The sequence below is a fragment of the Polyodon spathula genome, chromosome 18 (genome assembly GCF_017654505.1).
Source record: "Polyodon spathula isolate WHYD16114869_AA chromosome 18, ASM1765450v1, whole genome shotgun sequence".
Classification (NCBI taxonomy): Eukaryota; Metazoa; Chordata; class Actinopteri; order Acipenseriformes; family Polyodontidae; genus Polyodon; species Polyodon spathula.
Genome location: NC_054551.1, coordinates 19445290 through 19581255, shown reverse-complemented (window position 1 = coordinate 19581255; position 135966 = coordinate 19445290). Strand labels below are relative to the sequence as shown.

Sequence of the window (135966 nt, the reverse complement as noted above, 5' to 3'; positions counted from 1 at the left end):
CAACAGGACTGCTGCAGTCCCCTATTTACTGGCATCGGTGCCAAGCAAGAACGGGCTATATGAGTCATCTATACGGATGGGAATGTGCCAAAAGTCTCCCAGGAGTATTCTCCCCACTACTAGATTCCTCCAGATCGATAGTCCCGTTCAGTTTTAATCCAAGACTGAGGGCTGGGATAACCCTGGCCAATCAGGGTGCCTCCATCACACCCCCTTCCTTGGTTCCTGCCAGCTGAGCCCCGTCATCTCTGCGGTGCTTTTTCCCAGTAGGCACATAATTACCAATACAACCAAACTTGTCCTATAATATTATAATATTTGTCAAATAATTAATAATTAGGTACACAAATATATAAAAACAGCAAGTGCAGTTATTATTATTATTATTATTATTATTATTATTATTATTATTATTATTATTATTATTATTATTTAAAAATGAATACTCCTTAGAATCTTTGAAACTTGAGAAAATTTGAAATTTAGCCTCAAACTTGTAACTGATGCCTATCCGAATATACACTAACTATATGGTCTGGTATTCCTTTAACGTTTCATGCTTCCTTGAAGGAAAATTCTGGAAAGCCTGGTGTGTGGCTTTATCCGAAATAGTTCTATATATATTATAGGTGATCGGCAATTCTTGCAAACCAATATTAAAGATTTTCTACACAGGATCACCAGGATGTAATATTAACATTTATCCTAAGTAATTCAGTAATATAATAATAATAATAATAATAATAATAATAATTTCTGTATCTCAGTCTACATTACTGTAGTATTCTGCATCCATTCCCCATACCCAGACACATATCCGCTCGCATACTAAGAAATATAACACACCTCAAAGATTATTTCAACCTTTGTATTCAGTGGTTATGTTACATGCACGAAGACTGTTACTTTGGCGTGCCATTCTGCGCCACTCCTCTTCACACGGAACCCAGTGCACAGAATATCACAGCTCATTTCACACAGGACGCAGGCTGCAGCATTGATGGGTAACTTTTTTTAATTAAAGGAGTTGCTGCTTTGGTAAAAAGATTAATGTTAAAAAGTGTGAGTTATATACCGTGTATAAAAAGCACCCGCTGCTGAACAATGACTGGACTGTCAGTGCGAATTAAATTCCGCTTGAAGTACTTATCTGAGCTGTACTGATGAACAGACTGTGTGAGGAAAAGAGACCACCAACCGCTGCGGTATGTATAGTTGAATTTTTTGTTGTTGTTCTTAATTTGTTAATTGTTTAGTACAGTTGTTAGGATATTTATAATTAAACACGCAATTCGAATAGTTATTTCAAAGGATTTTCTAAGCAGACGAATAAAAAAACACAACAACCATGCTCTACAGAATGGGTGTTAACATCCTTGTTTTTGAATTGTTTATACATACTTAGATAATAGTTTTAATCTATTTCTAATGTAGTCCTAAGCCATATTCTGAAGGTGGAAACTCAGTATATTGGTGTTTTCTTTATAGAAACTAGTTTGGTTAGCAACTGTTTACAAGTTGCCTTTTATTGTTTGTGGATGCTGTGAACTTTTGCCTAACCAAGAAAGTCGTTTCCCTTAACCATTTTTAATTCTGAGTGTTAATATGCCTTTTCTTGTAATTGCAAACTATAATATTTAAGTGCATGTGTATTTTGCATATGACAAACATTCTAGCATTCTTGGTCAGCGTCGTTCGCTAAACTGTACATTTTTTGAACCGGTTGATTATGATAGTCTTTGATTGATTTCTCACCTCCCTGTTGAAAATTTAGTTGGTGGAGCTTCACGTTTTCTACGTCCCAGAAGATCAATGGAATTCAAAGTTAAACAGAGTCCCGACAGATGCTATTGATACCTTTATTTCTGCTGGTTTTATACGGTAAGTACTACAGACGTACCTATCATTTATTTATTTATTTATTACAGAAGTTATTTACGCAAGTTGCTTAGTGATAAGATGTCAAACAGTCTGTAAAGTCAATATTACTACAGCAAGTAAATAATGCTCTGTAAAACTAAACGTATCCTTAGGTAAACAAGCCAGCACAGTTAAGTCCTCCTTGTTAAACTTATACATTACGTCTAAACTTGTTGCTCTATGGTAGTGCATTTTCATAATAGGCTGATTAAGCTCTGGAAGACAGAATTAGTAACGTTTTCATAAATGTTTTAAAATGACAACCAAATCTGGGGAAAACAAAACTTGAGATTTCTTAAGTGAGCGTAGTTAACAAAATACCATAAGCCTTACATTTTTGACAGTTCCATTAACTACATGCTACTCAAATGTGCAATTTTGAAGGAAATACGGTATATAAAACATTTATTCCCTCTTTAAAACATGATACCCGATTATATGTTAGGTTAAAGAAAGTTCTCAGTTTCCATGCCTTATTTTCAGAAAATCTGTTACATTTCATAGCAGCAGTGTTCTGAGTCAAAGCATGTTTGCTGGCTGAAAGTGTGTCAGTCCATAGGGAAAGAAGTCATCCGACGGAAGGGGGCAATTTGAACTTCAGGTAACATGACCAAGGAATTGCAACTCGATCTTAAAAAATGACTTGCAAACAAAGATTTATTTAACCCAGTATAGTAGCAGGTTTTCTAAAATAAAAATACATGTAACTATATGTGTTTCATTCAAAACTGCACATTTCAGACCTATATCGTGAATGGAAGTGCATGTTAGCTATAATCACTTGAAGTCTTATTAATGACATTTGTGTCTTGGATTGTTATGGTCCTGTGCCAATCATTTCAGCTATGTTGTTCCCTATAGAGATCAGCCCAAAAAGTTGTATTCCTAAAATACACTGAGAGCTTCTGTAATGGACTATTGCATATTAAATGTGTCCCTCTGTGTCCACCTGATCTGCATTATTTGTTTACATTAATCCCAGAAATCATTATTAAATTGGCTGCGACTATACAGTGTTGAAGTTTAAGATCATACAACACATGAAAGTGCTTATGATCAGTGTATTCTTGGTTTTCTAGGGTCTGTCCTGATCTGAGTTTAAGAACACTGCGAGGTCAGATTGCTGAACTTCTGGGGGAAGATGCAGCGACTGAAAAATTTGCTTTTTTAAAATATGTGGGTAGGAGTTTGGCCTTGGTGAGTACTGGTTTTCATTGGTAAGATATACACAATCACTGAATGCTTATAGCTTATGTGACGGACTTACAGAATAATATTTTTAGGCAGATGTTAGTACCAGTAGAGTTTTTACTGGAACAACGGAAACTGGGTTTGCAGCTGTTTTAAAGCGAATGAAGTTGAGGGTTGTGTACAAAAGTGGAAATAAGAGTTTGAATTCTGGCTACTTAGACCTTCACCTGTTGTTTTTGCTATTGTGTTTGCCAAGTACCATTACAACGTCCCTCTTTAAGTGCATTTGTTGGCAGATGATTGGACAGTGTTGTTGCTAACAACTGGCTTAATTTCAGCCAATTGGATAAGATTTGGTCAGATAGCCATATATTGGGCCAGTGCAGATATAGTTGGTGTCTGTATATAATTATAAACTTAAAAAATGCTGCAAGTTAAAAAGAAAAAACAACAAAGTTTGAGTTTTCTCTTCTAAAGTCCACAAAAAATAAGCAGTTATTCATCAGACAAGCTGAGGCATGTTTGCACCTGTTATCAGTGGTATGCTGCCTGTGACTGACTACTCTTTACGCAATGTCTGGCAGAGTTACGCTTTGGCAGTATTGTTAATGTTGTTCCATTGTTGTGAGGCAGTTCAGGATTTAAGTAATAATAATAAAAGAGACATTAAGATTCCCTAAATGCGTAGCTTCAAGTTGCATTTTCCTGTTGTCTTTTCTGTGCTCTTATAAGTGGATGATATTTGCGAGTAGGTCTCATTGCAATGATTGTGTTTAACGTATTATTGTTGCATAGAAGTGTGGTGTTTTGACCTGAGTTTAGGAGCAGATCTCCAACACCAGTTGCTATATACTGTTTTACCAGAGACATAGGCACCAAAAGCAGAATAGGAAAGTGTCTGGATAGTTGCAGAATAGGAAAGTGTCTGGATAGTTGCAAGAGGCAGCACAATCTGGTGAAGAACTGCAAGTCAAGTTTTCTTTTCTATTGCTGTCAATAACAGCACATGCTCACTAGATGGCACTGACTCTTTCAATTTTACATACTGCACACTTTTGCTGATCTTGTATATCTATGTTAGCCTAAGGTGCAGTTTACACAATCACCCCATTAAATAGGAAAACATCTGCCAGTTTTTGATCACAGTGCCGCCATAATTCAGCTTCACTCAGACTGCTGTTTAGGAGGCATTGTAAAATGTAATGTGTCCCTGGCGAATAATCACCCTGCACTTCAGCACAGCTCAAGAGATGCCCCCTATGACTGTTTTTCAAGCACCCGGAAAGCACAAAGGAATCAATTTGATTAAGTCAATTCAGGCTCTTGGCAACCCAATGAAAGGGCAGCAGACTGTATGCTTGGCCTGGGGTATTATTGACACTGACAGGCCTCTGTGCAAAAGTGTGCTGTAGCTGATTAGCTAAAAAACAGAGCAATTTGTACCATTTATTTGCTGTCAGCGCATATCCAGATGCTAAGTACCTAAAATAATATGTTGTAATCAAAAGCCCATCACTTGGAGTAACAGATGTAGAAAATAAAGACACAGGGTGATCAGCCAGGAGGCCGCTGTGCAGGTCTGCTGTGAAACACATACATTGTTACTGATTTTGAGGATGCCAAAAGGTTTTCTGTAGTTTACATCAGAAACGTTCCCAAGATGTTCTTATTTCTGAGCTGTTACGTTAACTGGACTGGGGGCTGTTTATGTTTCTAAAGTATTTTCTACCATCCTGTGTTTCAGGTTAAAGCAAAACAAGAAAGAGAACTGAAAGTGAAGTCTTTTGCACCACCTTATGTATGTTTATCTAATTTTGTTTTCTGTTTATTTGTTTTACTTAATGGCATGTAAAATGTACTGCTGAACAGTGTGAGATGTTACTGTCTCGGAGATGTGTAACATAGGTTTGAAATGGGTTGTTTGTTGCCCCCAGGATACCTTAAAAATGGGATGGGTCAACATACATCCTGGAGCAATAACTGTAGTTTCTGTTTTACTGTATACAGGAGCTCGACAAAAATATTGAAATTCCAGCCATAACACAGTGTCACCCTGGACAGCCAGAAGGCACTAGCAAAAGATTTGTCAGCTTCACATCTTTCTGGTTCTTTGCCCATCCCTGTATACACTGCTTTCAAATTGAGAAACTGTCCCATTCTAGAATTTTTCCAGAGGCTTGAACCTTTCCATCAGGGCTGATCTGTTTAGGAATTCTCATTGGAAAAAATGCCATTTTGTATTTTACAAGTCAATAATGATAAAATCCATTTTATAATTTCCTTTGTCAACTTTGGCTTGACATTGTACAGTATTAATAATGACAAGACACTTTGTTACTGAAATAAAAAAGCAGAAACAATTCCTAGATTAAAAGGTACATAAGGACCTTTTTGTTTTATTGTGTTACATGTTCCTATGTGTTGCTACAACTCTTTACATAAGGTGTGTGTATTGTTTTTTTTTTTTTTTTTTAACGTTTTGACCACTTTTTTAAACTTTTAAATTGCATTCATTGCCTCAAGATGGCTTCACATGTATCCTCCTGCTCACATATGTAACTGGAATGGATTTACCAGTGAGCAGGAGGATGATGGGAAATGTAGTTCTGAGAGGTCCATGCAGAACATCCGTCAGATAAAGCCATCAGAAAGCATCAGATTCGCAACTAATTTTAACTTTTATTTCACCCTTTTTGAAATTATTTTTCTTGACTCATTCAGGCCCCTCAGCCAGAACTGTATTTGCTGCCAGGAGTAGAGAATGACAGGAGTGTTTATTCAGTTTCACTCACACCTGACAGACAGAACTTTAACAGCGACGATGCCAAGTCCTATGGGTCTCCAAAGAGAACTAGCAGCTTGCCAACTGAGAAGAGACAGGCTTCCAGACTCCCCAGGATTCACCACAGGGCTCCTCAAAAACCTCCCATCAAGAACCTGGAAGACAGTGTGTCACTCAGCTGGGAAGAGGAAGAGGAGGAGCAGGAAGAAACCAGACCATCTCAGGATCACAGCTGGAATAAAGAGACCGATCACAGGAAGAGAACTCTGGAGCAGCAGCTCCCGCCAATCAGAAAGAAAGCAGGTGAGCTTATTGTGAGAGATCCTAACACTGACATTAGAGAGCTTGTGAAGTTGAGCTATACATTAGTTAAGAATACATTAGTTACGATAACAATACCAGATTCACCAAGTGCTGGTCTGTCTATAATTTGAAGTACTTGGAATTTGAAAAAATGGTTCACAACCATTATAATCAAAAACAAAAGAGAATTTGCGATGAACACTGACATGCTTTTGGTACCTGCAGACCATACTGTACATTCTTGTAATGTCTCCAAATACAGACAAACCCTCCGTCCCAAATAAGCAGGCAAGAAATCAGAAGAGCTTTAAGGATACTCGGGTATTGAGGAACAACACAAGGGATTCAGGAGTCCCTGAGTCACTGGAGGATCGAGACACTGAGTATTTACAGAACCAAAGCAACAACAGGTAAATGATAGCTGAGAATGCAATCATTTTAGTGGAGAAGGACATCCTATGTAGTCTGAACTAAAACTGAACTACAATTATTGCTAGATTAGTACCATTTTATTTTTCTCAGAAATTCTTTGAACAACAATGGGCCTGTGATGTTTTTTTGATTACCTGTCATGTTGTTCTATAATTTCTACACAGTAAAAGCTCGCATTAAGACCACCAAATGTATCAAACGTCTTTTAAATCACCTCTCTTACAAGAGCAGCATGCAAGTAAATAGTTTGGCGGCACTGAACTAATATCTTTTTAAATAAAAATCCTTTTGATTCATTCCGCTCTAATTCTTACCTAAATGATGCTGTTTTTGAAATGTACCATTATCTTTGGGAAATACAATGAAATCCATTGTAACAAATGATCTACACATATTTAATTGTACATGTCCTATTGAAAAAGTACCGGTACATCATTCTGTATGGAATTCACCATTTTAAGTCATATATATTTAAAAGTTATCAGTGCTATTACTATAGTCTTACATCATTTTGGTGAAACAAGTTCTGTTTTGGGTAATAGTTGCTCTAACTTGGTTTCTGCAATCTGTCTCAAATCTTAGGAAAATTGAGGAATCGGCTCCTTTGACACACAATAACAAGAAACGAATAAATCAGGTATGAATAAAAATAAGAAATTATTAACTTAAAGAAAAAATGCACCAGAAATCCAAGATGATACCGGTGTGGCTGTGGACTGGTAATACGGTGATGGTTTTAGATAGTGACTGTTTTCCACTGGCAGTGATTTCCTGAACCAGCTTCACAGCAGCCCCAGATCAAAACTGCTTTCATTCAGCACTGCCCTTGACTGGGATTGAGCTGCTTAACATTGCATGAAATTCTTTATATTCCACTCAGCCACAACACCCTGGAGTATATTCATCTCAAAAACTTAATGTTTGATTTTCATTACCTCAGGCCCTTTTATTAACTAATTAACAGTTGCAGTATTTGGATCTGCCACCCAGTTGAATAGACTAGCTGTCTCTTAGGCCTCAGAAATACATCTAAACAATTGTTCTTCTATGAGCTTGCCGTGTTGAGAAACACTTCCACATGAGCTTCGACGCTGTAAAAATGCCTGTTGCTTAGCGAAAGACTGGAACCAAGAGCGCTGGACGCTTTAAGCCCAGGAGGAAGCATAATGTAAAAGATAATAAAACCCTGTTCTAAAAACCTTGTCATAACTCCAACAAAATAATTTGATTCTGTGTGTCAGCAGCTTGTGTTACCCACTAACTATAGCTCTGGCCAAACGTTGCACATCACCCTATAGAATTAACCAATTTTGCTTCATAAAGCCGAGTGAAACCTGCTGAATAATGTTACCTTAACATATTGAATTACGTATTGCTTTGTAGTTTTCCAAATACTTGACGAAAAACTGACAATTGAAAAATTTGACATTTAGAAATCTAACATGAAATACTGTTTGGGTAATACTACTACTATTATGGCTTCGATATCATTTTGTAGTTTCTTCATTTACATGATGTTAAATAAAAGATATAAATGATCATATAGTATTCTTTTTTTAAAATTATGTCACAAAACTTTTGGCCATAGCTGTATGCTATAATAACAGTGCCGAGTGCACTTGGGCAGGCTGTGTGTCAGTATGTCTGGCTCTGATCTTTGAATACCAATAGCCCGACTATAGACATTAACATGACTCTCTATTCACTGTGATAGAATTTTCTGAGTGGCCAGCATTGAAAGCGATCACCCATTCAGAATGAAAGACCAATGTAAACAGTGGGCATAACAGCTAATGTGCTGTTATTTTATTAGAGTGCCTCTGCTCCATCTGGAAGTCATGTAAAAATGTTAACAAGTGCTTACTCTATAAAAATCTCTTGGGAGGCTGTGCTGTGTTTTGTTGCCCAGGATTCGCCAGGGGTCCCCAAAATACCTGAACTAGCAGGTGGTCCAAATCCTGAAAGGGCTGCAGTTAACAGTTTTGTGACGGGCAGTGCATGGCAACTGTGGTTAATGGCGATTTCACAATTCTTTTGAATTCAGTTACAGGTCAAAGAAAATCCACTGCCATTGCCCACTCCAGCTCAATATACCGCACCCCCTACTCCACCTCTCCTGGCCATGACTTCACACAAGCCTAAGGTCCCAGTATTTCTAACAGATAGTAAGTATCTGCGTTAAGTGAATTGACTTTGATAACTTTACCCTTGTAACAAGTTTCACCATGAAAGTATAGTAATGTGGACGGTGAAAACATGGAGTTTTCAACACATGATAAAGTGTACATCCTGGCTAGAGCTGGTAGTATGCTGGTTATTAACTGGTTATGCTGGTTTAGGTGCTTGTTGTACTGGTTAAACAACTGTATTGTAAAAATAAGTTATGTGCACTCATGATTTTGAACCAGATTCTGACCATGTACAGCATTCCTAAGAATAAAGTAAATAATTTGTTCTTTTTTTAAAGAACAAGTGTCGATACAATTTAATACACATCCAACATATATAGAAGAACTAAGACAAGATGTGTTTATTCAAAATAGCTTTCTTTTGCACCAGGAGATCAACTAATTGAACAAATGAAGTTAGCAAAGCAAGAAAGAAAACAACTTAAAAAGGCAAGACGGGAGCTGGTGAAAAAAGCTAAAGGACTGTTAGCACAAAACCACCAGAAGAGAAAGCAAGGTGGGACACAAGGCTGATACAGGCCCTGCAATACTGTGAGTTACCAAGCCCTGCCACAGATCCAGGAACTCAACCTCCCTTTGTGTTTAAACAGCACGGGATGCCTGGAAAAAGAGGTATTTCGAGACCAAGAAGGCGACAGCTCCCCTGGAGGACACACTGAAAACACTCCGGCAGGAACTGGAAACCTATTACCAGAAACTCGTTCAGCAGCTGCAGGCTAGGGATGGGAGAAAGAAGCATAAACACCCCATGAACACTTCAAACTCCAAGGTACAGACCAAGGGGCTTCAATACCAGTCAAAGTCTGGAAGTCTGGAGCACAACAAAGAAATAATAGTTGTGGAATTACAGAATATGGCCACCAGATGGTACCAATCGCTATGTAAAAATCCAATCTAAAAAGTGTTCTGAAGTTCGTTGTTGGTTTGGTACTGTAGATATAGCTAAATCTTTTTGTTATTATTTTTTTATTTGTATTTTATTTTATATAGTTCCCCAAATGGGTTAAAAAAATATTTTACATTTTGTGGTTCCCACACATTTTGGAACCCTCTATGCTGATAGTGGATTTTAATTGAATGTTTTGACATGGGTGGGTGAGATGGTAAGATCTTGTATTTAGCTTAGTGGATTTGGAAGAGGAAAAAGATATTCCCCTGGAGTGCTGTGATCAAAAAGTAACTACAAATAATACTTTTGTCTCAGGATTTGTATTGCAATCAATGTGGTTTATTACTTTATGTAATTCACTAATAATACATTTCGACTAATTATTGTAAAAAAAAAAAAAAAAAAAAAAAAAAAGGGATGTCAATTGTAATGGGCACCACTGTTTTTTTAAGGTTGCTTACCTTAAGAGAATCCAGACAAACTGGAAAGTCAGCCAGGGTTGGAGTCTGATGACATGCACTTCACCATGTTTTTGTTTGTTTTTGCAGAATGGCCTTGTTATTCAAATTACGACAGAGCAGCGTGAGATCGATGAGCTGAAAAGAAAAGTCGACGATGCTAAAATGAAGCTTGTGACAGAACTTAAGGTAAAGGGATGATGTGAAACAAGCTGCTGCAATTGTAAACAATACTTTATAGAATTCCATTACTAATTGCGTGACCCTGAGCAAGTCACTTAACCTCTTTGTGCTCCATCCTGTGGATGAGATGTTAAATCAATGTCCTATTGTAAGTGACTGCATATAATGCACAGTTCAGTTCACAGCCTACCTCTGTAAAGCGCTTTGCGATGGTGGTCCACTATTAAAGGCGCTATATAAAAAGAAAGATATTATTATTATATATTGTTAATAAAATAATATAGTACACCAGATGACTTGTTTCACTGAAGCAAACGTAATATGCATGTGCTAAATAAACACTACTCCATTAAAACAAATGTTTATTTATTTATTGTTTAAGAATCTATTCTAAAGAATTCCTGCTGTAGCGTTTTTACTAATCACGTTGTAGCATTTTCTATAGTCAACAAACATACAGTGCACTCATGCAGAACATGGGGAAAAAATGAAGTGTGATGCTGAGATCACAAGACGAATTATCCTGTGATGTCAACATAATGGTTTGAAATGCTGAAATCATAAGATAAATTATCTTGTGATCTCAACATAGCAGTTAGAAATGTTGAGATCCTGTGATCATTTATCTACTGATCTCAGCATAACACATTTCTGTTTCATTTTTCCCCCTTCCTTAATGAGCCACTGAGCATGTCACTGATAAAAGCAGATATTCTATATAACGTCTCTGATAGAAGGATCCAACCTATTTTGCCTGAGACCTACATCAGACACAAGACCAATTACACAAGGTGTTAGTATTATACAATAGTATGCATTTTACTGATATACTATAGACCTAGCTTGTGTAATAACGTGTGCTTCAGTTCACCCCCCCCTCAGCAGGTATTTATGCACAGGATTCTAGTATTTGAGTAAATGTTTTATATTTCACGTTAAAAGCAATACAGACTGAAGCATTCAACTAAGGCATAACAAACCTTATTATTTATAACATATCACGACCCTTTCCACTAAAAGTGTGTAATTTAAATGATGTTGTACTAAACTAATGTTAGTCATGCATAACAATAATTTATAGCCAATTTAATATAGGAGTATAACGATGAATGTCTGTGTGTGAGGGAACATCATCACAAGTAGAAGTGAAATGACTGAACTGTTGTCATAAGCCACACACAGATGGTCATCATCCTATAAATCCATGATACACTGCCATATTGTCAGTATGTAACACTTGCTGTAAACTCTCTTTGTTTATAGCTCAGAAAACAAGCAGCCACAGAACTGCGAGCCCTCCGAGCAGAGCTGACCCAAAAGAAAGCACAGTCTTCCTTAGCAAGTCCGCACCAGGGGTCTGCCCTACAGAACCTCCGATACCAGGCAGGGCCACAGCGCACCCCAGCCTGATCACTTACTGACTATTACAAATCAAATCAATACATTTAAAGGTCAAGTTACTTGTTAAATTATTCTTTGTTAATTACAAATAGATCGCTTGTTCATAATTTCCACATTTTTAGTATTAGGTTAAAATATTTCATATATTGCAGTGGATCCAAAATGTTAACATTTTGACTTTTTTTTTTTTTTTTACTGTAAACTAAGTTAACGTGAGGGATCTAAAAATATCTATTGTGCAAATGCATGACCCTAGGAAGCATGGGTATCTGTAAGTGTGATGTTCAGGAAAAGACCAATAGAAATAAGGTCAAAATAAAAATCGCTCCATTTGAAAGTGCTTTTAATTAATGGATTTTATTGATGATTTGGTAAAACAAATCATAACTTAAATGATCTCTAACCACTAATACTTTAAATGTATATCAGGTAAATCCTTTTTTTAAGAGACAAGTTTAATGGATTAGTAAATGTTGTATGTGTGATTCCTACTCAACTCAACACCTCTGCTACAATGGGCAATAGTGTGCTTTCCTCACCTTATCTGAAAAAGGATTATTGAAAGCAAAACTGTGAACATTTCTATATTTTGTAATACAAATTCACAAAACTTTATAGACTGGTTTATTAGTATTCTTAACAGCTGTATCTGAAAGCACTTATAAACATCTTTGGAAACTGAGACTGAAGGTTTTTTTTTAATTTTTTTTTTTAATAATAGGATTCTGTCTGTTGTTCAGTTTAACAATTTTCTCATTTCCAGTAAAACATTAAAACTAATTTTGAAGTAAAACATGTATACAATGAATAGAAAAGTTGCTATATAACTTGATCTAAATTGACTGCATTCTATTAGGTGTGCATCTCATCATTTAAATAACAAACAAAATCAAAACAGTGCAAACAGAACAATTTCCCCCAAAAATTACAACTGCTTGTAAGGTGAAGCCCGATTCCTATCAGCATTTTAATAGATTTACCAATCCAATCTAATGGCAAGGACAAATGCCCTCATTCAGAATAAAACCAATTCGCAGTAATTCATCCCGTCATGAGACAATGCATCATTAACTTGCACAAGGGCCCAGGCTCTGGGATGTACTTGGTCATTCAGAGCTTTCCCACAGCCCCAGGTTTCAGGGCATTCCACATCTCCTTGCTTTGCTGCTCAGCTACAGGGTCATCACTGTAGTCTAGGAGATTGCCGTTCCACATGCCAATACCACGCAGGCCTTGTTCCTTCACATAGGCAGCCTTTTGAGAAATGCTCTTCGGGTCGTCGTACCACACCTGATGAATTCGTCCTTGATCGTCCTGCAGGAATAAATCCAAGCACTGCATTTAAAAGCAGGCTGTGTGCGCACATACACTGCCCTGCCAAAGAGATTAGAGCTGGGCCACCTCGCCCCCAGGGACATCATTCACGTTCATCCCATAAGGCTGCAGACTGGCAAATAAAAGGCTATTAAGTAGACACGATGTAGAGTAATAAGTCTGTTCTAATGTTATATTACAACTGTAACACCTGGTGCCATCTGGACACATTAATACAGGAGTTCACAAGCTTCCACAGCTAGCGGCCCCCTGTGACATTTTACACCCTGACTGAGGATGCTCATTCGCATCCATAGAAATGTCAAGCTTTGTTCTCTTACAGTCATCCATAACGAAAGACTCAATATTTAGGAGTGCTAAATGAAACTTAATAAATTAATGTATTTAGACATTTTTTAGGGGATATATCTGAGGGAATAGAGCACATGCACCGCCAATAAAAGCGGGTGATTTTAAAGAGAAAAACAAATTCAATGACCTGTTTTGACTAGAAGACTTTCTCAACGTTGAAATGAGTTTGAATTCATATAATTACATCACTGGGTTGTGAAGACACTGAGAAAGACTTTGCTGTTTGTCCTTTTGTTAGTGTTCCGCCTGATATATTCCCTCAGATATATACCTTAACCATTTATAAATACATTATTTGTACCTGTGGGTTTTTTTTAAAAAAATTTAGAACTAGTAGACTATGGTAAATGTATAGTATAACCCTGGAAAAAGCATGTTCGAAAAATTCAAAATTATTGCAAAACTTTTATAATGGTTGTTCTGTACTGTTCTATTGCTTACCTTATAGTTGTAGTAAGGAGCACCCTGTACATCATCCCACAGTCTTCCAGAGGTGGAGCTGTTGATTTGCCTCATCATCGTCTTGTATGGGATCTGCCTCCCAGCAGCGTCACTACATGGGGCACCCCGGAACGAAACCTTGGGGATTGTGCACACACCCTCCTGGAAGGAAAGCATCCACACTGACTGAAGAAACCCAGGGGATTGTACACACACCCTCCTGGAAGAAAAGCATCCATACTGACTGAAGAAACCCAGGGGATTGTACACACACCCTCCTGGAAGAAAAGCATCCACACTGACTGAAGAAACCCAGGGGATTGCACACACACCCTCCTGGAAGAAAAGCATCCACACTGACTGAAGAAACCCAGGGGATTCACAATGCATTCACAATGACCGACAGTCCTCTTTTAAATAGTTAACTACTTTCTTTTTCTCCAGCCTTGCCACACCACTGTACATTTAAGAGTAGTACTGTTATCCTCACACTGTTCACCACCCTTACTGGAGGTAATGGGACCCATCATATTCAAAATAATACCTCACATTGAATAAATGCACCTTCACCCCTTAGTCATACACCAACGGCTGTTTTCACAGACCCTGATGAGCCCTAATCCTGGACTGCCTAATGTTATCTTAGGTAAGGTAGTCCAAGACTAGTGCTAATCACAGTCTGTGAAAACAACCATTAGTGTATGACTAAGGGGTGAAGACACATAAGTTTAATTGATGCTAGCTTTAACGTATTTTGAAATACTTACCAGGTGTTTTCACAATCATGACTGTTGAAAACATGAGAAGAAATGTCCTGTAATGGCAGCACAATGACATTCTAATATAATGGAACATTTTTCCTATTCATGGTGTAAACTATTTTAACTTCAAACACTCCATCTTAAATGCTGAGGTAAAACTAATAAGACACAATTCCATGCATGTTTCTGCTAATGTCTTCTTCATCTGTGTTGAGAAAAAAATACATCTATTTTACCTGGGTTAATTCCAGACAAGCATAGTCATATCCATACCAGGGAACCCCCATCACAAGCTTTTTAGGGTCAATGTTCATCTTCAGGTAATCAGTATAAGCTGAAGAATACAAAAGTAGTATTAAGCCAAATAATATAAAGGGGATTTGCCATGTAAAGGAAAGCTGTCCTGTTGTCTCTACCAAGCTACAGAGACAGACTGCCTAGTAGTCTTTGATTCCCTCGTTCTCTGAGTGATGTTTTGGTATTTCAACTCCAAATGCTCTAAACAATAATATATATGGAGCCAGCAGATTTTAGAAGTTTACAGAATCTCATGATATTTTGGAATAGGGAAATGGAGACGGGAGAAAACTTTTTGCTTCGAATCAGGTTTTCCATAGCAAGCGAATAAAGGTCAGGTGACTGCAAGCACCCTGTATAAATATGCTGCACATCCCTTTTTTAGGAGCAAGGCCCTGTGTACTGTAAACACTAAGCTCTTCAGTTCATACCAGCCAGTGTTTGGTTGTATGGCGCATTTGCCATTGCAATGCAGTCACCCCAGATCTGGCTCTGCTCATCGTATGACATCACAAACAGAAGGTCACATGATTCAGCTATGGTTATGTAGTTGTAGCACCTCTTATCAATACACTTTGGAGACCAGGCCACATCAAACGACACCTGAAGGTTAAATATGCTACTGTTAAAAACACATTGGGGTGAAAACAATCAAAGGACCAAAATACATAGAATGTATTACAGTCACAAAACAGTACCTTGCACAATATTTTGATTTGTTTCAATAGTTTTTGAGGTCTGTGATTGACTATAATGCTATTCTAGGAGATGACATTCTGCATAAAGTATTAATTATGTACTTGATTATAAGTTTCTTTACTTATATGTTATTTTCATATTTTGATGTAGCTTAATGCATATGTAACTAAACAAGACATTTGCAGTTTCTCATATCTTGGCGCCTGGGCAGATAGCCAAAGTTAGCAGGTGTCTAATCAAGATGCGTGGACACAGTGTGAAAACAGAACACCACAAACAAAGAATGGTCTGTAAAATACTTAAATGTGATGCACTATAGAATGTTATACAGTTGGGCTAGTCCCCCCGTCCCCCGTCCCCCCCACCAGATGGGTTGAAGGTGTGTGATAGTAAGGTGGATCCATACTGATTGGAAATGCTAACATTCATAGTATTTAATGTAATGTTTTTGTTTGAATCGTCAGTCACTTCCTTGAATTGACTCCACACGACGTCTGTGTTTTGATGCAAGCATATACATTGGTTCATGCTGTGACCTGCGTGTCTTTGCTTGCTTATATCCAATGTTTATATGATTGTATTAACAGTTCTTTTATGCATAGATTTTTGATCAAAAATCATTAGTTGAATTATTTTAGTTGCCACTGTTTCTGCACTGGTTTACCTGGGAGCCTGGGATCTCCTTATGGAAAGCCTCTGTAGTCTCTTTGACCAGTGCAGTCAGAGCATAGTATTCGGGGGACCCATCCTGCACTTCCTGCTCAATGTCGATATTGATTCCATCCATGAACTGCTTTTTCGCCATGTCAAGTTGGTCAGATATCCAAGCTGTCCTATTGGTTGGATCAACAATGTCCTCAAGGGGGACATCACCTTATAATAGAAGTGGATGAGGGACATTAATAGAACACAGAAAGGGTGGGTGTTGAATAGCTTGCAGATTTCATTTTGACAAATACTGTTTGAGAATATACCTCCCCCTTTGAATTTGCCATTATCAGCATGTAAAAACTAGGGACTGCCAACACTAATTCCTGTCTTATAGTCAGTAATTTTGTTTTAATATCTCTTGGTGAGCAATGTCCCTGGTGGGTATTGTATGTACTTCAGTATGCTTTGTTTTTGCTGGAGTAGAATTGGTAATTGATCATAAATGTACAGTATATTATATGTTGCCCACTCATTCCTTAGGCATGTGTAGGAATTTCATTATTTTATTATTACAGTGTTATAATGCTTCCAAATAACATAACATAACAATAACATCGTGAACTCCCAAAACAATCATATTAATACCGCTATTTCTTTAAATACTACTTGTACCCCGGGGAAACTTTTGAAAAGTGATCTTTACCTTTCAAAACAAGCCGTGCTCCTTTAGAATGGGCAAAACACAAGAGCTCTGGGTCGAATTTCCCGAAGGCTGCCACTGTTGTTACCACTGACCAGTCATAGGATTTCCACTGCTTTCCTCCAACATCAAACACGAACACCTGCAGTAATCAAGGCTGTTTCATTATTTCTGAAAACACAGTAAAAACATGTAGACTATTCAATTTGTCGAAAAAATACAGCCGTCGTTAAAATCATTGAAAGAACACTTTGTCAAAACCAACTCTCGAACGGTATTTTACTATATTCTTGGCTTTAAAAGTAAAATGACATGTTGGGTCCTGATTTAATATTTGAATGGTGGCGGTATTTAAATCTGTTACTGACCAGACCAATTGAACAGACTCCCTTATTTCACAAATAAACATTAAGAATGTTCTTTAGTGAAAGTCGAGATTTTTTGATTAAGTGTGTCAAACACTGCTTAATGTATTGGGGGCATGATTGCAGTGGTCCTGCACACTATGGAGAGTAAAGGTATGTTTCAGAGTTGATTTCCAGCTAGTCAGTCTGCTTTGAGTACTATTGCTTTATCACTCTCATCTACATTTAAACCAGAAGGCAAACTTAATGAATGACTGCCTGCATTGCACAGTTTACTTTAGATTTCAGATAATTACTGCATTTGCAATTGGCTGGCTCTCTATATATTATTGTTTAGATTAAATGGTAGCCCTATCAGTCCAGTGATAATCGCAGGCTTTCAGGACCTCAAAGATCTCTCTTTCCTACTTTCACCTAAAGAAGAGACTTTTGAGTTGTTCAGTTGAACGCGTGTAATTAATTATTGTTTAGTTAGTCCAATAAAAGGTATCACAGCTCCTTCTCTAAATGTACTTCACACAATTAAATGTGAATGACTCTTTTGGTACAGTTTCAGGATTTGTTTTATCTAACCGAGGGCTAATTAAATTAACTTTTTGAAATTGTGACAATTTCAACAATTCACAATTCTTAGAAGGCCTGCAATAGCATTATTAGTCGTTTTCTTTGGTTGTTTTACGCTTGACTGTGATTCAGCCTTCCAGGGGACGACTGCATTATTTATTTATTTTCTACAGCTATATACCGTAGTAAATGTTCTTCAAAAGAATACGCGGAAAAATCAACAACCTGCTAGTTTAAATATAAATTGCGCATAACAGGACAACAATTGGAATAAAAGCGAAAATAATCTTCTGCGTTACGTAATGCGAGATAGATTCAATCGGGTTTTATGCTGTTCATTTACATTAAGCAACAGACATAATACTAACAATACAGTACTGTATTTACCTCGAACTCTTTTACATCGGTGATTTGGTTGCATAGCGACTGATCCTCACAAGGACATGAATAAGAAGACACCAACGTGGATAACACCTGTGCCGTCAGCAACACAACCAACCACCCTGCCATCTTACTTAACACTACGGCTTAGCGGGTTCAAAGGACACCAGTATCGGACGACAATGACTTCTCGAATCTTTTAATAGTGAACTTCCCCATTCCTCGTTGTGTGTAAAACTTGAAATTACAACATTGTTAGACTGTCCCCGCCTTCGACTATGGCGAGTCAGACAGGACATTTTAAGTTGCTAAAAAACACTTGAAATGTAATGCAATATGTATCAGATATTTTACTGGTCAAAGTTGACTGTTTTTCAAATGGCTAATGCTGGCCACCCTCACCCAGGTAAGCTAATTTCTAGTCACATATCGCCCTCTAGCGTGCAAAAGATACAAAACAGGTTAACCAAACACTATATACAGTCATTATACAAACAGGATTTATTATTATTATTATTATTATTATTATTATTATTATTATTATTATTATTAGTGATATGCTAGTTTTGTGTCTAATTATTAATGTGTGCAAACGACTGGAATTGTGATACCAAAAATTTTATTTTTTCAACAATTCAATTCTTGATATCAACAATTGAATTTTAAAAATGTATTCATGATGTCGACAAAGTTGACATCACACAACATCAGCATGTCACCACTTTTGTTAATTATAATAACTTGTAGAAACCCTACAGATTAAGTTGTTGGCAAATAATATCAGTAATATAGTGTAGCCTTATACGGGTATACTGAAATGAGACTCTGTCTTCTGCTTAGTGCATGTGTAGTATATTGTATTATACTTCTACAAGATCTAATAATACAAGAAGATTAATATAATAATATCATCATCATCATCATCATCATCATCTTCTGCTTCATCATCATCATCATCATCATCATCATCATCATCATCTTCTGCTCATCATCATCATCATCATCATCATCATTATAACAATAATGTTTGGTTCAATTAAGTATCTTTTGCACTCTAGATGGCGCTGTATGACTAGAAACTGGTATGTCACACGCGGAAGGTCATGTTCTAAATCAAATTACAAAACATTTGGCTTCTGGTGATTGTTGTCTATTGGGACTCAAGCCATTACACAAACCGGCGGTATCATTGCTTTCCCTTGGTGAAAGGTAGCTGGCCTGGAGATGGGGACTGGGCAGTAAAGAGCCCACCTGGGCCATTCAGAAACTTGTCCTGGTGCAGTAATATAAATCAGGCAGTAAGTAGTTTCTAACACTTGCCCCAAGGGAGGAAGAAGTTCACAACAGTGATACAGTATATATAATAATAATAATAATAATAATAATAATAATAATAATAATAATAATAATAATAATAATAATAATTGTAGAATGTTCGACACAACAGTGAAAAATACAAATGAATAAGGTTTATGATTCACTGAAAAACCAAAAAAACAAACAAACAGGCCAGTGAGTCAGTTTCACTAGATGACATTACCAGGAACGTGTAACAGCCTGAATAAAATTAAAGAAATGATTCTTACTTATCACAAAAAATGGGATACACACTATAGGAGTACTTTTTATTTAATTTATTTTTTGCACAAAATAAAGTATGCTGCGTACTTTTTCATTTTTTTATCGAGTGAAAAAAGAAAACAAAGACAAAAAAATAAAAGATGTGAAAATGCTGCATTCAACAATTTAGTTTATTTGTGGAAGATAAATACCACACATGCGTAATGCATGACCTGTTGTTATCTGAGGCAGCAGAGTACAAGATCTGATTGAGATCCCAGAACAACCTGACCAGCTCTTTCTTGTTTACCTGTGTCTGACCTGCTTGTTGGACTCTGAAGGTATTTCTTAGAATGAAATTATATATTTATCTGAAATATCAGTACACCTTTGTAGATTAAATGGTCAAGTTTAGTTATGCATAAACTAAATATAGTTATATTCCAAAACAACGTGTTCAAAATTTATTTAAAACAAAAAAAAAACATGGTTATTGATAATCAATCAATTAATCTTTATTTTATATAGCGCCTTTTATAGTGGACCACCATCACAAAGCGCTCTACAAGATGCAATAACAACAAGAAAATCCATAATACTTAAAAATAATACTGGTATTTACAGTGGGGACCAAAATAATGGAAGCACCTGCAATATACTTTTACGCAACAGGCTATTGAAAAGCTTCAGCTTCAAAAAAGATGAGTCTCAAGTGTGATAAGTGCAGATTTCAACAATTGAAGGAACTATTTGCATGGAATCATTTTGGAGCAGTCTTTTATTCCACTGGAACAATCACCTTGGAGACTTGAAGATCAGTGCTGATCATTTCATGTGCAAATAATTCATACTTTCGTCTAGAACTAAAGTTTTTTTTTTTTGTTTCTCTCAAGTATCTCATCATTTTGAGTACGCATATTTAACAAGGCAAATAATTTTGGCTGGTCTTCTTCTAGTTTGAAAAGACATTTGTACAAAACATTTCAGGCATGCACCCACCCCCACCAAACACATCTCAAGGGAAACATAACATCTAAATCCAGTGGTGTACTGTATTCAATTCAACGTAAATATCAATATAAATACTCCTGTCTGCAATAGAATAGTATCTTCTTACAGATTCAGACTGCAGCTTTTCACTTTTAACAAAAAGAAAATCCCACATATAGATGTAATGTAGACATAGTTCGCATTCAGAGTTGCAGAAATCAACCTTTAACATAAAGAAAAATATTGCAGTATATATTAGCACTATGCTTGGCAACTCCAGATGAATCAATGAATTGCCTAACATTTAGTGTCCAAGAGACCCAACAAGCACAGGATGACCCATGGTCATGTAGGTCATCACAACCTGAAGTTAAAACAACTGCCAATATCTTCTAATCTTTCAACTCTCTCTCTCTCTCTCTCTCTCTCTCTCTCTCTCTCTCTCTCTCTCTCTCTCTCTCTCTCTCTCTCTCTCTCTCTCTCTCTCTCTCTCTCTCTATATATATATATATATATATATATATATATATATATATACACACATCAGGGAACCTTACCATTATATATTTAGCTAGGTCTGTTCTCAAATGTTATAGTGTATTATTAATGCATCATTATTATTTTCCATAAAGAGATAAGACATGTTGGCTCAGCAATTGAAATAGCCCATCCCCACTAGCATGTGTGGCTTATTGGTCTCTATATAATGACCTGGCATATCCAGTGCCCTCATTCAGCCTTCACAATGAGAGGAATCCTGCTAGCACTAACTATAGCTCTTGTGGGTAAGTGAATAGTTTTATAATAAAATGTAATAAGTAGTACAGACAAATCACCTATTTCTTTTTTGTAAGACCAATTTTAATCTTTTTTTTTTTTTTTTTTTTTTTTTTTTTTTTTTTTTAAGGGAGCGAACAGATAAAGTATGGTAAGTGAAATATTGTCATAATTTTTAACATTTAAAATTGTTTTTGTTTTTTATTTTCATGGAAATGTTTTATATTATGAAACCGTTGTAGACTGAAGTGGTTTAGTACAAAAAAAAACGAAACCCAAACACTTTAAAATAAAGTGTCTTTAACTACAGTGTAATTACACATGTGGTTCCAAAGCAATTACATTAATATTACAACATAACGTGTGAATGTTAAAGGCGTTAGAAACTGGCAACATTTTAAAAAATGTAAAGAAACACGTTGTGGCATTGTAACTGCACAATCATTTGCGTAATTATGGTATTATTACAGACACTTTCGGGGAGCCCAATGTATCAGATTTTTAAATACATTCCTACATAATCCTCATTTTCATTTACTTTGCTACCATTACTGACTACAATCCACTTAGTTCAAAATAAGATAAAGGTATATAATACAGAAAATAACAAATGGCACTGGGTTTTTAACGCTCTCATTTCATCTCTGAGATCTTCACTCTTGAATTTCAAATTGCAGTACTAAAAATCAATACAGTACTTCTAGAAGTGTTAAAAAGGATATATTGACAGAATGTGCACTAATTGTGTTCCTTACATGATTTCTATTCTCAAGAGGTTTTATGTGTTATTTTCAGGTTCAATCTAGTAATGCATGTATGTGTGTATGTTTTCGGTATTCTTCATTGAGAAGCACTTTCTAATTCACATATAATATTTGAACACAGAACCAAGTTTCAGTGGAAGCAAGACCTATCAGTACAAGTATGAAGGTGTGATTCTGACTGGCCTCCCTGAAAAAGGATTGGCTAGAGCTGGACTGAAAGTGCACTGCAAAGTGGAGATCAGTGAAGTGGCACAGAAAACATATCTGCTGAAGGTGAGTGCCTTCATACTGAAAGTGAGGTGAGGCAGGGGTCCAAGGAAATATTCCGTCTAAAGTTATTGTGTCCAACAGTCAAGCTCAGTTTACCATAAGACTCCTGGTTGACTGTTAGGGTTATGCAACTGCAAAATCAGAATTCAGGAATCATTGTTGTTTTGTAAATGTGTGGATAAAGTGTCTCCTATTGTTATAATAGATGTCATCTAATACAGGTTGAAGCTGAGCTTAAACTGTGCCTAATGATTTGTTATAATAAGAGACATATTCCACATTAACTTATAAAGCATTATAAATTACAAAAGTCAAGATTAAAGTACATGAACTACTTTTAAACACCAGTGGCTGATTTTGCAGACTCCGATCAGTACATCTTGGACCACTTTACCTAAAATAATATTAATTAGGCAGCTACTGAGTGGCGCATGGAGTGCAGGATGCACCCCACAGCCTGGTGGTCACTGGTTCGGGTCCAGGCTATTCCACTGCCGACCGTGGACGGAAGTTCCCAGGGGGCAGTGCACAATTGGCCGAGCGCCGCCCGATTGGGGAGGGTCTAGGTTGTCCAGGGTGTCCTTGGCTCACCGCGCACCAGTGACCCGTGTATTCTGGCCAGGCGTCTATGGGCCTGCCTGTAAGCTACCCGGAGCTGCATGGTCCTCCAACGCTGCACCTCCAAGGTGGTTACAAGGCGGGCCCGCAGAGTGAAAAAGAAGTGGACAACTGACGCCACATGTTTCGGAGGACTCATGTGTCCGTCTTCATCCCTCCCAAGTCAACGCGGGGGGCAGCGGTGAGTCAGGTTTAAATAAAAATAATTGGACATTTCAAACTGGGGAGAAAATAAGGAAAGTCATTGGCGATTTCAAATTAAAAAACAACCAAAAAAAAATAACATTAGTTTGTCCAAGATAAATGAATATTAGGGTCTTAAGAACTATGCCATCTGTACTATGCACAGGGATGACATCTATATACAGGATAAGATGTACTAAATAGGAATCTTGCTTTCTGGTACACCTTTTTTGTTACTGAACATAATTTAATTTACTTTCAGATTCTGAATCCAGAAATTCAGGAGTATAATGGGATTTGGCCAAAGGCCCCATTCTACCCAGCATCCAAGCTGACGCAGGCACTGGCAAATCAGCTAACCCAGCCAATTAAGTTTCAGTACAGGAATGGCCAAGTTGGGGACATTTTTGCCTCTGATGACGTGTCTGACACCATCCTCAACATCCAGAGGGGGATCCTGAACATGCTGCAACTAACCATCAAGACCACACAGAATGTGTACGGTCTGCAGGAGGCAAGTGTCATAGCTGTTCTTTCATACATTACTCATTTATTCACACTCTCACCTTGTATTCATTGATTCACTGATTCATCTCTCTCTTTGTTCCTAGAATGGCATTGCTGGTATCTGTGAGGCAAGCTATGTCATCCAGGAAGACAGGAAAGCTAATCAAATCATTGTCACAAAATCCAAAGATCTGAATAACTGTGACAAGAAAATCAAGATGGATATTGGCATGGCTTATTCACACTCATGCTCAAACTGCAGAAAGGTCAGTTTCTTTAAATAATGTGTCTATGTGCCGCACGTCTTATGTGTAGGGGGTCACACAAGGGCAGTTCTTGTTTTGTTACCTTTCAATTGGACCAGCTTTGGGGTCAAAATAATCACTAGCGCGTTCCCATTCACAAATATTTGTAAATGTAATATTTGTATTTGTAAACTCCAGTTACATATTCCTAAAAAAACACAATCTTAGTGGTGCACAGTCTGCAGATGTTTTTTTTTTGTTGTTGTTGTTTTTACAAAACTAAAGGGAATACATGTTAAAACTTGGTCTCTAACCTTTACACAGCCCTAACTCAATCTGTAACTTGTACTGTGTTAGAAATAAAATAAACATATTGTTTTAAATATAAAAGAAGTGGTCTTTTATTTGTATTCAGATTAGAAAGAACTCCAGGGGTACTTCTGCCTACACTTACATCCTGAAGCCCACAGACGCTGGCATTCTGATCACTCAAGCTACGTCACAGGAGGTGCACCAGCTCACTCCATTCAATGAAATGACTGGCGCTGCCATCACTGAAGCAAGGTACAGTGACGCTGTAGTAATGCAAAAATAAACTTCTCTTGCTCCTGCCTCCTGAACCACACTTGTTATATTATTATTATTATTATTATTATTATTATTATGAAGGAGAAGAAGAATAACGGCTAATTTGTCCTCATTTTAATAACAGTTGAGATAAATGGAATCTCAATAAAAGGGCTAACAATTTCCAGTTATGTCTGTGTATCAAACAGTTTAACAAGATTTGGCCTAGGATTCCTGTACTTGACCCTGCATTGCACAGTTTAATAAATAACAACTTGTTTCACTGATATTTGCTTTAACAGACAGAAGCTTGTTTTGGAGGATGCTAAAATAGTCCATGTAACTGTTCCAGAGCAGGAGTTAAAGAACCGGGGGTCTATTCAGTACCAGTTTGCCTCTGAAATTCTCCAGACCCCAATTCAGCTTTTTAGGACTAGAAGCCCAGAGACTAAGGTCAGTATGTGAAATCATTTTTTAAAATTTAAAACCACAAATATATGACGCAACTGTATTGTTGACAGATTACACACTGCTGTACAAAAGTAGAATAAGATAAGAGAAATACAATTTTAAAATTATTTTCAGTATTGTATGAATGTAATATGACCTTTTGGCGTATTTTTTTCTAATGCTAAAGCACCTGCTTTGTTAAACCTCATAAGGACACGTCAGAAAACGGACTTTCCTCGTAACCTAGGGTCCAACCGGACCCCTGCAATAAAACAACACATAACTAACAACTGGAGTAAATGAATGAATGAAAATGTGTATATGAACACTTTATTTAGCTTTTCCTATACTACTAGTCATTGTTTGGTATAATGTGTTGTTTATGTTATGCAAAATGGGTAAGATGCCCAATGCGCACAGCTGTCTCCTAGCAAGTCAAGGCACCACTGTATTCTGTATGCTGTTGTTTATTCTAGGAACAAATGACGTTGAAATCAGAATGCTATCTGCTGAAATTACTGAGTAATAGGCAACAAATGAAATTCAGGAGCTGACTAATGTCACATGACTCAACCCTTAATTTCGGTTTGCTGTAGTTTCGCTTAGGAATATCTGTTCAGGACATATGATACATAATTGGAAAGATCTAATTCTGTACTTGCAAACAAGTCTTGAACAGGAAGCTATTACAGTGCCTGAGATATTCACGCAAGAAGGTCGGGCCCGCTGATACACTACACCTGGGGTCCATATGGACCCCAATTCTAAAACAATTTGGGAAATTCAACCAGGCTACCTGGACTAGAATTATCCTTTGCATAGTTAAACAGGATGGGTGCTTGACAACTACCTAAAAGGAAACAAAATTTGAGTAACTAGATCCACATAATAACTCTTATAAAGCACAGTGGGGTCTGAATGGGCCCTAGCTTACCTTAAGGGTTAAAGTATATTTATCCTGCGAAGTTCAATCCTGAAACATAGTGTTTCCTACAACCCCAAATTCTCCCTTTTAAAGATCAAAGAAGTCCTTCAGCATCTCGTCCAGAACAATCAGCAGCAGGTTCACACTGATGCCCCCTCCAAGTTCCTGCAGCTGACTCAGCTGCTGCGGGCCTGCACCCATGAAAACATTGAGGGCATCTGGAGGCAGTATGAAAAAACACAGCAATACAGGTAATAGCACTGAACTGCAATGAGGCTCCAGCTCTCCTTTCCAGTGGAACATAAAACCTACCTGGAATATGCAATGCTTTTCAATTGTGTTTGTAAATGGCAACATAAGCATTCAAAAAAACTCACAAATATACTTCCATATGGAAATATAGATGTGTCTCATTTCCACAAACATATAGAGAACATACAGGGTGCAGTTTTTTAAAAAATAAGTCTTAGAACATGTTTTCTTTACATCCCTTCTTTCTAATTGAAAGGCACTGGATTCTGGATGCACTCCCTGCGGCTGCTACACCCACTTCATTCAGGTTCATCAGCCAGAGGATCATAAAACGAGATCTCACAGACGCTGAAGCAATCCAGACTCTGGTCACTGCAATGCACTTAGTCCAAACGAACCACCAAATAGTGCAAATGGCTGCTGTGAGTATGACAGCTATCTTGGGCCTACTTTGTGACATTGTAATTGGGAGCCAAAGTTAAGAGATTTGTGTTTTAACTTGTTTTTTACAACCCAAATGGTGGAACGCCCCAAAACTTTCACTCTTAACAACAACAGTCTCATCGCTCCTGTTCGTCAGAGTAATTATGTGAAAACAAGGCTAGTACAGGTAGGTGTGCAGCTACTGACACCAACAATAAGGCTCAGAACCTACAAGCAGATGAGAACTTGCCAATGCATTAGGTCTTGAAACAAAAATGCTATCCCTCTTCTTTAATGATGAGGTTCGGTACCTTTTTTTTTTTTCGAATACCCCTGACTCAAAGCATAAGCAAACACATTTTAATAGACACCATAATTGGCATGCAACCATTTGTAATGCAAAGTAAATGCATAGTATGATCAAGGAAAAAGCATGTAGACAATGACTTACAGACTAACAGACTAACCAGGGAAAACTTCAATAAGGATATTTTCTGAAGCGCAGTAGCAAAAGATCTACGGCTATATTCGGATTCTCTTTTTTTAGGTGTAATAGCAACTAATGCTTGAGAACTTTAAGGTTTTGTGTTTATAGTAATACAAAGAGCGAACTGGGAATTGGAAATTCTAACTATTGACAATTCACCCCCTCAGGAACTGGTGTTCGACCAGGCTAATCTGAAATGCCCTGTACTTCGTAAGCATGCTGTGCTGGCGTATGGTTCCATGGTGAACAGATACTGTGCAGAGACTCTCAATTGCCGTGAGGAAGCTTTGAAGGTACAGTATTATCTCTTCATGCCCCAACTTCCACAACACATAAAAATGTGGTACGTTTTTTTCTCCTTATAGTCACATCCTTTTATAGTACGTTGATGCATACTGTAATTGTGGGCAATTATTCTAAATGTACTCTACAGTAAGTGCATCTAACACACCAAACAACAGCTGCCACTGCACTATCAGTGCAATTTAGTACAACCACAAACAGCAACCCTGAGGATTTCAATGTGTGTCTTGTAAGAAGAGAACTGGAGCTGACCTAAAATCTTTTTTTTTTCCCCAATAAAGCCCCTCCATGACTTTGCTAATGATGCTATAAGCAGAGCCCATGAAGAGGAGACAGTCCTTGCCCTGAAGGCTTTGGGCAATGCAGGACAGCCTTCTAGTATCAAGCGCATCCAAAAATGCCTACCAGGGTTTTCCTCTGGAGCTTCACAGCTTCCAGTCAAAATTCAAGTGGATGCTGTGATGGCTCTCAGGAACATCGCCAAGAAGGAACCAGGAAAGGTGACAGCTTGTGAACACATTGGTCCAGTTTGTTGTTAAAGTGCACCTCTGCACACCATTTAGCTTGAAAAGAAAATAAAACTGTTACAACTGGTCTATAGCTTCCCTTATGAATGTTTCCCACAGTAAAAGCACAGCAGAGTAATAAAGCATAGTGAAAGCACAGTAAAGCATAGGTAAACATTGCAAAGAATAGCAAGGTATGGTAAAGCATATTAATAAACATGACAAACTAGGGTCAACTATGGGAAATGCATTGTATGGGAAAGTAAAACTGCAAAAATTCTGTGCAGAAATATTGTGGTAAACTTTTATAAGGGTTAGCTAAGGTAACATAGGCTGTCAAAGATTCAAGCTAATCAGGGTCTGTATGTAACTCAAAAAAAGAACATCTTTTGTATTTTCTTTCTTTGTGCAGGTGCAAGAACTTACCATGCAACTCTTTATGGATCACCAGCTTCACTCTGAGGTCAGAATGGTTGCCTCCATGGTTCTGTTTGAAACCAGACCCCCCATGGCACTTGTGGCAACCATAGCTGAGGCCCTACTGAAGGAGACCAGTTTGCAAGTGGCCAGTTTCACCTACTCCCACATGAAGGCTCTCACTAGAAGCACTGCCCCAGAGAACTATGCATTGTAAGCAAGCCCTGAACACACATCCAGTACATCCGTGACTAGAACTTTCAGTTATTCTTAAAAAAAAAAAAAAACGTTTCTTTTATAAATGGACTATATATCATCCACATTTTCATCACATATAATTTCTTAATATTGTAATATAACCCTATTGCCTCTATTGTTATTACTTCTGACACTGACTCTGCTTTTAAAAACTGAATTTCTGTTTCAGAAGCAGTCCCTGTGGCTGAATAAGGGGATTAGTTTGTAAGCCTCCTGGTAAACATTCGGACCATATATATATATATATATATATATATTATATATATATTATATATATATATATATATATAAACGTCTTGTCAAGAATCATGTTTGTTAGTGTTTCCTCAAAGGATACTATTCTTTCATTATAAGTATGTGACGTCACGGTTACGGGGCCACCACCCCGTGGTCCCAACATCCCAATTGTCCATCTTTAGCTAACTGTGAGTGTGATAACAGAGCTGTCTAGACGCGGACATGGCATCGACAATTGTACGTTTTGAGCTGTTAAACTGCTCAGCCGGAAACTTGACAGGCTGAGCTATCGGTACAGCAAAGCTATGCACATGGATACTTTCAAATGTAAGTAAAAGGAAAGAAAAAAGCTGGTTTATATATATATATATATATATATATATATATATATATATATATATATATATATAGGGTTAACAATAACATTAACTATTTGTCAAGGGGTTCTGTTTAATTGATCTAAACAATAGCAGCACAGCATTCAGAGAGACTACATGCACTCATTTACACTGTTTGAGTTGTCATTGAACAGTCCTTTTAGAATGATTTCAGTGGTGGCGATATTAAGATCCAATACTGTTGAGACGAATAGAATACATCTTTTGGGCTGTATGTACTGCAATGTTAATGTCTTTCTATTTTTAAGATTCGTTTTAGTGCTGTTTAGTATCTGCTGAATATATTTTACATCAGTAATTGCACATCAGGTGCCTGTGTTGAATAATCACTTTCAATATACTGCTTTATAATTTGCCTGTGGGATGCTGTTAACCCAAATACCAACAGTAAGACTTGTTCTTCTTTGTAGATCCATTGATGGCTGGAGCAGCGGCAAACATCCATATAATTAACAACGCAGCCAGCATCCTCCCGTCAGCTGTGGTGATGAAATTTCAAGCTTATATTCTCGCAGCAAACGCTGATCCTCTGGAGGTATATCACCCGTGAAATTCAGAATCTGTACATTTATAATAGAATGGTACAACATGTAAATCAGGAACAACAAAAGGCCAGCAATCCCAAGCTGTCATGCTTGAATCCAGATCTGTCTCTCTGTCTGTCTGCTTTCTTCCCATATCTACCTTAGACTTTTTTAATAGACTGCAAACACATCACAGGCAGGATGGATATAATGGATATAAATCCAGTATACTTTATTGGTTTTTTTGAAGTGCACGTTTTAGGGAGCTGCTGAAAATGTACGTCAGTGTCTGTAACATTGTATAGAATGCATGTGTTGCAGCTTTTGAGACCAGCCACTTGCAGAGAAAACACACACATCTTTGTATGATTCAACTCTATTAGCTACCGAGAGGGTTCTCTCTCTCTCTCTCTCTCTCTCTCTCTCTCTCTCTCTCTCTCTCTCTCTCTCTCTCTCTCTCTCTCTCTCTCTCTCGATAATTTAAAAACAGAAAACAGCTCCATATTCAAGGAGAATCAGGATCCAACAAGATACTCATCACTCACTAGAAATACTTAATGAAGAACAAAAGCAATTGCTACACTGAAAAGTCCAGTGTTTCGGCTTCTGCATCCTTCAGAATGGTAGCATGGTAGAAATAGCCAGGTAGACTGACGTTCTAAGAGCACTGTGACATAGACAATTCTGAGGTGGTGTTCCAATCCTAAAAGGATGCATTATCTTCCAGACCATGTAGTAATAAAGTCTTAAGTCTGTGAATCCAGAAGTTTCCCATTTTATGTTACATGTTAGGATTGTACAACTTTTCTATATATATATAACGCAAAATGTCGTTTTCAATCACTCCACAACACCCATAGTACAGAAAAGTTCATTAATGATCAACAAAATAAGAATAGGTTAAAAAAAAAAAGATGTAAAGTTGATAAATTCGTATCTCAGAGAAAGTGAAGAAGAACAGGAAATTTAAAACAAGGTAAAGGCAATCATCCAAATACTAACGGATAACAACATTGAACGTTTGTACAGCACCGAAAACACTGAAAACAACTATACTGTTGCTCATCTTCTTTAATATTGGCATCACAAGAGAATCCATGTATTATAAAAAATAATAGATGGGCCTCTTCAGTGAGTTACAGGAAAACTGTGAGTTACAGTACTTGGGTTAACAGCACCCCACAGGCAAATTATAAAGCAGTATACTGTGACAGTTTATAAATTGCTTGACCTTTGGTCTCGTAATTTATATATATATACACTATCATATATATATTATATATATATATATATATATATATATATATATATATATATATGCTGCTGGGCAACAAGATTTTCTTCCGGATAGTTTTGTCTAGAATTCAACGCTGCTGAACAATAACCACCCTTTTGGTTTGTCCTATCTAGATCGGTTTACATACAGAAGGCCTACAGGAGGCTCTAATTCAAAACCATGAGCACATAGACCAAATGCCTTCAGCTGGGAAGATCCAGCAAATTATGAAGATGGTAAGTAATGGAGGGAGTTTGCTTTGATGTAACATTTTTTTGTTATATCATGCATAGTGAAATTATACCTGAAAAATAGAATTATAAAGTATAGTGCCAAAAAATATCACCCCCCAGATGCCTTAATACTGTATGACAGTAATGTGGTTAACAGTTAGCAGTTAAACACAGATTTGCTTTCCATGTTAAATTCACTTCAACCCACGTGTTCCTTAATCTAGACTTACAAGCTCATGAAGGAACAGGATAATTTCCCATGCAGGTTGCGCTTACATATTGAAAGCAAATATACATACAACCTATAGTGCAGTTTTTTTTTTATTACATTGAATCCTTTTAAGGGTGTGAAAACTTATAATAACGAAACCTGGGAGAACAGTCAGAAATGTGCTGTTTGTCAGTAGAAAGAGTAATGCTCCTCAATCTGCAGCTCAGTGGATGGAAGTCTGTACCGTCGGAGAAAACTCTAGTGTCCGCATACATCAAGCTATTTGGACAAGAGATTTCCTTTTCTCGACTGGATAAGAAAACCATTCAAGAAGCTCTGCAGGTACATAACATTAAATCGTAACAGATTTCTTTTTCACACACATGCTTGTTCCTGCTTTCTACGCATTACTAAATCTTCTGCAGCCTTATACAGGGGAAGAGGTTTCTTGTGATAAGGTTTATTCATGTAACATTTAAAGTCTCACCCCATTTTGAATGGCTCTGCCCAGGCAGTCAGAGAGCCAGTGGAGAGGCAGACTGTGATAAAGAGGGTTGTGAACCAGCTGGAGAGAGGAGCAGCTGCACAATTGTCCAAGCCTTTACTGGTCGCTGAAGTGCGTCGGATTTTGCCCACTTGCATAGGCCTTCCAATGGAAATGAGCCTCTATGTGTCTGCTGTGACAACTGCTGATATAAATGGTAAGAAAATCAAACAAGGGTTACATTGATCCATACAGCTGTATTTCCTTGAATTTGTATTGTTTATATATATATATATATATATATTAATATATATATATATATATATATATATATTTTTTTTTACTCATGTTCAAGCTCACATCACACCTTCTCCTACCAATGATTTCAATGTGGCTCAGTTACTGAATTCCAACATCGTGCTTCATACTGACATCACCCCCAGGTATGTCTTTGTTTTGTGTAGCGATAGTCTATTAACTAATTTATATGCAATTTATATTGTGGCAGCATTTGGCCTTTATATGATTCGCGGATAGAGAAGGACCTGCTGAAACATTTGTCTATATGTTTTTGAACCTATGGATATTGGAGGACTGTAATTGACTGTAAGGCAATTAAAATGTGTTCTTCTTCCAGTATTGCGATGCACACTATCGCAGTGATGGGCATCAATACCCATGTGATTCAGACCGGAGTGGAATTACATGCTAAAGCGCGCACAACAGTTCCAATGAAGTTTACAGCAAAGATTGACTTGAAGGAAAAGAACTTCAGGATTGAATCTGAACCCTGCCAACAGGAGACTGAAGTCCTGTCTTTAAGGTATATTACAGTATTCAAACACTGGTTCATATGGAACATGCTGAAAATCTCTGGCATGAAATTATTGTAAAGAAAACAACAAAAAAATTATATGAGATATATTTATCTAAGTAACAAGACATTTCTTCAGGCCTTTCCAGTACTAATTTATTTCTCATATGCCTGCAACACTAATAGCATGCCCATATTTATAAATACCGTTCAGTATTTTTGTTATAAAAATGGGTTTGGAAATAACTCTTAGGTATTTATGTTTGCTTCTCCACACATGGTTTTTCACATGAAGCTAACCGGAACTGTATCCTTCATGTATTTGTTTTTAAAGGGCTCAGGCTTTCGCTATATCGAGAAACGTTGAAGATCTGGATGCCGCCAAAAAAACCCCACTGTTACCAGAAGAAGCCATGAGAGACATATTGAACGAGCAGTTTAATTCAGGGGCAGAAGATTCAAATGAAAGAGAAAGAGCCGGGAAATTTGTAAGCATGACCCATTGAAGTTCTCTTGTATTTTAACCAACTCGGTCTCGCTCATTCTTTGAAAAGTGATTGGAAACATTTTCATGAAATGTATTTTCTACTCGTCACAATCATAGTCTCTCTAACAAGTATTGGTTGAGGTAAATACATGCAGAACAACTGGATGAGAACAACTGCATTTCATCACAGAACATTAGTTTCTGTAGTAGTGATTAAAACTGGTGGCACTTCACTGATGTTCAGTAGTGCTCCCAATTTATAACATATAGTCCAGAGCTAAAGCAAATAGATTTATTTCTGTTCTGCCTCATAAAAAGAGTGTTAGTGAAATGGCATAATGGTGCAAATGAGAGCACTGACCATATTGCCGGTAAAAGAGATGCCTTAAACAGAGGGAGCAATGCATTACTCTTTGCAGTCCTCAAAATGTAGAAACCTACAGACTTCTATTCGTTGCGATCCTTGAAAGAAATAAGTGTGGAAACAACAGTAAACATAATCAGTAAGTTACATTTTAAACATTTCTTTTTCGTTCTACTTTTCAATTTAGGCCAGACCCTCTGCTGAGATGATGTCCCAAGAGCTGATGAACTCCGGCGAGCAACAGAACCGTAGAGGCTCTCATGCAACACAAAGTGCCTGCGCCAAGGCCAAGAACTTTGGATTCGAAGTTTGCTTTGAGGGAAAATCTGAAAATGTTGCTTTTCTCAGAGACTCTCCACTTTACAAGATAATTGGGCAACATCATTGTAAAATAGCCCTGAAACCATGTAAGGATTCTTTACCACCTATGGACTTGAGCCAACCAAAAAGAAAGATTTAGGGGCTGTAGATGCAACAATGATCAAAAGCATATTTGGTTAATTAATTGTGGTATAAGTAAAGATTAATGCAATAGTGGTTTATTGTAAATGCTTAATTAATTGTGGTGCAAAGTACATGTGTAATTAATAGTGGTATAAACAGACAGGAGAGTTGGTCATCCCTCACTCATTGATTTGTTTTTGTATTATCCACTTCGAGCCATCATGTATCCTCTGTGTTTCAGAGCTGTCTCTAATCATTTCTGTTTTACTGACAGCACACAGTAGTGAAGCAACAGTAGAGAAGATTGAGCTTGAACTCCAAACAGGAAGTAAAGCAGCATCTAAAATCATCAGAGTTGTTGCAATGCAGGGTCTTCCTGAAGCAGACAAAATGAAGGGCAACATCCTGAAGAAACTGAATAAACTTCTAACAGTAGATGGTGAGACCCAGGTATGTGGAAATTGTAAAGAGCTCAGTTGTACCCAGCCTTTAGTGTTACAGCTCTTCCATTATCCAAACCTGAGATAAGATGTTTTGTTTGTGGAGTTTCATGTGCAGTTTCATGTTGTTTTGATGATCATGTTTTGTTTAGTTTTTCAATCAGCTGTGTCTAAAAAACATACAGCTATTGCTGAAAGTTTTGCATCATCTAGAATTTTAGGATTGAGACATAATTAAAAAATATATATATATATATATATATATATTATATATATATATATATATATATATATATATAAGTATATATATATATATATATATATATATAAGAATATAATTTACATATTTTATTTAACATCATGTAACCAAAGAAACTAAAAAATGGTATGGCAAAAGTCTACAGGAAGATATAATTGTCAGTTTTTCGTTAAGCATATGGAAAACTACAAAGCGCTATGTAATTCAATATGTTAACTTAACATTACTCAACCGGTTACATTGGACTTTATAATGCAGAATAAGTTAGTCCTATCGAGTGATGCAAAACATTTGGCCATAGCTGTAGGTCTACCAAACCAAGCACAAACAGCATGGTTATATCCCTCGATGTGCTTTTGACAGCAGTCAGCTTCACCTTCCTTTCATCTTCAGGTTTTGAATCTCTTTTGTCTTGTCTCCTAAAGAGTTCAACACTCAGAGGATTTAAAAGAAGGTCTTCTAGTTCATCTTCAAGCTCTTCTTCCAGCTCATCTTCTAGCTCATCTTCCAGCTCATCTTCCAGCTCATCATCTAGCCAGCAATCTAGGAAACAGAAAATAATGGAGCAGGACAAACTTACTGAGAACCTGGAGCGTGACAGAGATCACATGTGGGGCAAGCAGTCTAGAAACAAGAAACAGGAGTGGAAGAACAAGCAGAAGAAGCACCACAAGCAGCTTCCTAGCAGCAGCAGCAGCAGCAGCAGCAGCAGCAGTTCTAGTGGCAGCAATTCTAGCAGCAGCAGCAGCAGCAGCAGCAGCTGGAGTCACAATCATAGAAATAATACCAGAACCCCCAGTAAGTCCAAGAGGTATCAAAACAACAACAACAACAGTTCATCTAGCAGCGGGTCCAGTTCATCTTCAGAGGAGGTAAAAAAATCTTTTTTCTTTTTTTTTTTTTTTTTTTATAAATCACTGTGCTTGGGGAAATATAGATTATCTCTGATTTTTCTCAGTTCTAAATATTTCTCCACACCCACTTGTGTTAGCTGCAAATGCTTTGTGTTTCTTACAGATGCAGAAAAATCCAGAAATCTTTGAATATCGTTTCAGATCTCATCGTGACAAGGTAAGGTCCTTATAGGCTCCTATAATTAGGATAAATAGGTCAGACTAATAAGAATACATTACAGTATGTTTATAGAATAGTTTTTTTTTAATTCAAGTTCCTAATATGGTAAATTATATTCATTCCAGATATAAATATTACTATACCAGTAATTAATAAAAGCCTTCTATTTAATATTGCATGTTGCAGCTGGGTTCCCAGAACAAAAAAGGGAGAATGTCCTCTTCATCATCCAGCTCTTCCAGCAGCAGCAGTCAATCCACATTGAATTCCAAGCAAGACGTACGTTTTGTCTCTATGCTTTTCCATGTCCAAAAAACAACACAGCCCATATGCAGGAATCTTGATTATCTCTAAACCCTAAACTGTTACTTTGTAACCTAATCTGATTTCCGCATGATTTATAAAAAAAAGGTTACATGTTCAGTGGCAGTAGTTCTATAGGGTCTATTCCACACGGAATGAGAAGACTAAAGGTTCCTCTTTCTGGGTTTATTTGCAGGCTAAGTTCCTGGGAGACTCCTCTCCTCCTATATTTGCCTTTGTGGCTCGTGCTGTGAGGACCGATGGCTTACAACAAGGCTACCAGGTTGCCGCCTACACTGATAACAGAGTGTCTCGACCCAGAGTGCAACTGTTGGCTACGGAAATCATTGAGAAAAGCAGGTGGCAAATCTGTGCAGATGCTATATTGCCCAGCAATTATAAAGCAATGGTAATGCAAACTAAACCTGCAATTTCCTTCATATTAATATGTTTCCAGACAATATGTTGGTAAAACGAGGTGGCACGGTGGCGTGGTGGTTAGCACTGCTGCCTCACAGCGCTAGGGTCCTAGGGTTAAATCCAGCCAAAGGGGTCTGTCTCTTGTGGAGTTTGCATGTTCTCCCCGTGTCTGCGTGGGTTTTCTCCGGGTACTCCAGTTTCCTCCCACAATCCAAAGACATGCTGTTCACTCTAAATTGCCCTCTGTGTGAGTGTGTATGTGTGTGTCTGTGGTGTCCTGTCCAGGGTGTAGTCCTGCCTTGCACCCTGTGTCTGCCAGGTTAGGCTCTGGCTCACCGCGACCCTCTACAAGGAATAAGCGGTTATGATAATGGATGGATGGATGGATGTTAGTAAAACTAGCACTCCCATCAAACTGCTTATTACAGTAGATAGCTTACTTCAATATCATTGAAGGTGTATTGTTTAATGCTAATAGGATTTAAAGTTCAGCGCTAACAATGGGGGACCAGTAACTACTAAGAGGCAAGAAAATAGATGTTAAAGCCTTGGTTCATTCATTGAACATAGATTTGCTAAGTATAGGCTAATATATATATAAAATATATATATATATATATATATATATATATATATATATATATATATATATATATATATACTATATATCTATAGATACATATATTTCTTTTAGTTTCTCATTGTTAGGCCTTCATCATTTGTCATTTTTAATACAGTAGATTAATAAACCACATCAGTTTTGCTGACTCATTTTCTTTTCCTAGGCCATAATGAGATGGGGTGAGGAATGCCAGGACTACAAGATTGCTGTTAATGCTGTGACTGGCCGTTTAGCATCTCACCCATCTCTGCAGATAAAAGCAAAGTGGAGTCGGATTCCTCGGGCAGCAAAGAAAACCCAAAATATGTATGTATTTTGATTTAAAAAAACAAAACAACAAAAATATTTTGAAGCTTTTTAAGGCAGCATATTAGTAATTGTTGGCGGGGGTTCATTAGCTTTTCGCCTGCATTTTTAAGAAACCACTCCTTTATTTCTTGTAGACTTGCTGAATATGTTCCAGGAGCTGCATTCATGCTAGGATTTTCACAGAAGGCGCAGAAGAACCCATCTAAGCAGTTCAAAATTATTTTGGCAGTAACGTCACCAAATACTATCGACGCAGTCATAAAGGCACCAAAGGTAAACCGACTGGCTTAAAGTTAGAATAAAAGCCAATTTTGGTTAATTAAGTCAAGTTTGCATTTCATTAAACCTTTTCCAACTGTTTTAGAGAAGATGTATTGTTTTATTTTCATTTTCCAAGGGACTGTTAAATAAAAAGAAACTCTTCAAAAAGCACTCCTTAAAATGTTCTTTTAAGAAAAGGCAGTAAGATTTTGTGAATAGGGCCGTTTTAAAGAAAAGTTTTGTTATTTGTTGTTTTTTTTTTTTAATACAATTTTAAAAGAATGTACGCCGTATTATTATTATTATAATTGTTATTAATTTATTTATTTCTTAGCAGACTAGGTAGACTGTAATAAACAAATGTGTGGTATTTTTTTGTATATACTTTAATACTGCTTTTAGACGGCACAGAAAGCCTAATGCTGTTAATTGCAAAAACTAAACAAAGCACAAAGTAAGATGCCAATACCTAATGACAAGGAGGCAGCCTGCCTCAGTGGTGTCCTTTGTAGAACCCACAGAGGAATATACAGACGTATAGCTTGGATCATTGCGCTATCACAAGTTTTGTTGGGTGTTTTTTTTTTTTTTTTTGTTTTGTTTTTAATCTGGTGTCATTGTTATTATGTTTTTTTATTTTCTCAGATAACACTGTTCAAGCAAGCTGTGCAGATTCCTGTTCAAATACCCATGGAGCCAAGTGATGCAGAACGTAGATCATCAGGACTGGCATCCATCATGAATGAAATCCCACTCTTAATTGAAGAAGCAACCAAATGTAATTCCCAACAACATATTTACCTATTTCTTTATCATCCAACAATTTTACAACCATCAAGCAAACAAAACAAAATTACACTACCCTCCAAAAAGTATTTTTTTAAAAATATATATTGTTTAAATACATTGGTCTCCGATGCTTACGTGTATATGGCATGTTCTGTAAACTTATGTAAGACATTAAACAAACACTGTTGCGTAGTTTGAAACCACAACTGACGGGGAAATAACATTGAAACTTTTGACAGGTATTGGTTTTTGCCCTGTTTACTGTATTTTAAGGTTTGTAAATACGCTCCCATACTGCCCAGGTGTGAAACGTCTAACACTGTAATTGTGTGTAATGTAAACATACTGGGTTAAATAGAGCAAGTTTTGTGAAGTTGCAGCTTCTCTGCCACGTCTTCACAATCTTTTTGTACCTGCAGCTAAGTGTGTGGCACAGGAGAACAAATTTATCACATTTGATGACGTGAAATTCTCCTACCAAATGCCTGGTGGCTGCTACCATATCCTCGCACAGGACTGCAGGTCAAAAGTGAGGTTTATGGTAATGCTGAAGCGAGCTTCAATGTCAAAAAATCTGCGAGCTGTGAACGCCAAAATCTACAATAAGTAAGTAATAACCTGGTGCTGCTTGTGTCACCTGTTCAGATTCCAGAATTTTCTTTCCACAGTTCTGTTTCAGCTGCTCAGTAACTGAAAGCTGTTTTAACAACCTCTTCAACTGGATCCAGCAGTGCTCAGAGTGACAGGCCCAATAAATAATACTCACACCTCTGTATATGTACAGTCAGGCAAATCCGTGATACAACAATATACAAAATGAATGTTTATGTTCTTCTGCCAACAGAGACATTGACATCTTACCCACTACCAAAGGCTCTGTCAGGCTGTTGATTAACAATAATGAGTTACCACTCTCCCAGCTTCCATTCACCGACTCATCAGGTTAGCAAAATCAAATTGACAGTAATCTCATATTAAGTGTAATGTAAGTGCATTGGTATTATTTACATATTAGTATTTACATGCTTGCTTTTTGAAAATGGGTAATAAAACAAAAACAAGCAATACGCTACGTGCAACATACAATTTGGGAACAAGAACGTGTTTTGCTTCTAGTTTCGTTATTATAATGTATTAATTTTAGTTGGTCATTTTGGTCATTAGAACACAAAGCCTATCGCTTACTGGTCTACTAAAATTGTGAACTGGTAAATTGTAGATCAGTCAGATACATTAAATCCCTGGCTGGGGAACATGGTGAAACACTCAACTCATATACTGTAATGTTGTTATAATTTCTAGGTATCATTCATATCAAGAGAGCAGACAAAGGGGTGACTGTGAGTGCTCAGCAGTATGGTCTGGAATCCTTGTACTTCGACGGGAAGACAGTGCAGGTCAAGGTCACCTCGGAGATGAGAGGAAAGACATGTGGACTCTGCGGACACAATGACGGCGAGAGGAGAAAGGCGTTCTATATGCCAGACGGGCGCCAGGCCAAGAGCCCCAACAGCTTCGGCCACTCCTGGGTTGTCCCTGGAGAAAACTGCAATGGAGGTATAAACAAATACATAACAATCTATCGTAATCTCTGTGGTAAAACATCAACAGACTTTGTACCCCCAAGTAAAGGACAATAGATATTGTAAGTATTGTGGTGTACTATATTATTTTTTTGTACATTTTAGCTGAGGATTGCTTGATTCCTTGCTAATTAGGTTCCCCTGAGCTGATTGGCTGGCTAATTAGCCAGTTAGTCAATTAGGTTAATCCACTGGCGGGGTTGCAATATAAAGGGCTGCAATCAGCCTTTGAGTGGAGGCTGCAGTGTATACAGGAGCTGCAGGTTGTTATTGAACCAAAAACCAAACAATTGTTTGATAAACTTGAAAAGAGTAAGGGGCTTATTTTCTGGCTTGGGCTAAGACCACTCTGCTTTAGTGTCTACACGTTTACTGTTCTTTTTGTTAATAAGAGGCACTAGAACCTATTTCTTTTTGTCTTTTTTTTACAGGCTGCAAGCTTCAACGTAATCATGTAGAACTCGGCAAGACGGTTTTCCTAGCAGGAGAACAATCAAAGTGTTATTCCACAGAGCCTGTGCTGAAGTGTGCCACTGGGTGCTTGCCAACTGAGACCGCTCCCGTAACAATTGGTTTCCACTGTCTCCCAGCTGGTGGGTCATTTCGTTGTTTCTTACAGAAATATAGTGATTGCAAACCAGCGTTAGTTTAGTTAAAACGAGAGCTGGCCAATGCTGGGCTACTCTGCCTTGCTTTTTCAAAGTTTAGATATAATCTAGAGATGAATTACCAAAGAACTACCTGAATATTCTAAAGTTTGATAGATATTTGTTAGACATCATATTAAAAATCCTTTTTTAGTCTTCTCTAGATTTGTGTTGTGTTGGTTTTGGAGTCTCTTAGGGAGGTTGTAGGAAACTACAAGATCAAAATTAAGCCTATTTAAATATATATTAGCTGCAGAAAGCAACGGGACAAGCTTTAAAAGACACAATTGACTGTTGCTATTTGCTAACTAGTTACTTCATATTGATTCCCTGTATTTGTTTTGTTTCAGGTACCGTTATCAGCGCAGGAGATTATGGTAGTTTAGCTGAGAAGAGTGAAGATATGGAGGATGCAGTGATTGCCCACACTCAGTGCTCCTGTCAAGCTGATCAGTGCACTGATATGTAGATTCTAGCGAGCCACAACACAGTGGATCACTTATCTGAAATACTCTTGAAATTTATAAACATAATTACAGTATAACTGCACTGGGACTTGTTCTCCAAAGTTATGGATATCATTAATGATAGTGAATACCAATTGTATATTATAATGCTTAATAAAATATGTCTGCATGGAATCTCTTGGTTTCTCAGTGTCTATTTTAGGTTAAGGTGTTTTGGTTAAGGCTTTATTTGAATTTGACACTATGGAACAGATCCCCAAAATTCAATTTGCACTAATTCTTTCTCCATAACTGGTAGCTTATACCACAGGCACTATTTTACTTTCACAAAAAAAGTCCTTAATATGTTGACCCTATGTAGCATTGATAATACCTTCATAAAGGCCATGTAACAATGTATAACTACAGCTATGGCCAAAAGTTTAGCATCAAGCTATAGAATTAATACATTTTGTTTCATTAAGTCGAATGAAACCTGCTCAATAATGTTATGTTAACATATTTAATTACCACTTTGTAGTTTTCCATATATTAACTAAAATTACATTCATATAAAATTCTAGGTACTGCAAAACTGTTGGCCATAGCTGTATGTGTACAGTCCTTCATAATCACTTCATGATGGACCACCATGCATATATAAGGGTCTGTGTCTGTCAAGGCTAGTGGTGGGAATAGTAGACACAGAAGATAGGAGTACTGGCAGTGGTGGCACGAGCGATCTGTCAGCGGCGTCGCTGTTGCTGGCCTCTGCCATGCTGCCCTTAGCAACATATGCAACAGCTGCACGGGTGGCATGGATGTCTTAGACCACAGTGTCATGTCATCTTATGAAGGTGCTATGAATGCTACATTTAGCTTCCAATTTAAATAAAGCATTACCAGTTATTTACAATCAGAAATGTTGTATCATTATTTTAATATAAATGTAAGAGTATCAATCTCATAGAGAAATGTAATTACATACCGCTATGGCTAAAAGTTTTGCATCACTCTGTAGAATGAACCCATTTTGCTTCATAAAGTCTAATGAAACCTCTTGAATAATGCTATGTTAACATATCGAATTACATACTACTGTGTAGTTTTCCATATAGTTAACAAAAAACTGACAGAAATGGAAAACATTTCTAAATCTAACATGAAATATTGGCTTCTGGTAAACCTTTTCAATATCATTTTGTAGTTTCTTTGAGTGCATGAATTTCCAGTTTCTAATTACAACAAAAATGGATTATCAGGTAGTATCTTGGCAATTGATCTTACACCTTACCTTCCAGATGTGGCCAATTAGAAGATGGTAAAGTTCTTCATTAGTGTCCTTTGGAACCAAAACATTTAATGCTGTTACAGTTTTTATTTTTGAAACTGTTCCTACACATCTTCTCGGCATTACAGCTGTTGATAGAAATCCCTAAACCCACTTAACCAGAATACTGTGAGTTTAACAGTATAGTGCAATGAATAAACACTATTCAATTATTAACCACAATTTAGATATTGTGGAAAGAACCAGGCATGCTACTTTTTAGAACATGAAAACAAAGTCACAGTTATAAAATATTATGTGTACAAAGGTACTCGCTACAATATAATCAGTTATACAGATCAGCAGTGAATATATATATATATATATATATATATATATATATATATATATATATATATATATATATATATATATTGCTGATCTGTATATGGTATATATAATATATATCATATTATTACCAGTTTAAATTTTTATTAATTCCCACACACAATTAACAGTAATAACTGTGCAACTTTTATATGTTACATACAATGGCTAAACCTTACAAATGCCCTGATTTAACCTTCTCTTAAATATTGATCTGGACACGTTTACGTAACAAACCACTGTATGCATTGAAGGATCTTTTTAGTGTCATTTGGAAACACATGGGATACAGCTTGAAATACAGTAATCATACTTTATGTCATCATCTGGTCACACTCAGATAGCAATTCTTCATGCTTGCACTATACGCCAATATATATTATTAATAGAACTTAACTAATCTATGAAGTTTGTAAACATATACTGTGCAATGTGAGTGATATTATACTTGACAATAGTTAAACCTCATAAGGACATGTCAGAAAACTAACTGTAACTTGGTGTCCAACCGGACCCCTTCAATAAAACAACATATAACTAACAGCTGGAGAAAATGAATGACTGCAAATGTGTATATGAACACTTTACTTTGCTTTTCCTATAATACTAGCCATCGTTTGTAATACGCCCAATGCGCACAGCGGTCTCCTAGCAAGTGAAGGCACCACTGTATTCTGGATGCTGTAGTTTATTCTAGGAACTTGTCACAGCCCATTGAAATATCACTAGAAAGCCCCAAGCCTCCTCTTTTATTTAATATATTGACTGTGTTCCTAGTTCTCCTTTTTCGAGTTACAGACATTTGAACACACCTACCAATTTGTTGCGCGTCACAGCACTGGAGCACTGAGGGGGTGGTAGAAAGTATGAATGCATGACATCAATGGAAAGCACAAAGCCTGCACTTTTAAATCACACTGAAACCGGAACGCTACTGAAGTGACCAAGTAATAGGCAAAAAACGAAACTTAGGACCTGACTCTGTCACATGACTCAAGCCATGGTTTCGGATTGCTGTATTTTGCTTAGGAACGTCTGTTCAGGACATACGATTCATCATTGGAAAGCTCGAATTATGTACTTTATATGTAAGCTAGCTATTACGATGCCTGAGGTATTCACACGAGAAGGTCGGGCCCGTCGATACACAATGCCTATACAGATAGGAAAGCGAGGAATTTACTGCTGTGAATTCAGTGCATGTGGTTTCTGTGATGAATCTACAGTTCTCTGTGGTTTCAGTTTTTTCACAGAATTCAAACATAGGATCAAAGGCGGCCATAAAAGACATATTGTAATAGTGTTTAGACACTAAAAAACTCAATTCAAGAAGAAAAATAAAAACACTGCCTACCTACCGCTATGGCCAAAGGTTTTGCATCACCTAGAATTTTAGCATTGAGACATAATAATAAAAAAAAAAACTATATGAACATAATTTAGATATTTTTATTTAACATCATGTAATCAAGAATCTACAAAATGACAAAGCAAAAGTCTACCGGAAGCCACAATAGTTATACAGTGTTTCATATTAGATTTTGAAATGTCACATTTTTGTCAATTTTTTTGTTAAGTATATTGGAAACTACAAAGCGGTATGTAATTCAATATGTTAACGTAACATTATTCAGTAGGTTTCATATATATATATATATATATATATATATATATATATATATATATATATATATATATATATATATATATACACACACACACACACACACACACACACACACACACACACACATACTTCATGTTATGTATTAGAGCAGGCAAAGAAAAAACAAAAACAGATAGTGTAGATTTGGTAACACTTGGTAACACAAGTTCCAAACATAACACAAAAAAGCAAGTGTATGATTTACTATTAAATTCAAAACAAGAAAACAGTCATTCATTATTAACCCCACCACTAACATGAATTAACAATGAATAAGCACACAGTTTCAAATACCATCAGTATGAATACATATTAAATGTATCCTCAGTTCAAGCTTTATATCTACATTTTAATTACTATAGCCAGACATGTGTACTGGTCTACCTGTGTTATTAGTGTCTGCAGAGGTTTTATTAACAAAATGAGTCTTAGCCACTGTAAGGCAAGCAGTCAAACTTTTTACTAGTGCCTTCTTCACTAGATAAAAATTCAAAAGGCACTCGCCGAAAGTGCAGAGGGCACCCTAGCCCAGACGTTAGCCTGCTTGAAAAAGTTTTACCTCAGAATTCTGATTGAGGATTTTGCAGTTCTGGATCTTAAAACTATTAAAATCTGAACTGGGAATAAAGATTTGAGATCATAGTCACCAGTACTGTATATGTAAACAATGAATGACACTGATGAACAAATATTCTTAATCTGTTATCAAAATGACAAATTGGCAAACGGCAAGTCAGTCTAACAAAAATGACTACAAAAGATTTAGACGTGAGTAGTTTTTCGAGATTTACGATTATACTGTAAATTTACAGTATAATCGTAAATCTCGAAAAACTACTCATTTCTAAATCTTTTGTAGCCATTTTTGTATTACTTTAGTATAAATACATGTTAATTTGGATTCATATGTTGTTTTTTTCTGACTTTATGTGAACGAAAAGACACAAAAGCCCCGGTTTTCCCATTGGAAATAGTGATATTTTGAAATATCACTGTCCTGGTCACAAAAACAAAGTTTGTGGGGAATAATAGCCATTTTCTATACTTTTGAGGCATAAGCAATTAGGAAATAACACTTACTACCCAGGAACAAAAATTGTGTTACATAGTGTAATGTAATGTATTATGAAGATGGCTAATTAAACTGAAGTAGTCATTCAGCTTCCTTGCAGCACAGCATGTCACTATTATGAAATACTTTGTAAAACGTTTCGTTTTTTTTTCAAAATCAAAGTCTTAGTTTCCAAGAAATTCGAAACAGCCCAGTTAAAAGCAATGATTCTGGTACGAGAACCGAGGTTCTCTCAAAGTATGAGTTTGCATCTGAAATTCTCCAGATACCTATTCAGTCATTAGAAGCAGTAACCCAGAAGACAAAAACCTATAGTAAAATATTTTTGGATTCACAGCATCCCTTACATTTCTGTTAGCCACACTGCTTTATGTTTTTCTTTCTCTACCTTTTTTTTCGATCTATGTGGAGATCCTGCACATGGGGGTCATAGGGGAGTAGAAGGGAGATCAGGAGCAGGTCCACGTCTCCACTCTGATGCCCCAGCCAAGTTCCTTCAACTCACCCAGTTGTTGCGTTCAGCCAGCCATCAGAACATTGAGGCCATCTGGAAACAGTTTCAAAACAGAAATGACTACAGGTAAAGTTTGGGTTCTATGGATTATAATAGACGCAGTTTCATGAACATTGACAGTTAACACTGCTTCTCCCTCTGTTTGCATCTTTTATAGACACTGGATCCTGGATGCAGTTCCTGCAATAGGAACACCCAGTGCACTGAAGTTCATAAAAGAGAAAATCCAGAATAGAGACATCACAAAGACAGAAGCTCTCCTGACAGCAATACACCTAATGAAAGCTGACCAAGATACCATACAAATTGCAGCTGTAAGTTGATGTAAGCACATCATGCACGTAATGCCACATTATCAGTGATGCAATGTAAAACACATTTTACAATAACAATAACCTTTCTCATTTCAGGACATCGCCACCTCTAGCCATGTTCAGAAGTCACACGTTCTCCGTAAAATTGCTTTACTTGCTCAGAGCTGCCCAGAGAAAACATTACAGGTAGGTGTCTCTCAGGGTACTGGAGTCAGTCTCTATGAACTGCTGTGATGATGTTCATCTCAAACCTCCTTGTTTTCTCAGCTTCTCCGTGACCTTGATGCTGATGCTGCTAGCAGAGCTCATCACGAAGACATGGTCCTTGCCCTGAAGGTTTTGGGCAATACAGGACAGCCTTCTAGTATCAAGCGCATCCAGAAGTTCCTACCAGGGTTTTTCTCTGGAGCGTTGTAGCTTCCAGTCAAAATTCAATGGGATGCTTTGATGGCCCTCAGGAACATCGCCAAGAAGGAACCAAGAAAGGTGAGATGGATTCAGAATATGATACCATGAATGGTATTGCACGGGCAATGACATCGCTAAAACTCTACAATGCATACTGCACTTTTCTTACAGGTTCAGGAAATTGCTCTGCAGATCTTTATGGAGAAAAAATTACATCCTGAGGTCTGAATGCTGGCTTGTGTAGTTCTGTTTGAAACCAGACCCCCCCATGGCATTGGTGGCAACGTTAGCTGATTCCCTACTGAAGGAGACCAGCTTGCAACTGACCAGTTTCACCTACTCCCACATGAAGGCTCTCATCAAAAGCACTGCTCCAGGCATGCACCCAGTGCAAGAACCAATGAGTTTCAGTTTGTCCCTCATTTTCAAACTTTGGTCATGGTTAATTGCTTAGATTATAATACCATTTTCCCTCACTAGTGCTGCTGCCTGCAATGTAGCTGTCAAGCTTCTGAGCCGCAAATTTGATAGACTGAGCTACCAATACAGCAAGGCTATTCACCTTGATGCTTTCAAAAGTAAGTATAATAATCCTTAAAAGGAAAACCTTTTTTTTTATCATGAGTCATATAGAATAATAACTAGTTACATAGAAATAATAACATCTTTGCAAATGAAAAAAAAAACCCTGTTCCTTCTAAGTAATGTATCATTGAATACTGTTCCTTTAAAACTTCACAGATATGGACTGAAGCACTGACTACATTTGTCTTTCTAGCTGAACTGATGGCCGGAGTAGCAGCTAATGTCTTTGTGATAAACGACGCAGCCAACATCCTCCCCACAGCTGTTGTGTCCAAAATCCGGGGATATATGGCTGGATCTGCAGCAGACCTACTAGAGGTAGAAGCATCAACTTGATTGAGTAGATTGAAAATATCACATTTCAGAATATCACTTATTCATAATTGGTATTATTTTTTGTGTCACAGGTTGGCCTCTGTGCTGAGGGACTGCAGGAGATCCTTATGAAACATCAAAAGAAAGTCAGCAGCTCTCAAAGCACAAGCAAGATCCAACGCATCCTTAAAACAGTAAAGGTACTTTACTGAGAAGTTGTCCGACTTTTGCGGTTGCAGTTTCATGTAGTGCATTCTAGTCATTTTAGTGCATGGTAAAAAGTATTTTCCAAGTTAGTGGATATAGGTATACTGCTAAAATATGAATTCAGTACTGGCTGTCCTAGCTTCTGATCCTGGTAACAAATGTATGTGATATATTTTACAGTGTAAGGACCCTTTACTAATCCACTCCCCATAGTCTTTCAATATATATTTAGTCTATGATAGCAAAATAATGAGTGAGCACTGTAATGTTATGTTTTGCAATCAAAATGAAGATTCACTGTTTTTTAACTGTTTTTTTTCTTCTTACTTTGCACAGCTGTCGGGTTGGAAGTCCTTATTGTCAAACAAACCTTTGGCATCTGCCTATGTCAAAGTGTTTGGACAAGAGCTATCCTTCTCAGAGATCAACACGAATGCAATTAAGGACTTAGTTCAGGTACAGAAGGCCTTCAGCACTCAGTAAAACAGATTTTAAATGATCTTCTTCCAGTTGAATTAATGAAACCCTCTTTATGACCATATCATATTTAATTGCAGACAATCATCGAACCTTTAGAAAGACAAGACACTGTGAGAAGGGTGCTCAGGAGGCTTCAGGATGGAACTGCAGCACAGTGGTCCAAGCCCTTGCTGGCTGCCGAAGTGCGTCGAATTGTATCCACTTGCGTTGGCTTTCCTATGGAAATGAGCCTGTACTATGCTGCTGCAAATGGTAAGAAAGTTCACTAAGATTTTACAAAAATCTAATAACTGATCTTCCTACATACAATGTAAGTAAATTTGACACAGCGATATGAAATACAAATTAAAAAAGGAATGACATACTTATTATGATACTTCTGAATTTGTATTGAATGTATATAAATATTGCTCAACTTTCATTGAGTCTAACGTGAATTTATATTACTGAAAAATGCTTTCCTCCAGACATGAATTGCTGTATTGTTTTATGTAGATAGTCTTGTACAATTAAAACAAACAAATCAATAACTTGCATGGTTTAATAATGGGTTGACAGAATTATAATATATTTGTTTAGTTATATGACACACATTTCCAGTACATTTTGTTTTACAATGTTAGGATATCAAGAATGCAGTGTAACAGCTTTCTTTCTGGGACTCAAGTTTAATTTCCTTTTCTGCACAGGTTGGCTGAATATGTACCTGGAGCTGCCATGCTGTTAGGATTTTCTGAGCGCCGGCATAAAAACCCATCCAGGCAGATTGCAGTAACATTAGCAGCAACTTCCATAAGGACCATCGATGCTGTTATAAAGACACCAAGGGTAAATGTTTAATTTTAATTTCATTTAATTAGGGGTACATTCTGAAAGCCTTTTAATCAAGTCTTTTTTTTCATAAAAATATAGTGTCAAATTAAGATCGGAACAGACGCTGGAATTGCATTCCATGAAATATTCAAAAGCTTACATTTACAAAATATATGCCATTTACTTATATTTTCATTTATTATTTCTTTATGCAGATGACCATTTTCAAAAGAGCTATCCAAGTTCCTCTTGCACTGCCTGTTGGACAAAACTCCAACGAACAGCAAAAACAAGAAGGGTAGAACATCCTTAGCTCCCTTCCCAATATGTTCGCAGATGGCACCACCATGGTACAGACCATTTCCATGCAGTTGCAAACATTTTCTACTATTAGTTGCCATGTAAAAGATGGAAACATTAGTAATTACATTGTATTAACATGTTATTATACAGTTATGCATGCCCCAAAATCAAAAGTTTTTACCAACAGAAATTTCAAAGTTTGTATTAACAAGGTTATTACATTATTCCCATTCTCGTTTCCAGCTCAATGCACATCAGCAAACAACACACTGACAACATTCAATGATGTGAAATTCAGGACTGAAATGCCGAAAAACTGCAATCAAGTCCTTGCTCAAGATTGTACCTCTGATCTCATGTTCATTGTTCTAATGAAGAAGGATGAAACCACTGGAAAATAATTGATTAATGTGCAGCTTGGTGATGTGTGAGTTCAGTCACACCAATCCTACAATCTTTAAAACAAAATAAAAGAAACAATACCCACAAATAAAGCTGCAATCTATTGCAGTGCCACAGTAAGAGAATTCTACTGTAGTATGACCACTGTGAAACTTCCAATGTGTTGCCATCACTGGTAATACTCAGATCTGCAAAGTGGGCTCTCTAGAGGATAATGTATTGGTATTATAGTGGTATTCCAACACATTTTCCAGATAAACTTGAACACCTTTAGTGTTGATATAAAAAAAAAGAACACAACAAAGATTTGATGTTAATTGCTGTGTTTTGAGTTCAGCTGCTTTTAATAGTTCTTCTTATGACATTCCAGCAGCACTGATTTGCATGTATTGTTTTAGGTATTCATGTCAACAGGACACATACACACTGCTGGCAGCATGACTCAAATGTAACCTAACCCAACAGACATTTTGAAATGCATTCTAAAATGCAATCTTTTTCTAAACCTTCTTTTTAGTAATGTTGCTATGCGTCCGAATGAAAGCAGCACGTGGCTCATGGTTAATGGCCTGAAAATTCCAATGAGCAACCTCCCTTATGTAGATTCAGCAGGTTTGTGCATTGCAATACAGGTTTGTGCATTGCAATACTGTACAGGTGCGTAACAATGGTTTATAGGCAATACAAAATATAGTGTGGATGGGGTAAGACTATGGACTTTTCCAATGCATCTGCAGAGTTTTATCAAAAAATAAAACAAATATGAAATGAAATAAATGTTTTTCAAGTCATACCATAATTAAAATGCAGAATGACAGGGCAAATTGTAACATGATGTTTGTATGGTGTTTTTTTTATTTTTTTTTAGGTTCAATAATAATCCAGACAATTGGGCTAGGGCTGTCTCTCAGTGCTCAAAGCCATGGGATCAGTGAAATATATTTTGATGGAAACACTTGGAAGGTGCAGTGAACTTCCATCCAGTTTCAAAGAAGTCAACTTTTATTTGAACTAACATTTTTTTGAGAAACTTTACTATGTATTCCAGGTTAAAGTTGCTTCCTGGATGAAGGGAAAGACCTGTGGAATCTGTGGTCGTGGAGATGGAGAAATGAAACAAGAATATTAGACACCAAATGGATATGTGACCGAGGACTATGTGAGCTTTGCACATTCGTGGATCATTCCGGGGGAGGGCTGCGGAACCAGTGAAAGTAAAGCATTTTGAAATGTACTTTTATTAATACAAACTGCTTAGGTTTTATCACACTGATAATAATTTTGGAATGCAAACTGTAATAAAATGTATATTGCTATGGGCTGTGAGTGTGTGTAGGGTGATATTTAATAACAAAGAACTTTTTTAAAATTAATATAGCTTTACCTTTTCTGTTGGGACATCCAATAGTTTTGTAGACGGTTGTTTTGAAGAACATAATTATTTGGGATTTGAACTCAGATACAGTACAATACATGACCATTTCCCTCCCCAGTGCTTGAGGTAGTGTAGTTCCCTGGATGACACCTTGTCTGTGTTGTTACAGAATGCGGACTGCAGCATGAGTTTGTGAAACTGGAGAAGCAGGTGCTTCTCGATGGACAGGACTCCAAGTGTTACTCAGTGGAGCCTGTGCTGCGTTGCCTGTCAGGGTGCTTCCTGCTCAGAATTACTCCTGTCACCGTTGGTTTCCATTGCCTTCCAAATGGTAGGTTACTGTTGTGCTGTAATAAAACAAATCATTAGGAAAGGTCTGTCACTGCGCTGAACCATGCAGCCAGAGCCATGCACCTGGGTCCACAGCACCTAGTGCAAAGGACTGTGAATTTCACAAAGCTGGGCTTTAGCATCCCATATCCTGTCTTGTGGAAATGAGATACAATCTTACAGAGCCTGGCATGAGATTGAAGCAGTCGGTTTGGAATAATGAGGCAAAAAGTCTCCAAAATTGTATATTTCACGGTACCGATTTAAAAACTTTAATTGGAAAAATAGAATAAAAAAAATAAAATCTCTTTTCTCTTCTAGAATCGTACGTGACCAGAACGGATTGTGAGCTGAGCTTCTCAGAGATAAGCGTGGACATAAAAGATATTGTGGATGCCCAAGTAGCCTGCCATTGCAGTGCTCAGTGTACTTAACTGTAATACATTGAATGATGTACTGTATATTTGCCTGATCTAGACATCAATGCAAATGTGTTAAGGTTTAACCAGCTGATACATTACTTTAGATGTATAGTTATGCAGTGGTTACGGTAAATCATGCAAACAGTTTTAAATCTGTCTATCTATATCTAAAAATCTATCCATCCAAGGATTTAATAAATTCAGAACAGCATACAAATAACATTGTCTGAGTCCTCAATTAAAAATAAAAAAAAAAAAAAAAATGTAATTATTGTTAAGGGTTAAAGAATGTCCACATGGCAGTCTAAAAACACTTGTGTCTTTTCACATGAGCACATTTTGCCTTTTGCTTTGAAGGGTCCATGAATGTGAATGGACAAGACTCATGGACGAAGATTCAATCTAATACTATGTGTTCTGAGAAGCTATGAACACTGTGAGGCTTTCCCGCTTGCAGTGTCTCCTACAGCATCAAATCAAACAACTCCTAAAACTTGAGGCTCTCTAAATTGGAGGAGAGATATTATGCAGGGACTTTTTAGCTTTTGGGAGGGAACTGAAGGTAACATTTCCACAAATCAGACAAACTTTTATTGAAAAAAGAAGGGGCTGTGTGATAAAAACATTGAAAACAACAGAAGAAAACATTATTAAAACATTTTATAATTGAAGCATCTCAGCCAGATATTTATGTATTTAGAAGCATTTTGAAATATAGAAATCCTTTTTGTTGTGGGTAGGCTCATTTTCAAATGATAATATATAGTCTCAAGCAATGCTGACAAGAAGGGGGGGGGAGGAGAGGCAACTGTACCAGGGCTGCGAGCTCAGGGGGGCCCCCAACAATTATTAGAATTCTTTTTTTTTAATGTACATGATAATTTGGTGAATAAAATAATAATTACAAGTGTTCTACAGACCAGATTGACAGCAAACTACTTTTAGGACATGTGACTGTTGTAGTGTCTAAACACTGCTTCAAATTGTAATGAAATGCAGTTGCCTGGCTCTGTGTTGATTAATGAATCAGACACTGAGGGCCATTTATCACACATTTATGACACACGTTAGACTCACTACTTTACATGCACGCTAACTCTAAATGTAGTGCCCTTTAGTAAATGAGTCCCTAATAGCCTAATTTATGAAAGAGCGTATGTAGCTGTACATGCACATTAAGTATTGAGCCTAACGTGCACCACAACTCAATTTACTGTCCCATTTACTAAAAGAGAACGCATTAATTTACATGCACACTACTACCAATTATATGAACTATAAAATAAAATCTAAGAAATTATAACATTCATTCACATTTATTCATGCTTAATATAAGTTATTTACAAGTAATTTTCACTACTCTATATGAAAACTTTAATGCAAGTAATGCTTCCATGATGCCAGATAGATTTCACCCCGGAAAAATCGGTTTAAATAGTGGGTCTATCAGTGGTTAAAGCCTGGTTTCCAAATGAACTAATTCTCACTCACTTTAAAGTGAACCCTATGATTATCGCCCTTTAGTAAATACGTTGTGTTAATAAAGCTCATCTCACTACAGTGTAGTTTCCAAGTATATCTACTTTATACCGTTCAAATGTATTTATTTATTTTATTTTTTAAACAAGATTGAATTTTCTACATCTGATGAATGGCCCTCTTGTATCTGATATTCTGTTTCTTATTAGTAAATGATGCAAGTTTGATTTACAGTTTGTATGTATTGCAAACATTTGAAAGGTTTATATCCTGTTCATCTGACACCACAATTTCATGTTTGGCTTACACATACATTGTCAATATTTGGTTAATCAATACAGTGCAAAACACATTGCAGATGTGATAAGCAATATATTCAATATTTTTTATTGTATTGAATAATTCTGTAAAGTCAATGTAACTTGTTCAGGTACAACTTTTACAGGTGCTATCATGTATTATAGAAGTAAAATATAGTAAAATAAATGATCTTGCCTCTTCAAGGTGTTGAGTAGGCTGTGTAAATCATAGGGGAAAAAAATCACATTTAAATGCATCAAGATTTCAGGTGGTAACACAACAAACTGTGAAAACGTATATATAACGTATATATATATATATATATATATATATATATATATATATATATATATATATATGATATGATATATGATAAACACAGGAAAACAACAGAAAAACTGTGAAAATGGTTAGTCAATTCACTCTGGCTTTACTCTTTTCCCATTAAAAAATAAAACGTACTACAAAAATAATAATGTGCTGCTGGGCCATGTCCCGCCTTACTGACTTGCATCTATCATTGATTCATTCTGAATGCTTTAAACCCTCCCCAACTACTGATTGACAGCACATTCCTACATTTCTATTGGAGAAGCCGCTTGAGAGATTTAAAACGAGATTACAATCAGGAAATGGGGGCTTGTTAGCGAGATTTAAAGCTGTACTACAGTTAGGATACAGAGGATTTAAAACAGAATTGTGTCGAAATGTAAAAAAAATGCCTACACACAAAAACCCCAGAAGATTGTGCCCGTGACCATAGGGATTCAGTTGTAGAAGACAGCAAAGGAAAGAAAGTACATCTTGAGTGTGCAAGTACTGTCGGTTACTACGATACATATTTTGACAGAAAAAAAAAAAACAAAACGCTCAAACATTTTAGAAAGTAACCGAAAACATTAATTTCATACAGCATATCTAAACAAAAGCCCCCCAAAATACAATTAAAGCAGAAGCCATAGTTATAATATCCAAGTAAGCAAGTACAGGCATAAGTAAGTAGACACCCAAGTTTGGGAAGAACATTCTGGAATCATATATAGCATTGGCAAAATGTGAGTGGGGTTAATACATGTGGTGCAACCGTTTGCCTTAGCAAGGCAGCAACGCATTGACACATTTTGTGGATGAGATCAGCAGCCCTCCTCTGTGGGATTGCAGCTCAGTCCTGTTCTAGAATCTGTTTTCGGGAGTTATAAGAAGTGGGTTTATTAGGACCCTTTCACAGGGATAGGTCAGGGATAGCCCATACATGCTCAGTGGGGTTCATATCTGAAGATTGGCCAGGCCAGAAATAAATCTCATTGAACACATCTGGGCTATCTTTGGCTATCAATCACTGTGAAACGTCCCAGCAAACCCACTAAACAGATTCTATGCCAGCTATGCGCTATAATCCTGCAGACCAATTGCAGATCTTTCTCACACAATGTGTAAGCATATTGCTGCCTTGCTAAGGCAAAGGGATGCACCACAAAGTATTAACCCCACTCATATTTTGCCAGTGCTATATATGATTCCAGAATAAATAGGTGTTCTTTTCAAACGTTTGCATCTATTTACTTGTTTGTAGTCCCTGCATGTGTCTCTTTTAATTGCTGATAGTGATAAAGTTTAGATAGTGTCAAGAATCATCAGAGTTCACTGGTTGTGTTACAGCTAAACAAACTTAAATTGTTTCATTACATCTAGCCAGTGTAATATATCTTGTCAAATAATTTGGCAAAATAATGTTCAAAAGCTGCTCCGGAACTCTGGTGAAAGCAATTTTAAAACTTGAGTTCAGTAATTCTGAAAAATTCAGTCAGGATGGTTAGAAATATCATACAAATGTATTTGGACATAAAAACAAAAGTTTTGTTTGTTTGTTTGTTTAAATGCTGCTCTTTTCCTTTATTTTAAAATTACATTATGCAATTCTTCCAGGATGTTTTGTTTGTGTTCTTAAAAAATAAGAAAGTCTTTACATTTTGTGAATGGCCTTTTGAAGAATAAACAGGTTGGATTTATTGGTTCTTTTTTTTCCCTAGTTTATTATTCTAATTTAATGATTATGCATTAAGGCTTGGGTCCAAAGATATAGTATTATTTTACTTATTTGTGTATACATTCTTATTTCTGTTCATATGTGACTAATGTCTAATTAATCACAGATTACAAAGTTGATAAGAAACTGAATTTATATTTAAATATTCTTACAAATGTAACTGTATACCTCTAAAGTACATTTGAACGAAAAAAAATATACTTTGAAATACATTGTCCACATCATTGAAAAGTATATTAAGCCAAGTTGATGTTGTGAATATATATATATATATAATATATTATATAATATATATAGTATATATATATACCTATAATATATATATTATTAGTCAAGTACCCAGCTAATATAATATAGTAATCAATAAAGAAGAAATTTTACAAATGTTTGTCAAGTTGAACGAGTAATTAGATAAACCGCAGTTGAACTTAAATTGTGTATATATATATATATATATATATATATTATATATATATATATATGAGCTCGAATATATCTGTCGTGAGTCATAGGGTTCACCCCAGGTGGTCTCCCATCCAAGTACTAACCAAGCCCAACATTGCTTTGCTTAAGCATTGCATGGTAAGTTCGATTTGAAGAGCTTTTTGCTGTCAGAGATGTTGCCCAGGGGTCACTACAAGGAAGTAGCTCTTCTTGATCCCCAACTTAAATTGTCACAGTATATTTTAATAATATAATTGGGTGTTTTAGAATTAGAGACAGTACATTGAAAAAGCATTTTGGAAGTATAATTATGGTTTTAGTAAAAAAAAATCTCTATCATGTTTTCTACACAGCTATACCCAGAATAGCTCTGTGGTATTATTGATCGGTCCTAACAGTGTTGAAAGAGATTAAATATTATGCAGAGAACAGTGTTATCAGTATGATAAGTTGATGTGACCATTGTGAAGTCAAACTAACCTGGCTAAGGCTAAAAGGGTTGTTGATAGACAGAGATGTGCCAGTTGGTGGCCAAATACTATATTGACTTTTCCACTAGGCGTAACATCGGAATGCCTTGTTTGTTTGTGGGATTTTTTTTGTAACCGTTACAAATTAAACAGTTTAGGGGTTTAAAATGTACTTTGAGGCATACATCTGAAAAACAACTTAATCCCTGAAGATTCATTGTTAGTTAGAGTATCCAGTCATTAAGCGTTGGCTCACATATAGACATGTAATAAAATAAAATGAAATACGGAGCTTTAACAAAAATGACCATGTGCAGTAAAATGAACTCAGCTCAATCAGATAAACAAGCAAAAGACTTTATTACATTATTGGTAAATTGCGGCGAACTACCAGTAACGTACTAACTGCATGATCCTGTGGTTAGTACAGAGGACAGTTTCAGCTGCAACGAATCAGAGTGCCTGAGGATAATCTGATGGTACTGTTCTCAAGTACAATCAACACAATGTATCAGTTTTCTGTCCCCTGTACAACTGTAAAAGAAGGTATTAATGTAAGTTAGTCTAGTGACTCTTTACAATAACAGCTGTACTAACTTGTTATTCAAATGAATAGAACTCTTGATGTGTATTTACAACATATTAAACAAAGCGGCTAGTTTGCTAAATTAATAAAGCATTGAGTTACACATAATGATGTGTAAATCAAATAAAGTACATTGACGTTAATTTAAATTCTGTCCATTGTAACTGATCATACTAAAAAAAAAAAAAAAACATGTTACATGATTAAAATGTTACATTTCAAACTGCAAAAAGCCTGTCTAATGGAAATCATTGACTAGTACTAAAAAAAAAAAAAAAAAAAGTTATAAAACCAGACAAATGCTTAGATGATAATTCGGATAGATTCTTTAATTCCTGACAACTGTTCAGGTACTGCATATCTTCTCGTTGAGTAGTTTAGAAATTAAATTGGCACCTATATCTTTAGGGCTGAAAATGTAACTTAATATCATGTTTTATTTGGAAACGTAGCCTACTGTAAAATGCGCCTATTAAATGTCACATGACAGCACTCCTCTTACTCTCCTGACCTCCCCCCCCCCCCCCCCCCTCCACTCTGTCATTTCCCATACAGTACACTAAGTAGAAATGATCAGTGTAACCCTGAGGTCTGTGTGGATCAGCTGATCTCAAACTTTTCTCACTGTGCTTTTTTATTGCAATTGGTACTAAAATAGTACAGAGCTGGATGTGATCTACATATAGTACTGTACAAGCTAGTACTTGCCTTAGTACAGAATTAAGGACTACATTCTCAAGTTCATTGCAATTGACCAAACAAATCACCTCCCCATTGGAACCTATTAGCAGCAATTAAAGGTTTCATTTCATTGAGAGTGTAGATCTCTCAGTCAGAATGTCACTGTAGTTCTAAACAACATTGAGGTCACAAAGTGTTTATGTTCCAGGGACATCACTCTACCCCTATCCTTGCAGAGATATTAATGGTTGGATATCAGAGTTTAGCATAGAAAAGAAGTTGAAACCATAGTAGTGGTAGTGCTGGGGATTTGTGGGGGAGCGCGCCCTGCACTTCTCTTGGGCAGAGAGAGCACTGCTTCCATACTTCATGTGTAGAATATTGAACTGTTTTTCTCCTATTAATATATTGAGATATACATGTGTATAACACATACAAATAACCAAAGAATACAATAGCCGTAAGAAACCCTTGAGAGATATGAAAACAGTTTGAATATAACGTGCCTGGTCTGGATCAACAGGTGTGAATAATGTAGAGAGGTAAAGAGAACCTGTATTAATGCTGTGCTAAGGTGTCAGTGTTTTACAAATAGAAATAATTGTAAGAAATATTGTAGATAAAATAAGCTAAACATTTATTTAAAAGATAAAACTCAATTGCAACAAGCAAATAAAGAGTGCCTGCGGCCTTACACATGTTTTTTTGGCAAACCTTAGTCTCATTCGCTCTTAAGCGCCTGCAATAGAACAGGAAGACAAGTTGATTCTAGACCAAACCATTCAATATGCGAGAAGTGCGAGTAGCGGAGTGTTAAGCATAGGATTATTATTAATAATAATAATAATAATAATAATAATAATAATAATAATAATAATAATAATAATAATAATAATAATGACTACATTTTAACCAGTTGTGCATTCGCACCTGATCTGATTGAGAACAGTTAATTAAATAGGACATTATAAAGCAAAAATCATCCCATAGGAATGGGCCAGTAGGTACCTACTAGCCTACTAACAAGTAGAGTAGGTCTGGATAGGCACTTTAATGGACATCTGATGTAGTTGCCAGAGGGCGCTAAAAAACTGTGTTAAAATAATAGTAACACAGTTAGGTTTAGGGGTTGTGATTAGGTTTAGGGGTTGAGATTAGGTTTAGGGGTAGAGATTAGGTTAGTTGTAGATATTAGGTTTAGGGAGTAGAGGATAGATTTAGGGGTTAGTAGGCTAGTAGGTACTTGCTGGCCCATTCCTATGGGATGAATTTTTCTTGATAACGTCCCATTGAGTTGACTGATCTCAATAAGATCGGCTGGTACTCGTGTATGAAACTGGTTATGAACATATGTACAGTACTTGTGTATTTATTTATCTTTAATATAAATAGCTGTAAGTCCAGTTGCTTTACAATAATACCTTAATACCTGACTGTGTGAATTTGTAATCAATTGGTACACTTGTTAGCCCTTGCAAATATCGTAACTCCTAGTGATAAACAGTTGAGTGTATGGGGAAAGAGGGACTGCAGGCTGCATTGTAGGTTGGGTTGGGGGGGGGGGGGGGGGGGGGGGGGAGTTGATAATAGCAATCCCTCACTTCTAAATATAGCACTATACCACTGGTGTTGCTATAATTTGAATATATCTTCAATTGCTTAGGTATCTTCACATATTTTAAGAAACCACTAAATCATTTAAAGATATCTTTAACTATACTTTTAAAGACGGTATCTGCAGTTAATTTTAAGGTATCTTTAAATAAAATAGCGATATCTTAAATATCTTAAAGGATTTACAGCTTCGAGTTAGGTTCATTTTAGATATCTCACAATATCTTCCTGTGCATTTAGAGATACTGTATTTCAAAATGACTTCATACTCATTTTAAGACATCTATAAATGATTTAGAGGTATCTTCAAATGTACACTACACTCTCATTATTCCGTGTTTCGATAATCTGTGCGGTTTAATACTGTACATTATCAAAATGTATTAGTGTACAAATCATCTGATCTATGCGGAAGGGGGTATTCGCATGCTTTATTAGTGCGGAAATCATCTTATCTGTGTGGAAGCAGACGGTCATAATTTAATTTAATTCAATTCAATTCAACTACAGTTTAGTGCAAGCCAATGTACAGGCCTGTATTATAGTTGCCGAAACCAGTGATAAGCGAGCAGAAAGCAGACTTAAGACTCTCTTAGCCTGGCAGTCCGAATGTGAAGAGCAGTTATGACAATTAAAGACAGAGCAGGAAGACTTTTTTAAGCAGCTCTCTCTGCCTCTGAACAATGCTGATTATGTACAGTATATATTTTGACTGTTGTTTGGACTTTATATTTTATTTGTATTATTGAATTTTTCGAGTTTTCAATTAATAGCGCAGGGATTTTTCACTAAGCCGGGCTCAAATTGGTCCCAATCTGCATGGATTAATGAATGTCTACCTGTACATGGAGATATCTCGAAATGATCATTTGGCTTGCCATAAGTATGTGTGGCAGTGTGCCCGACCCTGTGCATATTTATGTTTATATGTTGCGTGTTGTGTGTTAATGTTGGTGTATAGTCATTGGTACACGGGATATAAATGGGTCTGTGTAACACAAGTGATTTCAAATGTATATTTGTATTTAGGCACGAGGATTGCACAGCACTTCACGTGCAGGTAAAATGTAATAATATGTGAGCACGGGAAATTGCACTAAATTTATTCACTTGCAGTTGTGCCGACACTTCAACTGAATTATTGATTAGCAATCGAGGCTGGAGAATGGGTGAGAGAAAGAGGAGATCTATTATATAAGCAATTGCTACAACGTGCTGGAAGCACCAGCACGGTACTTGTTTGGTTCGTCCACTGTCTGTCTGTCTGTCTGTTTGTTTGGCCAACGCGCCATTTTGTTTATGTTTTTTTGTTCAAACTGTTTAATAATAAACCACGTAACAGCGCAATTTAACTCATTCACCACTCTGCGTTTCATTTCCTGGTTCTGACGTCACCATCACTACAGTCAGCCTGTCACAGCATGCCATAACAGTGTTTAGACCCGACACCTTTTAGATGAACTGAATGGACCTCAATGTCTTTATTTATTTTTGAGCTTTATGGTGAGCAGATTTTGTGTACATTTCAGTGGTTATTTATTTGTATTTATTTATGAGCACAGGAATGTCATTTCATGTGTAATCCGTTACAGCAATTTGATTGGTCAATAAGGTTGAAGAAACTTCATTATTTTAAAAGACAAACAATTAAATGATTTCTGTCTGTGAATAAAGAATTAAGAGCAAAACCCCATCCTGAACTTTTCAACCCAAAATGTATACGTGTCACCAATCCCCTTCCATACATGCTAAAGAGCCTTGCATTGTGTTCTCTGAAAGTGATCACTAGGAGGAGAACAAGGCTGGCACATTGACGATAGCCATTATTAAAACACAGAGAACAACATTGCTTTTAAAACCATGAGTTTATTATGGATACTTGTACTACTATAACACTAAATATGTATTGCGATTATCAACGCAATCATCTTGACTTGAAAACACAAAAAGTTGTATTTTAAGAGCAGTGTCCACTGCATGAGCAAGCCAGGTGAGCGTTCACAATCTCTTCAATGTCTTCTTTCTTCTGGCTGAAGTTTCCTTCTAGGACATCCACAGCAGAGTCTGGGGGAGGGAAGACAGTACAACAATTAACTAAGAAAAAGGGTAAATACATTTTATGATGTTGGGTTGACATTGCCAGTGAACTGAGTTGGAAGACCATCTCTGATACCCACCCCTGAGCCTATCCCAAGAACCTGCTACTAGTTTAGCCAACTTGCATGGTATTAATGTATAATGCAGATTAATTAGGCTGATTTCCCTTCTTATGTTAGCCTCCAGAGGTAACAGGCAAATGCATTGATGTCTTACAAACAGACTTACCAGTTGGGAGGCAGTGGAAGCCAATAGTGACAGGATAGGTTTTTACAGGGGAGCATCCAGGCATACACTGAAGTATAGGATCAATTGAATAGCACTTGACTTCTCTTCCTTGAAGGTTAACCTCTTTGTTCAACTTCACAAACTCTCGCTTTAGTTTACAATCTGCAACAATAAAACACAATTTTCATTGGGTACTATAGAATACTGCAGTAAACTAAACTGTACCATTATAGACTTTTTACGTAGGTGTTGATCTGATAACCCTAAACCCTGCTGGGGTAAGCCACAGCTGGGGTTTTTCTAGGTAATTTTACAAAACAAGGGTAATCCCGGATATGTGGTTGATGAATCCAGAATGATTCTCCAGTGCAGTAAAATGTTCCAAAAAAGGAGCTGTACTTCATCCTGATGGGGCAAAAGTTGATTAAATCAACCCCTCATTGTGGCAAAATCCAAAAGAAACAAAAACGAGGGGCTGTCTCAGACAATACAAAAAACAAACACTTAGAAATCACATGATTCAACTTTTATAAATATAAATCATACACTCAAATGAACTCTTCAAGTAATAATGAAGAAATAAAAAACTTCATGAATTTAGGGGTTACATTTAAAATATCTACCAGGAGCAGATTCATATTTTACGGCTCTATTACCGTCACTGCAGGAGTCTCCTGGAATCACCCATGACTGAGCGAAGCTATCTGAGCTCTTGGCCACACATCCGCCTGGCATCTGGTACTCCTTCCTGGTTTCTCCATCCCCATGGCCACATACCCCACAAGTCTTCCCTTTCATTGAGGATCCAACCTGGATCTGCATTAACAAAGAAAAACTCACCTTTATGTATAGTACTACAGTATATGTGTGGTACTGTCTGGAACGCTCCAAATAAAGAGGCTTCTGTCACCAGTGTAAGCCACTCAAGTCAACCACAGATAATGTTCACATGCTGCCCCAACTTTCAGTCTAATCATTTAATGTCAGTGATGTTAACATGTTTTTGCAGTGCTGATTTAAATGATTAAAGATTTGTTAATACAGTACTGTAACCACATACTTAGTAGTTTTTCATAAATCAAGGAAAAAATTTGAATCATTTTTATAATGAGGTTTTACATTATACAGCGCTAACCCTTGATAACCAGACAGGAGCTATAGATACAAGGCCATTTGAAAATGTACCTTGCATTGGTCACAATCAAAGTAAACATTGTTTAGGCCATATTTGTTCGCTTCAAGGGTTAATCCATTTTCTGTACTGGTAATTGAGATTGAATCTGCAAAACAAACACAAAAACACATAAAAGTTGGTCAAATATTAAATGGGCAATTTGAATTGTACTGAGTGGAATTTACTGTGCTTCTAACTCTGTAATACTGATGGTAGGTTTTGTAACTGGTAATAAACTAAACAATGAGCTGAAAAATGAATATACAGTATCTTTCTGCTACTGCCGTCTTAAGTATTAGCTAGGTATCATATTGGAGTATTGTAGACTCAAAATAGTTGGTTATTTTACTGGAAAACATCAACTGACATTTCAGATCTATAAGCAGTGTTGCGGAGTACCGTATTACATTTAATACATTACTGTAATCTAATAAAAAATGTTGTCAATTTATAATGTAATGGTTCCTATTTCAGCCAGGTAACTAAATGTGGCAACACATTTCATTTTATTTGAAAAAAACCCTATGGTTTTAGTTAAACGTTTAAAAAAGGACTACGTCTAATGAATAACATGGAAATCAGAAGGTGCATGAACTTGCAGTTCACATGAAGGTTTTATGTAATCTTGCTAGAAAATGGTGTCAGGAAGTGGGAACGATTGGGTTTCAAAGTGATAAGTAACTGTAACTCGTTACAATTTTGTTCAAGTAACTTGTAATTGTAACAGAATACTTTTTAAAAGTAACTTCTGCAACATTGTCTACAAGTGATACATTTTGATATCAATGTTTCTTCTTTAAAGCTAATACCAGCACAATTAGAACCTATGGAGCCTTAAAGGGGGCAATTTAGCAACAAAATCCAGGTTTTCCTCCCTGGCTGAGGAATACTTCTTATACAGGGCTAGTCAGAAAAATCACAGTGATGAGCTATTAGGCATTGGGAGACAAAACCTGCAGTGAAATCCTACAACTGGATTAAGCAGACTGTTTTACTGCTGGTGAATTAGACAGGCTTTTTGCATGCGTTATCATCATATGTGTTATACCAACCAGAATCATATGGCAGGTTGGAGATCTCATTGCCATTAACCTTCACTTGAGTGGCCTGTCCATGACAATACAATTCAATGTCCCTTTAAAAAAAAAAAAAAAAGAGTATTTTTTTATGATGTTGGGTTGAAAGTATTTGGTTTCAAATATAACAATGAAACAATAATTCATGTACTATCGCATAGGAACTTCTTTCCTATGATAATCATATAACCTGTTGTTTTTGCAGCCCTTTTAATCAAGTGTATGATTCATGCTTACTTGTTAGCCACGTTCACATTTATTGCTTTGTTTTTTGAAGACGCAGTCTTTTGTGCTAGCACTATCCACTGGAGATCAGAGGAGCAGTCTTGAGACAGAACAACCTGGCAAGCGTCTGGCAATTCTGTTGAGAACTTCTTGCCATTAAACGTGACGATTTTGTTATTCTCAACTGTACACTGTCCTGGAAAAAAGAAATACAACAACATGTGTTACACTCATTAGAATGTATGCTTGCGTCATTTTCTTATTTCTTCTATAATAATAATTCATACTTATAACATTACTGTTTTAGCATGTAGAATGTAGCTCTCCCCCTCTGCATGTTGAAAACGCTTGCTCCGTTATTTAAATAAAAAAAAGCAATATCTTCATGTTTTCGGTTATGACAAGCAGAAGTTAGATGGTAAAAATGAACAGTGAAAATCACATACTGTCATTCCTGTCACCCTCCCAATATAAACATCACATTGAAATGTCCAGGCCACAATAAAACGAGAGTCAGTGAGGGACTCCTGATAATATCACATTGGTGATTTAGTTATTAGATCAATCACTTTTAATAACTGAAACATGACTAACCTAATATTAGAAGGTTTTCATGTAAGTACGTTGCTCTGCAGTATTTAAATATTCCAGATATAAAGTAGGGTACAGTAGTGTATGTGGTATACAGAACAACAAAATGAGCATGTCTGAAGCATTCTTTCAGTAAGATTTTCATTATTATAATGCGTTGTACACAGTGCTAAATGTAATAGGCTTGTATAGTGAAAGACATTGTTTTAATGAACCCTATTGGGATCAATGCAGTGTCTAGTACTATTTTTTAGATCCACAGCTAAACAGGCATATTGGTGTCAGCACCTGTTGTGAGTTGATAAACTCACCTCCGGCTATTGTCATCATTTAAGCTCAGTCCCATTGCACAGATATTAAAAAGGTTTGACTGTGTATCTGTGTATATATATATATATATATATATCTTATATATATATATATATATATATATATATATATATATATATATATATATGCAACAAACCTGACATTGTTTCCTCCAGCATAATAGGAATGTTAGCTATGCTCCATCTGGATTTTCCAGTCTCAGAGATAGCATTCTGACCAACAGGTAATGCAAAGGGAGTGCGAAGAGCTCGATTGAAAAGGGTTAACTGCAAAAATGAAGCAAACAAATACATTTCAAAACATATGCATGCATGGTCTAGAAGACACAAATACATAAAACTGAATAATAAAAACAGTTACCTTTGGTGCTTTAATAACTACATCAATGGTCCTTGTGGAAGTTGCTGCTAAAATAAAAGCAATCTGTTTGGATGGGTTTCTCTGCCAGCGCTCTGAAAATCCTAACAGGAATGCAGCGCCGGGAGCATATTCAGCAACTCTGGACAGGCAAACAAATGGGATTAGAAAGTGAAACAGACTTTCTAAATAGTATGTAACAACAACAACAACAACTGGATGTATGTTCTTTATTTTAAATCCTTTAAAGAAAGAACTTACATTAACCCTAAATTAAATAATTGCTCTGAATTTTTTCTAGTATAAGTCAAAACTATTTGCATGCCAAAACTGTCATAAACTGATAACTTAATAAGCTACAGAACCATGAAGTAATAAAACAAATACAAACATTTTTGTGGCTTGTTTTGCTATCTTAGGAATCTTCCCCCACTGCATTTTGAGCTGCACAGCCGGGTGAGTGGCCAAGTGGCCAGTCGACACCTTCATGCCCACCCTGTAGTCCTGGCATTCCTCGCCCCATTGAATCTTCACCTGGGTGAACAGGAGTGGATAAGTGTGTTAAAAAGAATCCATTGCAAAGCATTGCATTGCATTAAACCTGATTCAGTAGTTCAGGACAAACCCCAACATCATTCCTTTCCTATTGATCATTATGTGACATATAGAAACAAACAGCTGCCTCAAGCCTACTTAGCTTGAGGGTGCACCCCCTGGTCTGCTGGAGACAGTAGCCCAGTAATACATTAATAAAATAATCAATCAAAAGTTATCAGTCTTTTTACATTTCTGTGATAAAACATAATTGGCAGTCCTTCCTCTCTATTAAACTATTGCAAATGTCTATTTTTCCTACCTTAGTTTCCTGAGCACTGGGCTGCACAGCATCTGCACAGACTTGCCACTTGCTTTGTTCTCTTAAGTTGGCTGCCATCACCTGAACTTTGGGTTTATTTGTTTTGTCATCATAATAGAAAGCCACTTGGTACCCCTGCTGTTTCCCATCACTCCTTACGGCTCGAAGAACAAGAGCAAGCATGGGTGGCATTGCATCGCCAAGGAACTTAGGCTGGGTGGACACAAGATGTGTAGACACAGGTGTCATTACTGAGTACTGTCAGGTGTTAGAATCCATTACTTTAGTTGTTACAACTGTATTCTCAACCTTTTGAGATGCTGATGCAAGTCTGGAATCACTGCTGCTGCTGCTGCTGCTGCTGCTGCTGCTGCTAGACGATGAAGACCTGAGGCCATTCTGAATGTACAAAGGCAGGATTAAACATTTTTTTCAAAAACCAGCGCAAACACATTTACAGGGTCCAATCAGGGTTGGTGACAGGAGTCACAAAAGCCCACATTCTATCTTACCTGATGGACACTAGCAGACTTGAACCGGAAATCATACATCTTGTATTGCTGTAAAACAGAAAGTAATTTGTCATTACAGTTGGTATCTGAATCCTTGTGATTATTCCAAATTCAAAATGCAGTTCTGTTGTAAATTCTTTACCTGTCTCAACTTTTTCTGACTGCTGTCACTAGAAGAACTGCTGCTGCTGCTGCTGCTGCCGCTGCTGCTGCTGCTGCTGCTACTGCTGCTGCTGCTGTTGTTATTTTTATTCCTGTCTTGATCCCTGTTTTTATTCCTGTTCTGATCCTGGTCTTGATCACGATATAAATTTTGAACCTGTCCCTTGCTCTGTTTCTCCCGTTTCTTCTGCCCCTCCTGGGAAGAAGAGCTGCTGGATGAAGAGGAGGAGGAGGAGGAGGAGGAGGAGGAGGAGGAGGAAGTTGGGCGGCCCTTGCGCTTGGTGTTCATGTTCAGCTGCTTGTTCTGTTTCCTGTCCTGCTGGCTGGATGAGCTGCTGGAGGAGCTGCTGGAGGAGCTGCTGGAGCTGGAGGAGCTAGAGGATGATGAGTTTCTGTTTCTATGAATTGATTTCCTCATGCCTCCCTGGTGACAAAGTAAAGCACAATCTATTGTTAAGACAGTGTTCTCACTTTTACCTTTAAATAACGTTTCTTGATTGGGTTGCCATGGTTTCAAAACAGTCTGAATACACATGAAAATATATGTAGATTTGTTGTTTTTTTTTAATGAAAATCAATGGCTAGATTAACTGCATTGAACTCTACCAAGGCTACATAACTGCCAACATAAAATATAACTTAAGGCCTGAAGTAAAAAAAAATACATATATACAGCAAATCTACCCTGAACTTTATTTCTCCTCATGTTAAAATTTCAAAAAAATGAAAGCCTGTAATGAGAGTCAATAGAATGATTACCCCTTCTGTTTTCAGAAGTCTTTGCAGTTTCAACAGGACTGTTTTTCCTTGAGGACCTTCCTCTGTCTCCTCCTCCTTGGGCATAGCCTTCAGGGATATTAGCTTGACTATCTTCGAAGCTGCCTTTGCTCCTGCCTGAATTTCAATCTGCAGTTTTTCAAGAGATTCCTCTATATGAGCTGTAAACACATCAACAACAGTCATTAACAAGGTAAAGATTGGTACTGGAAAGTGAAATACATCTTGTTTGTTTTATCTTGCATAATTCTCATACATGAAATGTTCAAGTTTCTAAGGATAAATGAATGACATGGATCAACCTCCATTGCAAACATTGAAAATTTCAATTTAGCATGTTCTACCTGATTATGCATGGACTTCATAAACCATGGACAACAACTTAAATTAACACATTTCAATCACACAATTCATGTATATCAATGAATAACCATGCATATTTGACCATGGGGATAACAATTACATTTAGATTTCCCTTTGCTATAAACCTTTGCTTCTCTGTTAGAGTAGTACCTGGTTTAAGAGACACTTTCGCTGTGTGTTCTCCAATGATTTTATACAGTGGAGAGTTTCTGATGAAAGCAGCATTTTGTGATTTTCCCTGAAAGCAGAACTGGATCCCGAATTCTGTTGCTTTTGCGCAGTAGTTGTGTGGTTCAGCTGATGCCTCTTGCTGTTGTGCTTGATCTTCAGAATATGGAACTTCTGCTGACTGTATTTGGTCAGAGGACAGTCTTGACTGGAGTTGAACACAAAATAGATAAATACTCTTATTATCCAAACATTAGGATAGATACACTTATTATCATTAGTGCCTAAGATGGTGAAATCTGTAAAGGGATATTTCTTACTATGCCTTGTTCATGTTGAAAAGGTGTTTGTTCTTGAGATGTGAAACGTTGCTTCATTATGTTCACTTGAGCTGAATCAGGCAATAGCGGGGTCTTTCTTTCAGATAAATCTTGCAAATTTCTGGAAACAGCAAACGCTTGAACCCTGTTGAAATGTTAAATTAGTGAATGGCCATGAATTACATAATAATAATATATGTGTTTTATTATTATTATTATTATTATTATTATTATTATTATAGGCATGATAACAGGGAATTAAAAACTGTAGGTAACAACCTGGTGAAACCCTGCTTTTGTAAGATCAGGATTTACAAACAGAACAAGCACGTGCTAAGTCAGAAGAAAGGTAAAGAAGTTATAAGTGGTGATAGCTATGTCCAGCAAATTAATAAATGAAAAACCAGCAACAAAAAAGCACTAAAATAACAGGTGTGTTTGTGCAAAATGGCAAAATGAAGCAGTACATTGAAATGTATTGAAAATCATATGTAATTTAAATAATTGCGTACCTCAGGGACAAAAGGTTTTCCTCCTGCTGACACGGTAAAGCCTCTAACTTGAAGTTTTGTTCCTTCATGTCAATCCTTGCATTGAACTTCATTGGGATTGCCATGCGGGCTTTTGCACGTAATTCCACTCCAGCCTGAATTAAATGGGTGTTGATGCCCATCACTGCTACTGTGTGAATGGAGACACTGCAAAATACAAAATATTATAGTGTACATTTAAATCACTTTCACACGATTGCATCCTTCAATATTTATGCGTTTATTGCTTTGCTGTTTGACAGACCTACCTGGGGCTGAGGTCGGCTTGCATCTGAATGTGGGAATTCAGCAGCTGAGAGATTCGGAAGCTGTCAGTGGGGGCAGGTGACAGTTGTGTTCGGACTTTTCAGCGAACAAAAGGAGATACAAGTATTTCAAAATGTTGGAAATAGCTTCATTTAATAACTTACTAATCTATCAATAGAGATAAATATGACAGAAAATACAAGCAGCTGAGTTTCCATTTACACTGGAGTACAAATACTTTGAATCACACAGGTGAGATTGTATTTGCAGCAAAACTGCAGGGATTCTTTAGAAACAGTGAATGCTGATATTAAAGCTTTACCTTTCCTGTGTGTGCTTTCAAAGTGTAAGCATTCTTACCATTAACTGCAACATTAGATACAGCAGCAGAGTACAGGCTCATTTCCATGGGAAAGCCAACGCAAGTGGGTACAATTCGACGCACTTCGGCAGCCAGCAAGGGCTTGGACCACTGTGCTGCAGTTCCATCCTGAAGCCTCCTGAGCACCCTTCTCACAGCGTCTTGTCTTTCTAAAGGTCCGGTGATTGTCTGCAATTGATCATGGGAAAGGAGGGTCTTAAAGGCCCTTTTAAAATTCTTAATGTACAATATTGATACATATAGTTACAAAAATTCTTGCTTGTAAATCTGTATTGGTTTGATTGCTGACAATGACTGAAAGCTTTCTGTACCTGAACTGCATTTTCAATGACATTCCTGTCAATTTCAGAGAAGGAAACCTCTTGTCCAAACAGCTTGATATAGGCTGATGCCAGCAGTTTGTTGGATGGTATGGCCTTCCAGCCAGAGAGCTGTGTGAAGTAAAAGGATGACAGTGTCAGTTACCAGCAGGGCCAGTTTCAACATTCCAAGTTCATTTAGACTAGTTCAAGTAGTTTCCCCCCCCCCCCCTGTTTATGCTGTGTTAATCAGGGTAATAGTGAAAAAGCTGATATTCCTTATTAGATTAATTGTTAAGTACACTTTTTCCTCAGAAGTGGAAAGCTGAAAAAAACATAGAATTGTTTCTTAAAATGTACCCCTACATTGCACAACAGACTTAAAAGGTCTTAAAAGCTAGTGTTTGTAATCCACTAAACCTAAACCTCTGCCAATTATTTAGTTATTTATTTAAGATTTTGATCACTATGGTCATACATATACATTTTTTCATGGTATTTAAACATTTTTAATTATCCCCGCAACAATATTTGCCAGTCTATTCTTGATTTTTAATGAAGAGCATATGTATGTGTCATTATTACACAGCTAACAGAGCCAAGGTGAACAACTGCTGCCTTGTGTACACTTACAGTTTTAAGAATGCGCTCAATCTTGCTGCGAGCACTGCTGACTGATGTGTGTTGTTTTCTAAGGACTTCTTGCAGTCCCTCTGCTCGGACTCCAACCTGTGATGAAGCAAATGATAACATATTAACTCTCTCTACCATATATATTGTACTTTTTCTAAACTGTCTTTCCAGAAACACTTTTCAATCTAACTGTTTTAATAGTTACAGGGCATTGGACATAGCTATACACAGAGCATACTGTAGGTACTATATTAGTTTACTGGTCTGCTGTAATGGAGTAAACTTAATCAAGTTGATGCTTCTACCTCTAGTAGGTCTGCTGCAGATCCAGCCATATATCCCCGGATTTTGGACACAACAGCTGTGGGGAGGATGTTGGCTGCGTCGTTTATCACAAAGACATTAGCTGCTACTCCGGCCATCAGTTCAGCTAGAAAGAAAGAGTGTTGTCAGTGTTTCAGTCCATAATTGGTAGCATAGTTTAGAGGAGCAGTAACATTATATATATTATATATACATATATATATTTAACTTACTTCTAAAAGCATCAAGGTGAATAGCCTTGCTGTATTGGTAGCTCAGTCTATCAAGTTTGGAGCTCAGAAGCTTGACAGCTACATTGCAGGCAGCAGCACTATTGGGAAAAAATGACTGCAGTTAGAATATATATTATTACAGTTTCATATATATATAACCGCTTAAAATGGATCCCTAACTAGAGTGTTACCAACATTGTTCGGTTATATTTAAGTTAGAGAACAATCAACAAGGCATTCATTAAAATGTTAATCTTTAACCTACCTCCTTATTTCCTGAATGCATAATACACTGACAGCTTGCCATTGTCTCTATTATATTATTATTATTATTATTATTATTATTATTATTATTATTATTATTATTATTATTATTATTATTATTATTATCTTTAACCCATTTGGGCAGGACTGTGAAATCTCATTGGTTCTTACACTGGGCGTGTGTCTGGAGCAGTGCTTCTGGTGAGAGACTTCATGTGGGAGTAGGTGAAACTGGCCACTTGCAAACTGGTCTCCTTCAGCAGGGCCTCAGCTACGGTTGCCACAAGTGCCATGGGGGGTCTGGTTTCAAACAGAACTACACAAGCCAGCATTCGGACCTCAGGATGTAATTTTTTCTCCATAAAGATCTGCAGAGCAATTTCCTGAACCTGTAAGAAAAGTGCAGTATGCATTGTAGAGTTTTAGCGATGTCATTGCCCGTGCAATACCATTCATGGTATCATATTCTGAATCCATCTCACCTTTCTTGGTTCCTTCTTGGCGATGTTCCTGAGGGCCATCAAAGCATCCCCTTGAATTTTGACTGGAAGCTGTGACGCTCCAGAGGAAAACCCTGGTAGGAACTTCTGGATGCGCTTGATACTAGAAGGCTGTCCTGCATTGCCCAAAGCCTTCAGGGCAAGGACCATGTCTTCGTGATGAGCTCTGCTAGCAGCATCAGCAGCAAGGTCATGGAGAGGCTAAGAAAACAAGGAGGTTTGAGATGAACATCATCACAGCAGTTCATAGAGACTGACTCCAGTACCCTGAGAGACACCTACCTGTAATGTTTTCTCTGGGCAGCTCTGAAATTTAGCACAGTACTTGTGAACCATGGAGCCATAAGCAAGTAGAGCAATTTTATGGAGAACGTGTGACTTCTGGACATGGCTAGAGGTGGCGATGTCCTGAAATGAGAAAGGTTATTGTTACTGTAAAAGATGTTTTTCATTGCATCACTGATAACACCGTGTAACAATTTTTTTTTTTGTTTTTGTTCCTGGGTAATAAGTGTTATTTCCTAATTGCTTATGCCTCAAAAGTATAGAAAATGGCTATTATTCCCCACAAACTTTGCTTTTGTGACCAGGACAGTGATATTTCAAAATATCACTATTTTCAATGGGAAAACGGGCAAATGTGTGTCTTTTCCTTCACATAAAGTCAGAAAAAAACAACATATGAATCCAAATTAACATGTATTTATACTAAAGTAATACAAAAATGACTACAAAAGATTTAGAAGTGAGTAGTTTTTCGAGATTTATGATTATACTGTATTGGCATAAGCAATTAGGAAATAACACTTACTACCCAGGAACAAAAATTGTGTTACATAGTGTAATGTGGCATTATGTGCATGACTTGACCAACTTACAGCTGCAATTTGCATGGTATCTTGGTCAGCTTTCATTAGGTGCATTGCTGTCAGGAGAGCCTGGGCTGCTTCTGTCTCTGTGATGTCCCTATTCTGGATTTTCTCTTTTATGAACTTCAGTGCACTGGGCGTTCCTATTGCAGGAACTGCATCCAGGATCCAGCGTCTATAAAAGATGCAAACAGAGGGAGAAGCAGTGTTAACTGTCAATGTTCAGCAAACTGCGTCTATTATAATCCATAGAACCCAAACTTTACCTGTAGTCATTTCTGTTTTGAAACTGTTTCCAGATGGCCTCAATGTTCTGATGGCTGGCTGAACGCAACAACTGGGTGAGCTGAAGGAACTTGGCTGGGGCATCAGCGTGGACCTGCTCCTGATTATTCTGTACCAGATGATGCAGGATCTCCACTATCTGTAATCCATAGACACAGAAATGTAAGTAAGGAATGATATTTCAATGAATTGGTTTGAAATGTGCTGAACTAGTGGTTTGCAAAGGATTTCAGCCAGGCACCTCTGTCTCTGGATTTTTGGTCCTGAAGAGCTGAACTGGTGTCTGGAGAAGTTCAGATGCAAACTGGTAATGCAGAGACCCTCGGTTCTGGAACTGAGTTTCAGGCACTTTTACTGGGTTGTTTTTTATATTCTTCAGAACTAGCTTTTGCCTGGTTAAAAATATGACACAATAAGAAAGTGGTACAAAATGATCATAATAACTGCATTAAACTAATAAGTAGGATGTCTTTTTAGTACACCCAACAAGCTGTACTCTGGAGGTGGAATGTGCGTATTCAATCAACAGTTTGTTGTCAAATATTCAGTAAATAAGCTCTAATCTGCTCGATACATTACATATGAAATAGTAAGGGGCGTACCATGCTTCCATTTGAGCAGCTCCATGCATTTCATTAAAGGGTGTGAACTGATGCATCTCCTGAGCATTCACTTGAGTGATCAGAGCACCATTGTCAGTGGGTTTCATCACATATGTGTAAGTAGCGGCGCCTCGCAGGTTCTTTCCATTCTAATCAGATACGCACAGGAAGATATGTTAGACATAGAAAAACACCACGGAGAACAAAGTTCAAAGGAAAAGTTATCAAGTATTTTACCTGTTGACAGCGGTCACATTGCTCTGTATAAACCATACCAATGTCCTTCTTTTTTCTGTCCTCGCAGTTATTCAGGTCCTTGGATTTTGTGACAATGATGTGATTCGCCTTCTGGTCTTCTTGAATCACATAGCTTGTTTGGCAGACACCTTGAACTCCATCCTAAGGAACAGAGTTCTCATAAACAGCGGAACTCTCTACAAGTGTATCAATCAGTGACAAAAAATGTTTAGTCTTTGTTACCTCCTGCAATTCGTACACATTCTGGGTCTTCTTGATGTTAATTTGTAGCATGTTCAGGATTCCTCTCTGGATGTTGATGACAGTCTCTGATACCTCCGCGGGAGAGTAAATGTTTCCAACACGGCCGTTGCTGTACTCAAACTTGATGGGTTTCTGTAGCTGAGAAGCCAATGCCTGGGAGAGTTTTTCTGCAGGTCTGAATGGATCTTTGGGCCAGATCCCATTATATTCCTTAATCTGGGGATCAACAATCTGAGAAACAAACAGAATCGGTTTACAGTAGAGTGTAAACATGCAGAGTAGCTGCATAGCTGAAGTTATGAATTGATGATACATTTGATTGGCTTCGTATCTGAAGTGTGCTGTTTTCCATTAAACTAATTTGGCTTGCTTCAGTTCACTTTGAAAAGCTACTTCATGTATTCTATGACAGGACATTAAATAAAAGCAATGTTGGGGTTTTAATAGCTTTCGTTTGCGGTGTAAAACATTTTATCAGCATGAGAATGGCCGTCATAAAGCCTCAAGTGCCACTTCTTCAAAGTTTAAATTTCATTTAAATTTGAAAGAAGAAAATTCCACATTGAGATTCGAATGCTTTGAAAATATGGGCCCAATTTTTTTTTATTTTTCTGGCCAAGACATACATTTATAGTATAAAAAGAGCACATTACGAGGCACTTTAAGAATGTCTCTTCTGTGGAAGCAAGACTTCCAGGTCTTTTTCTCAATTAAAAATAAAATAAAAAAGGTTAATTCTATTCTGCTTATTAATTTATTATCAGGAGAGTTTGTGTGCAAATCATCGTGTCAGTTTCACGCACCTTAAGCAAGTATGTTTTCTGGGCGACTCCGCTGATTTGCACTTTGCAGCCCAATTTCAGGCCGGCTCTTGCCAGGCCCTTCTCAGGAAGCCCAGCCAGAAGCTGACCCTCATAATCGTACTCATAGGTCTTACTGCTGCTGTAATCTGGGTCTGCAATGAAGCACAGATACCAGTTACCACGGAAAACAATTAAAAAACAATTCATTAATAAATACAATACAACTTAAAATATACTTACTCAAGTTATCCGGAGCAGCAGCTGAAAATATTAAGAATATACATATATATATATTAAAAAGTTAGAAAAAAGAAAATAATAAATCCATACCGTATTTAAAATATATACATGTATTTATATACTTACCCACAATGGCTATAGCCAGTGCGACTATGATCCCCTTCATGGTCGTAGGTAAGTGCAGGGTCTCTTCTGTCAGCCTATTTATACACAGTATATTGCTCAGGACCACTTGATTTGCTCATGCGCAGGTTTTTTTTGTGCTGATTTATGCTTTTTTTTGTTTTTGTTTTTGGCTATCTAGCCACTTAACATATCAGATTGTCATTGTGCCAATTTTATCGATTTTAACAAATACATTGTAGAGTAACAGATAGTGAGCAGGTTTTGTATAAAAAGTAAGTAGCTATGAATTACATTTTACATTTTTTGTTTTACTGAACTTATTAGGATTTTGGTTTATTAGGAGTTTGGTTCTTATTGAAATAAATGATATATATAATATATATATTATATATATATATATATATATATATATATATATATATATATATATATATATATATATATATATGAAACCTACTGAATAATGTTACGTTAACATATTGAATTACATACCGCTTTGTAGTTTCCAATATACTTAACAAAAAACTGACAAAAAAAATGTGACATTTCAAAATCTAATATGAAACACTGTATAACTATTGTGGCTTCCGGTAGACTTTTGCTTTGTCATTTTGTAGATTCTTTGATTACATGATGTTAAATAAAAAGGTCTAAATTATGTTCATATGTTTGGGTTTTTTTATTATTATATCTCAATGCTAAAATTCTAGGTGATGCAAAACCTTTGGCCATAGCGGTAGGTAGGCAGTGTTTTTATTTTTCTTCTTGAATTGAGTTTTTTAGTGTCTAAACACTATTACAATATGTCTTTTATGGCCGCCTTTGATCCTATGTTTGAATTCTGTGAAAAAACTGAAACCACAGAGAACTGTAGATTCATCACAGAAACCACATGCACTGAATTCACAGCAGTAAATTCCTCGCTTTCCTATCTGTATAGGCATTGTGTATCGACGGGCCCGACCTTCTCGTGTGAATACCTCAGGCATCGTAATAGCTAGCTTACATATAAAGTACATAATTCGAGCTTTCCAATGATGAATCGTATGTCCTGAACAGACGTTCCTAAGCAAAATACAGCAATCCGAAACCATGGCTTGAGTCATGTGACAGAGTCAGGTCCTAAGTTTCGTTTTTTGCCTATTACTTGGTCACTTCAGTAGCGTTCCGGTTTCAGTGTGATTTAAAAGTGCAGGCTTTGTGCTTTCCATTGATGTCATGCATTCATACTTTCTACCACCCCCTCAGTGCTCCAGTGCTGTGACGCGCAACAAATTGGTAGGTGTGTTCAAATGTCTGTAACTCGAAAAAGGAGAACTAGGAACACAGTCAATATATTAAATAAAAGAGGAGGCTTGGGGCTTTCTAGTGATATTTCAATGGGCTGTGCAAGTTCCTAGAATAAACTACAGCATCCAGAATACAGTGGTGCCTTCACTTGCTAGGAGACCGCTGTGCGCATTGGGCGTATTACAAACGATGGCTAGTATTATAGGAAAAGCAAAGTAAAGTGTTCATATACACATTTGCAGTCATTCATTTTCTCCAGCTGTTAGTTATATGTTGTTTTATTGAAGGGGTCCGGTTGGACACCAAGTTACAGTTAGTTTTCTGACATGTCCTTATGAGGTTTAACTATTGTCAAGTATAATATCACTCACATTGCACAGTATATGTTTAATATATAAAATTTGTATTCTTTGTATCCGATCTAGACGGTTTCACAGATATTTCTTTTTTTATTCATTCAAATTAAGAATGATTCTCTTTGTGAACCCGTCCAAAACGGACACAACAGATACTGTCCTTACTCTGACTTGAGAACTGAAGCGCAGCTCCTGAACTCATAGTCAAAGCACCTTAACACAGGCTTATCAAACTATATACAGTACAGAGAAAAAGTTTAACATTAAATATCCATGTGTGCAAAAGTATGTGAACCTTTAGATTCAGTAACGGGTTGCGCCCCCTTGAGCAGCAATGACTTTAACTAAGCGTTTCCTGTAACTGTTGGTCAGTATCTCACATCGGTTTTGAGGAATTCTGTCCCATTCCTCCTTACAGAACTGCTTCAACTTGGTGACATTTGAGGGCTTCCTTGCATGGAGAGCTCGCCTCAGGTCCTGTCACAACATTTCAATGGGGTTTAGGTCCGGACTGTGACTAGGCCATTCTAAAACGCAGAATTTCTTCTTCTGCAGCCATGCATTTGTAGATCTGCTTGGGATCATTGTTTTGCTGCATGACCCACTTTTGGTTCAGCTTCAGCTCACGGACGGATGGCCTGACATTCTCCTCTAAAATCTTCTGATACAATGCAGAATTCATGGTTGTGTCAATGATTGCAAGCCATCCAGGTCCTGAGGCAGCAAAGCAGCCCCAAACCATCACACTCCCACCACCATGCTTGACGGTTGGAATGAGGTTCATCTGTTCGAACGCAGTGTTTGGTTTTTGCCAAACATAATGTTTCTCATTGAGGCCAAAAGGTTCTACCTTTGACTCATCTGTCCAGAGAACACTGTTCCAAAAGTCTTGTAGATCATCTATGTGCTCTTTGGCAAACTTCAGACGGGCAGCAATGTTCTTTTTAGAGAGCAGTGGTTTCCTCCTGGCTATCCTTCCATGAACACCATTCTTGTTCAGTCTTTTTTTGATAGTTGAGTCATGAACACTCACATCAGCCAAAGCGAGAGTGGCCTGCAGATCCTTGGATGTTACTCTGGGGTTCTTTGTGACTTCCTTGATGATTTTCCGGTTTGTTCTTGGAGAGATTTTGGTAGGACGACCACTCCTGGGTAGAGTAACTGTGGTATTGAACTTTCTCCGTTTGTAGACTGTCTGACAGTAGATTGGTGGAGCTCCAAATCCTTATAAATGGTTTTGTAACCCTTTCTAGACTGATGAGTATCAATAACTGTTTTTCCTCAGAGATTTCTTTTGATCGTGGCATGACGTGTTTCTACACACCTGTATGGTGAAGACCAAACTCACAAAGTTTCTGATATTTATATAGGGTGGGGCTTCCCAAACTCACCCCTGAAGATCTACCTAATTATTTAAACACCTGATTCTAATTATCCCCTTAAATGGGCTGATAAAACCAGGGGATGACTTACTTTTTCACATACCCTGAATCTTAATTACTCATTGTTTGTCTAATTCATAGATCATTTTGTTTAAAAAGACATGGAATTGGTTAATGTAAACCCTATTGGATATTTAAGAAAAGACGGCTATCGTGGTAAAACTACAGAATTTCTATAATTATCATTGGGGTTCACAAACTTTTTCTCGGCACTATATATATATAGAAACACTCAGAAAGAAAATAATAATGAAAATGTAAAATAATTTAATGCTTACTCCATGGTTTTGCTGTGTTTCCTGTGCTTTTAGTCTGCTTACCAGCATTTACCCTGATTTACCTCAGTGAAGTTTTAGAAGGGCTCCAACATCATTCCTGGGTATTGTATGTTTGATTTCATACCTAAAATTCTAATCTAGTAAATATAAAAAAATACCAAAAATATATATGTAAAAAAACTGTTTTGTAATTATACTCAACAGACAAGTAGGATGATATAATCATTGTGTTTATCAGTCTTTGGAGTGTGTCACCAGTTGGCACACTTTGATTGTAACAATACTGTTATCATAGCAATGGTCAGGTTAATCTGACTTTACATTTGTCCCATCGCTTAACTGATAACGCCATTATCAAAGTAATATCTTATCTCTTTCACCTTGGTGAAGACTGACCAGCTCAACAAACAGACCAGCCTGACACTGGAGCCTCTCACGTTAGCCGTTTCTCTCACTTTACTAAATCAATGGTTCCCACAGTATTTTATTGCAAGTCTTCTAAAGTGATATATATATTATTTATATGTTACAATAATTCATCATGAAACAACAGAGATTGATCCCAGCCATTGGTACCCACTCTGCCTCGTTGGCTCTGGCACGGACATACACAGAAGGAGCAGTGAGACCATGTCATTCCAGTGGCCAGGATCAAATGCCATTAAAAAACAGCAGTTTGATTAAGGAAGGGCAGATCTTGAACCTACCAGCACTCACACTAGAGGCAGGGAGAGGGAACAAGGCCCCATCCACAGTACATGAGATCACAGCACCCAGAATGAGCTTTAGATAAAGGTCTACTCTCGCTCCTCTGGGCCTGAGCCTCCTCAGCTGCGGTAAACCTTACAGAACAGCGAATTAGAAATCAGCATGGCTGAGGAGGTCGAGAGGTAAGGCTTTGTGGTTAAAGGGAGGCTGAATGGTTGAGATGAAGAGAGGCAACAACACAAGGAATGGCAGCAGCACAGGCAGACAGAGGCAAGTTTAAGTAACAAAGGAGTTTCCTTTGCAACCAGGAAAAGGGTTGGCTGCCCTGCCCTGTCTGACCATCTGCAAGCTTCCAATTAATTTTATGGAAATACAAGAATTAGTTCAATATTCACTCCAAAAAAAGCCAAGAAAAAGACTTGGTGAAAATTGGTCTGTTGGTTATCTTGTCAAACTGTTGGAGTCTGTCCTTTGTAAATGAGTTAGCAAGTAACAACAATTAAACACTGGGCATAACTTAAGATTGTTTAGTTTACTATTGGTATTTGAATGACAATAATTACCTTGCTAAAACCTTCAAGAGCAGATTGACTATTAGCGATTGAAGGGTACCCTCTTCTGGTAGTACTAAAGTTTAAGTTACCCTAATGATTCAACCTGACTTATAAATACCTGTCGCATGAAATTGTACATGGTTTTAAAAAAAAAAAAAAAAAAAAAAAAAAAATGTTATATATACGCACACAGACACAACTTAGTAAAAACTGTCTAACATTTTTATCATAGAAAAAATAAATAACGGAATGCCTGTAGGGTTAAAGTACAGTGTCTGTCATCTCTTCCCCCACCTGCTATTGGCTCAGGTCAACACTAACACAAACAACCTCTAAACAGTGTACCAATATTTGGATTCAGGCTTTTTACAACAGTAAGGAAAACCAATTTAAAAGAATCTCAAAAAATAATAGAACTTGTACATTATACCCGTGGTATATACACTCAACAAATATTGTGGCAAATGAATGAATACAGAACCACTGGGGTCAAGCCATTTATTGACCATTTTACCCCAATCAAACCCCTTAAATTAAATAACCTGATTTTACCTTTTCTTTATACCTTTATAAATTACCCTATTCTATGTCATACCATTTTACAAGTGTAGACATGGGTTTTTCACTTTTAGAAGTCACATGAACAAACTAATACAGCCTTGTATGTAAATATGTGGCAAAACCCATTTTTTGGGCAATTTAGGTTACGTGGCAAGGGAGCAGGAGAGATACAAGAAATGCTAAATGTCTTACCAACACAAATTCAGCAGCTAGTCACCATCTACTACTCCAAGCAGCAACATAAACATTGTTGCTTATGAATGAAGGATGGCTTAATATCTAATATCATGCAAGACACAAATGAACAAAATTGGCTTTACTGGGTTTTTCACCCACCCCCCCCCCCAAAAATTACCTAAATTATTGCATTGATTGGATTCATGAGCAGCATCTAATATTAGCATCCCAATTACAAAAATACAAGAACGATTTCTCTGCACGAGTTTTATTTTATATATGAGGAGAGAAATACATCTATGGTTTACTTTAAGTGCAGAAAATCTCTACCATGATAAAACTAACAGATTATAAACACATACAAAATAAATCACACAGGGATATTGAAACATGTAAACATTTAATTTAAAATCATTCAGAAAATAATAAAAATGAATCTAAAACATCTGCTATGTACAGACATGTCAACGCAATATCAAGTTGCTAAAGTAACGAAAAAAAGACTCACCAATACACAAAACAGTTTAAGGTCAATGGTCTACCAATGCAGTACAGGTGCTACTTTTGGGGGGTGGGCAGTTTAAATACATGTCTGGTAACAATGCGAAGTTCTACATTCTTGGAAGTCACAATGGGGTCAATAGTGTTCACGATTTAACAGTGCTACCTGAACCCATAAACCCCTGGGCTGCATTTTAAGGGGATTAAATATATAAAATTACCCCTAGGGGTGAAACACCAAAAGAATAGTGCTTGTGGGCGGCAGTAATCAAGATCTTCCACTGATTAAATAATTTAATAGGAAAAAAAATGGTTTGCCAATAGATTATAAAAATCAAGATGTAACAATGCATGAGTGAGTGAAAACATAGGATTTAAAATTGTAAAAACAAGCAAGGAGAGAGAAAGTTCCATTTTAAATTTGGAAAATAGTGCAAATCCTGTAATGCAGCTCTTAAGCATCAATACCCAACATTGTTGATTTCATGCTAGATAACAGACTGGGGACAGAAATCCCCCCCACCCCCCACCACCCCCCCCCTTTCCTAAAAGCCAAAACACCAGGGAACTTAACCAAGCCACCAATGTGGTGTCAAGATGAAGCCTGTTTAAGCTACTGTACTTGAGAGAATTTTATGTGATCTGACATTGCATTTCTAAATTAAATAAATAAAATACGACACCCCCCCTACTATATTAAAGTGACAACCTTATAAAAAAGCAAAATAGTTCCAACCATTCACAGTCTATTCTCATCTCCAGCGACTGAACAAATATAAGAGTCATCAGATGTTATTGAAAGTCTTGGCTTGGGAGTCGAAAGTTGGCTACTGTACAATTTTATGTTGGTGTCTTGCAAACTGCTTCTCTTTGGTTGGGTACTTGGTGAGCTGCAGAATAAAAATTAAAACAAAAATGAGTATTTTGTTGATCACAAGTATCTAAGAATTCAGCACACTACTCAGAATGGAGAAACCTGGCAAGCTACAGACTAACTGAAGTGCAAAACAAGTCCCCTATATACATATATATTGTGATGCATCTTTAAGTTTAATGATACAGAAGCTGCCAGTCTATGTCCTTAACTACATCTTTTAATAAACTGCTACCTTTTGTCAGGTATAAGGCATAGGGTCCGGTACAGATCTGCAGTACACGGCATTTTCAAGGAGGAGGAAGATTTTGGTGTAGATAATGAAGTGTGACGAGTCACTTTATTCTGTTGTGCTGGAGCAGTCTCCAAATTCTGTTTTTCCAAGTCCAAACCTAGAAAATAGAAATAGTCTCAGTTACATTTCCAATACGACAGACCAAACTACACCTTATCTGGTAGTTTAATAAACAAGTTTTACAAAAAAAATTAAGCAAGCACTTGGCACCTCTACATTGAGTCTGTAAAAATGTAATAGAACTAGATATATTCATGGATTAAAAGCTACTACACCGTAGTAGTTAAGATCCATTATAAAAATGTCAATAGCCAGAAAAAGGCAATTATTTCCAACATCTGTTGAATATGTTTTGGCACACAGACAACAGCCTGGACAAAGGAGTTGCATTCATGTTTGAGAAAAGCACTTGTAGCAAACAAAGAAAATGGCTACAGAACAGGACTAAAAGAAATATGAAATACCAAAATACCCAATCAGAGCAATAAAACATACCACCATACAACAAATTCAACTGAAATGCTTGAAAAGCTGTGGACATCCAAATAAATTAGGGGTAAAAGCAGGTTGGAGAATCATCCTAGGATTAACAGCATCAGTCAATTATAATTGTGCTCTAAAGAACTGTACCAAGGACACGGAGGAGTTGTATACACTTGGGCCTCGCTGCAAACCACTTTTAAAGAATTCATAACAAGTCAAATTTGCCAAGAAATACAAACAGGACTATTCAAAATGAAGAAAACCTTGTAGCTACAGTTAAACATGGAGCTGGATCGATCAGGATATGGGGGAGTTAACGGTTCAGGGACTGGAGACATTCATGCAATTGTAGAATGTTTGGATACATGGCTCATTAAATTTGATCTTCAAAGTACAATGATACCAACAGCTTGAAGGCAGGTTGGCAGACTGTTTATCTTCCAACACAACAACAACCCAAAGCATATCTGTCAACTCCGTGAAGGCCAATCCAGAAATTCTCTTCACTTTGAGTTCCAAAATAACCAGATCTCAATCCAACAGAAATGCTTTGCACCGATCTTAAAAAAAAAAAAAAAAAAAAAAAAAAAAAAAAAAAAAAAAAAGCTGTATCCAATCTGTCTGAGCAGACAGGAAATATGCAAGACAGAATGGGACCAGGATTTAAAAAAAAAAAAAGGCAAAAAGGGGACACACTAAATACTACAGCAGGGGGGTGCAAATACTTTGTCATGAACAAACACTTCAAAAATTAAAGAAGTTTGTTTTGTGATAGATTTGCTAAATTACTAGAAGTGTGAATTTTGCTTTTTGTGTTTATTAAAGTGGTTACGGTTTACCAAATGCTTGTCCTTAAAATGTGACACCGAATTATGGTAGAATAAGCACATTGGTCTGCGACATTTAGATTGTTCCATATACCCAATTGCCAATAATCTTAAGGCTGTGAAACCGACAGATTACTGTGTCAGTGAAGATATTTTGCAAGTCAATATAAAACTAGACATTAAATATACTTGCCAGTAGATAAGGCACTGTGTGACTTTGGAGCGTGTGGCTTCTTGCGATCTACGAAAGGAGTAATGTTTAAAAACTGATGTTTCAACCAAGTTGCTCGGTCTTCCTCAAATTCTTTTCTCTGCAAGGCAACAAAAGAAATTGGAATTTAATGAATGCATCTGTCTGGAATTCACTTATCGTAATCTGGGGATATTTTGGACATTGTTGAACATTGGACAGAAATGAAGAGTTATTTTTTTGCAATAAAACACTGACTTTAAATATAAAACAAACTATACACTATTTAAAAGCCCTGGTTCTTAGCTTTCTAATGAGCAGTTCAGTTGTATTGTATTCTTGCGTTTATCTACTTTTTTGTACGATTTGTGCGAGGAGTGAAAATGACTATCCAAACGACGTGGTCAAACTCATCTGTACTGCCCAGTCTGAAGCTTGCAGGCAGAACTGCTCCATATTGTCAGAATTAAATCTTGCGATTAGAATTTCAGACTAGGAAATCCTCATAGCTGAAGGGCATTACATTGCAGAGATTTTAAAAATAGTTCAAAACATATAAACAACAGTGCTCAAAGCTACCATGATTGTATGAAAGTCGCTGACGAGATGCTATCCAGTTTGAAGGCGAACCTGTTGGACTCAATGTTCAATGAAACAAAAAAAAAAAAAAAAGGGGGGGGGTGGGGAGGCCAAATATTGTTTACAGGTTAACATTACTCAGTTTGTTTGTTCTCTACAGTTCAGTAAAGTTCTGCCTGCACAGCAAAATTGTTTAGATTTTTTGGCCAAAAAGCACAATTTTTTTTCTCTCCACTTTTTTTTTTTAAAAAAAACTCAAGTATCCAATGTTGAAATGAGGAAGGTTTAAAGTGGTTTTGAAGGGGTGTCCAAAGGCTCCAGAAAGCCCTGGAACATTGGACAAATTTTAAATAAAAAAAGGGCGTTTAAATTATGTGATGTCACAAAAAAGTTTCAACTCTATATATAGCCCCAAGGTATACCTGTAAATATCAAACTTGGTTCCAAAAAAATTACAAAAAAAAAAAATACAAAAAGTGTCAACTGTTCAAAATAGCCCTAGATTACGGTAATGTCTGAACTTTAAAAACCCTCTTTTAAAAAAGAGAAAAAAAAGGTTAGGCAATTTTAAAACTACCACAAGTACCTCATGCCCTAATCGGATTGCAGCTTCTGTGAAATTTCGTCTCTCTCTTTCAAAGTTCTTCCTCTGTTCATCAAAAAGCCTCCATTCCTCCTTCAACCGTTCCTTCTCCTCCAAGAGATAGCAGTCGCGGAGCAGTGCCCCAGTCTCATCATCACAGGGACAACTAAGCTGTTGCTGCAACAAGAGACACAATTCAATCCTGTTTGACAGAGGTATTGCACTGAAGAGGTTAGCCATGTAACTTCTGCTGCTAGGGTGCTCCTCAACCTCATTTAAAAGGAGTGGATTGATAGAAAGAGGGTCCCATAGAAGATCTCCCCAGCACCACAGTAAACTCACAGCAACTCGAGTCACGTCACAGTATACCACAGTTAACGTGTTATGCAGCTTTAAGTGCTTTACATTTGTTAACACCCCCTCTCTCTATAGGGGTACCATTCCAGAACCAACATACTGCATTTTTAAAATGAATTTGTTGTCAATTGACAACTAACTACAGAAAGTTAATTGTAAAGAAAAAAAAAAAAAAAAAGGAAGAAATTTCGGCCAATATAAATGCTATTTAAATTCAAATGTTGATTGGATTTAAGGTGTAAAAATAAAGGAAATCAAAATGTTGGCATATACAGTTCCTATACAGTAAATATTCACCACACCCCTTTGGACATTCAGTTTGTGTTACAACCTGAAATCTTAATGCATTTAAATTATTTTATTTTTTTTTCCCTTGATTTACACAACCTACTCACTTTCAAAGTGTGAAAAATTGGCGGGTGGAAAAACTAAAATTAAAAATAAAAACCTGAAAAGTCTTCATTAGATAAGTATTTACCCTGTGTTTGCTATGACACTCCTAAATAAGCTTGGGTGCAACCAATTGCCTTCAGAATTCACACAATTAGTTAAATGGAGTCCATCTGTGCACAAAAAAAGTGGTTTACGTGATTTTATATTAAATACATCTGTCTCTAAGGTCCCAGAGTTGGGTTGTGCATTCAAAGCAAAGATACTACCAAGGAGCTTTCAAAACATCTCTGGGATAAATCATGATCTGCTTAGAGCAGGGAGTCCTCCCAAACTGAGCAGCCAGGTAAGAACGGCATAGGTCAAAAAAGCCTCCAAGAGGCCAAGGACAACTGTGAAAGACCTACAGTGTTCCATGGCTAAGATGGAAGAAACTGTCCATGTGTCAATAGCTCAGGCACTCCACAAATCTGGCCTGTATGGAAGAATGGCAAGAAAGAAGCCATTTCTGAAAAGAGCCCATGTAAAATCCTGCTTGGTATTTACAAAAAAAGGCATGTGGGAGGCACTGAAAAGATGTGGCAAAAGCTTCTGTGGTCCGATGAAACAAAAACTGAGAAGCTTGTCAGGGTAAAGGACAAAATTTGAGAATCTTGGCACAACTTGAAGATTGCTGTCCACCAACGAGCCACATCCAATTTGACGGAGCTTTAACAAGAATGGTTTGCAAACCTGGTAGAGACTTACCCCAAAAGATGGTTCTACAAAGTACTGACTCAGGGGGGTGAATCTTTATCTAACCAAGACATTTCAGTCACCGTCACCGTCACCCCCCCCCCCCCCCCCCCATTTCACAATAAAAATTCTCTTGCCTCTTCAAAGCGTTAAGTAGGTTGTGTAAATCCAAAAAAGTGAAAAAAAAAAAAAAAAATTAAATGCATCAAGATTTCAGGTTATAACAAACTGAAAACATACTTACTATAGGCACTGTAGGTTATCTATCTGAACAGTTATCTTTACGTCGCCAATTTGTGCAGTATAACTGTAAATGTTACCATAGTTTATACAATTTGAATTTTTAAAATCGATAGATAATTGTTTTTGCCCAGTTTGGAAAGCTAGATACTGTAAATCTCATTACCAATTTGCACACACTTGCTATATTGCTTCATAAAATGTGAAACAGCTGCTTCTCTTATTTCATAGTGACTTAATTTAAGTACCATTAACAGCCTCTTTTCAAACTAGAGTACATACCTATTTGTTTTAAATTTCAACATTGTAACGGATAAAAGGCAACATACTGTGGTTGAAATGCAAGGTTTCGATTCAAATTTGATGTAACATTTTAAAACGAAAATGTCCGATAATGTTGCAATATACAAAAAGATGTATACAAATGTGTAATGGTCAATGTAGTACTCTTTCCTCCCCCCCCCAAACAGCTGAGTGTAAAGGGAATATGGGGAAATGTTTCAACTCCAGATTAGTTCAAGTACAGCACTACTGATACTATGATGCATTTCGAGTTGCCGGTGCTTTCAAGGGTTGTCAATTGTAACGTTCATCATTTTTTTTTTTTTTTTTTTTTTTTTTTAAGTTCACCTACAACCATATTTAATAAAATGCACAGTACTTTTCATTGTACTGTCGTTAATTTTATTTCAGCCGTTACTGTAACTTCAGTTGACAACATGCATTTGGCTGTGGAGCAATGTTTTAGAGGTACCCTGAAACTAGTATTAAAATGAGGACAAATATAAATAAATAAATGGTACCCTGGCTGGACACCAGATGAAGTTTCAAAAAGTTCTAAAGACACACTCGCCACCTGATGGTTCCTCGTGGGATTTTTCACAAAAGTAGTTGATTTATAGTTTTTTTTTTTTTTTTTTTTAAATCCCATGGTGCACTGTAGTATCACTTACCACACCTAACATTGCACTTGGGAGATTTTCCATGGCACCACTTTTTAAAACTGACAATACCAATAACACTACTAAGTATCATGCATCTGGCTTCAAATGCATACAGACATATACTCAAACTACTCTTACCTGCCAAAGTTGCTGTTGGCTTGTAATTAAATCTTTACACTGCTGAATTTCTAGTTTCAGCTTTTCAATTTCTTCCTCGTGAATGTCTCTGGAAATTACATCCTTTTCATTCTGGGCCCCCATCTGCACCAGGGAAGCTGCAAAATAAAAAATGGTTCAAGGAACATATTTGAACACTTATGGCTTGCTTTTAGTGCATTTCAAACTTGTGCGAATCATACAAGATAATTCTGGAAAGTACATTTTACATCCATCAAGCTTGATACAGTAGGTTGAAATTGCTTTGTTCCAGAGAGCAACATTTGGGAATCAAACATTCTTGAAAACATCATGCAGACAGTCACTTTTTGTACATTGTATTGGTTTAAAAAAAAAGAAAAAAAACACAAGTGGCATGCTAGGGAATGCATGAACTTTTATTAAAGTGAAGGGAAAACACTGGTAGAGAATGTCAGCTGCAGAGAGTTATTTAACAGCATTCTGGACAGATCAGGAGGGGAGTTCTTGCCTTACTCGTTTTCTGTATATGTTGAGCCCAGATCAGCATGAAACTGTGTCTCTGAATCCTAAAGTTAAAATGATATATTAACTTTTCCCATTGTACTGCTATTTAAATATCCATTACCTGTTTTCTAAAAACTACAATGCAAAAAATTCTGCAATTTGTTATACCATTTACAACCAGCAGAGGTCTCTGCAGGCTTACAGGTTAAATGTGCTAAACTGCCATCTGCTAGTTTATACAGCAACTTTAAGGTAACACAATTACATGGTCTTAACATGGTCTATGCACATGCGAGTAACTGACTGGAGGCATAATTAAGCTACCAAAAGGGGTATTAAACATCTAACAATTAAAATGATTAAGTTAAGCTTAATTCAGACAATAAAAATGGAGGATGGTTTACAAAACACGATTATCATAGTGACAGCATCTAAACTAACTGCAATTTGTTGAGCTTGCTTCAAACCTCAAATTTGTTTAGCCCACAGTAGTACTTTAAATACAATTCTCCTCATCACATCCTCCTCTTAAATCTCAACTCCTCCTGTTCAACACCACTCCAGCTGATTGGAGCATGCACGTAAAACGAGGTTTCACCCGACTGCACTGCACACTTCATTAGGGCAGTGAGGAGATATTTTGGGAGAGCACTTCAACATTAGGAGGGTGGAAAAGAACTGAATTTTCTTTTTCTGGTGTGCAAAAAAAAAACACATCCATTAAGCCGAACTGCCACAGTTTTATAGGGCTTATAAAATCTCAAAAGTCAGACGCTGTTTGAAATCTAGGGGGAATGCAGCAGTATTCATACACAATACTTTTCATGTCAATTAGGAGCTTTAATGTCTGACAGTTGTCCCAAGTTAAAGGCACGTGCAGACAAGGTTAGTTATCTACATGCAAGGAACAGATACCTTGATTATCAAGCTTCTCCACATGATTTTTTAGCCTTCTCCACTGCTGCCGAATGCTGTTGGTCAGCTGCTCCCGGGCATCTTCACAGGACAGCTCCAGGGAAATAGTCTCTCTGCCATGTTCACCGGCATCCTCCTCATAGTCAGACACAGCCTACAGAACAAGATGGGTTATTAAAACTGAATCATGTGCAAGGGCCATAAATTATGTCAAGCTTAACCATGTGGTTAAGTTTTTTAAAATACTGGTCAAGAAATGTAGAAAAAAAAATTCATTTGACATGTCAATATTAGTGTTGTTTTATGATAGAAAACATGACCAGTTTCAACGTTACCCTTGTCAACATGAGGTATAAAATCAGCGAAAGTGAACTGGGGCATTGTTAGAAGGCATGAGCCAAGTAATTAATTGGCTGAGACCCCATGTAATCTTGAAGGGAGGATTTTACACCTGGGAATACAAGATGTAACTCAGGTTATCTTTTGTAATTGAAAACACTGTTTGACGTTTGCAAGCATTGGTAGATATCCATGTTGGCTGGCAAGGGCTTCATCTGACATGCAATCAACATTGTAGCTTACAGCTTCCAAGCAGAAACTATAGTACATTTATGACAGATGAAATGTAAAAGCAGCATATTGAACTACTACTATCATAGCAAAATGGTAAATTACCGTGTCATTCATTTTGATAAACACATTTCTTATCTGACCACATTAAAATACTGGTTAAGACATTGAAAGGGAATAAAATACTGACTTGTTCTAGGCTGTCTTCAATTCTCTCTTTCGTACTGTGCTTTTGGGGGCTTAAAATAGAGACCATCTCCTTCTTCATCTGCTGAAGAACCTTCTTGAGCTCTGCATTTTCCACCATTAGGTCTTTCTGTCGATGTTCATAATCACCAAGAAGAACTTTGTACATTTCCCCTTCATTCCTGGAAAAAAAATGAGGTAAGGGTGGATAATATGAAAAAAAAGTAGGCTAGCATGGCCCACATGTAGATTTGTAGTATGCATAGTTTCATCAATCAGACAAGTAGTTTGCATATATATATATATATATATTATACACACACACACACACAATTCATTAGCACAGTTAAAAGGCTAGAGCAAGGATGCAGAAGTATGTCTCCTTTAAGTTTGAGTTGGATAAAGTGACAAGTTTAAGCTACCAACTGCTTCCCAGTTGGTGTGGCATAGGCAGATTATCCAAGTTCCGTAAAAAACGGCCACCTGATTTAGGCAATAGCCAATTTTGAGGGGTTAGTTAACTGTTTTACCTAGCCTCCGTCTTCCCAGTTTTCCAGACGCTCCTCTTCCCATCAGATCTTCCAACATAATTTAGTACTTCAATGGCTGAGAAGAAAAACAGGTAATCTGATACATTTCCAAAATGTAAATTTCTATAAAAGTTTAAAAAAAAAAAAAAAAAAAAAGTTTGGAATAAATGGTGAAGAACCTTAAATTGGGTGAAAGTCTTTATATCACCATATCAGATGTTCTCCCTGCATAGCAGACATGTTAACAAGGCAAAGGGGGTCACACCAAATATTGATTTGATGTAGATTTTTCTTCTGCTCACTCACTTTGCATTTTGTTAATTGTCTATTTTTGAAAGCATTCTTACTTTACAGCATTTCACACCTGCCTAAAACTGTGTACTGTGTTTACACATGTATAATTATAATATATATATATATATATATATATATATATATATATATATATATATATATATATATATATATATATATATATATATATATATATATATATATATATATATATAATCAGTGCCATGAAAGTATTTGCCCCATCTGATATTCTGCATTTGACACAATGTTATCAGATCTTCAACCAAAATCTAATATTAGATAAAAGGGATCCTGAGTGAAACACAAAATTGATACTTTTCATTTATTTATTAAAGTTATGCAACACCCAATGCCCCTGTGTGAAAAAGCAAATCGCCCCCTTAGACTCAATAACTGGTTACACCACCTTTAGCAGCAATAACTGCAAACAAACGCTTCCTGTAGTTATTGATCAGTCTCTCACAGCGCCGTGGGGGAATTTTGGCTCACTCCTTCATGCAGAACTGCTTCATTTGTGGGTTTGAGCATAAACTGTTCTTTCAGGTCCTGCCACAACATCTCAATGGAGTTTAGATCTGGACTTTGACTAGGCCATTCCAAAACTTTAAATTTCTTGTTCAACCATTCTGCTGTAGACTTGCTTGTGTGTTTCGGATCATTGTCTTACTGCATGACCCAGCTGCGCTTCAGCTCACAGACGGATGGCATGACATTCTCGGATACAGAGCAGAATTCATGGTTCCTTCAATGATGGCAAGTCATCCAGGTCCTGATGCAGCAAGACATCCCCAAATCATGACACTACCATCACCATGCTTGACCGCTGGTATGAGGTTCTTACTGTGGAATGCAGTGTTTGGTTTTCGCCAGACATAACGGGGCCCCACATTGGCCAAAAAGGTCCACTTTTGACTCATCTGTCCATAGAACATTGTTACAGAACTCGAGGATCATCCAGGTGCTTCTTTGGCAAGCTTGAGATGAGCATTCATGTTCTTCTTAGCGATCAGTGGTTTCCGCCTTGCTACTCTGCCATGAATCCAATTTTTGCCTAGTGTCTTTCTGATGGTGAAGTCATGAACACTGACCTGAGTCGAGGTGAGAGAGGCCTGCAGATCCCTGGATGTTGTTCTAGGGTTCTTTGTGACTTCCTGGACGATTTTACCCCCTTCCTCTGAGAGATTATGGCAGGGTGACCACTGCTGGGAAGATTCACTACTGTCCCAAAGTTTTTCCATTTGGACAATATGGCTCAGCTGTGGTTTGGTGGAGCCCAAGAGCCTTAGAAATGGCTTTGTCACCCTTTCTAGACTGATAGGCATCAACAACTTTTTTCTGGAGGTCTTCAGGAATTTCTTTTAAATCATGCCATGATGTGTTTCTAGAACCTGTGTGCTGACAACTTCACTCTGATAAGGGCCAAAGTTAGTCAGATTTATACTGGGCAGGGCTGGCCAAATCAGGCCTGAAAGTTAACCAAAGTATTCAAACAGCCTACCCTAATTATCCCTTTAATTGGGTTGAGTTAACTAGGGGGGGGGGGCAATAACTTGTTCACACCTGAAAATTGCATGTTTGATTACCTTGCACACCAAACAAATGAAAGATGCACCAAACTTGTCATTTCTCTCTCAAACTCCCTCTACATACTACTACAACAACCCACAAAAAGATCTGACCAAATTCAACATGAAATGTAGAAAATCAGACAGGGGGCAAATACTTTCATGGCACTGGAGATATATATATATATATATATATTTACACACAAATTTCTCTTTTTAAAACATTTACTAAACAATACAGTAGTTCTTAATACAGGATTGCCGCCCAATTAATTGAGCGTTATAGAAAGGCACAAGGGAGGACTTTGTTCCAGAAGTCACCACAGGCCTGCTGTTGCACCTAATTAACCCTGCCGAGCATGAAAATGATAAATACATGGAGACTGAGACGTTGTAGCCAATTAGGGATTTCTTTGTATTTCTTGTATACACGTCAAATTCCTAAATCAGGGCAATAGTTCTACTGTACCATTATCAAAAAAAAAAAAAAAGCATGTCATACCCTACCTATATATTACTTTTATAGCACAATTGTCAGAAATCCATTAAATAGGACTAAGGAACATTGGCATAGGTGAACTTCTCCCATCTGTATTTGCAAGTCAAATGATAAACCAAAAAAAAAAAATTCCTGATTGAATTGGTAAACTAAATACATACCTAGCTTTTTATCCTTTTTGTCCATCAACAGCTGATGTAAACGCTCTTTCAGTTTATTATATTCTCTTTCTTTCCTCTTCATATCATGGTTATACTGTGTAGCACGGCTTGCAATTATATTCTGAAGTTTCTGTACCTAGAGAAAAATGGTAAACGTCAGTGAATTCACCCATCATGGCTAGTCATACACAAGCCACATTTATGAATTCCTAATCACAGAAATACCCTTGGTCAGGAATACAGGAATGTTTTGTTTTTTAAAAACCTTGTGTTCAGCAAATAAACCAGATTATAGAACATCTTCTGGATGAAACATTAAGCCTTACCTCTTCTTTCTCATTTTTTAAGCAATTATGCAAGCTCTTATTCTTCAGTTGTAGCTGACGGTCTCTTTCTTGAAGTGCTTTATTTTCCCTTTTGCATAATTCAAGTTGTTCCTAACAGAATAAAATAAAAAAAAATTGTAAATACTCAATCAGAATACAACACATTTAAACAGCATGTCAAACTGTACAGTGTTATTAACTACAATCAGATAATGTTGCTCTTTGAGGAAAACTAAAAAAAAAAAATCTGTACCAAAATTAGTATTAAATGATACAATCCTTAACGAACCTTTGCTTTTGAATGGCTGCTGTGCAGATGGTCCAAGTCACTATTGGACTTGAGCTGCTGATTTTCCAGGTCTTCCATGGTACGCATGCTTTTACGCCAGAGCTGAAGAAGCTCGTATATTGTATTCAACACGGACACCAGGTTCAGATCTGTCTTTCCATTGGATCCATTAGAGATAGTAGGGATACCCAGTGAAGACATTTCCTGTAAACAGCATTATGTTGCATTAGCTGTGTGTAAAATATATAAGTACTACCACTTCCTAGTAAAAGGAATTTCATCTTACCAAAACAGAATAACATTTTCAATAATTTAAAATGTCAAGACTGCCCAGAATATTGTTTTGCATTAGGTATAATTTATGGATTGATTTAATAAATAAATGCTCCTATGAACACACCGTGGAATTTAAAATCTTTACACATCGAAGAGTGGTTATGTAAAAATACCTAACTGCGAAGCACTGTACCAAATTAAAGCAGGAAGCACATTAAGATTACAATTTACAAAATGACCATAAACACTTTAAAACTGTTACTTACTTGATTAATGTATGAAATGCACTGAACAACATTCTCCTCCGTGCAAAATGCATTTAAAATGTTGTAAGAATTTTTAGACAAAGGCTGTGAACAGTGCATAAGTGGCGGCGTGTAAAGTATTGAGGGAGACATTGCTCTTGAGGTACAGCTGGAATACATTTCTTTGCAATCTGCAAAAAAGAAATTGTAAACATTTTACCAAAGTCCCCCCCCCATTTCCCATCTGTAAAACAAACCCGGGGCTATAAGTAAGATTCCTACTGCATAGCATTTTCACGCATTCCAAGTTTTGCTGGGCGCTTGATTAACTAGTGTATGGGTAAACAGGCACAGGTGTGTCATTAAAACTCAAAGTAAAACCAGGAATGGATCAAGCTGCTATGCAATTGGGGTCACACTAGTACACTGATCTCATATAACATACTTTGATGCTCACATCACATCGGGTCTAGTTAAGCGTTCAAAGCGTACTGAAAACTGCAATTTATTAAATCGGGTACTACTGTAACTGACAATTATACATGTGTTTTTGTAACTAACATTACAAGTAAATTTGTGGTGTAAAATCAATCAATTGCCTATAAATTGCTCAATTATCAATTGCCACTGGTTATATGACTCCCCCCTCCCCACCAAATGTATAATTACTGAATGATTTTGGCACAACATTGTTGTTTTTAATAATATTTTATTTTATATATATATATATATATATATATATATATATATATATATATATATATATATATATATATATATATATATATATATATATATATATATATATATATAATAATATAAAATTATCTTTTATTGCACTAAGTACATACACTACCTGCAGTAATTTTATTTTACACAGTAAAAAGTCATGTTATAAAGACAACTAATATTGAGTCTCTGTATTCAAACAAAGGCCGACACTCGCACAAATAAAGGGTTAGTCTGGTAGCTATACTAAAGCAGCATTTACCTGGCGAAAGCTCTGGCATTGATATGGTCTTCTAATCTCCCATAGCAAATCAAAGCACAATACCTGAGCAACTGCTTCAGCTGAAACACATGCAATTCAACTGATGAATGGAAGCTCTTGCGCATCTAATTCCTAAAACAGAAAGATGGGACACGCTGGATTAACAAAGAGATTAAAGCAGCTAGCACTGTAGCAAGGGGGTTATTTGTTCATCCGATTTAAGGTAAGTATCTCATGAACTATCTGTCTGACATTCTTAAATAATATGCAGTACAGAAAGCTTGTCAACTGTGGGACTAGTGAGCATCAGCGTGTCGTACCATTTTAAAATGTTAAGATGGCCCTCTGTGAAGACTACAGTATACTTTGTTCCTTTGTTGGTCAAAATAAAGAATGTCCTTTATCTGGACAATAATCCCAGATCAGCCATCACAGTAAAGCCAGATGTACAGTAATACAGTAAAGTCAGGGCAACAAAAACATTGAATGAGGTTTGTGGTTATGGGTTTAATTTACAAACCCCCGCAGCAAAATATTCAGGTCAATAGAAATACTGTAGAAAAACATCCAAATGTTTTCAAAGAAATTCGAAGGCCAAAGTATCAATTTTATTACAATACACAAAATAATGTCTTATTTTTTAGCATTAAGTTTTACACTAAATAGCTTTCAGGCGTAAAGTATCTTGGATTTGGTTGCAAAAGGCAGCATACAAATCGTTTTGACACGAAACTTAAAAAACAGGCTTCCACCCAGCTATCCGAGGTCAGCACATGGAAATCGTAACTAATACGTCCTTATCCATTAATCCCTGCACAGATGGCTTAATCAACAGCATGTCACTGCTGTAAGAGTCCACATATTGTTTCATATCTGCATAACCTAGAAAACTGTTTTATATGCTTAAATAAAAATAAACTGCTTAAGCAATGAGTTTTTAGCACAGGAAAAACTCAATTTTAAAATAACGTATGTTGTAAGAATAAAAATCAAGTATTTATCAATGTATTCTGCAAACATGTCCATTGGTCTTCCTATTGTAAAGTTAGATATTGTACAACTATAAACATCTACACGGTTTATTTATGAAGGATCCAAAACTTACTTCTAATTTGACAGGATCGTTTTCTTGTGATTCTCAAATCTACTCTAGAGAGACGGAGACAGACCAGGCAGGATATTAGACAGACCTTACAAATTCAAACTGGTGGAAAAGGTACAGTATAACAAATATTTAGGGTTAACATTGCTGTGCACACACAGCCTGCAAAAACAATACATAGGATATTTAAAGTCAAGAATCACGCCAGGCATGTAAAGCAACGTACACATTAAATTAAAGTTTAGTCAATTAAGTTAATGGAAACTCAGCAGACTATCTGCCAAGCCCTTGTTCTTAACGGTTCAAACTAAATACATTTTTACACTCCAGGGCATTTATAAAAGATGGTTTAGAGGAGCAAACAGACATTGTATTATTTACTGGTCCATCTAGTAAACAAAAAATGAAAATATGTACAGTACAATATAGTAGTCTGTGTATAGGAACACCACCTAAGAGAACACTTCCCCTTGGTGAAACAGATTCCCCCCCCCCCCCTACCCGCCATTGTAAATGCTCTGGCTAAAAGGAACAGAAACTTTGCTTAAAAGAACGCCTTCTTGGCACCAATAGCGATTAATTCACAACGGTTACAGTACTGTTATTTAACCCGAGAACAACAAACTTAAAATGGTTTATTCAGTCTTTTCAAAAGCAATATGTTATCGCAAGAGTGTCGAGGCACGCCGATTGGTTTATTAAATATTTCCAGAACTGCCGACACATCATTGCCTCGTCGCGTCTTCAGATTTTCACGAGTACACCTCATTCCTACAAAACGCCATGTAAACAAAACGGCGAAATGCGCTGCGTTTCTTTTGTTACAAAAAGTTAGAAATGGTTCTAACTATTTTAAAAAAAAATAAAGAAATAAACATAACACCCTCTGAAATCCAACACAAGTTGCTGAACAAATTGGCGTTTCACGTTCTGGGCAGTTGCTTCACCATTCTGTTTAATAACGTGCATGTCTTGTATATTGCTGCTGCATTTAAACTGTAGGGGTGCTGTGTTAATTCAGTTTGCCAGTTAGTTTATCTTACTTTATTAATATACACTTAACTATAATATACACTTGTTTTCATCTTATTCTGTTAATTTTATCTGTTGATGCACGTGCATCATGACAAGTAATACATATTGGCCAACTCCATCTTAGAGAAAACTTCGGCTATAAGAACACTTTGCTTCCTTCTGAGGAATGTTCTTAGCCAGAAACTACTGTACTCCGTTATTGATTAACACGCTATCCATTTTAAACTTACAGTATGGTGAATGGACAAATATACTGCAATTACTGCTAGTATACAAAGCAAGAAAGCTGAAAAACAACCCTGTTTAAGTGGGATACAAACAAAAACCCACACACAATAATTGTAATTAAAAAACAAAACAGGGTTAAAACTTCTCTAGATCAGGGCTTCCCAAATCCTGTCCTGGGGGAACCCTGTGTCTTCTGGTTTTCATTCCAACTGACCTCTCAATTACTTAACTAGACCCTTAATTGAGCTTAATTTGACCTTTGCAATTGTTCTCAGCTCCTGAAAAAGTTACATACAAAATGTTATAGCCAACTTGAAACCTACAACTGTTTAAGAGCTGAAAACAAGTACAAAAGGTCTACACAAATTATTAGTTCAATTAAGGGTTTTGTTAAATAATTGAGAGCACAGAATGAACACCAGGAGACTCATGGGGTCCCCAAGACCAGGGTTGGGAAGCCTTGATCTAGACTTAATTTGTCTGTTGAATTATGACCTTCAAATAGGAATACAGCCCTCCCCACCCCTGTACTGTAGGGGTTCTTTTTTTTTTTTTTTATTGGAAAAAAAAAAAAAACAAAAAAAAAAAAAAGCTATGACATCCTAGGAACTGAAATTTTTGCGAATTGTCGTTCGCGTCGATGTTATCATGGCCAAACAGTTTTTTTGTAAAAAAAAAAAAAAAAAAAAAAAAAAGCTATCTTTCGAGAAATATATGTGGTTACAAGAGATAAGAAACTGCACTTAGTAAAACTGTTTCTCTGCATCATTTGTTTCTGATGTAGCTCCCCTGACACTGGCAATTGGACAGTGCTATTATTTGGGTTGAGAACACATTTTTTTCAATAAGAACCTTAACCTTCAATGTAAAAAAATATACAATTTCGTTAATTTTTGTTCCCCCATTCCATTGACAAACAACCCGTATCCAATTCTGCCTTGATTCATAAAGTTAATTCTAAAAGATATCAAGCCAGGTCAGTTTAATATACAAAACGGACCAGGAAATGTTAGACATTTACTACGAGACTATATACATGCTACAGATGGCTGGTTTGGTGACTATCATGTATCAGCACTTGTAATGTACATATCTTTGGAAGATAATATATTTTACCAACAGACATTTAAAAAATGCTGGGAAATCAGATATGAATGGGAATGGCACTCTACATTAATAAAATTGCTATGAATGTACATTTAGTTATTCCAATAGTTCTTTCAAAAGATATGCAGTAAACGTACTTTGTAGTACAGGCCTGGCTTTGTGGCATTACATGCAAGCAGGTTCAGACCACACTGAATACCACCATTTGTTTTATGAAAACCTAAAACAGTAAAATAGTATGACTTCACCATAAATAAATCGTGCATGTTAACAGGTTGTATCCTGTTAGTCGTATTATACCGCGACACTTAGCGACAGTAAAGTGATCACCTGTTTCCCACACACACAGGTCCACCTGTTCAACGTGACGAGCAAAACATGTTATATTGTCAACATTGTGTTAACAGGACTAGTTTTCAAACAGGCCCCGGATTGACTATTGATACAGTTTGCCAATTGTTTTAAGCTTCGAAATAAGTTTAATCGATAAGAACATAGATGCACAGGTTACTGCAGGTGCACAGGGTCTAGATTCAAGCTTTTACCCCTCCACCACGCTGTTAAAATATAAAAAACAAGGATTCACCAACCAAAATATTATTTAAAAACAAACAATACAAAACCTAATATGAAACCCACATCGGTTAAGGAGGTTGGAGGTTGGGGGTTGGGGGTTGGGGGGATAGTATACCGTTGTCGTAGATTAAAGGTCAATTACACAAGATTAATTGTGGACACTTGATTGAGAATGAGGTTTTGAAACATCAAAGCTGCAATGTGAAACTACAAAAGCAAAATAGATGAAAGTCGAATCACATTTTTAATTATTTCAAAACAGAAAAAAAAAATAAAACAAACAAAACAGCCCAAGCCTAAACCGCAACATCCCACTTACGAGATAACTGTAGGCGATTTTAAAAATAAACACAAAAATGCCACTTACACGCTACATATTTTGCTGTGAAATCAGATTCCAGTGTTTGCTAGGCCTGTCCCATTAAATAAATCAAGGTTTATTTGAGATTTTCTTCCACGGTTAAAATGCCTTCCTCGTCCAGGCTCGGTGTGTGCTGCACTCTCCTAATCTCCTCACGATTACCAACAGCTGATGGTAAACCTCTCACAGTCTGTGCAGACGGTAGTCGAGCAGCAGGTTTGAAGCTTCAGACTCTAGCACACTGTATCAAACAAAACACTCTATTGGCAAACTCGTTGTCAGGCAACCAGTACCTGCTCATTGCATTGGCTGATAAATATTAAGCTTCAGCAGCTAAACCTTAATTACCACACAACAGCGTTGTGTGTATGAATGGCTGCTGAGAAACAAAGGTTCAAAAGTGAACAGAACTTGCCACAATGGGCAACGGACAAAAAATACTGCAACTCACTTACCGGAAACATTCCCTGGTAACTGTACTGGTCAGTTTCATGACCACCCCATGGGAATGGAAAACATTGTTTGTCTGGAGTTTGTTTTTTTTTAATTTAAAAAATAAAATAAGTAATCTTTAAAAAACAAGTTAGTGAAAAAAAAAAGTAGTGCAACAAGTTCAGTTGTGACGTCATCATGTAAGGTAATGGAGGTGAGGTCAGGTGAAGGTCAGGCAAATTCATTTTTTAATATCAATTTGTATGTATACCTACAAACATAGCCATGAACCGAACCACCACGTTAAATATAAGATAAAACAAATTACACCATAATGTATGTATTTATTTTTTGGTAAAATTAAATGACAGGGACTCTGTTATTTAAAGGATAATACTGCATCATTAATTAAGTAAATTTTTTTTGTCAGTAATCATGTTGATAATATTTAAAATAATAACTATATATATATATATATATATATATATATATATATATATATATATATATATATATATATATATATATATATACCTGTATACATGTTTTAGGTCTTAATGCAATATGCACACAATGAATCACACTTTACTAGCTAAAACAATTATACTTCAACATTTTAAATAAATAGGACAATGTAAGTTGTGTAACAATAGTTATTTTTTGTCTTTGTATGTTGTTGCTTGCTGCGGAAACATCATTCCAAATGTAAGAATCTTAGACATAGATAATAAATAAATTATCATTAATTAAGTTGGCCTAGTAACCTAGTATCACATACCTTATCATTGCAATGCCACTGTACATACATTTAGACTTACAGAGGCATATAAGAATTGGCCCCATTGTTTCTATGTCCAATATCATATAAAGCCGAATCAATAAGTAACGTATAGAGTTTCTGTCTGCAACTGCACCCCACGTTTTTGATCATTAGCAGGGCTCTCCTGTGGGGGTTGCAGAATGATGTAATGCTAGCTATTTAGCTTTCTAGTGCATACAGTCTTAAATGTGCTTGATTAAATAATGCTGTTCTTTTGCACCTGCCAAAAGACTTAATGCAATATACTGCACACCCTTCTAGGCAAGTCATTTCAGTAATTTGTCATAATTATGATGCAATGGTGTCTGAACTGGTCTAAAGATAAGCTCTCACACTGTATTTAGTTAAAATCTAGTCATAAATTCAACAGTTAAAATGATGTCGATTTTTTCAAGAGCTGATACTTACATTATGTACTAAAATGTTTTTTTTTTTTTTTTTTTTAAATATCCCAAGCTTTGAAAAACACGCTTTTAAAATCATGTCATTGTTCTGGTTCATATACAAAAGTGAGTTTGATCCAATGGGTAGACCTGCATTGCATTTAATGGCACACTCCTGCCATATGAAAACAACCCTTAGGTGTATTTTTCTATGTATGGAAGATTGAAAGCCCAAAAACGTTTTTGTACTTGTTATAGTATTACCTGAACAAATTCACATTTTATCATTGCATGTTAACATTAAATGCAAGTCAACATTTATCTACCAAGCAGAACTTAATATATGTCATGCTTTTAAGTTTTGTCTTACTACATTTGGGACTATACCATTAAAACCTTCTGCTTCAGAATCAATATTTGATTTAATTATGCATCATAATTTAAAAGTGTCCAATGTTCCTTCAACCCATTAAAACCACAGACCAGAAAAATCAATGCAAAATCAGTTAAGGGATATACTCAGGCAGTGCTGAACTTTTCACCACGGACTGTAATTAAAAGCAGTTTCAATAAAATGTATTTCAGAAATCTTTCACCTTGTCTTTGATGTGTTCACCTTGTTGGATTTAAATGTCACCTGTTCAGGATTTTAAAGCTCAAACGACGGCCGGCACTATTCACAAAACTGTACAGGATGTTTTAAGGAGTACAAATTAACATTTATAAACCTTCCTTAAATAGGGTTTTGTGAATGGAGCCAAACCTTTCCTAAGGAGTTGTTGTGTAATTGTGCATAGGTTCCTTAGGCAATCTGTTTATTTGCACAGCAGCCAGTTAGAGTTGTTGAATCAGTTTCCTCGCAACTAGGTGTTAGCATGTTTTTAAGCAGTTTTCACAATGTCCAATGTTCAAGCAACACAATTTCTTGAACAGTTGACAGAAAAGGTTTCTGAGTCAAATGCTAGACCTAGTCAAGTAATAATGATAATGTTATAGGCAAACAGCTTAAGATAGCATCAGTAATTCTATAGTTTTTAGTCATTATTGTCTTTACAGTGCAGTAATTGAAATAAACTGCATGTAAGTAGGCCATTAATTTCATTGTTGTTTGCAATGTCTACATATTTGATTTGTATACTTGCTATTTTTGGAAAACAATCATGATCGGAAGACATCTTCACTGAGAAAAAACTCTCAATTTAGGCAAATATTATAGCAACCATTTAATAAACTATATCCACAATAGTCAGATTTACTCTGATTTCTGTGTACTTGTCCTTACCTATATATGATGTGTTAATTATCCTTAACCACATGTGGCACGAAATGTACAGAAACACTCAAGAGGAATGCAAGCACACAGCAATCAGTTTGGAAAAAGAGGCGGATTAATAATTATGTTGAAGGATGCACCAGAGCAGGGAATTTCCTGCTCTTATTTTTGAAGAGCAGTACATTTACAAAACAGCCAAGAAAAAATATCCAATCTTGTTTTTGTTGATTTAATGTGGTTAATTTACTGTAGTCAACGCAAGGATGGGATCCTCAGTTTATATCCAATCTCCACTTAAACTTTGGCAACACGGCTCAACTTTCTCCTCTATCGTTGTGATTACTAAGGATCATTGGTTAAACATTATTAGATGAGTGAGCAGATTAGAAACACTGATATATGAGAACTGACAGGATGTGTGCTTTATACACAGTGGAGCATTTACATTGGGTTTGCATAATGACACAACTGCAGTTTATCATGGTCTTTTCGTTGTCACTATTATATGGCACAAACACATAGATGTGCCAGCTAGGTGCTGGAGATAAGCAATAATGCACATTGTATAAAGCCTTGAAACCCCTGACTTTACACTGCATGTGGTGATGCATCTCGCTTTTGCAGGTTTCAGTCATGATGGGTTCATATGATCTGCTAGCAGGTGTTTTTTTATCTGTATACACAAATTAGTGATGATTCACGTGGAACAGTCTCAACAGATAGCTCTTTGAGAAATTATGGAGAGCCTTTCCACAGATTTACATCCCCAACTTTGACGATGTAATTGGTCTTGTATTCTTCCAGAACAATTGATGTTAGTTGCTGCAAGTTTCTCCAATATCCCTTTTCTGACTATAAAATATGGTCAGTATTTACATAATTAAGGCAATGCACACACCACTGAGGTTCTGAAAGTGCTTTATTTAAGAGCATGACATTATCTTAATAACATATTAGGTTTGAAGCCATTTGCAGTGAATGCAGTATATCGCACACTGAATGCAGTTCTGATTAGTATATTCTTGGTTCGGACAGCTACTCCACACAGGAAGCATAAAGGAGAACCTCTCTAGTCTGACCATCATTTTGCTGTATTATGGTGTTTGAATATGTACTGTATAGTAAAATTTAAATCTTAAAAAAACAACTGACTGTACTTTTTCCCCAATAAGTTAGGACATGGTGGATATCACTGCATTCAATGTAAGTCATTGAATGTATTATATGTCCTCATAAACATTTGTATTAGAGTAAAGCACATTGACACACTTAATTACCAACAATGGAGGGTCTATTCTGTGAACTATGCCTTGTACAGTATTTTCACATCCCTTTGAGTACAGTAAATAAGTAACTTGAGTTAATATTTGATTACACTAAACTGTGCCTTAAAATTGGTACTGTTATGACAATTAAATACAAGATATGAAGTACAGTTATGTATATATTTTAAATAAAAGGATACTAAATACAGTAATGCAATATTAATGTTGCAAAATGTACCACATATTATAATTCATTAATTATTAATTCGGTTCTTTTGCTGAGAACTACATAGAACTGAATTAAACGAAAATAATAACACTACCACAGTCATGTCTATAGAGACCTCTTGTTGAATGGCTATGGCACTGCTATAGTGTATGTATAGTGGTGCTATCTTTTCTCATTGAATTTAGCCCATAGTAAGATTCACCAGTACTCAGTTACTCAGGTATCCTGGGACTGCGTAAGGTGGGCTGTTTTCTAGAGGAGTCAGAGCCGTCACTCTTGCATCACAATCAACTTCCTTGCCTTCCAGCCACCAGGTAGTCATTTCACCTTTACCCTTTTAAAATAAAAAAGGATTAAGGTTAAATAATTATGAAATCAGTCACAATGAAGTAATAGATAGCACATATTGGGTTTAGTTTAATATGTCTTTTTAAAATCTTCCATTTTCAGTATTTTTAGTTTTAAAATTAGATCACACACATATTTCATGCATATTGCATTCTGTACATATTTTACCACCTATATTCAGTATATAAAAATAATACCTATATAATTCACATATACAGTTCTTGACAAACTTGCAGTGGCCAGTGAGGGATAATATGGTTCGATAAGGGTTGAGGACAAACATACAATTTATATACACATACATAATATACACACATACATATAAATAGACCTGCATGCAGTATAATAGACAACAAATACTCAAAGTGTGGATTTACATAAGGACATAAGACAAATTGCGATAGGAGGTCATTAGGCTCATCCATTATCACAAAATGTACATACCGGTACTTTAAGAAACTAAGTAAACTTTTCAGTCCTTAACATTCACGGTTATACAAGTACATCAAGATATGACCTGGACTTGGCCTTGAATTAGCAAGATCTTATCACACCTCATAGGAAAATGAGAGTGGGCTGCTCATTGAAATGGCTGTTGCTGGAAGTTAGAGGTATCACCAGCACTATAAATCCACTTGGTAACCAAATCTGAAATACTGTTAAGGGAATTCATTGGTGTATAGTTTTAATAGATGGCACATATTTTGTGATAAGATAAGGAGAAGCAACAGTGTAGATTAATTACATATTCTATTATCTATCTGGTATCAATCCTACAGCAGTTAAAGGTATTCATAACCTAGGAATATTAAGCTCCACATGACAAAACCATCTAAAAAGGCTTTTAATGGAAGCCCAGTATGAGCTGGTAACAGAGAGAGAATTAGGTACCGTGTGTTGCCTTGTGAATTGTAAATGAGAGCAATTAAAGCCTGTGAATCAGTCTTGTAAGCAGCTGCCACCCCTTGTTGTTGTGGAGTGCTAGCCAGCTGCAAGCAGACGTGCACTGTGCACGGAGCGCTCCTCCTTGGGGCCCTGCGCCAGGCCTGTCCACTCGCAAAGCTGCTGACACCCGGGGCTCAGTTGGCCCAGTAGCAATGATTAGCAAAAGATTTCCTCCCCAAGGATTCTCATAAAGTAAAGTGGTCTATTGAGTATCTGTTTCACGCACACAATGAGAGGCTTCAGTTCCTTTTTAAAGCTATTGTACAATGTCTCTGAGCACAGGATTTCAACCAGATTAAAGTGTTACTTTGCATTATTGTAAAACTGTTTTTGAAGTGTTGCAGAGCCTGTTAATAACTGTTAAAAAAAATCTACCATTACACAATAATTCTAGTTAGTTCACCGCAGGGGATTTTTCTAAAGGTAAGTGATTGAAAACATCAAACTCAATGCATCTTGTTAGCAGCAATTCACCCCAGTACCGCATCACAACAGAAAAGCTTGCATAGCTCTCTCATTGTGCTAATGACAATTAACAATTTGGTCTAATTAGCTTTTGTCAAAAAAGAACCAAAACTTCCTATGAATTCCATAAGTAGTCTGACCATTATAGTTCAAATGTATTTGATGGATACTTGAAGGGCAATATTTCGTGCAGAGCAGGTGATGCATATAAATTTGATTGTCAAGTCAAGGCTTTTACCTTGGTGCTTCTATACTGGCAATTCATGCGTGAAAGCTACAGAAAAGTGAATTCTGGGTAGTTCCAAGCAACCCACAAGAAAACAGTTTGTGCCTTGTTAAATACTATAGCAACATATTATAATACAAAATCCACGAAACAGAACTTCATTACTTAGACTGTTTAAACAAACACAAACTTTATCTATACATAAATGCACTGTTAGATTAGATTGTTCATAACCTTGATACACCAATGACCCTTTTTTAATGATTTAACAGAAGCAGTATTTAAATCCAGTAGCTTCTGAATAAGCCACAGCATTGAATTTACTGTTAACATAGTGTAGTGTGAGCTAACTTAGTAATGTTAGTTTTTTATTTTGAAAACTAGAAGTATTATTAAATTCAACATTGACCTGTAATATTCCTTATATGTTGTGGCAGAAGAAATGCATGTCTGTAAACCTAAAAGGGATTGAGCTTTGTTTAGAAACCAGTTTAAATAAATCAGCTTGCTCTCACAGTCAATGAGCTATTGAGAAAAGCACTGAGCATAAATCTGAGCAGGCTTCAATTATCTTTGAAAGTGCACTGTCAGCATTTAATCATTCAATTCATCTTGTGGTTGGCTGCAGATATACTGTGTCTGAGTTCGTAATGCATACAGCATCTTAGTGCATACAAAGAGTAAATCTTACTTAAAAGATTCTGACACTAATGCTCAAGTATCTCATTTCACTTTCCAGCTCTACATATCCATAGCAGATTCTTATTACATTTTTAATGTGCAATGCCCAGATAATAAAACTAGCAAATATGCTTTATATTAAATTAATGCCGTCTATATTTACTGTAGGAAGTATGGACAGACTGCAAGTGCTAGGAATTGGGTATTGGGGGTCAAGGTCATAACAGAATGGGTTATAATATATTTGCAATTAAAAAAAAAGTGTTTATCTGAGAATGAAAGAATTGCTTATATTCCTTTTCTTTCTCAAACCATTTTTGTTTACTTTTTCAGAAAAAAAGGAAAAAGTCCTATTAGTATATCAGTATAACATTTCAAATGCTACCTAGTTGTTTACTTTTTCAGTAGATAAACACCTATGTATTGATAAACTTTAAAGAAAATCCCAAGAGAAATACATATACCATTATCAAGGCAGTAATACACACAACAGAACACAAAAGTATAAAAATAAATACTCTACCTTAACACTGAGGGATCCACGGCAGCCCAAGATATACCCACCCAATTGTTTCAGAAGTTCTCCGGCACTATAGCTGCACTGTATTTTCAATGCTATAAAGACAGAGAAATGAGCAACATGTTACCATATAAAGGATAAATATGCACAATTTTGTTTACCACGTATATTTGTTTTCTTGTGTATATTGTGTACTTACCATAGATAACAGCATACTTACCATACTTCATAAAAATGTTCTGGCCAAAGATGGATTCTCTTACTAAACTCAACACATCAACACTATGTACAGACAGATATTAATAGATAACCAATTAAATACTGGAACAACATCATCCCAAATAACCCAGAATGATAGTCTTCATATTAATTTTGGGACTTCACAATCCTGCTGCTATATCATTTTTTGGGATATCTGCACCTTTGAAGTTACACATAAAGCTATGACCAAAAGTTTTGCATCACCCTATAAAGTCAAATGAAACCTGCTGAATAATGTTACGTTAACATATAGAATTGCATACCATTTACAGTTTTCCATATACTTAAAAAACAGACAAAAATGTGACATTTCCAAATCTAACATCAAATACTTTGCTGCTATTATGGCTTCCAGTAGGCTTTTGCTATATCATTTTGTAGTTATTTTGATTACATGATGTTAAATAAAATACCTACATTATGTTCATGTTGGGTTTTTTCTCAATCCTAACATTCTAGGTGATGCAAAACTTGTTACCATAGCTGTACATGTATATAGCAAAAATTCATTTAAATATACAATTTTACAACCCCCAATTTTCTCCCCAATTTGGAATGTCCAATAATTTTTCCCCTCACCGTTGCAATTCCCCAGACAGCTCAGGAGAACTGAAGGTACCTTATTGAAAATGTCAGTAAGCTATCGATCTCTGGAGGACAAAGGCCAGCCCTGCAGGTGTTCACTTTTGAGCTCACTGGGAGCCCGGCAGGTAGGGTTCGCTGTAGCATGATGATGAGAAAATATCTCTCCCTTCGGAAACCCCCGCGAAGACCGGCGACTTCGCACAGCCAGGAAGCGAACCTGCACTGTATGACTCACCCTGCACACCACGGTGTGGCTGGGCTTTTACCAGGTGAGCCACTTGAGGACCGGTTTCATTCAAATATAATGGTTGATTTAAATTACCCTAAGTCAAAGGAAGCAGTTCTATGTACAATAAACTAAAGCTAGTAACCAGGCTTGCTTCTGTACCTTCACTTGTGGATTCCATTCTTGATGCTGTATTCACCGTATCTCCAAATAAACAGTACCGAGGCATCTTTGTCCCGACTACACCAGCTACCACAGGCCCTGTAGAGAAAATAGTAAGAACCCTTTCCCACATTGATTAGACATGCAAGCAGATATTATTACATGGACGAATGTATCGGTACCTGAATGAATGCCAGCCCTTATCTTCAGCTGCATGTCAGGCTTGTGTGGGATTTCAAAGGTGTGGCAAACTTCAACCAAATCCAGTGCCATGCTGGCAATTTCCCCTGCGTGGTTAATGCCATTTTCATTGGGAACCCCTGAAACAACCATGTCTGAAGAAAAAGGCAGTAAGAGGGTTACAAGTAAGCCCATATGTCATAAAAAGCAACCATACAGGGACACCAAAAAGCCGCCTTTGTCAGACAGCAAATGTGCGTCCAGGTTTATATTGTTTGAAGGCTAGCTACAGTTTACACTTATCCCAGTCAATACTCTCATTAGGAGGCCATTTGAGGATGGATTCTCATCTACATTTACTTTACAGTTTACAGTGACATATTATTTTAGGATGAAAACACTGTGCAGTATAAGATTTTGATAAATGTTCAGCTATACTTTGGGATTGTTTTAAAAAATATATCTGTTCTCAGATCTCTGTTTGGGTGAAATTGTTCCCAACCCTTCAAAGGCTTCTTTCAAACAATCAAATGCTACACCTATTGACTGACATGATTTCAGCAGGTAAGATGATTTGACCCTTAAGACTCTTCTAAGGTGAAGATGACCTATGAAGTTCAGATGTACCCGATTTCCTGAGAGTATAGCATGGAAACTGGGCACTTCCTTTAACCGACTGCAGTACCATATATGAAGATGTTTCTTTCAAAACGGCACACTTGAGACCTGTGTAGCCAATGGACAGGCAAAACAGGAAAGATTCATGGAATTACTTTGTTAGCTACAATCAAGATGAATATTTGAAAGAATTTGGCACACCCTACACTGTATTACAGGGTTTATTCTCAGAACACATGAAATGGCTCAGTGTGGTTTGCCATTTGAATTCTTCCCAGTCTTAACAAGTGAATTCAGTAAGCAATTTGGAGACCTGTCTCTGCCCCTGGAGACCAGGGTTTCAATCTGTCTTCAGGTCAAAAGAAAAATGTGTCTAGTGGTTGCAGCTCAGCCTGACAGCATGATATCTATATCTAAAACCACATGCAGTTCTGTACATTTATCCCAAATGGAAACCCCTGGTCAAACAAATCTTAAAATGAAATAGTCATTCATCAAGAACACATTCTCCTGTCTTCACTGCAGATGATGTTCCAGACAAGAACACATTGGTAAAGCAGCAAACTACCCCTATATATATATAATTAACTGTGGTGTCAAACTAGATATTAATATAGGAATACTTACATGCATCTCCAATTGTCTCAACTTTGTAGACGTCGTAACTGTCAATAATATCATCAAATGTAGTGTAGAGTTTGTTTAGGAAATCAACAACTTGATGTGGGGTGCTTGCCCCGGAGAGCTGAGTAAACCCCACAATATCACTGCAATAGCAAAACAGAACAACATGTTTATTTGGTGACCATTAGAATACAGCTGTATTACCCTGAGGAAAAGCTAGCAGAGCAATAAGGAAAACGTAATAGACTTTCATTGACAGCAGAGTAAACAGAATCTACTTTCAATATTAGTTCCTCCTAAAAGTGGATTTAGCCATATTGGTTCACATGTATATAGAACCTTTTTTTTTGGACCAATTCGCAAGTCAGTCTTTAGGTGTAAAAATCAATTTTAAATGAAAACTTTATGTAACTAATTTTCAGAATGAATTGTGTAATTATGAGATATTAGAAGTTTCTGAGCTTTGAAAAGAAGTATATTTATTTTAATTTGATTCATTTAAACACATTCTGCATGTGTCATGACAACTTTATGTAAACACTAAACATTTTTTGATGAATTGCACTTACATGTAAAAATGTTTTGCCCATTATGCAAATATGCTACCTTTATTACGTTATTGTTTACTGTATCTATTTAACCACAGTATTTACGCACATATTAAGTTTATTGCAGAAATGATAAATGGCATACAATAAAAGCAATGGCAATGCTGTAATGCTATAATGGTTATATTGTACCAGTGCCATGGTGCTACGACACCAGAGCCACTGTAGGAAATGTGTTCAAAATGAAATGTGATTCTGGTATGGAATTGTGGTTTCAGGTTCTTTTTAACTTCTTTGTAAGTGTAAACAACAGACAGTAACTATACAACTGCTAACCAACAACAGTCTATCACACAACAACAGACATGTCATGCACAACTAGTAACTAACTAGTAACAATGACTTCCACAGTACTGGACGACCTGCCTGAAATACACCGTTGCATTTGAGTAGCTCTGAGCTTCTGTTGTACGTCCTTGACGAAGGTCATCCGCTACTGGTTTTGGTAACATGCCTACAACAACATTTATTCACGCGCACATATTAAAAGAAAACATTGTATATCCTAAACAAGCATGGCTGTGTTGTGCAAATGATTCAGGCAGTGATTTAACATTAAGAGGTAGGTAGCTTTCAATGTAACTGTCTTCATTTTTTTTTTTTTTTTGTGGCTTTATCTCTACTTTTGTGTGATGTTTGAGTCATTCTGCGGTTCTAATTACTCAAATACCGTTCTTTTTTCATATTTGCTAAGTCTGTGTTAAGGCTGTTTTACCTGAATTCTGGAGCTGCTGTTCAATCCTATGCCTGCCATAGATATATGTAACATAGGCTAGATCAGCCAGCGTGTCTTAATAGAAGTAAGAGAATTGAAGAGCAGCAATGGGTTTCATAACAAACAGAATAAACCAATGCTTCTGCTTTCAGAATCTGAAACACTTCAATGCAGGACAAGCATTACTTGTTTCCTAATGGTGTCACTGAATGCCCTCCGGGTTTCATAGATCTACAGATTTGAAATGTGTAGTGGACCATTATGTAAAAGTGAACATAATTGTGGGATACTTAACCTGAAATCTGTCTGAGTACCCACAGGACAGTACAGCACAACATACTGTGCTGCCGGAGCACCCTCTAGTGGTTTGTGAATAGCAGCACTTCGCCTTCATTTCCACCTACAGTATTATGGTACTAACCCAGCTGTATTTATTGAATATTCTGGACAGGAAACACTATTTGCTTGACACTTTCCAAATGTTTGTCACATTTTAAACACGGCTAATATGCAACATAAATGTATGGGTCCAGTTGTTTAAAATGATATGCAGTCCTGTAATACAGCTTAGGCTATAGCTAATTAGTTATACAGTAGATTACCCATGTGAATATGATAATATGATTTGGTTATTTTGAGCTGACAAGCTGTATTAATAAGAAAATAACATCTGATGAGTAGCTGGTAATACCTATACACTGGGGTGATAAAGTGATTAAGAATGAGGATCCTGTCAGAGCTAATCTGTGGACCATTAGCTGCACTGATGATAGCAGTGTTCTGCGGCTATGTTTTGAATACCAGGGAGATGAAAGACAAGTTGTTTAATATCTTACTGTATAGCAAACGATCTGTCTTCTGTTTCTCCTGAAGAAGATCCTGGGTCCTTTCTGCTACAATCGCTTCCAAATGCTTGCTGTATTTTTCCATCTATGATTGATAGCGGGGTTAAGTGCCATATAATTAAACTGGGCATCAGAAAATGACTTTAATTCTCTAACCCCCTACTGTTGGAGAGAACAGTAGTATGAAAAAGCCAACAAGCGAAAAAGCTGAGAACTGAGAACAAGAGTGTGTTAAGAGGAAAGAGGAAGCCGTACTCTATTTATAAAGTATTTCCTATTTTAATGCAGTTATCAACAGCTTGCATATTGCAGGAGATTTATGATGTCCACCAAACTGCAGCATACAGAAAACAGTTGACATTACATGGACTATACTGTACATTACGACAAAGCTGCTTCTGTTTTTATTGGGCATGAGATTACTTCATTAGACACTCGTTCCCTGCACTGTCACAATAAATTCAGATTCTCACCAGATAGGAATGCTAATAAAATGGTAAATCAAAGCTTACAGGTGTATTATGTGTTACCAATTCCAGGCAGCAAAGTACTGTTATTAGGATTGCTTTTGCTATACTTTATAGGCTTTTAAATGTAAGCCTGACTTTTTACTGCAGGTAGAGGATAGGAGAGAGGTTGCAGAGAACTCCTACCAGGTTCATCATCATGTCCACTGGGCTCACTTTGTGAGGATTCATCCTATCCAGCATCTTCCTAACCTGCTCGAACGTAGGCCTCATAGTAGGGTTATGGTGCCAGCATTTTTTGATAAGCTTCAAAAAGAAGAAAAAAGAAAAATACTTTATTTTAGAAATGCAAACACATTAAAACCAAAATGTTCCAAGCCATTCGCACATTCTTATTACACAGGTGGTTATAGGTGTAAAAATTAACGTTTTGTATCATTGTTGATTACAGGGCACGAACAGAAATGGAATTACATTGTACACAGTAACTACCAATGATCCTGCCCTTACACTGTACTTACTGTAACTGGTAATTGCAACGGCCTTGTGTAGAGCATTTCTTTTTAACATACCAGTTATACAATGTTATTACACAGTTACTTATTCCCCCTTAATCTAAAGTTCTACCAACGTTTTGGACACTTTTTAGTATTACAATGAAGATATGCATGTAGTTTTGTATTTGATATTGCAGTTAATATGTAACCACATACACAGTTACAGTGTAATTACAATATTACTCACAAACCTGTAAACTGTTACCAAGCTTGACTATTACACTGGCGTGGCAGGTACAGCCAGACACTAGTTTTAAAACCTCCACTGAGCTCCTGATTGTACTTTATTTGAAAACTGGAGGGATTGAGGCTCAAAAATTAAGACCTGCAACTAAGATTCAAAAGCAGCATCTCTGTGCTACAAGTCCTTCCCTAATAGATTGTGAATCTGGCTCCTTCTGGTAATTTAAAGCCTACTTTTTTTTTTTTTTTTTTTTTTCATTGCCCACCTCAAAATAATCTGCCTGCTTTGGACAATCATTGTCCATTTTTTCATTCTTTATCTCAGGCAGAGGGGGGCGCCATAACACATCAGTCTTTTCAGGACCAGTGTCCACCTGCACCACACAACAAACAGCAGTGTTAATGAAATGCTTATTTAAAACAAGTGTTCACAGACAGCACCATTATGAAAGGGCCGGATTTAAAATACATTTGCATACTTACTGAAATAAGGTTGCAGCGAGTTGCAATCTCAATGAGTACGATTGAATAGCTGAAACAAAGAGAAGAACAACGATTCTTTGGTTATTAATAATGCCTCGTCTTTTCCTGGCATCACAATTTTATGAATACTGGCATTAGAAAGCTTTAATGAAAACGGGAAGTACATGTAAACTATTTCTTACTTTCAAGCTGTGTGACTCAACATCTATGTGTAAAAAGTGACAGGGTGATATTTTGGTGAGACAGACTTACAATTACAATATAACAAGTGACATGTAGGTACCAAGGTATTAAAATAAAACTTATAGATGTTTGCAGGGTTTTTTTTGTTACCTTCCAAGCTTCCAAGATTGAAAATAATAGTTTTTTAGTGTTTATTGTGAAATGGTTCTTTTTTACAAAAACGTAAATATTTTCCTTTGCTACTCTGCGCTCAATCCAAGCTCACAATAGCATCTGTCCTCCTGCAGGTATTTTAAACATGGCTATTCATGACAATTCCTCCATAAGATCTGGTGATATAGTTCATAGGGAAGTATCACTGTTCAGTGATTGGTACCTGTATATATCTGCAGCAGGAGTTACATTGGAGCATGTTCCCAATAACACCTCTGGTGCACAGTAGATGCGGGAGATTTTTTCATGAAATCCACTGGTGACTTTCTCAAAATCCGGCTTTCTGTACATGGCAAGGCCATAGTCTGTACGAATGGAAAATAAAACAGTGATTGTGTGGAAAATATTCTGGGTGCAGAAAGTATTCCATGTCAGAATACAGTAAGTACAGTATACTGGAGGCTTTGGGGTCATCTTAAATGTAACAATGTGACCCAGTTGAAATGTTAGGAGAAAATACTTTTATATGCTTCTTAGTAATTCAGTAAACAATTAATATTACAAAACAATATTCGGGCATTACTCTCCAAATTTTGGTACATGTAGAGTTAAGGTTAGGGCTAGGCGAAGTGTGAAAAAAAAAAAAAGAACTTAGAATATGCACAATACCTACGCTTGACAAAAATTCTCTACATGTAAAGATTTGGTACCTATACAACAAGCTGACTCTGTATCATGCTGTGATGTAAGTGCGGTCTTCAAAAAATAGGTATCACAAGTTACCTGCAATTTTGCAAACCCATCTGTCATCAATGACGCAGTTTTTGGAATGAAGTCTTCCATGAAAGATTCTGTGCTGGTGAAGGTAGGCCATTCCACGAGCGATATCTGTTGCAAATGACAACCTACATTCCAAACAGCATTACATTCATGAGCAGGTGCAGGGAAAGAAAAAGCATTAGGGAGTGCTAAATTGTTCACAAAGAACAGTTCCTTTAGGTACTTCTTATATACTCTTGTACATTTATATTTTGTTTGTTTGTTGCTAACATGCCCAAACTTGCCTCATTACCCACCTCAAAATGTTCACACAGTAATTAATGACCTGGTTCAACAAATATATTGTTCTATACCAACAGAGAATGTTTAGAATAATCTAAACGTGATTTTTTAGAATAAAATAATCAACTTCATAATTACCGAAAACCCCAGTTCAGCGGAACATCTTCATTTAAAAGAACATCTGTGAGGCTTCCTTTGGGGCAGTATTCTATCACTATGGCAACGTTGGGAACTTCAATGGAGCCACCAATGAATTTACAGAGATTAGGGTGATCCAGTTCCCTGTAGAAATATAACAGATGACATGCTCTGTAATTGTGGTATAGATTTTACAGCAATGACAAAGCATTTGTTTCAGAAAAAAATGCTGTTAATTATAACTCTATTTTTTATTTTTTGGTTTGGCTTGAGCTTTAATAACTAATATCAGAAGTATGTAAAGTATAAGTATAATAATGATTTTGCTTTCAGTCAGTAACCTAACCAGACAGTCATGAAAACTTTTATTAGTGCAAATATCATGCTGAGATAATACTCAAGGACAATTGCCATGGTTGAAAAAAAACGTTTTTTTTTTTTGCATTAAAAACAGCATAATCGATAACTGAAAACAGACACAAAAAGGATCTAGATGTTTTGAGTCTTATTTTGGAAGCTTTACCTTACTTGCTTCACTTCTTTCCTGATGGTTTTGACAAGGGTGAAATGTTTCTTTTGAATTAGTTTGACTGCTACTGTCCTTCCATCACTGAAATCAAACACACAGAGTGACAGTATACCATTTCAGTTTTATTCATTAAAATGGAGCTTCAAGTTTCATTTCCTTAGTTTACTGTCCTTTTTTTTTGGATATGTACAAACATTTGGTTTGGTTCTTAATGCAGTTCCTACAGCTATAGTGCTTTCACCTGTCATATATCATAGATATTGTCGGCAACAAAAGTATACACTTTATATGAGATCATTCAAGAAAACATGGTAAATACAAGCATTTAGTGAACATTAGACACTAATTAATATGACAAAGACCAAAATACACAATTTTCTGACTCTTGTCATCTAGCCTGTGTTTATATATATATATATATATATATATATATATATATATATATATATATATATATATATATATATATATATAGCGGGCAACTATTACTAAGCTGAACTCGTGGTCAAACCATTCAATATTTGATAACAATAAACTTTTCATTTACTGTACAGTTGTCTTTAAAATGTCTGCATATTCCAGATTGAAGTATAAGACACAAGTAAAATACCAAAAGATTTTCCACAGAAGAAATTAGACCATGTTGCTAGCGTTAATAAGAGGTAAGAGAATTGAGTTGAAAAACATGGTAGCAGCCCTTTAAGACTGCAATGAACAGGTTCATAAATAATGTCATCATACAAAGTCCAGTATACTTACTAAACGCCAATCTGTATGTAGTTTTGTTTGAGAGTGGAATTGGCTACTGCAGTGTCTACAGTAACATCAGTGACATGACTTCCCTTGGAGTAGCTGTTGACAGGTTGTAAACTCGTGGTACTGCAGAATCCCCCACAGCCCCCTTTGCCTGCAAAATAGCCAAACAAGAAATGTCACATAATGCCTTCAGCTATCCATCACAAATTTTCTTAAAATGAAAAAGCTTCATTACCAATCATTAAATCATTAAAATGGATGATCCAGCTCTCATCCCAAAACATCTTCTGCTTCTGATATTGAAGCCACTGAAATGAGAGATATGCAACTATATTATTTTACAAATATAATATATAGGGTGCAATGTTACCAAGTGATTTAATGTGTGTAGGTGTGTTCATTTTGGATACAAAACGGACTAGTTCACCAAATATGTTAAATCATACTAATATTATATAAATCATCACAGTAGCAATCATTGCAGCATAAAATGAAGAAATATTGAATCTACTGACATACCACAATGGTTAGTATGAAGCCACCACAGAAAAGAGCTACGGGAAGTCCAATCGCAATTTTGATAGTTAGTGGCATGGGGCAGGTGCCGCAGTCTGCTGGACATTTTAAACACCCTTCCTCAGGCTCGCAGATATCATCGCCACACACTAATATGTACAGTAGACAAAATACAGCGTTGGAAACACCAATAGATTTTCATAGGAGCAACATTTGAAACCTTTTTAATCCAAAAAGTTCTTAGCACTATGAGAAACAAACATCAAAAAATTAATTTAGTAGTTGCCAATTAATTTAATTTTTTCTCCCAATTTAAATTTATTTTTAGGCCGAGGTCACTGCTACCACCCCTGTGCTGACTTGGGAGGGGCGAAGATGAACACACGTTGTCCTCCGAAGCGTATGCCGTCAGCTGCCCGCTTCTTGACACACTGCAGGCTCACCATGCAGCCACCCACAGCTACAGCATTGCAGGACAACACTGCTCTTGGCAGTTTACAGGCATGCCCGCAGATGTTTGGCCAGACCACAGGGGTCGCTGGTGCGCAGTGAGCTGAGCACACCCTGGCCGACCTAGAGCCCAGCCCCCCCCCGTGTGGTGTAAGGCCAATTGTGCGCTGCCTCCTGGGAGCTCCCGTCCAAGGTCAGCTATGGAATATCCTGGACTCAAACCAGCGACGTCCAAGCTATAGGGGCGCATCCTGCACTCCATGCGGAGCGCCTTTACTGGATGCACCATTCTTCTGATTTTTCTTAGTTACACATACATTTAAAAAAATGTTGACCTGCTGAAATCTTGCTTTTTATTCCTTAGTGTTGCCACAAAACCAAGACGTATTCTATAATTATTTGCCAAACTCCATTTTACAAAGATTACAAACATAAAATAAATTGCAAAGCAACAGCAAGTATGATTGTTATTAAAAAACACTATAAAAAAAAATGCTCTATAAGTGTCGAACCATCAGCAGTGTACAGGATTGAATAAATACTTTTCCAGGCTTACAAAGCTACCCTGGCATGTTGCTAAATTGCAGTTCTTGTACAATTGATTTTATTTCTAAAGTCTTAAAGGCATGAACAGAGGTTGGTCATTGTGATCAATGCAGAGCTTCACATGTGCTGAAATTGTTGATTTACAGTAAATCAGTGCTCTTCATTGGTTCAGTTTTTTTTTTCACAATTAGTTTTTTTATGATTAAAGCTGATAACCTTGTGCACTGAGAACCGATGTCTTGGCTTCTAACGCAGCGTGCATCTTTCCGATTTTAATGTGTGCAATCATTGAAGTAACTCCAAGATGGGCCAATACCACCTGCAAAAAACAATAACAACTCTGAATTATGCGATGGGGGGAGGTACATTGTTTTTTGCTCAGGAACCACTTTGTCACACAAACTATCATACTTTACCTTGCTCCATACCACAATTTTGACATGGTTCTGCTTTAACATTACTAGAGTGTAATGTATGTACTGTTGGGTAGGTTTTTACTAATGAACATTGTAAAAAAACACCCTTGAAGCAAAGAAAAACAAGCAGGTGTTATAAAGAAACAACCCCAGAGACTGCTTAATTCATGTTCATGTTGTCCCCACTCATGATGTAGTAGAGGTACTCCAATCTGTGCTGGCATTTCCTTTGAGTACATGATATCTTCCCACAATGCAACACCTGAAGAGTACTGTTGGGTACCATAACAAGAACTACAGTGACTCATTGAGGACATGACAACAAATGTGTAATGTCGGGAACCTGAGATAAATTGTCTTGTCATCTCGAAATAACGGTTAAAATGTCGAGATCGTGAGATTTATTTTTTGATCTTGTCTAATACATTTCAATTAAAAATGTTTTCCACTGTACTTAATGAGCAATAGTAAGCCCTGAAAATAAAATAAAAGCCCTGATAACCATTGACCATCTATAAAACAAAATGTGAATTTAAAAAATAAAAGGTAAATAAATAAACGCGGAAAGCCTTAAATAAAAGTCACTCAAATCTCATCTCTAAATATTTACAAAAGAACAATTGAGATTCGATATTTAGATATTAGATATTAGGTACATTTTTAAACTTCTATGACTTTTCAACTATAAGTCTTTCTCAATGTCTTCAATGTATGTTGGACAGAAAAAAAAAACTGCTTTACATTAGGATTTAAGTATTAATGTTTAAAATAAAATAGCCTTCTCATTACACAGTGGACTGCTGTGCCTAGTAGAAATCACTGTGGGTTTAGCGTAAAAAATCATCTGAGAAGCTCTGCTGTACAGTAAAATAGAGTTTTTCCTCAACTATTTTTTTTTGGTTAGGGTTGTTTACAAAATGTACAAAACTTAAGTATGGTAACTACAATTGCAACCTTTTGATGTTGTATTTAGATAAAGCATATAAACATTTGCATGCACAGGACTGGTGTCCAAAGGGGTCACAGTAGGATATATTTCCAGTGACTGGGAAAGCCCAGGGAGAGAAATTAAATCTATTCTTAAGGAACATGTAATTAGGGTATAACCAAAGTCTGTAGGTAAGGTAACCGAAATAACAATGAGGGCTTAGCACAGGGTTTAGAAAGTCACATTAACTCAGGAGACCTTCTAACATATTAACTCCTGCCAGTAAATTAAGCTACAGTAGTGATGTGACCACTAGCTCAGGGGACATTTGAGTAATAGTATCAGTTTGGACCTGTTCTCATTCGTGGTATAGCAATGAATGGTTGTGAATTTTAATAATGCCATGGCTGTGGAATCATGAGCCAAGCTGTAAAAGGTTAATCACGGTATAGGAGGGTTGACCATATTCATAGTGACTGAACCAAAAAAAAAAAAGAAAAACATGGATCAGTTCAGTTGTTGATTATTGTCTGGGAAACTTCATAGAACCCTGCTAAAACTCCAGACGTGCTGCTGATATGTTCATTCCCCCAGTGGCAGCTGAGCTCTTACCTTAGCCGTCCAGTTTAGTTGAGACATTTTGCCAGCTTGCGATAAAGTGTGTGTGACGATTTTACCATCGTCTGGGATCCAAGGACCGCAAATGCCACCCTCCTTCTGCAAAATTATAGATTAACGAAAGGGACAATAAACAGCATTGTCCATGGTGGTAATACTTCTGGTTTCCCTGCCAGAGCTAATAGTAGCATACATTTCCACAATTATGTGGGATTTGTTGGAGGCAAAAAATACTCTTACCAAAATTCAAATGTTTGACTGCTGTAGCTAAATAATTATACATACAATGCTTACTATGCGTGTCTAATTATTTACAGCTGCTGAATATTGAGGCAATAATCTAATACACATATAGAGCAAGGCTTGTGACAAGCTCATTAAAGCAAAGTTGTAATTGAAGGCCATTACAACGTAAAAGCACCAACCATGAATGCTAGTGGGCAGGAATGGATGTTGGCATGATAAACACAGCAGTTGTCCTCATCGGCATCCTTCCAGTTCTCTGGGCATTCATTCTCATTACAGAACCACTTGGCACTAGCTGCGTCGCTGTGAAAGAAACACAGTAAAGTCATTCTTACAAGTCTAGTTCATGTTTCTGCTGGCCCTTTTGGTGGCGCTCTGAGAGCATATGTTGTAATTGAAATTGACACGCAATTCAGAGAATAGTCTTAGCCGCATCATCTTTAAACAGCGTGTTCTGGCTTGAATAAGTCATTGTGTGATGTGCCATTTATCATTTTAAATAGTATTTGCTTTATTAATAACGTGTACGCACATGTAAAAGGGTGAAACTCTTGCAAATATTGTATATTTGTAATCTCCCTTTCAGTTTATATCTCTCCATCGTATTCATTTTAAAGGTATACACATTAAAAATGTTCACTACATATGCAGAATGTGTTTTTTAAAACTTATTAAGTTGAAACATTAGCTCTTTCTTGTAAATGTTATATTTCATTTTTTAATATTAATAGATAATTATCATCTGTTTATTTAGCAGACATCTTTATGTCTGAGGTGATTTACAGAGATGAGGGTGTGTGAACTGTGCATCAGCTGCAGAGTCACTTACAAGTGCTTCTCACCTGGTAGGCAGAACACAAGAAGGTTAAGTGACTTGCTCAAGATCACACAATGAGTCAGTAGCTGAGTGAGGCCTTGAACCAGGGACCTCCTGGTTACAAGCGCTTCTCTTTAACCACTGGACCACACAGCCTCCTAACATAAGTAATTCAACTAATAGTAAATGAAGAGTATAAAAATACATAAATAAACTCGTCCTATATAAATACAAGAAATAATATAATTACTAAAAACAGCAGTTTTCAATGTAAACAATATATTCAGTTAATAAATAGTTTAACTTTAGTAATATTCACAGGAATATGCCAGTTTGGTTCAGAGACAACTCTTCTGATGTAACCTTATTTGCTAACATTTGCTTACCTAAACTGGAGGATTGCATTTTTCACTGCATAGTCGTAGAAGGAATCAGAGGCGGTAACAGTGTAGGTGACATTGAACTCCTCCCCGCTTATAACTTTCTCAGGAGGACGCTTGACCCAAGACATCTCAAGTCCTGTAGGATAGGAAAAAAATTGTGACAAATAGGACCTGGAGGTATATTTAAGGGTGGGTAGATCGACAAAGGAGTTTAGGTCACTGAGTAATTTAAAAATGCCGAGGTCAGATTATCCAAATGAGTGAGATTTGGGAATATTCTAATAAAACGCACCTTCTTTTTGGAGTGAGGCTGCTCAAATTCAGGCTAAACATTCCTATAAATAATGAACCTCACTCTTTATTGGTGAGACCAAATTTGAAATATTTGTTCAATGTCAGGATATGGAACCAACTGGCAGTATAGTTTTTGAAAAATCCAGTATTTGCCCCCTTTGAATTATGTGCTCACAGTGCAGATTTAAAAAGCTTTATTTGAACTTTTTATCTTACTAACACCCTTCAAAAGTTTACCATACTAAAAGCATAGCAAAGTGTAATAAAGGGGTACATATTGCAAAGAATACTGAGGTATGGTAACACATACTATAAACATGGTAAACCAGACTAAACTATGGTAAATGAACAGTATAAATATGGGAAAGGCAAAGGGTATGGGACAGAGGGAATGACAAAAGGACAGTAGTAGTAAATGATAGTAACATATTTATAAACTAATAAACAAACAGACCCAGCTAACATTCTCCAAATTATCACATCCATACATCTATAAACTCCAAATTTTCAAATCCTTTTAATGCTGCTAAAGTAGAAACGTTTTATCATACCTTTTATGTTAATTCATGTATATTAACCAACTGTTAACACAAAACAATTTGTTAACGTGTCAGTGTGACCTTAACTTGGTTTGAACTTACCTCCACAATCAATCATATTGTACTCATTAGGCTTGATACTTGGCCAGCAATCATATTCTGTGTTATCCAAATCATGCCAGCAATCAGCAGTCTAGGAGACATGAGAGGAGACAGGTGATAAAGTACTGGCACTGGTAATAGTGAAGGGTGCTTTTGCTGGATGTGCATACTATTTCAATGAAAAAACATTCATGTAATCATTTGTTAATTGATTGAACAAAAACTTGGCTCCACATCTCCACAGTTTGCTACCACAAAATCAACTGCCATAATTGTGGTTTATTTGTCACCCTCCTTGTGTGTACGTCCTTCAAAGTTAATACTCAAAAGAGGTTTACTGGCACAAATTAGTCCGGAGCCATTAAAATATAAGTGAAAAAAAATTGGTGAAAAATAAAATAATGATATTTGGGTTCATCCTCCAGCCAGGTGCTGTTGGGTCCTATTGATTGTATATGGACCTGTGGGAGTGGAGGAAACAGGGGCTAGTTTCTGAACTGTGTAGAATGGGAACAGTTCTAAATTGATTAAATGAAGATACAAACCCATTGTGAAATGAAGTACTTAGAGAGGGGAAGGGGGGACATTCTTGCAGGTTGTGTACAACAATGATGAGGTTGGATTCTACCAGCTTACTGTAAGCTTATTTTAGTACAGTACCAAAGAACATATCGGTCTGAAGATATTTGAAGTGGCGTAAGTTGATCAACTCTAAATGAATGTTGTATAACTGATTGCATGATGCAGCAGCTGTTTTCTTATTCCAGACTCACAGAGCACAGAGGGGTAGATGTACTAAAGTGTTGCTGCTGTCACAATAGTTGTAAACAAGTCAGAAGTCTAGGGTGAAATGTACTAAACAAGTACAAACTGACTTTTTAAGGAATGCTGTGCAACAGTAGTTTTTCCTTGTGGTTCAGTCTAGATGAATATGTAATTATGGGAATTCCTGCATGAATTTGCAAAAATGAGGAGGAGATGAGTGTTCTTAAATATTATAATGAGATGTACTAAAGCTGCCGGCAATTGCGACACTTACAATTGCATCAATTTGTTAAGAACTTTGAAAGCATGTTTTAAATAGTCGCAATTAGCAAATCTTTAAAAGGCAGTATGATAAACACTATCCCCTAACCATGGCAGCCACACCATTCTTGAGCTGCTGTCTGATTTAAAAGTTGACCTGGAGTCTGTCACGCAGAGAAGCCATGGTCAAACTATTGTCCACCCTGCATTATCTTTACTCTGGGTCCTTTCAGTGGACTGTGGCAGCTGTTTGTGGCATTTCCTAGTCCACTTTTTCTTGTGCATTGCCAGTTGTGCTCAATACATTTTTGTGGCAAACACCCAAATACCTATTTTTCCCTAAAAGCAGGGTGTACTTACAAGCCTTGAAAACAAATTTCAATGACATTTCTCTTTTCCCCAATGTGTTGGGAGCAGTAGACTGCACACATGTGCCACTAACCCCTCCAGCTCATTCTGAACATCTCTATAGGAATAGGAAACACACCCATTACATTAATGCGCAGGTGGTTTGTAATTGTGCACAGTTTAGCACTGCACCCCTGACTAACTTAAATAAAAACTGACAGTAAACATTTGGCTTATAGGCTTCTCATGATAATACAGATTTGTAGTATAATGCTAAATGTGTTACTGGTCCCTTGAAATTCGTATTAACGAGAATTGACTGTAAGTATCATAACTTGTCAATGATGCACCATGCTCTATTTTGTGTATTGTCTAGGCTACTAAGTAGGCCAAGTTAATAATAATAATAATAATAATAATAATAATAATAATAATAATAATAATAATAATAATAATAATAATAATAATAAAAAAAAAAATGCTAAAATCATTTAGTTTCAATTTTAAATAATCTTTTTTTTGCATTGTACACCAATATGCACAATGCAGCAGCATGGAATATTTTGTCAGAAGTCCTGACAAGTCCTACAGGCTAAAGTAAAAAGAAAGTACTACTGTACTGTATTCTGTATCGGCCTACTGTACAGATTTACATTTTAACGTAATGTAATGTGTAGCCTACCCAAAACACATTAGTGTTATTTCTGCGCAATGATTTATACATTTAAAATACATTGAGCACTATATGTGAGTGCAATTTATATGTATTTTTTTTAAACCCGACACCTCCTTATGTCGGACAAATATGTTTGATTTAGCAAAGGGCTACTTGATTATGAAAAGCTTTTTGATATAAACACATTTTCTGGAGGTGAGTGCCTCACTATAGAATCTGATGGGATTAAACTGCCTTTCATCATTTATTCCAAAAAATGTCACATGGCTCTTGCAATGCTAGAGATCTCGCGAAGATGATGCAATAAATATTTAACTTGGTATAATGCGGTTCTCTTCGTTAACATATTTTCTCTTAGTGCATACGACAAAATGTATAGTTTGCGAATTGTCGCAACGAAAATGCTAATTGCGGTATGTTTGCGCTGCGACTGGTCCATCTTAGTACATCTACCCCAGAGTCTACAAAAACTTCCCATATCTACTGATCACAACCCCTGCATGCACTGGCTTACTGTCCCTTGCTAGTCAAAACACATTCTTTCTCATTATTGTTGCTATGTCAACAGAAGCTGGAGGTCTTTAAATGTTTACAAAGCAAAACGCATCAAATTCAAGCAGCCATAGTAGAACGCTTTTTTTTTTCCATTTCAATTTCACTTCTATTTTCATTAAGAACATAAGAACATAAGAAAGTTTACAAACGAGAGGAGGCCATTCGGCCCATCTTGCTCGTTTGGTTGTTAGTAGCTTATTGATCCCAAAATCTCATCAAGCAGCTTCTTGAAGGATCCCAGGGTGTCAGCTTCAACAACATTACTGGGGAGTTGATTCCAGACCCTCACAATTCTCTGTGTAAAAAAGTGTCTCCTATTTTCTGTTCTGAATGCCCCTTTTTCTAAACTCCATTTGTGACCCCACTCCATTGATTCGTTTAAAAATCAGTTGCTGATTTCTTCATTTGTATCCAATATTCAAATATTTTAGCTTATGAAGTGCACTTGAATTCATATCATACAGGGTTTTATTTTTTATTATTATTATTATGATGCATGGTGAACAATAATTTTCCTATAAACTTCAGTGTTTTAGTCTTGTTATGCAGATTTCTGGCACGAAAACTGTGTATAATAAAATTAGATGGAGGCACAAGACCTGCGTATAATAAGGTTGATTATAAAACTGCTAACCTCGGTTTTTAAAAAACAAACTGTACCACCAGTACACAAACACAGCAAAGCACTGTCAAAACCAAAACAAGCAACAATTATTATTGTTATTATTAGTTTTACTGTTAAGTAATAGCAGACTGCCACCTTCATTTTGAAACTTGTTAAAAAGGGACATGGATTTGGATCACACTTTTAGAAAACTGTAACAAGCTTTGTCCTTCTGAAGAGAGGGGATTAGAGGGTGGTCATATTTCCATTCTTTTTTAAGGAAAGTCGCAGCAGTATGCACGTGTTTTTGACAACAGCATGAGGTATGTTCCAGTAGAATTCAATTTTACTATATATGGGCTACATGTTTCCAGATTTGTAATAAAGCAAACTAAAAGACTAACACAATTATCTAATCCATAACTCTTAGCATGGAACAAGGATGATAAATAACATGTTGTAGAAAACTTCTCTTGCTGATCAGTACTTGTGATATGAAAGATCAAATACATCTATCTTTTTGGTGTTCAGCTGATGCAAAACATACATTAACATAAATTATCTTATTAATTGGTCAATACCGATATAACTAATAACACTAATACTAATATAAACACAACTACTGCTACTGCTGCTGCTGCTAATAATAACACAAATAAAATGTTGTGTTTTTCCACCCATACTCTAATAAACTATAATGTCATTAAAGAGACAACTAGAATATAGAATAACTTACCAGAATAAAACCAAAAAAGACTGCTTTCCAAAGGGCCATGTGCTCCCTGAAAGTCCTGTGTTTATTCAGTCTTTGTGTGGCGCACACAGTGTGCCAGGTACAATAGTGCTTCCAGCCTTCAAGCCTGACTCTATCAGATGCCCTAATTGTTCAATGAGTCCAATAGCCCTCAGTGTGGAGCTGCTGATCAGAGCAATGGCTATTCTCTAGTGCGTTCCATCTGGAGTTTGAGGACATGCATACACACACACACACACACACACACACACACACTCAAATCAATCTTGTTGATTTAGACTCAAATATTAGCTTTAAGTGCCCGCTCTTCAATAGGCAATTACTTTATATGCACTCAATGCTACATAACTGTCAAGAACAATCAGTTGAAACACGTCATTATTTTCAATTAAACAATCCAAGCAAATCATGTACTTGTTTTTCTTTATTTTTTTTTAAAAGTGCGTGTTTTTTTTGTCTTTTCCTGTTTTGATTCAATGTTGATTCATTTTGCTTTTTTTTCCTGATACCTGAAGCTGAATAACTACAGTATTTTACAAATGCATTTGTTAAAGTTGCTTTACATATACCACTCACTTGACATACATTTTGAAAAAAAACATGGCATCCATTTTGAATACAAAAATTAAAACAATCCTGTAGTAACGCTTTTTAAATCTGAAGAGCTGATTGGGTTGTCAATGAATGTTTCTATAAGGCAAATACTGGAGGTAGTAAAGAAATAATGAATAGCAATTTTACAAAAACGTGACTTCCAGTCGCAGGCAGAAGTGAACATTATTTCAAACACCTGTTGAAGAGCAACATTTTGGCAACACAGCAGATGATGGTCAAGACAAAGGATTCGTGTTTGATTCATGTTTCAGAAAAGCGTAGGAAAACTACAACAAAGGAAATGGTTACAGAACAGTATCAAAGAAATATGGAACACCAAAATCCACAATCAGAGTCCAGAGGAAATTACGAGTACAGCAGGCAGGCGAAAAAGCCAAGATTAAAAGCCACGAAAGATTTTGGCATAATAGTGCACAAAAGAACTGTACAAAGAACACAGAAGAGTTTTATGTACATAGATTCCACTGAAAACTACTTTTAAAATTCAGAAAACAAACCGTCTAAAATTTGCTAGGAATCTGAAGCATTCTTTGACAACATTCTCTGGTCCAATGAGACTAAAATATAAATTTTCACTAAAAAAGGGAAAGCCTTCAATGAAGAAAGCTTTGTACCTACAGGTAAACATGGAGGTGGTTTGATCATGATATGGGGGTGTTTTAGCAGTTCAGGGAGTGGAGACATTCATGTAATTGAAGATTGAATGAATGCAGCCATGTATCAAAACATTCTACAAAATACAATAATATCATCATATTACTTAATGCTTGTCCTTAATGTGTTACCTTGAATTATGGTATAGTAAGCTAGGGTGCCAATACTTTTGTCAGCAACTGTATATCGTTAACCTTTGTATAAAGTCAGGTTGCAGACTGGATTGTAGACTTCAGATGGAACCAGAGGCATACCCTTTCTGATATTGGAAAGAGATTAAATTCAGTTTTACTCACTGTTTTTGTGATGCACTTGGAAGAGTAACATTAGTTGGTCCGTAAATGGACTGAAGTAAATCTAGAGTCCTCTGTGGTGCAAAGTTAGTCATGTAATCAGGAGTTTGCAGATTCAAATCCCGCTTGGGCCCAGTTGCTGATCTTGGCCAGGGGCCCTGGGAGGGCTACATTGGCCTTTGCACACATACAGTACAGGATGAGAGGCATACCTGCTGAGGATGGATCCCTTACACAGCCACAGCGACCCTTGCTGGATTGGAGCAGACATGGCTAGGTTTTAGTTGCTTTACTTATACACCTTTCACACAGATGAGTTATGACAGCTCAAAACCGGCACTGATGCGGCATTTTGGTCTGTGTGAATTGCCTATACCACCACAGAGCTGTCATAGCGGTGGTTCAGATGGCACTGAACCATCTTAACTCCTGTCTGAAATGCTATGACAGCAATGAAGTGCTATAGTGGGTGTGGGTTGAAAGTCAACATCCCACATGACTGTATACCGGACCTGTTGGGTATTTTTGTCATTGGTGTTACAAGCGTCATTTCTGTCCAAAGACAATGGCTGGTCAAGAATGTTGTAATTGGAGTCTAGAATAAGTTGAAGAATTGTTAACTTTACCATCTGACAAGGAGGTGAATTCACAAACAGAAGAGACGGTGTGTGATGTTGTATTTTATCGCCGTTGCCATGAAAACGATTTGTTGACTGACGGGTTGGGAAGTTGTACTCACATGATCCCTTTTGCTGTGCAATAAAAGTCTCTGAGACGGCTCACGAACAGCATTTGTGTGTGAAAGGGGCTCTAGGCAAGTAATCAGCTAATCTGAAAGGCATCAAGGAATTCATAACAGGATATACTGTAATAATGTTCCTATGTCCTGTTTGTTATTATTATACTGTAAATGTCAGTTCATACACTGTTTTTCAATTCAGGGATATTTAGGGTTACTCACTTAGCAATCATACACACTGTACAACAGAAGCAGATGTGACCCAGGGGGGTTGTAAGCAAGTCTATGGATGAGAAGTCACTGTAAACGAGAGATCAAGTCAGAAATAAATTTAGGTGTAACAAAAAAAAAAAAAAACAGACTTTTAAAAGTAAGTGAACAGAAACTAGGGGAATATAGTGTGCTAGTCTGATTTGGAATGGGTGTTTGGTTTCTCCAGTGTATATTATATTTAGGGCTTCTGATTTTTGGTTTTAACCGATAAAAAAACGATAAAAAAATGTAAGTGGTGTATAGCCAATAAACACCAGAAGAACTGTGGAAATGGTTAAATTCACATTGACCACCCATTTTAAAAAACAACTACTATAAAGAAAAACACAAAAAAGACTAAATTTCACAGTGCTGCTGGGCAATGTAAGACTTTCCTGATTCGTATCTATCATTGATTCATTCTGAATATTTTAAATCTGCCCCAACTACTGAGTGACAGCACATTCCTACATTTCTATTGGAGACTCAATTTACAAGATTTGAAACGAGATTACAATTAAGAATGGAGGCTTGTTCTTGGATTTTAAACCTGTGTTACAGTTAAGATACGGATGATTTATTTAAAACAGAATTACAAATTGTGGCGAAATGTAAAAAAGTGCCTACACACAAAACCCCATAGGAATGTGCCTGTGACCATAGGGATTTCATTGTGGAAGACAGCAAAGGAAAGACAGTAAGTGTGCAAGTACTGTTGAGTTACTACTATACATATTTTGACAGAAAAAAATGGCCAAGCATTGTCAAAAGTAACTGAAAACAATAACTTCACACATTATATAAAAAGTGAAAGCCCTAAAAAAAAAAAAAAGGTTTACATGAAACTCAAAAATAGCTAAAAATAAGCACCAAAAAATGAAAATAATAAAAATAGAAAAACAGAAGCCCTATTACACATTGTACATTGGATTGCTTAGATACCATTTTTTGCTGTTGTGGTTGAGTTTTGTTTAATGTTACATGTCATATTATTTGTTGGGCTTGTTTTGCATTTCAGTTGCTTAAAGTGTTTGGGGCTATTTTGATGTTTGTTATTTGTTTACTGTGAACTAGGTAGTCTTTTAGGTTGTTTTTCCTCCTGTAGGCCGAGATAATCTTGAATTCAGGTAGGACTGCTGTTTCTAGTTGTTTGATTTGAAAATAAATTTTAATTAGATTTTTTATTTACTGCTAAACTGAAACTTGAGAATTCTGTTATACATGGTATGAACTGGGTTTTTGTATCCATTTCAAAGTCAGTTCTTTTTTTTAATACAGATTCTGTGAGTTGAGTTTTCACTAGATGTGTTTTCAGTGGTAACTTCTTTTGTGTAAAAGTGCACGTGTGTCTGTTTCCTTAAAAAATATTTTGATGTCCAGATTTTTGTAGCTAGGGTTAGCATTACTGATGGAACTAAGTTTACGCTTGAAGGTAGGGTAAGAGTTGTAGGGTTAGGGTTATGGTTAGAGTTAGAGTTAGGGTTAGGGGTATGTTTAGGGTTGGAGCTAGAGCAAGGGTTGGAAGTCAGGTTAGGGTTGGAGGTAGGGTTAGATTTAGGCTTAGGGTAGGATGGTGCAAGAGTTAGAGTTGGAGATACAGTTAGGATTAGGGTTGGAACTAGAGTAAGTGTTGATAATTGGGTTAGCCTTTGAGATGGAGCTAGAGTTATGGTTGGAGGTGTGTTTAGAGTTAGGGTTAGGGTTAGGGTTGGAGCTCAGGTTAAGGTTTAAGATAGGGCTAGAGTTGGAGGTAGGGTTAGCGGTGGAGCTAGGGTTAGGTATATGGTTAGGGTTACGGGTATGGTTAGGGTTTCAACATTTTAATAACGGACAAGTAATTGCACATAATATCCTTAATAACTTACTCCTGAAGGAAGTGTATTTTTACTTCAAGAATAGCTATTAGTAGTTGTCACTGATTGAAGGTTGACAAGCACAATGGAGTTACTTCCTTAGCCCAAAACATACATAATTTAAACTGCCCAGTAATTTCCAGTACTAGACAGCTCAACCCGCTCTGTGAGGTGTTTTGTTCTGTTACCAAACAACTGCTGCTAAATGTAATCAATCCCAACAGAAACAACAGATAGCTCTTCTTTTGAGACGGTTTCTGATAACTGACTCCTTTGGTTTTGAGAAGTGTTTTGTGTAAGGCTTGTGTATTAATTGTTGATACACAACACATGGGTTAAAAAGGTTTTACACAGTATGAAGGTGTGTAGAAGCTGTGTAGAGAAACATAGGCGTGAGAAATGTTGGCTACAACCCAATGTAGGTTTTCTTGGGCATCTACACAAGATGGGGAGGGTGATGCGGTGCATGAGCCCTATAAAGTAGGACATATACATTGTCTTGTTTTAGAAACCTCTCCAGGTGGGTTGGCAGTTGATCACCTTCCAATACAGGCTGAGAGATGTCAATGAAAGGTGAGTTTGAGCACCAAAACCAAGCCTGTTAAAATGTTGTTAGACATGCTTATGTCATCTGTTTTGTTCTGTAATAAAATGTTGTTGCTGCCACCCATTTAGTAATTGTAGTTAAACCAAGGAGTAGCTACAAGGGTGGCAATAGGGTAGGTGGTAGTTTGCAAGTTAAGCAAACACAAGGTTTTGGGTTGTTTTTATTAACTGTATTAACTGGCCAATTGGAGAGTGACAGAATGGAAAAACAATTGAAAAATTGAAGAGGCTTTGACTCATCCATCTAATCAGTCATACATTGATTGATTGATCTATTCAAAACCAAAATAATCATCACTGAATTCAAAAATGTCAGCAGCTGTAACACTAGTGCCATCTAGTGGCACTATGTTTTAAACAAAATACAACTCATAATAATGTATAATATTAAATAACTGGGTCGCAATTGCTGTTTAAGCTCAGCCTGGGTAAGGGAAAACCCTGATACGTGAATGAAATGTTAAGCAAATGATGATAATGATATGATAATTGAACATCAGACCTTTGTAGTCCTTATCGTACGTGTACAGCTCGGAGGCAATCTTGTGCCCCTAGAGACTGGAATTGTGTGCCTGTTAATATCAGGGACACAGGACAATTTTTATACTGTATAGTTAACTGACACAAATCTAACATTACAGAGACATTTTTATTTAATATCATGTTAAACCTATTAAGAAACTGACAGTGATGATTTTCATTGTGGAAACAGGGATAGACTTAATATAGTATGTAGGGGTTTCATTAAGAAGGTCTTGAAGAATTGTTCAAAACGACAAAGCTTTTTTTTTTTTTTTTTAGCAACCACAAAGCCAGATCAAAGCCAAGTTGTTCAAAGGAACAGTTTGAAAGGAAGTGAAACCATTATTGTGCAGTGTTGAAAAACATGTTTTTTATCAAATGAAGATGAAATAGTGGCACATTTATGGCAGGTAATGCAAGGGTTCTGGAGGATGACAGTACCACAAATCCAAAAGGGAAATGTTCTTCTCATTGTTGTCTCATTCACTTCTCTGAGAAATGCTTAAGAATCTTCTTTTCTTCTCATTTGACTCTGATACGTGTCTCAAATGTTTCTCCAAAAACCACAACTGGAGGAAAAAAGGGGAACAAAATGAGACACAATTCAAAAATAGAAATACATTTGAAAGAAACAAGACACCAAATAGAAATACTCATGACACAATTCTAAAATACTCCCCGCTTTAGGAAAATCTGAACATATAATCCACAATATGCAGAAAACGTTAGGTTACTTACCCTAACCCTGGTTCCTTGAAAGAGAAGACGACCACCAATGACATTATGTATGGGATATGCCTGCCCATTGGGTAGGTATCGCTGAGCTCTCTATACCAGAGCTGCCGGTAGGCCCCTTCCTGGGATGATGCACTCGGTCACGCCCACCGAGGGGATAAAATTGTCATCCAAAGAAAGCCGTTTCTTTTTTTCCATCGAACCCGAAGCGACCTGGCGGTTGGTGGTTGTCTTCTCTTTCAGGGAACCAGGGTTACGGTAAGTAACCTAACATTCCCTTTCAATTCGAAGATGACAACCAATGACACTACGTATGGGATAATGTATACCAGAGCCTTCGCGAGGGAGAAGAAATGGCAGCATATGATGTACGCACTAGCATTGTCTAACGCAGAGGTTAGCGGTATGAACTTACCCTTGTGCGAAGGCATGACAGGGTCTACCACTTTAAGGCGGTAGAACCTGGAGAAGGTATGCGGTGTAGCCCATCTTGATGCAGTACAAATATCAGACATCGAGGCACCTCTGAAGAGGGCCCAAGATGTAACCAGCCCCCTAGTGGAGTGTGCGGCTACCCGACCAGGTGGAGGCAAGCCAGCACCATTATATACAGTCAAGATGGTATCCACAATCCAATGTGACAGAGAGGGGCTGTCCTAGGGTCCGTGTCCCGTGACAGACGAAGAGCTGGTCAGATTGACGCAGAGCTCTTGTCCTATGCATTTGAGACAATTGAAGTTGAAGCAAATGGAGGTGGATGGAAGGACTCCAGTTCCACAGACTGATTAACGTGAAAGGCTGTGATCACCTTGGGGAGGAAAGCAGGGTTTGTGCGCAGAGACACCCTGTTGTCATCCTCCAAAATACGCATGCAGGAGCTGTGCACAGACAGTGCCTGTAGCTCACTGACCCGCTTAGAGGAGGTGATAGCCACGAGGAAGGCTGTCTTCATAGACAGGTACTTCAACTCTGGAGTGTATGGGCTCAATGGGGCCTGAGAGCCTCCAAACAATATTAAGGCTCCATTCGGGGAGAACAGTCCTCCAGGAGGGTATAATCGTTGAGTGCCTTTAAGAAACCGGGTAACCAAAAAATGTGAGCTGAATCATTGAATCTACGGGGGCATGGTAAGCAGAGATAGCCGCTAAATACGCATTCAAAGTGGAAGGTGACCTATCAGCATCAAATAGTTCTTGTAGAAACTGTAAGATATGGGGTCATGGCTTCTAGTCAGACACCAAGCCTGTTAATATGTCCACTTATAGGTGTACAAGGACCTAGTGGAGTCTGCCCTAGCACTCTGCAATGTACCCACAACCGCATCTGATAGCCCTAGGGCTAATGAGGGTCAAAAACCAGACTCTCCTGGGCCACCTGGAGGCCACTAGGAGAACTTATGCTTCCTCCAACTCTTTTTTGGGTACAAGAAAATACCTTGAATAGTACCCCTCTCCGTGGGAGGTGGGGTATCCATCTGAAGTAACAAGGCCTGAAGAGGGTCTTTCATTAAACTATTTGTGATGCCTGAAAAGGGAGGCAGTCCCAAGCAGAACTGAAGCATTTAACCATTTTGCATGGTGGTGAACACGCAGGAGTCTGAGGTGCAAGCACGCCAGAACTGCAGATGTTGTGCCGAAAAGGGGGTCTGAGGCTACCAGTCTTCAGAGGCCTGGCTTAAGTTGCTGAGATTGAGGCGAGGCAGTTTGGGGTGGCTGTTTAGGGTGCTGACCCTGAACGCCTCCTGTGATGCAGGTGTATAGACTGGCCACATCCTGCATTCCCTCTGCCTGCCGGTTGGGCCTGGTTGTTTGCTGCTGGTGTGCCCTGTAGGTAATGCCTTAGGACACCCAGCGGAGCTGTAAGGACTGGAACTGTCCTAGTGACAGTCTGTGTCTGAGGAGCTCGTCAGTGGTTCGATCTGCCCCACATGGAAGTGTGGGGAGGGAGCAATGCAGCCACCTGCCGGGACGCCTCGCTTTCCTGTTGGGATCTCTGTAAGATCTCCTCCACGACTGGCTCAAAGGTATGCCCTGGGGATATAGGTGCGTGTGACAGAGAGCGAGAGGATCTGAGCTGCAAATCTCCCTCCCAACTCAAGAGGGCACTAAGCAGAGGTACTTGCATGCCTGTGCTGAGACGAGCCAGCTTGGAGAGAGGTGCGGATAACGAAGTCGGTGACCTTAGTACAGGGCGGAATGACCATATTAGTGGACAAGATTACTGTGATTAGCGGTGCTGCATTAGACAACTGACAGGTGTGCCGAGTTGCACTGATCATGAGGTGGAGTCTCCTGGTATATAAGGGCTGTCATTTTGCAAGTGCGGGGCCTTTGAGGTAACTCTGAACCTGGCCAGCTTTCCGCATGAATGCAAGGGAAATACAATCGATTTGAGAAGCTCTTTTCTGTCAACACGCTAAGCTCAACGCAGAGGTCTTACCGTACGTCTTGAGAAGGAAAAAGAGAAATGGCTTCCTTTGGATGACAGTTTTATCCCCTCGGTGGGTGTATCATCCCAGGAAAGGGCTTATCGGCAGCTATATGCAGCTTATCACAGGATATGTCGTCTTCAGATATATTCAAGTATATTGTGAAATTTTAATTTAAATTGAATAACGCACTCTGGTTCCTGCCTCTTGTCACGTAATACCAGTGCAAAAAGATAGATAGCATTACAAGTCTGCCCTCATTTAGTAAT

At 37.0% G+C, this 135966-nt stretch overlaps 6 protein-coding genes and 1 pseudogene across 9 annotated transcripts; 3 read left to right on the top strand and 4 right to left on the bottom strand.

The window, feature by feature from the left end:
• Window positions 1-810: 810 nt before the first annotated feature.
• On the top strand, window positions 811-12137 carry spata1 (spermatogenesis associated 1). The gene is made up of 12 exons (XM_041217632.1): window positions 811-1205; window positions 1775-1881; window positions 3000-3117; window positions 4856-4909; window positions 5833-6196; window positions 6459-6606; window positions 7211-7265; window positions 8673-8793; window positions 9188-9313; window positions 9408-9586; window positions 10255-10353; window positions 11611-12137. Exons 1-12 carry the CDS (start codon window positions 1164-1166, stop codon window positions 11755-11757), a joined length of 1560 nt encoding a protein of 519 aa, XP_041073566.1. The 5' UTR covers window positions 811-1163; the 3' UTR covers window positions 11758-12137.
• Window positions 12138-12439: 302 nt separating this feature from the next.
• Window positions 12440-18534, bottom strand: ctbs (chitobiase, di-N-acetyl-). The gene is made up of 7 exons (XM_041217633.1): window positions 18300-18534; window positions 16987-17125; window positions 16297-16505; window positions 15365-15536; window positions 14873-14970; window positions 13876-14037; window positions 12440-13062 (listed from the first exon to the last, which is right to left on the bottom strand). The coding sequence occupies exons 1-7, from the start codon at window positions 18420-18422 to the stop codon at window positions 12859-12861; spliced, it is 1107 nt and encodes a 368-aa protein (XP_041073567.1). The 5' UTR covers window positions 18423-18534; the 3' UTR covers window positions 12440-12858.
• Window positions 18535-21534: 3000 nt separating this feature from the next.
• Window positions 21535-41615, top strand: LOC121331269 (vitellogenin-like). The gene is given in 34 exon segments (XM_041278547.1): window positions 21535-21628; window positions 21751-21771; window positions 22506-22657; window positions 23718-23969; window positions 24067-24228; window positions 24623-24771; window positions 25077-25227; window positions 26243-26400; window positions 26658-26823; window positions 27479-27604; window positions 27896-28114; window positions 28533-28750; window positions 29247-29359; window positions 29841-29965; window positions 31365-31466; window positions 31897-32016; window positions 32186-32375; window positions 32508-32601; window positions 32796-32981; window positions 33307-33460; window positions 34011-34230; window positions 34542-34717; window positions 35392-35838; window positions 35984-36037; window positions 36227-36319; window positions 36540-36752; window positions 37549-37691; window positions 37829-37967; window positions 38601-38733; window positions 39164-39350; window positions 39589-39686; window positions 40047-40301; window positions 40759-40920; window positions 41325-41615. Coding segments are annotated over 34 exon segments (5376 nt in total). The 5' UTR covers window positions 21535-21549; the 3' UTR covers window positions 41444-41615.
• A 2567-nt stretch (window positions 41616-44182) lies between these two features.
• LOC121330700 lies at window positions 44183-52295 on the top strand (annotated as a pseudogene).
• A 9455-nt stretch (window positions 52296-61750) lies between these two features.
• LOC121294080 (vitellogenin-like) lies at window positions 61751-76022 on the bottom strand. Its single transcript, XM_041217634.1, has 35 exons — window positions 75978-76022; window positions 75852-75872; window positions 75612-75763; window positions 74788-75039; window positions 74545-74706; window positions 74308-74456; window positions 73947-74097; window positions 73687-73844; window positions 73430-73595; window positions 72834-72959; window positions 72534-72752; window positions 72223-72440; window positions 71788-71885; window positions 71557-71681; window positions 71252-71347; window positions 70631-70750; window positions 70298-70487; window positions 69940-70033; window positions 69653-69838; window positions 69141-69285; window positions 68803-69028; window positions 68272-68450; window positions 67493-67936; window positions 67351-67398; window positions 67148-67237; window positions 66839-67051; window positions 66374-66516; window positions 65986-66124; window positions 65762-65891; window positions 64717-64900; window positions 64456-64538; window positions 63415-63509; window positions 62886-63045; window positions 62230-62391; window positions 61751-61968 (listed from the first exon to the last, which is right to left on the bottom strand). Exons 1-35 carry the CDS (start codon window positions 76015-76017, stop codon window positions 61862-61864), a joined length of 5271 nt encoding a protein of 1756 aa, XP_041073568.1. The 5' UTR covers window positions 76018-76022; the 3' UTR covers window positions 61751-61861.
• Window positions 76023-82374: 6352 nt separating this feature from the next.
• ssx2ipa (synovial sarcoma, X breakpoint 2 interacting protein a) lies at window positions 82375-100465 on the bottom strand. 4 transcript variants are annotated; one of them, XM_041277119.1, is made up of 15 exons: window positions 100267-100465; window positions 96957-97000; window positions 95852-95983; window positions 94882-95051; window positions 94340-94543; window positions 94051-94161; window positions 93725-93860; window positions 91185-91260; window positions 90659-90836; window positions 89899-90052; window positions 88480-88616; window positions 85679-85852; window positions 84517-84634; window positions 82954-83110; window positions 82375-82734 (listed from the first exon to the last, which is right to left on the bottom strand). In XM_041277119.1, the coding sequence occupies exons 3-15, from the start codon at window positions 95868-95870 to the stop codon at window positions 82584-82586; spliced, it is 1785 nt and encodes a 594-aa protein (XP_041133053.1). In that variant the 5' UTR covers window positions 95871-95983; window positions 96957-97000; window positions 100267-100465; the 3' UTR covers window positions 82375-82583. The 4 variants fall into 4 exon arrangements, with proteins under 4 accessions (XP_041133053.1, XP_041133056.1, XP_041133055.1 ...); XM_041277122.1 differs by having other exon boundaries at window positions 95915-95983; XM_041277121.1 differs by having other exon boundaries at window positions 96957-96995.
• Window positions 100466-104840: 4375 nt separating this feature from the next.
• LOC121330699 (atrial natriuretic peptide receptor 2-like) lies at window positions 104841-135472 on the bottom strand. The gene is made up of 24 exons (XM_041277427.1): window positions 135388-135472; window positions 135229-135299; window positions 123038-123128; window positions 122106-122238; window positions 121082-121205; window positions 120651-120755; window positions 118911-119013; window positions 117702-117847; window positions 117418-117490; window positions 117186-117333; window positions 116421-116507; window positions 115898-116041; window positions 115481-115602; window positions 114921-115062; window positions 114362-114410; window positions 114145-114231; window positions 113325-113444; window positions 112663-112756; window positions 111478-111565; window positions 110507-110646; window positions 109264-109416; window positions 109082-109180; window positions 107851-107942; window positions 104841-104996 (listed from the first exon to the last, which is right to left on the bottom strand). Exons 1-24 carry the CDS (start codon window positions 135470-135472, stop codon window positions 104871-104873), a joined length of 2622 nt encoding a protein of 873 aa, XP_041133361.1. The 3' UTR covers window positions 104841-104870.
• Between the last annotated feature and the right edge of the window lie 494 nt (window positions 135473-135966).

What these genes read in the sequence shown, in the direction of transcription:
- spata1 (XM_041217632.1), top strand. Translation starts at nt 1,164, where the DNA reads ATGAACAGACTGTGTGAGGAAAAGAGACCACCAACCGCTGCG. An exon ending in ACAAGAAACGAATAAATCAG is followed by an intron (nt 7,266 to 8,672) that starts GTATGAATAAAA and finishes TTTTGAATTCAG; the next exon opens with TTACAGGTCAAAGAAAATCC. An exon ending in CCCAGTATTTCTAACAGATA is followed by an intron (nt 8,794 to 9,187) that starts GTAAGTATCTGC and finishes CTTTTGCACCAG; the next exon opens with GAGATCAACTAATTGAACAA.
- ctbs (XM_041217633.1), bottom strand. Translation starts at nt 18,422, where the DNA reads ATGGCAGGGTGGTTGGTTGTGTTGCTGACGGCACAGGTGTTATCCACG. An exon ending in AGCACGGCTTGTTTTGAAAG is followed by an intron (nt 16,506 to 16,986) that starts GTAAAGATCACT and finishes TTCTATTATAAG; the next exon opens with GTGATGTCCCCCTTGAGGAC. An exon ending in ATACAACCAAACACTGGCTG is followed by an intron (nt 14,971 to 15,364) that starts GTATGAACTGAA and finishes TGTATTCTTCAG; the next exon opens with CTTATACTGATTACCTGAAG.
- LOC121294080 (XM_041217634.1), bottom strand. Translation starts at nt 76,017, where the DNA reads ATGAAGGGGATCATAGTCGCACTGGCTATAGCCATTGTGG. An exon ending in CCAAAAATCCAGAGACAGAG is followed by an intron (nt 73,845 to 73,946) that starts GTGCCTGGCTGA and finishes TATGGATTACAG; the next exon opens with ATAGTGGAGATCCTGCATCA. An exon ending in GAAAACCTTTTGTCCCTGAG is followed by an intron (nt 69,286 to 69,652) that starts GTACGCAATTAT and finishes ACATTTCAACAG; the next exon opens with GGTTCAAGCGTTTGCTGTTT.
- ssx2ipa (XM_041277119.1), bottom strand. An exon ending in GCATTTCATACATTAATCAA is followed by an intron (nt 94,544 to 94,881) that starts GTAAGTAACAGT and finishes TGCTGTTTACAG; the next exon opens with GAAATGTCTTCACTGGGTAT. An exon ending in TAAAAAATGAGAAAGAAGAG is followed by an intron (nt 93,861 to 94,050) that starts GTAAGGCTTAAT and finishes ATTTTTCTCTAG; the next exon opens with GTACAGAAACTTCAGAATAT.
- LOC121330699 (XM_041277427.1), bottom strand. Translation starts at nt 135,472, where the DNA reads ATGGTCATTCCGCCCTGTACTAAGGTCACCGACTTCGTTATCCGCACC. An exon ending in CTCGCTGCAACCTTATTTCA is followed by an intron (nt 114,232 to 114,361) that starts GTAAGTATGCAA and finishes GGTCCTGAAAAG; the next exon opens with ACTGATGTGTTATGGCGCCC. An exon ending in TGGACATGATGATGAACCTG is followed by an intron (nt 112,757 to 113,324) that starts GTAGGAGTTCTC and finishes TATCAATCATAG; the next exon opens with ATGGAAAAATACAGCAAGCA.